Genomic DNA, 133,295 nt, shown 5'->3' on the forward strand with positions numbered 1-133,295 from the left:
GTCAGCCAGAAGCCTTGTCTGCACAGACTTGCATGTCCTGGCATCCAGCTGAGCCAGCTCCACTCTGAGCATCCTGGCCCCTACATCAGGTCTGGTGCTGAGGCCCCATGACAGCAGGAGCTGGACAAGAGTCCCCGGGTGGAGGGCTTGTGTGGCACCCCGTTTCCGGGCCAGGACCAGGAGCCAGAAGCAGCTGGGGACACACAAGCCCTTTGAACTGGGTAATCAGGAGGCAGATTCCTGTGGTGCCAAGTGTCTGCTGGTGGGGGCTGGCCAGGCTCCCTGCTGGCAAAATCACCTCCATCACACCTGAGGGGTGGGACCTGGGCGCTGCAGAACACACTCCACAGCACGGTGTGATTGCAAAGGGACCTCTGCTTCGGGGGGCTGGCAGAGGGACCGAGAAGCTGTCCCACATGCCTGTAATCCTGCCCACTGTGCTCCACCTCACCCAAGGCACCTTCCAGCTGCTTGGGGAGCAGTCCGCCACCACTGTCCCCTGGGGGCCACACAGCCACGCTGTCCTGCCACCTAGGCTGGGGGCTCTGCTGGGCAGGGTCTTGCTTTCCTCCCTGGAGCCCTGAAGGCAGTGGACTCCCCAAGTAAGGAGGGCACAGCATCCAAGGAATGTCCTCCTAATCCAGCCCCCACCCCAGCCAGGGTGCCCACGGTCAGCCCTGACCCCAACCCCAGCCATGGTGCCTGACTGTGGGGGGGGCCTGCCACTGGCCAGGCCCCCTCCCCTCTGCCATTCCAGCAACACTGCCTGGTAGGTAAGACTGTCCCTGCTCCTCCTCAGGCCTGGTCCCACCTCTTGCCCAGCGCTCTGCAGTTATGTGCAGACACCAGTGGAAATGGCTGAGGCCCGCTGAGCATGCACAGGTGTGCTCAGCATCCTCTTCACGGATGCTGATGACCTCAGTAACCTCAATACAATCATCAACATCCTCGTTTCAAGATAATGCCCCTTTCTGCAGAAACAACTCCTATTCCTGTGGCTTAACTGTCCCTGCCCACCTGCTCCTCACTCCCACATCCCCTCCTGTGCCCCCTGGACTGTCCCCGCCCACCTGCTTCTCACCCCCACATCCCCTCCCGACCACACCCCAGTCTGTGTCCCTGCCCTGGAGACCCAGTCCACCCACATCTTGGGCCTTGCTCTGGTGCCCCCTACCCGAGTTTTGCCAGGGCCAGGCCACATCAGCAGAGCAGGAATAGGGGTCCTGGCCCTGACAGGATCCTAGGGTGTCAGCAGTAGGCCGTGGGGTCCTGAGTGTAGGGTCAGCCCAGGTATGGTCATCACTGTGCCTCATGCCTGAGCTGGGTCTGACCCGTGCCCATCCCCTGCCTCCTGTTCAAAGCCCTCTCCCAGGCCCACGCCATCCCTCCAGCCCCGGGCAGCCTCCCTGTGATTTGTACCCCCTGAGCCACCAGTTCCCAGCCCTCTCCAGGAAGGCTCAGCCACAGTCAAAGCCCTAACCCCACCTTCAACTGCAGCTCCAGGCTGACCTGGCACCAAGGTCCCCACCCCAGACCTAGGCCCTGCAGGCAGACGGATGAGACCTCCTTGTGGTTCACCCATGAGTCGAGGGTGGTCTGTCATGCAGCAAACGCTGACCGATACGCAGCTAGCCGTCAGTAGCAGGAGCTGGGGGGCTGGGGCGGACCACGGTGTGCCCTGGTTCTCTGCCCACACCACAACTGCTGTTTCTCCCAGAGCAGCCCTCTGCTGATGGCCTGAGAATCACCCCCCAGCCACAGAGCCTGTGTCCCTGTGAGCCCAGCGTGGGGAGCAGAGCGTGTGCCCTGGGAGGCAGAGGGGCCCCATAGGGGCCGGCCCAGCCTGCTGGAGGGTCTGCCTGGTCTGAGCACAGGGAACAGCCGGCTGGACGCTGAGGGTGCCCAGCTGCAGTCTGGAGGGGTCCTGGTCATGGGCCTTCTCTGGGCCTCAGTTTCCCCAGCTGTAAAAGGCGGGGATCATCAGATCTTCCCTGGGAGCACGGAGTACGTGGCCTGTTCTTCCAGACACGGCCTCCCCCTCCCACAGCTGGTTCCCATTAGAGCAGGGCTGGCTCCCCCAACTTAGGGAGCTCCTCAGGCAAATGAGGAAATCTGATCTGACCATGGCTCATCCCACATTCCAGCCCTGGGAGCCCCAGAGCAACTCCTCCTGCCTCCTCAGCCCCTATGGGACCTCACCCTCAAGCGGCTCCAGAAGGCAGACAGGGGCTCCTGGGAAGAGGACCTGGGAGGAGGCTCGTTCTGTTGGGGGAACCATTTGCAGAGCCCCCCTTGTGCGGCCTAGCTCCCAGGCTGCTGGGGCCCTGACAGGGGCCAGCAGCTGCACGCCTTTGCAGGGCCGAACACCAGCCCTGGTGTGCGGAGGGGGAGAGTTCCAAGAATGGCACCAGGTCCCCACCAGCCCATCCCTGATCCCCGCATGATGGGGGCGGGGGGGGGTGGTTCTGGGGATGGGACAAGGTCCCCACCAGCCCGTCCCTGATCCATGCATGACAAGAGGGTGGTTCTGGGGATGGGACAAGGTCGCCACCATCCTGTCCTGGATCCCGGCATGGCAAGCAGGAGGGGATTTCTGAGGATGTCGCAAGGTCCCCAATCCTCACCCATCAAGGACCCGCCCAGTGAGAAGGAAGGGCAGAAGCTGCCCCAGGACCCCCAGCAGCCCACCCTGCTTGTGAGCATGGGGCCAGCTGTGAGTGCTGGGACTCCACATGTCCACCTGCCCCAGCCTGTCTCCTCCCCCAACCTGGCCGCCTGACCTGTGTCTGTCCAGTCTCTTGACCAGGAGGGTTACTTGGTATCACACAGACAAAGGTTATAGGGACAGAGGACTGAGCAGGCAGGCGGTCCTGGGGGGCTTGTGTGCGCATGTGCATGTTTGTGGGCTGTGTGTGTGCGTGAACTGCGTGTGTGTGCATGTGTGCATGTGTGTGAGATGTGTGTGTGAGCTGCATGTGTGTGTGCATGTGTGTGTGAACTGCATTGCGCACGTGTGAGCTGCATGTACGCATGTGTGTGAGCTGCATGTGTGCATCTGTGTGCTGCATGTGTGCATGTGTGTGAGCTGCATGTGTGTGTGCATGTGTGTGGGAACTGCATTGCGCATGTGTGAGCTGCATGTACGCATGTGTGTGAGCTACATGTGTGCATCTGTGTGCTGCATGTGTGCATGTGTGTGTGAGCTGCATGTGCGCATGTGTGTGTGCTGTGTGTGTGAGCTGCATGCGTGTGCATGTGTGTGAGCTGCATGTGTGTGCACATGTGTGTGCTGTGTGTGCGCATGTGTGTGAGCTGCAGGTATGCATGTGTGTGAGCCGCATGTGTGTACATGTGTGTGAGCTGCATGTGTGTGTGAGCTGCATGTGTGTGTGCATTTGTGTGAGCTGCCTTGCACATGTGTGTGTGAGCTGCACGTGTGTGCATGTGTGTGAGCTGCACGTGCGTGTATTTGTGTGAGCTGCATGTGTGCATGTGTGTGTGAGCTGCATGTGTGTGAGCTGCCTGTGCGCATGTGTGTGTGAGCTGCATGTGTGCATGTGTGAGTGAGCTGCATGTGGGTGCTCTGCGTGGGTGAAGCAGCCATGTGTCTTCACTCTCTAGGACAGGAAATGAAGCCCGTGCACCCAGCTGGACGTGCTGTCTGCCCCAGTGGACCCAGCCTGGCTCCTGACTCTGGATCCTCTTGGTGGGGTCTGCTGGGCAAAGGGCCGGGGAGGGGATGTACACTCAGGGGCTTCTGGCCCTGGCGGGGGCCTGTTGGGGTGGCAATGCCTGGCTGGTGAGGAAGCTGGTGGCCAGAACAGGTGCTGGAGACCCTCCTTTTCTGGGTCCTTTGGCTCTCCCAAGACACCAGAGGCAGGCACTGGTGGGCCTGGGACCAGTGCCAGCCAGACGGGGCTGGAAGAGCCACCCAGTGCCAGCCAAGACCAACAGGGATCCCGGAGGCTGCTTGGGCTTTGGCACCCCCCCGCCCGCCACCCCGGTCCGGCCTCTGGGAGCAGCCAGGACCTGTTGAGCGGGACTGTCCTGCCCAGGTCTAGCCCAGCCCTGGAGTTCTGTGATTCCAGAATACCTGGAACCTGGCAGGCTTACCTCTTGACCCCCACCATCCTGGGATTCTGCCCAAACACTCATCTCTCCCCAGGTGCCCACCCCTCTGTCCATTCCCTCTGTACTCTGGGCTTGTCCCCACCACTGCCAGGACCACAGCCCTCCACCCAGCAGCAGGGTCTGCAGGCCCTGGGAAGCCTCACTGCCTGTAGGACACCCAGCTCCAGGGCGTTGCTGGAGCCGTTGCCCTTTGTCAATCACCCAGAGTGTGGTCCATGCTGGACATGCAGGCAGGTTCTGGGGAACACACATGCACACACATACATGTGCAAATATGCAATCTCACACCAACAGTTGTGCACATGCAGACATATGCACACAAGATGCTCACACACACAGCTGCACACACAGGGCCATCACTTTCTCTCTCTGGACTTTGAGCCACAGCTGCCTCCACACCCATCCCCCTCTTGGTCTGCTGATGGTCGGCCCTGAGTCCAGTCACACAGGCTTCCTCTGTGCAATGTCCAGCCCTCAGGTGAATTCCTGTCCCCATAGAGAGAGCAAGACTGTCCCGCACGCATCACCCCACCCAACAAATGCCAGCCAAGCTTAATTGGCACCTACGCACTCTCGCTCCAGTCTTCGGGGGCTCTGGGGGCCTGGGCCTGGGGTCAAGAAGCAGGAAAGGTAGGGCTCATCCCTGTGAGGGCAACCAGCCCAGGTCACACCACAGAAGCATTTGAGACGGGATCTGAGCCCAGGGGAGTGGGTGTCAAAGCTGGGCCTTCACACTTGCGTGCACACAAGTTCACCATCAAGTGCTGCATCTCTGGAGTTAGGACTGCCTCATGGCCCCAGATACTCCTGATTGGGTGGCCCACGGATGAGGGTGTGGAGCAGGAGCCCAGGTCCAGCCTCTCAGGAAAGGACTGGCTGCAAGGAGCTGGGTGGAGGTCAGGAGGAGGAGGGTCCAGCACTCTGTGTTAGTGGGGACACCACCCAGGACACACACATCCTGCACATGGGGGACTGAGGCCTGAGCAGGGATGGTAAATGAGAAGCAGGGACCCTTGGCGGGGAATAGGAGTGGAGGTGAGGCCAAGCCGCCAGGGGTGGTTGAAATGCATGGGCAGGACCAGCCGGGTGGAGCTGGAGCCCAGGGACACACCCAGGCAGGTGGACCTTTGGGGGGAGGGTACAGTCTCACCAACAAATAATGCAGGGATGACTGCATAGACCCCTTCCTCAATTTAACTCCCTAAACACACCAGAACGAATCAGACACAAAACCATGAAGCTCTTAGAGTAAAACGCAGGGGCAAATCTTTATGACCTGGAATTTGTCATGGATTCTTGGATATGACACCAAAATCACAAGCCATACAAGAAAAATACCCCAGTTGGACTTCATGCTGACCCCAAAGTCAGTCTAGGAGCTGGAGAAGAGACAGACAGGGCCAAGGCAGACAGCCATTGGAGTCACCCTGGGCTGTTGGCTTCCCCTGATGCATGCCAGGCTGCTGCCTGATGGTGGGGCCCAGGACTTGGCAGGACCTGTGTGCAGGTCAGTGTCCTAGGCCACCCCTGGCCTGCCCAGCCCCATCCCCCACCCCAGGTGTGCCCCATCATCAGCCTGGGTGTGCCCCGCCCCCACCCCAGAGGTGCTCCATCCATCAGCCTAGGTGTGACCCACCCCCACCCCAGGTGTGCCCCACCCCAACCCCAGGTGTGCCCTATCCCCACCCTAGGTATGCCCTACCCCCCACCCCAGGTGTGCCCCATCCATCAGCCTGGGTGTGCCCACCCCCACCCCAGAGGTGCCCCATCCATCAGCCTAGGTGTGCCCCACCTCCCACCCCAGGGGTGCCCCATCCCCCACCCAGGTGTGCCCCACCCCCACTCCAGGCCCATGTAAGCTCAATGATGCCATCTCAGTGCCTCTGGCCACCCCTCAAGCCTCAGCACATGAGGCCCCCTCCAGTTCCAGGCCCGTACACAATGCGGTATTCTCTTTTATCTTCCTTGACCCCTCCCCCACACCCCTGTCCCTCACTGTGCCCTCCAGACCCATAGGAGAGTCCTAGGCACAGAGCTGTGACAGGAAGCCACTCCCTGGCTGTGGGTCACGTGAAGCAAGGAGAACTCTGTTTTCGGAATGGGAGGGTTGGGTCTCAGTAGCCACGTGCTCTTCTGGAGAAGGACTCACATGTGCACAGGTTTCAGGGTCAGCAGCCTAAAATGTGGAGCCCTGGGGTGGCTGGGGTTCTGGTCTCAGACTGCTCTGGGCCCAGGAATCTGTGTCTGTACCTCACAGCCCAGGTGAGGCAGGAGCCCTCAGAGTTGGGGGTGTTACTTTGGTCTGGGGGGACCCCCTCCCTCTGCACCCCCACACCCCCTGCTGACCTGCTGGCGCAGATGAGGCTCTTGAATGGAGGGTGCCCAGAGGACCATCCCTTATCTGGAGACACACACGGGAGCCCTCCTGGACCAGGCAGACCCTTTGTGGGGAGCCCTCGGGGCACAGGTGTTTGCTGGGAAAATCTTCTGCAAAAGGAGTTGTCTCTGTTTGCTTTTAAATCAGTACTTTCCACTTACTTTCTGTATTCAGAGGCCATTATATACCTTTGAGGGTCTCAAGCATCCTGGCACGTCCTGGGAAAAGTTGTAGGTCCCCTCACTGTGGGGCAGGGTCTGACCTGTCAAGTTCTGCTGGGAGATGATGTACCTCTGACATCCAAGGAGCTTTGCAAGTGGGCTGGGAAACACATTCAGATGCAGACACAGGCTTGTACACGTGGATCCGAAAGCACTGCATATGTGGGTCCATGCACACAGAGAGATGCATGTAGATGCATGTACAGAGAGGTACATATGCCCATGCACACATAGGTAGACAGGCATGCACATGTAAGTCTACACACACACATCCATGCACACACAGAGACACACACCTGTACACACAGATATCCACACGCTTCTGGGCGGTCTGTTTCCTCCTTCCTGAGCTGTACTGGGCTGGGCTGGGAGAAGAGCACTAGGAACCTGTCCTCAGGAAGCCCACACTCTGGATGCTAAAACGGGATTACCCCCGAGAAGGGCTTAAGGAGACCACCTCCCCAGATGCTTGACCTCCTGAGGCTGCTCCAACTCCCTCCCCAGGTGCTCCACCTGCCTCCCTAGGTGCTCCACCTCCCTCCTCAGGTCCTCCACCTGCCAACCTAGGTGCTCCACCTCCCGTCCCAGGTGCTCCACCTCCCTCCCCTGATGCTCCATCTCCCTCCCCAGGTGCTTCACCTCCCTCCCCAGGTGCTTCACCTCCCTCCCCAGATCCTCCACCTGCCACCTCAGGTGCTCCACCTCCATTCCCAGGTGCTCCACTTCCCTCCCCTGATGCTCCACCTCCTTCCCCAGGTGCTGCACCTGCCTCCCCAGGTGATCCACCTCCTGAGGTTGCTCCACCTCCCTCCCCGGATGCCCAACCTCCCTCCCTGGGTGCCCCACCTCCCTCCCTGGATGCTCCACCTCCCTCCCTGGGTGCTCCACCTCCCTCCCCGGGTGCTCCACCTACCTCTCCGGGTGCCCCACCTCCCTCCCTGGGTGCTCCACCTCCCTCCCCAGGTGCTTTACCTCCCTCCCCAGGTGCTCCACCTCCCCAGGTACCCCACCTCCCCAGGCAGCCAGCGTGGACCTACGTGAACCTGAGGCAGACTGTCCAGCTTCACTCATTAAATACTTTTGCATAAAGTCCTGGAGCATATGGGTTTGCATTCCATTTGTTGGGTGGGGAAGACAGGATGTAGACAAACAGATGATGTGAGTTCCGTAAAGACTCTGGGAGGATCCGGATCGCATGATGACAGGAACCTGTCCCAGGACCATCCTGGTCACCGGGTGGGGTTCTCACCCCAGTCAGTGCCTCTCTTCCTCTTCAGCTTCTCCTGGCTGCCGGTGGCATCTGTGGGTCAGGCACTTGTACTTGCCCTGGTCTGAGGCCCCAGCTGTGGTTGCCCTCCTGCAGTGTGAGTGCAGGGGCCGGCCTGACCAGAACAACACACCCACTCACAAGAGCTTCCCCTCACTGAACAGATGGCCAAGCTGGAAAGCACCCGGAGAGGCCAGGAAATGCCTGCAATCACATGTCCACACAGCTGTGACCGTGTCTGGGCTGCCAACCCTTCTTCCATCCCAGCAAAGGGATGAGATGGAGACACAAGGGGGTGTCCAAACATGAGCCCCCCACCCTTCTCAACATACGCTCTTTGATTTCCCAGCCATATTTGGCCTCCCAAACAACAGCCCCCACTGGCCCAGCGATGGCCCTTGTAAATGCCAAAGTCACAGCATCCACCTGGGGCATGAGAGACACCAGGCACAGGCTGTGTGAGCCATAGAGGCCTCAGGAGGGAAGCCCGTTCTGTCACCCAGAGCACCACTGTGGGACATGGCTTGCCCTGTGCCACTCATAAATGTGGCTCAGAGGGGGGTCCTACTGGTGGCTTCTGTCCTTCACATGGTGATGCTGTGAAAAGATGCCAGATGGGAGCCTGGCACCTGCCCACCTCGGAAATGAGGGGTGACCACACATCCTTCGGTCCAGGCACATAGTGAGCGACTTAGGAGCACTGCTGTTGTTTATATTATTGTCATTGGTTTTCTCTCAGCCTTTCTTCCTGCTGTCTGATGTTGCTCTCCTTTTCTCCGATTTTCTGTCTTGTAGTTAATTTTCAGAGATATCTCACTCATTCTTTACAGGCTGTTTTAAAAACTTGGGACAAGGTGCACTGAGTGCTGTGTGTTCATGCCTGTCGACATGTTTCTGTGCGTATGTGTGCTTCTGCACCGTCTGCAGGCCGCGTCATGTCTGTGTGTTTCCAGGTGTCCGCACCTTTCCGTGGAATCCACAGGCCTCTGTGTGCACGCGCACACACACGAATAAATAACTTCATAAGTACATCTGGGTCGGTGGGAGATGGAGAAGTCCCAGGCAACTCTCTCACATTGTTTTTAATGGGTTGGCCCGTGTCCCAGGAGCCCATGTGACGGAAGGCCATGCTTGCATGGAGTGGCCACCAGAGGACATTGGGACACAACACTTTCTCCGGCCCAGCTCCATGGGCAGGGGTCTGTGTGGCAAAATGCCGAATACACAGACACATAGCACGTTACAAATGCACCTAACATCATAGTAAGACAGAACAGTGGCCTGCAACCCATGGCAGGCATTGGTAGCCCAGGGCATACATGGCTCCTGGCATGTGGATATCTAGATTCACACTTGCCATGTCTGCAAGCCACAGTTTTGCCTGAAAACAACCTCCCTTTCCTGATGTAGGTGAAAAAGCAACTAGAGAAGAAAACTACTTTCCAACATGAATTCCCCCTTCCTCCTTCTCACAAGGAATGTCGACTGTTGTAGTCTTGGGAATGTCACCCCACCCTCAGGGCCCCCGGGCAGAACGTGTCTGCACAGGAACTGCTAAAGTGGCTCTTCAGTTATTCCTTGAAGAAATCACTGCAATTGAATTGTCCACACATCAGTACAATAAAAATGAACAAGTTTCTGGGTTTCAAGTCAGTCTGTGTAATGAGACACTTACTATTGTGTTTAAACTGTAACCTTTACCCAGATGTGGAGAAAGAGGCTGATTCACCAGCAAGTCCCCGCTACAATGCTCCTCATTGGTCACAGCGAATTAAGTATTTTGGCTCTTAAACTCCCCTTGCGATATCAAGACACATTTTAATTAAACTCATCCAGAAGCTCCAGAGGACAGGAAGCTTGTGTTGCAAAGCTCTGCACAGCTGCTCTCATTGTTAATTACAGATGCTACAAGCCAGCTGGGAGAATCCAGCACAGGCAGGCACCCCCGAGCCATCTCTAATCTACCCAGACACTGGGCTCCAACACGTGTGGGTCACAGAACTACCAGGCCGGTGCCAGGACAGCAGCCCGCAGTGCCACCTGCCCTGTCCCCACCTCAAAGAGGGACCCAAACAGCCCCATGTGTAAAAGTCTGTTTCTCCCACCAACTCTTCAGCTTACTCACGTCCGTCCAGAGATGGGACAGGTGCACATTTCCATGCCTGTCTGGAGTCACGCCTCAGCCTCCCAAGGTTCTTTTGCCCCGGTTCCTGGCCTGCTCTGCCTCCAAAACACCATTTAGGTTCCCTGACCTTTATTCCAGTTTTCAGTGTTTGGTACACATGCTTTTATTTTAAGACAGATACACTGTTAATTAGCTGGTTGGCACATTCATTTATTACCTGGGATCCTCATTATTTGCAGATTCTGTATTTGTTAATTTTTCTGCTTTTTTATTCAGATTTCCTTCAATGTCTGGCAACTTGCTTGGCCCCTTTCAGTGAAGACCTGGAAACAGGAGTGGAGTTGGGGAGAAGTGCCCACCCCCTGGGCAGATGGCTCTGTGCACAGGGCCTGCCTCTCCGTGTCACTCCATGTTTTGGCTCTCAGCCTGAAGTCCTGGGTGGCCTCAGCAGGTGACTCTCCTTCTGGCCTCAGCTTCCTTCCCTTCTGTCAGGGGATGGGGATTGAACCAGGGGTCTCTCCTCTTTCTAAAACTTCTGTAGCCCTTCTCTCCTTCAGCTCTGTGCAGACATCAGCCCCCCTGTCCTCAGAGGGAAGCTGGTCCTGAGCCTGCCTGTGGCTGTGACAGAGCACCGTGTTTCCTGCTTTGGGGAAGAACCAGCAGCACTCGGGGAGGATGGGGCTGAGACCGGAGGCCATGCGGGTCCTGCACCCCCCCCAGAGCAGGGCTGAGGAGAGGGCCCCATCGGGAGGACTGCTGTGGCTGCCACATTCTCCATCTTCCTCCCATCCTCAGCAGGATGTCCAGGCCTGGCCACCGGAGTGACATGCTGCCCTCGTGGGTTCACAGAGAAATCCTGGGAGGCAATGCTGGCCATGATGGACTCCTGCCGGCCACAGAGAGTGAGGGGCTGCAGCTCCTGTCCTTCCAGAAGAGATTCTCTGGGGGGTTCCTTGGGGCCGTGGGTACCTAAACAAGTCAGAGGGACATGTCACATGTCTGGCCTGGTGTCCCCAGCCCTCTCCACCTTTCCAGAGCTTACCTGGGTGACGGTCACGTGCGGGCCCTGGGCTGAACCTGGGAGTGGCCTAGTGAGTACAAAGTCCCTGTACTGTGGAGGGAGAACACAGGAAGCTAGTGCGGGTCTTGCTACCAAGGACACGTGCACCCTTGTTTGACAATCCGGGTGAAGGATCCAGCCACTGGGAAGGCACTTTGGCTGATGCATTGGGACCCTGCTTCCACTAGATGTCCTTGGGTCCAAGAGTTGGGCATTGGGTGGGGCACAGATTGCTGGCCTGCCACCGGCACTGGCCACCTGGCCTGTGGCTCACACTGGTGAGTGGTCTGGAGGGTGCAATGCCACCCGCAGATTCAGGCATAATCCTGCTCAGAGGACGGCCAGGGTGCCACCAGGGGCCAGACCAGCTGCTCACCCACAGGAGGAACCAGAGCCAATGAGCATCTACACCACATGCCAGGCCTGGCTCCAGGGAAGCATGGGGGGTGACAAAACTGAAGTCCTGCCAACTTCTATCTCCCGAACTGACACCAGTGTACTCCATGGGTAGGGCACACCACCCAGACACGCCCATACACGTATATACTCTGATGCACACCCCCGAGCCTGCTGGGGCACACCACCCAGACACGCCCACACACATATATACTCTGATGCACACCTCCAAGCCTTCACACACCCATGCACACACTCACATACACCCCCACACCCTAAACCTTCACATACCTGTGTACACACTCATCCACATATATACCCCACACCCTCAACCCCTCCCACACCCGTGCATACCCACACACATGCCCCACACCCCAAACCTTCACACACACATGCACAAACTCACACTCACATACCCCCACACGCCCAAAGTCACACACATCAAAACCTACAGACACCCAAATCTACACATGGAGTCATAAATCCATGCACATGTATACATACACACCCAAGCTCTCATATACAACTGTGCACACACACATACACACCCAAACCCACACACGTACACATGAAAACACATACTCTCACAGACCCAAACCCATGCATACACACCCATACTCTTATTCATGTGCCCAAATTCATGCACACACACATATACAAACACACACACACACACACACACACACACATGCGATGCACACACACCACGTGCCCTGTGAGGTGTCTCCACCCAGGACCAGGAACACTGCCAGCAATGCACTGAGAGAGCCTGGTGAGCTACAGGGCAGTACCCTCTCCCACAGTCCCTGAGTCAGGTTCGCCCTCCCCTTCCCACCCATGCTGCTGTCCCACTGCACCCACACAGTACCAAGCATGTGTCCCCTGACCAAACCCAGCTCTGGAGTCAGGAGGGAAAGAGGCCAGTCCTGGGCAGGGCTCCTGGTATGTCTCCTGTGCAAACACTGGTGACCACGGCCCAAGGAGCAGAGGTTAGGGACAGAGGAGGCCATAGGTCTGGTTAGAAGGTGGGACCCTCTGTGAGGAGACGGAAGCCTGCAGCGGTGAGCTGGTGACCACCTGGGCACAGCCTGTGTGCAGATGTGCTTGTGTGGAGGGCTCCACAGTGTTGGCGCACCTCTGTCACCTCCGTTTCTGTGTCCAGATCACCCCTTGGGACTTGACCCTGTCTTCCTGCTGAGGCTTGCAGCCTGGAAGGTGTAGGGAAGATCTCCCTCCTGAAGACAGTTCAGCACCCACCCATTTCCCACCTTCCACACGTGCAGTGTTCCAGCTGCCAGGAGACTCTCCCACTCTATCCCCTGTCTGTCCTCCTGGATGCCCTCTGTCCACCCAGGTCCAAATCCCTGCTGTCTGCCCACTTCTTGGGCCTCGCCACAATGCCCCTTCTGCTATTGGCTCAGTCCTGCACCTTCCCAGGGCTCTGGAGGGCAGGGTCCAGGTGTGCCACTCACAGAGGTCTGTGCTCCACAAATGAACGAGCGAATCACTTCCTCCAGCACAGAACTTATCCTGACCCTTTCAGCCCCATGCAGACAGCAAACAGGGCTGTGTCAGCATGGGCCTCATTCTGCCTCTCACTTTTATCGGACTCAGAACATAAGGAAAGAATCAAGCTTTGAAGGAGGTATCATTTCCAAAGCTAAGCAAAGATTTTTGTTTTGGAAACTTCTCCTTTGAAAATCACGGAAAGCTGGTGCTGACAGGCACGCTCTCCTCTGAATCCAGAGTGATTTGTTTATTCAGGCCGCACGCTCTCTGGGATGGCATCTGGAGATAGACGTCTGCTTTTGGTGAGAGTGTGTGACTTCGATGGTGCCTGGCATGCAGCAACGTCAGCCTCGCGAGCGCCAGCCGCCTTTCTAAAACAGGAGGCTGGTCGGGGGTGGGCGCCCAGGGTGGAGCCCTTCCACGGAGACTGGGGACTGTGCTTGTCTCCTCACAGTCCTCTTCTCTACAGGAGGGGGACGCAGGCACGCCCACCCCTCCTCCCCCCAGATCCCCCTCAAGCCTTCTGACTTTCTGCCTCCTGCCCCCACCCCAGGAGACACTCCTGGGCTTGGAGGTGCACGCGAACTGGGGCTTCAAGGGTTAGGACAGTAAAGGTGCACCTGGGGGGCTCAGTCAGTTAAGTGTCAGACTCGGGCTCAGGTCGTGATCTCAGAGTTCGTGGGTTTGAACCCCGCGTCTGGCTCTGTGCTGACAGCTCAGAGCCTGGAACCTGCTTCGGATTCTGTGTCTCCCTCTCTCTGCCCCTTCCCCACCCCTGCTCACTCTCTGTTTCCCTCTCTCTCAAAAACAAACAGACAAACAAACAAACAAGCAAACATTAAAAAAAAAAAAAAGATTTAGGGCAGTAAAAAGCAGCTTCTCCAGAGGCACAGCCCTCAGGAACCAGGCCTCATGCAGCCACAGCCCTAAGCAGGGTTTGGCACCAACTGTGTGCTGCCCACTTTAACCTGGGCAGTTCCCTGTAGGGTGGCAGAGGAATCCAGCTGCAGTGGGTTTTCCTGATGTACTCACGCACTAATCGGGACTTCCAGTGTCCCCTGTGGGCCTGCCTGGGCCTCGCCCCGGACGCTGATGTGCCATAGCCACCTGTCCTGCCTCACTGTCTCCCGCCTGCTCTTTAAAAAAAAATTTTAAAAACATTTATTCATTTTTGAGAGACAGAGAGAGACAGAGCATGAGCAGGGGAGGGGCAGAGAGAGAGAGGGAGACACAGAATCTGAAGCAGGTTCCAGGCTCAGAGCTGTCAGCACAGAGCCGACGCAGGGCTTGAACTCACGAACTGCTAGATCATGACCTGAGCTGAAGTCAGATACTCAACCGACTGAGCCACCCAGGCGCCCCTATCTCCCGCCTGTTCTTGCCCACAGAGAACCCAGGCAGTGGGCAAGCCCAGAGGCTGGGGTGCTCAGGACTTGGTCTCCATCAGACACTGCGGCCTGCAGTAGCGGGTGCCTGCCTCTCTCGCCCATGCATCTGCAGGGCTGAGGGACCCTGCGGAGCAGAGTAAGCTCCAGAGAGGCCTGGCCCCTCAGGCCTCTGTCTCTTCCCACCCTCACCCCCCATTGCACTGCTGTGCCCACAAACAGTGATGTCCCCTCTTGGACCCCACTCACTCCTGGGCCCACCATGACTTCCCATCTGTCCAGGCTTCATTGCTATAAACACCATGCACCACAACAGAAACCACCCCATTGAAAACATGCCAGACACGTGGAACACATCGGCAGGTTTCCATGGATGGGACCGGTGTCCACTGGCCCATCGCCGTGAGCCCCCAGCTGCACCTCCCTGGCCTGCTGCAGGTCCTGGTCTGCCTGTCAGCCTGTGGTCAGCCTGCCCGGAGTGACAGGAGGGAGTTCCTGCTGAGCTGATGGAGGCACAGGGACTCCTCACCCGCCAGGCCGCTGCCCCCACAGTGGGCTCCATTGTGCTCTTGCTGTCTCTTCGGCCATGTGGGGGAAAGTAGGGGGCTTCTTCAGGGTTGTAGCTCTAAGGGTCCTGGAACAGGACAAGGAGCAGAGAGGCAGTGGTGACCTGGGCCAGGGGCTCTGCTGGTTGAGACATGGGTTCTGTAGGGTCTGCACATTGTAGATGCAGAGGCGGGAAGTGACTTTCCCCAACAGTGAGAAGGGTCACTGAAGGTGGAGGTGTCCACTCCCTGTGGGTACATGAGGAGTGAGGGCTGGACCACAGCTCTCCTGGAAACAGAAGGGCAGATCCCAAGATTCTCCCAGTATCCCAGCTCTGGTGCACACACAGCTGTTCCCAGTAACTCGGTCCAACAATAATGAGACGATGCTGTGACGAGATTCTGCAGATGGAATCAAGGTCCCAGATCAGGGCACTGTCCAGGTGGGCCTGCCCTCATCACATGAGGTCCTTTATAAGCAGACTTTTCAACTGCTGGTCACAGAAGGGGAGTCTGAGATTCCCAGCATGAAAAGATGCTGGCATGACGATGGAGGGGGTCATGGGGCGAGGAATGCAGGTGACCTCTAGGAGCTCAGAGCGGCCCAGCTGACAACCAGAGAGGAAAGGGTGGCCTCAGTGCCACTGCTGCAAGGAGCTTGATTCTGCTCGAAGGAGCCCAGATGACGCAGCTCGGCCAACAGCCTGCTTGCAGACTTCTGGCCTCCAGACCCAGGAGACAGCACATTCCTCTTGTGTCCACCCACCCAGTTTAAGCACTTTGCTATGGCAGCCACAGGAAACTGACACAGATCCTCTTACCAGGACTTGGGGCACCACTGTCATAACACCTAAAACGTGGAAGTGGCTTGGGAATTGGGCAGCGGCTTGAGATTCTTGAGACACATAAGAGAAAATCCCAGGCTGCCGTGAACAGACTGTTGGTGGAAATGTGCTGTCAGAGTGCCAGTGGGCACTCTGAGATGGGGGGAGGGGCACTTGTCACAGCAGCAGAGTGAACTGTGTCTGGCTGAACTGTGTCCTCCTGTTGGACGCAGGGCAGAACTTGAGAGCCGTGACCCTGGGAGATTCCTGGGCCAGGGGAGAAAGGTGCGTCTGGTTTGTAGTGAGGTGGAGAGAGATGGGGGAAGACAGCAGCTCCTGAAGCTTTGGGACGTCCTCAGCCGGTCCAGGTGGCACCCACTCGGGGGTGGGAACGCATGTCCCTGAGAGACCCTCCATGTGGCTCACAGGTGTCCAGGCCTCTCCGCACAGGCCAGGAGCAGAGGCAGTCCAGCCAGGACCGCGTTCTGATGGTGTGGCCCACCTGGTCTCAGAGAACGTAGTATCAGTAGAAATACTGCGTGCTTAGACCGGAAGGGACCAAGGGAAATGGGCTGTTGCATTTCCAGAGTTGCACAGGAGGAAAACAGGCTGTGGACCCGTGCTGCCCTTCAGGAAAAGGCTGAATGACTCCAAGAGCACAGAGCACAGCCTTGATTCACAGAGGATTGCTCTCATGCCTTGAAACCCACTGGAGCTCACCCTGCTGGATTCTGATATTTCTTGGGACTCTTTTCCAACCCCCACCCCCGACTCACTGCCTTTCTAAGTAGAGTTTCTTTTTTAGAGCAGTTGTAGGTTCATAGCAAAATTGAGTGGAAGGTACAGAGATTTCCCAGACATGCCCTGACCCCACACCAGAGATGTGCCTTTATTCAGAAAGGAACCCATGCTGACACATCATTGTCACCCAAAGTGCACCGTTTCCAGTAGGGTTCAGTCTTGCTGCTGCGCATTCTGTGTGACAAGTGTATCCACCACTGCAGCCGTATCTCACACAGTGTGTGACGTCACCGCCTTGACAGCCCAGCCCTCCTGCACCCTGAGTCATCCCTGGCCCCCCCTAGTCCCCTGGATTGGCTCCTTTCACTTAGTGATACGTGGTTAAGGTTCCCCATGTCCTTTAACGGCTGGGTGGTGCGTTTCTCTTTAGCACTGAGTGCTGTAGGGTTGTCTGGATGGACCACTGTTCACATATCCATTCAGTCCTTTGGATAATAGTCCTTTATCAGGTGTGCCTTTTACATTTTTCTCCCAGGCGGTGGCTTGTTTTCTCACTCTCTTGATAGTGTTTTCCACAGAACAGAAAATTTTAATGGTAATGAACTCCAGCTTATCCATTCTCTTTCATGGACTGTGCCTTCATTGTTGGGTTTTACAGGCCTCACCACACCCAAAGCCTTTTGGGTTTTCCCCCATGTTATCCTCTAGGAGTTTCATGGTTGCATGTTTTATATTTGGGCCCATGATCCATTTTTGAGTTAATTTTTGTGTAGGATATAAGGACTCTGCCTAGATTTTTTTTTTCTTGGCATGTAGATGCCCAGCACCACTTCTTGAAAAGATTATCTCTGTTCCATTGTATTGCCTTTGCTTTTTCGTTCAGAATCTTTTGGCTGCATGTTTCTGGGTCTATGTCTGGGCGCTCTGTTCTGTTCCAGTGACCCACTTGTCTATTCTTCCACCAACAGCACACTGTCTTGATTGCAGTCGCTTTGTAGTGAGTCATGAAGTCAGGTAGTGTCAGTCCTCTGTTCTCATTCAATTCTGAGTTGCCTTTTCTGAGTCTTTCACCTCTGAAAAGACACTTCAGAATCAGTTTGTTGACATCTGGGATTTTAATTGGGATTGCACTGAATCTATAAATCAAGTTTGGAAATACTGACATCTTGACAGTATTGAATTTTACATGCAGACAAAGACAGTTTTCCCTCCTTTCCAATCAGTATACTTTTCTTATCTTATTGCATTAGCTAGGACTTCCAGTGCGACGTTGAAAAGGAATGGCGAGAGGGAACACCTTGCCTCGTTCATGACCTGAGCAGGAAAATTTCTAGTTTCTCACCATTAACTATGATGTTAGCCATAGATCATAGATTTTTTGGTAGCTGTTCTGTATGAAGTTGATGAAGTTTCCCTCTGTACCTAGTTTACTGGAAGTGTTTTTTTTTTTTTAATCATGAATTGGTGTTCGATTTTGTCAAATGCTTTCTCTACATCTATTGATATGATCATGTGGTTTTTCTGTAGAATGTTGATGTGATGAATTCTATTAATTGATTTTTGAATGGTGAACCAGCCTTGCATACCACTTGGTCATGGTGTATAATTATTTTATGCATTATTGGATTTGGTTTGCTAACATTTTGTCAGGGATTTTTGCATCGATGGTCATGAGAGATATTTGTCTGTAGTTTCCTTGTAATGTTTTTGCCAGATTTGTGTTAGGGTAATGCTGCCTCATAGAATGAGTTAGGAAGTATTCTCTCTGCTTCTATCCTCTGCAAAGAGACTGTAGATAATAAGGTAAATTTCTCCTTATATATTTAGTAGAATTCACCAGTGAACCCATTGGGGCCTGGAGCTTTCTGTTTGGGGAAGCTATGAAATCACTGATTCATTTTCTCTAATAGAAATGGGTCTATTCAAATTGTTTATCTTTTTTAATGGGCATTTGGCAGATTTTTCCTTCAAGGAATTGGTCCATTTCATCTAGCTTATTACATTTGTGGCCACAGTTGTTCATAATATTTCTTTAGTATCATTTTAATGTTCATGGGATCTGCTTCTCTACAGGTAAGGTGATTTTCTCCCTTTGGCTTTTTTCAAGATTTTTTCTTTATCTTTGATTTTCTAAAGTTTGATTGTGATATGCCTAGGTTTAGGTTTTTTTGTTGTTATTTTGTTTTTGCATTAATCCTGTTTGGTATACTCTGAACTTCCTGAATCTGTGGTTTGGTGCCTAGCATGAATTTGGAGGGAAATTCTCACTCAGTGTTGCTTCAAATGTTTCTTCTGTCCCTCTTCCTCTTGGTTCTCTGTCTGGTCTTTCCCTTCCATATGTACACTTTGCCTTTTGTTGTCCCACAGTCCTTGGATAATCTGGGTTCTCTGTTTTGCAGCCTTGTTTATCTTCGCTTTCATCTTGGAAATTTTTATTGACACATCCCCAGGCTCACAGATTCTTCGGCTGTGTCCCCTCTATGGATAAGCCTGCCAAAAGCATTCCTCATTTCCACTATAGTGTTTTTGACCTCTAGCATTTCTTTTTTATTCTTTCTTAGCATTTCTATCCCTCAGTATACATTACCTACCTGTTCTTGCGTGCTCTCTACTTTATCCAGTAGAGTCCTTAGCATATTAATCACAGCTGTTTTAAATTCCTGCTCTGATAATTCCAACACAACTGCCTTGTCTGGTTCTGATGCTGCTCTGTGTCCTCAAATTGTTTCTTATCTTTCAGTGTGCCTTGTGTTTTTTTCTTGATGGTGACAGACATGATGTACCAGGTGAAAGAAACCACTGTAAACAGGACTTTAGTGATGTGGTGAGCAGGTCAGGCTCTGGTAGACTCATTTCTCCGGAAGATGGGCCAGTGCTCTGGTGTTTCGTGGTGACTACTTTCCCCTCCCTGTCAGGAGCATGAGGGGACGTCTCCTCCAGTCTTCGCTGTGATAGCCTGCTGGAGTCCTCACTCTCAGACTTGTCCATGCTGAGCCTCCAGCAACCTGTCCCATACAGTGTAGTTTTTCACGCCTGGGCACTGGTTCCCAAGGGGGTTTCTGGTTTAGTAGGTTGTGATTCTCTGGGCTCACCTGTCTCCAGATTTGGGGGCAGTGGTTTGCCCTGTGACCTCATTTCTCTGAGGGACTAAAGGAGAGTTGTGTTTTCAGCTTGTTCAGCTTTTGTCTGGATGTGAGGATGGGGTAGCAACTTCCCAGCTCCATGAGTATGAGATCAGAACAGGAACTCTGGCAACCTTTCTAACTTCTGTGTTTTTCTCTTGGGCTAGGGACAGTCTGCTACTCTTGCCCTATGCCTGTCCCACCAAGTAGTTTGGAGATGATGGAGAGGAATTTTGCCCCAGGGGGGACCATACTGAGTCTCTCCCCCACCAGATTGAGGAGATTCACATAACGAGCCAATGATATTTAGATGACACTGAACAAAGATGATGGGTAAAAAGATGAGACTTTTGAGGATGTTGGGATGGAGTGAATATATTTTGTAGGTGGGCCAAGTGTGAGTTCAGGAGGAACCGAGGGCAGCCTATAATGGTCTGATTTATTGCTCTCAAAAAGATATGTCCCAGTCCTGATTCCAGGAACCTGCAAATGTGACCTTACTTAGAAAAAAATGTCTCTGCAGATGCAGTTAAGGATGTTGAGATCACGTGGGGTTATTTGCTGGGCACTAAATCCACTGACAAGTGTTGATAGACACACAGTGGATGAGGCAGCAATGCCACAATGTTGGGGGGATGGGCACATGCAGCTTCAGGCCACCATGAGGTGCACAGGCCAGAAGCAGTCTCCTCTGGGACCTTTGGGGGGAGCAGTACCCTGACCACACCTTGGCTTCAGATTCAGGCCTCCACACCTATGTGAGCATAAGCTCTATGGTTTCCCCTGACTTATTTGTAGTAGTTCCTTACGGAAGCCCCAGGAAAATCACACACCTCTATTTGCTTTTTGTTCAGTTTGCAGTCAGGCCACATGACAGGAGGAGACCCCACCCCAGGCTGTGAGGTCTGTGCACAGTGAGGGGTGGGTGGGTGGGGACTCTCCTCAGTCTGTGAGGTTTGTGCACAGTGAGGCGTGGGCGTTGGGGAGACCCTGCCCCAGGCTGTGAGGTCTGTGCACAGTGAGGGGTGGGTGAGGGGGAGATCCTGCTCAGGCTGTGAGGTCTGTGCACAGTGAGGGGTGGGTTTTGGGGAGACCCCACCCCAGGCTGTGAGGTCTGTGCACAGTGAGGCGTGGGTGAGGGGGAGATCCTTCCCAGGCTGTATGGTCTGTGCACAGTGAAGGGTGGATGGGTGAGGGGGAGACCCTCCCCAGGCTGTGAGGTCTGTGTGCAGTGAGGGGTGGGTGGGTGAGGGGGAGGCCCTGCCCCAGGCTGTGAGGTCTGTGCACAGTGAGGGGTGGGTTTTGGGAGACCCTCCCCAGGCTGTGAGGTCTGTGCACAGTGAGGGGTGGGTGAGGGGGGGGATCCTGGATCCTGTCCAGGCTGTGAGGTCTGCCCCCCCCCCCCCCCCCGCCCCACTAGGCAGTGTAAGAAGGGAGGCCTGACAGTGTTACCGGCAGCAGGGCTTGGACTGTGGGGCCTCCTGGGGTCAGGGTTTGAATACAGGACGGCAGGGTACCTACTTCCCCAGACCCAGAGCTCAGAGTGAGCTTGGACAAGATGCCATGATCTTCTTCCTCAGGACCTGAACACCCCTGCAAGCCCAGAAAGCCAGTGAGGCTGCAGGTTCAGGCACCTCCTGATTTGGGTTAGTCTCGAGGGATCACTGTTGCTACCCAGGGCATCTTGCTCTTCTTCCCCAGCTAATGCTCCAGCCCCTCTCTGTGACACCCTCTGTCAGGGCCAGGTCCTGTGTGGTCAAGCCAACTGGGAAGAAAGGTGGTCTGTGGGTTTAGCAGGAAGCCACCGACTACAGAAGGAAGCTCATTTTCTGAGATGGGGCATAGATGGTGGGTTTGGATCTGCACGCTGAGCAGCCTGCTGGTCTGGATCCTGCCCTGAGGGCTGAGACCCCTTCCCTTCTCTCCACACTGTCCTCCCAGAGTCTTTGGTCCCTCTGGTCAGCTGGGAGGGATCTCATGCTCCAGAGGCCTCAGCGCTGTTCTGGGGTGCCTCTGTGAGCCCTCGGGGCAAGACCGCACGCGGGGCAGACCTGAGTGTCCGAATCATAGAAGTGCTTCCTCAGCACTTGGGGGTGGCTCCTGGGCTTGTCCTCTGACCCGTCTGCATCATCTTCCCCAGCTGTGATCTTAGCGCCTTGGCCACATTCAGAACCAGAGCCTCAGTTCACTGGACATTGTGGCCTGAGGTCCCACAGCAACAGCCAAGGGACGGCAGGAGGCTGTGCATTGCCTGACTGTCCTTGTTCACCTCAAAAATAAATAGATATTTTATCAGCAAAAATGGGTTTATTCAGGGATAACAGAGAGTTGCAGTTTAGGACATTCTAACGGTTTCTCATTGGCTGGGTTACAGAGGTGGTCTTCTTGTAGGAGATGCAACCCACACCTCTTCCTTTGGGGGGCCTGTAGCTGGTGATTCTTTCCAGTTGTGGATGCTTTGGTTGGGGTCCCCAAGGGGCAGGCTCCCCTTTCTGGCATCCCTGGCTAGTGTCGGAGTCCACGTTAGTGGGGCTTCTCTTTAATTTCACACGCTCACCTTACACAGTGTGGGATTAGGGCCATTGCTGCCCCTACACCTCCCAGAACATCTGCCCCCGAGTCTCCCAACAAGGGTCAGCCCTCCGGGCACCTGCTGCACGGCCAGGCATGGGAAGAAAAGGCCACTGTGGGTGGGCACAGCCTTCTCCATGTCCAGCTGGGTTTCTGCACCCAGCAACCAGCTGATAGACACAAGCCCTTTGCTCATTCCGGGAAAGATGCTCCAAGCAGAAGGGTCAGCTGGGGAAAGTGAGTCACCAGTCCCCCATCCTGAGGGTGAGAGGAAATAGCAGAGGTGGGGACAGGAGATGTTGAGCAGAGTCTGAAGGACCCTGGGGCACCTGGTGGGGGAAAATGTGCCAGAGAGACAGGGTGGTGCCAGTGCCCAAGCTGCCCACTGGGAGAGCAGCTGCCCATGATGGCACACCAGCCACACTGAGGACATGCTTGTCCATGCCTGTGGGAGTCTGGTCCATGGGGCACAGTCTCTGGTCCTGCTCATAGCTCTCCACCTCTGCAGCCCGGGGGTCCTTACCTGGCAGCACAGCCTGGCTGTGCGTGGCTCTCTTGGGCTGGCAGGAGCTCCTGGGGCTGCAAAGCAATACCTTCCCACTGCTCCGGCCTGCTTGTGCTGAGGAAGCCTAGGAGCGAGACTGACCAGCCGTTTTGGGAAGCAGGACCACCCTTGCCTCCCGCCCTGCGGCTTTTCACTTTCAAAATGAATCAGGGAAAATTACCTCCTCAACAGGCCCACTGCTGTTCCAAGTTTCCAGATGGGTGCCAGAAGTTTGAAATATTATGTGGATGTGGAAATCAGTTGCAAATGTGAAAACTGACTACAATTTGTGTGTCTTTCAAGTTTTACTCAAACCTATGGCTAATAATTAAACTGGCAGCAATAAGGAGGGAGGGGGCTCCTCACAGGTGAGGCTGGTGGTCTCATGCCAGGGCTGACGCCCTGCCTCTGAGAAGGCATTTCATCAAAGTCCAAACCAAACCAAAGCCCCCACCCTAACTGACTGCATACAGTCACATTCCTTGTGTGTGCATGTGTCTGTGTGTTTGAAAATGTCTCCAGGATGTTCATCTTTTCCTCGGCTAAAATCTCTGTGTGTGCTCATTTGGGGCCTGCAGAGAAAATCACTTGTGGAATCCACATCAGTTGCTCCTCACTTTACTCCTCCCATTCCAAGCTCCGCCTTCTAAAGGACCAGGACCACGGACTCCCATCCGTGCAGCCTCTGAAGCTGTGGACCGCTGGGCACGGCCTGGGAATGGAGGTGGGGGGGGGGGTCCCCCAGCTGCGGCCACACTGAAGTCCAGGGCTGAGGAGGCCAGCGAGTTACTTCCTGAGGGACCCACACACCTTGGCGGGTGACGCACCTGCAGCCTGCATGCCCAGGGCGTGTTTAAAATTCAGAGAGTTGAAAGAATGAAATCAAAGCAAGAATAACAAATCCTGACACGTGAAATAAATGACACTGTAATGTCACAGTTTTGTCTGAACACATCAAGCCCATTTGCTCACAAGTCCTGGATGCTCTCTTGTAAGTAGCACAGCCTGGACATTGTGATATGTGTCACATGGCTCAAGATGAAGTAGTTACTTCTGGGCCTTTTATACAAAACCCACCTGTGCCTGAAACAGACCAATTAACTCAGGGTTGTTTTGTTTCAGAGTCAATTGTTTTTGATGAGATGTGAAAGCAGTTTCATGTCAGCGTGAAGTTGGTGCCATAGCTGCAAGGGTCTTGCGTTTTGCCCACCTTTATATGGAGTAAAACTGGACTCAGAGCATTTTGTGTTTTAGGAAGTGCAAACACCTCCCAGGGTGACAACAAACCAACATAGTCCAGCCCCAATCGTCAGTTAAAGGGCAAACACTAATATTTTGGTGCAGAAATAAAGCACATGGGTGACCTCAACCCCACAAATGGACTGAACGTCAGTGTCAGGGGTCAAGGCCCACATCAGGAAAGCAGAAAACAGGGTGGACACCACAGGCCCCATTGCTAACAGCCCGCTGCCACTGCTAAGCGTCAGTGGGGTCCTCATGACACCCTCCAGAGCATCTCCTCACCTGATGCAAAGAACTGGGCTCCAACCATCACACCAACACCCGAGCTGCCTGAAGATGGCCAGAGAGATCACCACCTGACTATTCACCTGCTTCCCCTGGTCCAGCTTCCAGAAGCAACTCAGTGTCCAGTCCCAGTTATGTCCTGAGTCCAAAAAGTGGGGCATGGCCAGTCCACCCAGACTAGGGAGCAGTGGGGGCTGGAGTTAGGGCACCAGGGGATGGGAGCAGTGGGGGTGGAGTCAGAGCACCTGGGGAGGGGAGCGATGGGGGTGGAGTTGGGGCTCCTGGGGAGGGGAGAGATGGGGAGTAGAGTCAGGGCACCTGGGGAGGGGAGCTGTGGGGGTGGAGTCAGGGCACCAGGGGAGGGGAGAGGTGGGGAGTAGAGTCAGGGCATCTGGGGTGGGAGCAGTGGGGGTGGAGTTAGAGCACCTGGGGAGGGGAGAGGTTGGGATTAGAGTCAGAGCACCTGGGGAGGGGAGCGGTAGGGGTGGAGTTAGGGCACCTGGGGAGGGGAGTGTGGGGGTGGAGTTAGGACACCAGGGGAGGGGAGAGGTGGGGAGTAGAGTCAGAGCACCTGGGGAGGGGAGCGGTGGGGGTGGAGTTAGGGCACCAGGGGACCGGAGAGGTGGGAAGTAGAATCAGGGCACCTGGGGAGGGGAGCGGTGGGGGTGGAGTTAGGGCACCTGGGGAGGGGAGCTGTGGGGGTGGAGTTAGGGCACCAGGGGAGGGGAGAGGTGGGGAGTAGAGTCAGGGCACCTGGGGTGGGAGCAGTGGGGGTGGAGTTAGAGCACCTGGGATTAGGAGTAACTGGTGTTGCAATTAGTGCCTGGTTTCATAGGGATTTTTGAAAAGGGCTGGCCTTTTAGGTTGCCCTTCATAGTTAGGGTTGGCCTGTGCCTTGGAGTCCAGTGGTTAAACAGGTAGGTGTCTGTCCTTGGTTCCAGCCTGATTTGGCAATGGAGTTTTGCTAGTGGAAGTGTGTAAGATGAAAAAGTTAACTCTGGAGTCAAGGTTAATAAGTAGCATAAAATGATCCTGATGTACCTTTTTTTTTTTTAACAGTCTAATTCTGCAGAGAACTGTTGTCTCCATCAATTTATGTATTCACGGGAGACAATGGCCCAGAGATAATGCCCTAACACTCCAGTGTCTTCAGTGCCACATACCTTGCTGGTGCTTGGGGTCTCAAGCATCCCCAGGTGCTGGAAAAGGAGAGGCTAGTTCTGGAGAACTCACCGGGAGTCCTGGCCCTGCTTTGAGTACTGTCAGTTGCAGAAGTCTGTGCAGCCCAGCCACCAGGAGATGAAGGGCAGTGGCTACCTCCAGCATGAGCGGATGCAGGCAGGACCGCCCTAGCAGGCCAAGGGTGGGACAGGTTTGCTTTCCTTCCGACTTCAGGGCTCTTGATGGCAGAAGTCACCTGGCCTGTGGCTCTTCCTCTGACTGCTGATGTGAGATGCACAGATACCCACGGAGTTTTGAGGAGCCTGGGGTCAGCATGTGTGTGTGTGTGCACATGCAAGTCCATGTGTGTATGCACACGTGTGTGCACTCTGAGTCCCTGGTGTGAGTCTGGAGTTCAGCTGTCACAGAGAACCACATGCTCCACCTCTAGGAACCTCGCTCCTCATGGGCTGTTGCAGGAACTGCAGCTTCTGGAGTTAGGGCAGCCTGCCTACCTGCATGTGCCCAGGGCCCAGGGCACAAACTGCGTCCTCCTGCCTCACTCCAAGCTCCACAGGACACGATCCCGCCACTGCATTTGGGCACAGCAGAAGCTCTCAATAACTGTCCTGTTGACACACGTACACATCTGCTGTGCCCTCCCTGTCCTCCCCAGCACTGAGCCTGAGAAGAAGGAGCTTCTGGGGCTGAGAGCTCCAATCTCACGGTGCCAGAAAAGTGCTGGGGCACTCGCTCACACGCCAGCATCAGACTGGGGGCCCTGAAAGCACAGGCCCACTTGTCATTCTGGAGGTTGGTAGGGACAGGCCAAATAAAGTAGACAGAGATGAGGACTATATCTCACCAAAAGTAACAAGAACCAGAAGATACCCATGAAGGTTATTTTCTAGACGTGCTACTTCCTGTGTCTTCTTGAACAAGCCAGCTTCCAGAAATTTGCGCACTCCTAGGTGACCCCAAATTCACATCCACACTGAACTGGAATGCGACATTAGCAGAAATGGCCACATTATGCAAAAGCTAGCCCTGGATCAGGGCGGGCCCTGAGTCAGTGACAGGTGTCCTTATGAGACAAGGGAGGGGGAATTTCAGTCAGCCATTTGGTGATGGAGGCAGAGACTGGGGAGACACAGCCATGAGCCCAGAACTCCTGAGGCTCTGGCAGTCAGGAGAGGCAGGAGAGATCCTCCTAGAGCCTTCAGAGGAAGCATGGCCCTTTGACACCTTGACCTCAGTCTCCTGGCCTCCAGACCTGGGAGAGAACAAAGCCTGCTGTCCTAGGCCCCCCACTTGTACTTCATTAGCAGCCCCAGAAAATTAGCACTATACCTGCACAGCCAGAGGACAGCCACAGGAGAGCCTATTCCAAAGCAGTCTGCAGGTGGCCCGGCCTGTGAGAGAAGGGCTCACCCACTTCCGCACTCTGCCCCCATCCTTTCCTGAGGGGCCCTCCCACTGGGATCCCAAGCAGAAAGCAGCATCAACATGTATCTTCAAAATACATTCTAAAACTACGGTATCTCTTCTATTTCTGGGCAGAAATGGGGCATCTAAAGAAAAAATCGACACTTTTTAAAATAGGTGCAATATGTATTATTTTCACACTTGGCTAAAAACTGGGCAGGGGAAGAACATTTCAGGTGTTTATAGGATGACCTTCAGATGTACTAGACTTCGGGTAGAAAATCACAGCACAACCAGGAAGGAACTGGCCTGTACCTAGAGAAGGACAGACTGAGGGCACTGGGGCCCACGCACAGTGGCCCAGAGAAGGGGGGGTCTCGGGCCTGAATGTGGTCCTGCAGAAGGGGCTCTGCTCACATAGCACACAGAGTTAGGGGGGCAGAGTCAAAAATCAGCAGACTTCTTTACCAGAGACTTAAATTGCCCTTTTGCACCAAGCAAAGACAGAGAAACAATGAAGACTCCGCTAGCTGTGCTGCTGGCCATGCAAAGCAGCCTTGAGCACTGGGGTCAGCTTCCAGCTGCTGTCCAGGCTCCAAGGGGCTCAAGTATGAAAGGGGAGTGGCCTGCAAGGAGTGGGGAGTGGGTAGGGGGAGCCCTGCAGGGAGGAGGAATGGGGAGGGAGGGCAGGGAGTGGGGTGGGGGGGGGGAACAGGGGGGAGAAGAGGGGGGAGAAGGGGGGGAGTGGGGGGGAGGAGTGAGGGGAGTAAGGGTAGGGAGCAGGGAATCAGGGCCCAGGACAGGTGGGAGCAAGAGGAGCTGGGGCCACCATGGGGGTGCAGGCCTCCTGGAGCTTCTCCTCCCCCCTGGGGGCCATGGTCAGCATCACAGTACACAGGGAGCCAGGCCCCTACAGCCCAGGCAGGCCTGCACCTCCCAGGGCAAGGCCTCCAGGTACCGCCTAGCCCTGGACCCAACTTCCCGGGCTTTCTGGTCAAGGAAGCGTGCAGGTGTTGAGAACAAAGCACTCAGGGAAGTGACTGTCATGCTTTCTTGTCCCTCTAAGTCAGTTTCTTTGCCCTCCGATTGTGCTTGTCGATGGTTAGGGTGGTCCGGTCCACGGCGGCGGTGATGTCATCCAGGGCCTCGTCCTGCCTCTCCAGCTCTGCCTCGGTGTCCAGGGCAAGACCCTTGAGTTTCCTCAGGATCTGCAAGAGAGGCACATGTGGCAGGGGGGGATGCCTTTCTTCAAACTCTCAAAAACAGTGTATCTTCCTGTCACGTTTATAGTGCTTAGGAAATGTTGTGAGTCAGTAGGGGTGATGAACACTTTGCCCTCCAGTCCTGGGTCTGGGTCTCAGCTGGGCCACTCAGCAGCATTGACCCCCAGGGCGGGCAGCAGGCTGGAGTTGACAATGCAGCCTGGGGTCTGTACAGTCACTGTCTTCAGTACCTGTCTGCACCCAAGGACCGAACCCAGACTAGCTGGAAACACAGGATTTACAAAGAAAAGCCAAACCACTTTCTCCTTTGTGTTTGAAACATTTCACATACAAAGCACCCAAGGGAGGTGAGATCGTGGAGCACAATCCTGCGAGCTGAGAGGGGAGGAGGGACGCTGACAGGCTGGATGGTGGCCCCTCACCCCATTTCTGTGGCTCAGTCACACGTCCAAAGTCTCACACGCTGTAAGAGCAGGCGTTTTACTGCAATTCTACTGAGACTACTTGCATTGTGAAAGGTACTTTAACTACGTGCGTGCTGAGCCTGGCTTTAAAACTTTAATATCCTCAAGCTGACAACAAAAAGGAATGATTTTAAGAGAAATCTTAATGACCAACTACCTGCAATAAATGTTAATGCCAGTTTCAGGGAAAGTCGGGTCAGGACAAAGGGCCTGCAGAATGTGAATCGTCGAGGAGCACGGGGTGCCTGTCTGCCCTCTCCCAGCGGGTCCATGGCCCGCAGATGACTTCTAAGTCCTTGGTCATGCAGGGACGAATGTCAGCAGTGACTAGCCCAGGGGACACAGCGGGGACCCCACAGGGCGCCATACCGCGCACTGATATCACCCCCACTGGCACCACCAGGTGACACCACAGCCTAGGACTGGCCACACCTCAGGGACAGCACACCAGTCCCCAGGTGACGTCTTGGGAGGCATCGCAAGAAGCCACCCTGCACTGCTGGCTGCCACACGAGGAAGAGAATGGAGGCAGGGAGGTGGCCGGGAGGATGAGCAGATCAGCTCCTTCCTCAGGAGCGGTGAGGCCGGAATGAGCTCACAAATGGGAGCAAGCTGTCAAAACTATAAAGCGCCATGTGAGGCGCGCCCGCCAAGTCCTGGAGGCTCAGCTGCAGGAGCACCGCGACAGCCTGCTTCGTGGAGGGGCCGGCGGTGAGGAGCACAGAGGTCGCTGTGACAGAGGCAGACTGGGCCCCTCACCTCTCTGCGAGCCCAGCATCACCCCCGGGAGCCCCGTCCAGGCACGGAACAACAAATCCTGACCCGAGGTAGCAGGCTCAGACACCAGCCTTGCGCGCCCTCTGGGAGCCGCTGAGTCACTGGAAAAACTGGACGGAGCTCTGGAAAGTATACTGTGGGGTCAGTCGGCTCTGAGGGACGGGCTGGATGACCTAATACAGGAGGTCTTTTCCATCGCGTTCCTATGACCTCACATGGCTGAGGCCCAAACAGCACAATAAACAGTCACCGCTCAGCACCGTGTGAGGCAGGTCCCTCTCCCACCAACCACCCCTCCCAGCAGGCCTCCACCTTGAGTGCACCAACGCGGCGCTCCAGGAGGTATGCACACACCATGTCCCCGGCGGGCCGGCCTGTACTACCCATGTGCACCCTATTCCACACCCACGAGGGGACCCCCTGTGCTGGGCCATCTATGTCCCTGTCAACCCCACCAAGCATCTTCCAGGACCAGCAGGATCTGCACTGTGAGCAGGCACAGGTGCACCTGTGCTGATGGCATGGGCTTTTAGTAAGGCAGCTACTGGCCAGATCTCACTGGGCAAGCACACAGGACACAGAACTAGAAAAGGAAGTATGTTGTCCTGAACCCAAAACCAGCTGGTGCTGTCAGACAAGCACTGCTAGTAACGCTATGGCGCTTGAGCATCTGGCCTCCTTCCACCCCGTGCCCACACGCTCGCACAGACGTGTGACTCTGGGGGCTGAAGCACACACCCACGACCTCATCCCGGTCAGCCCAGATCTGGGTAAGGACTGTGGGTCCCCTGCCATGCACCCCAACTGGTCTCTAAGAGCCTTTAAACTAGCTGTGTCTCAAACCAGGCCCAGGAGCTTGCCCAAGACCCTAAGCTCAGGGCCAGTCAGTGCAGCCCTGATGTGATGAGCCCACAGGGATCATGGTGTGATGACCCAGGTCATAGCACTCACACAGCCATGCGAGGGGGTTAGGACCCAGGCCTGCTCTCGTAGCCCTGAGCAGCTATGGCAGATGTCCTGCCTATGGAGAGCCACAGCTGGGACTTGAAATTTTCTAACGTGCACATTTTCAACAGTAAAAATGGTAAGTATTATGACTGTCAACAATGCACCCTATTTTACCCCATCAAACCAAGATATTCTCACTTCAGCGTGAGGTCAACGCGAACAATGCTAACGAGACACATGCTTTCATCAATTGCTGAATGGTGTACTCCCAGCACATCTCAAGCTGGATAAGCCACACTTCCAGTGCTCGGCGGCCACATGTGGCCCATGGCCATCATGCCAGGGAGCACAAGACCACCCCACCATGTGACAGCTCTCCCAACAGAGCCGCACCCCTTCGTGGCCCAGCGCATGCCTCTTGCCAGGATCCAGGACCGGCTGACTCGCCCGCAAACGCGGAGCATTCTGTTGAGTGTACAGTCCAAACACGGCACGTTCCTGTTGACTTGCTGGACTCTGAAAATGTCTCTCTGAGACGCCTTCTGTGCAGCCCGTGAGGATACCCTGGCCGGCCCGCCAAAACTGTGCTTGAAATGAACTGATACTGCAGAAATACGAGTGCCCTTTACAGCCACCATGTCTGCCAATAAAATTACTGAGGACACTGTCAGGCTAAGAGTGAGCCTCGCATGCTGGTGTGGTGTTCTTTCCCTTTAAGAAAGGGGCTGGAGACACTAAGCGGCACCATGTGCATTCCACAGAACACAGGGTGGAAAGAATGGGGAGTAGCAAGTCTGGCCAAACCTGAACAGTTGTTACTGCTGTGGCCCAGGATGACAAGCTGTCTCGTCAGCAATGTCTCATGCTGCCAGTCTCTGAAGGATCAGCAGGCCGCTCAGAGGAGCCATCCCTGGGCACTGTCTCAACCCGGCTCCACGGCTCGTCCTCAGGTCCCTGCCCCAGTGACAAGCCATCTTCCTGGACACATGTGAACCTACACAGAAATGACCTGAGTAAAAGCGCACTGAGTTTTGGGAGGAAGCAACTTTTGTAAACTACAGAGAAACACACAGTGCACACAGCACAGGCGAGGCACAGACAGACACGAACAGGCACTGCCGGGAAAGCTCGGTCCCCTCCGGCAGGGCACTGGGCCCACTCGGCAGCTTCAACAACCAGGAGAGATGCCTGGATGGCTCGGGCCAGCAGCGGGTGGCGCCACGTGGTCCCCAGGGCAGGGAAGTTACTGTGCTCTCTCTGTACTGGCCATATGCCAGGATGGCTTGTACCTCCCGACACCACGGACCGCGAGATAGTGGCGCAGATGACACTCTCATTCTGTTTATAATAAATGATGGAAAAACAGCTCATCCAGCAAGGAAGGTCCACTTACAAACACGTGTGTTTCAATGTAAGCCCCTTACCACAAGCTGTCAAGGTGTGAGAATCAGAGGGAGGAGGCAGAGGCCCAGATCCGCTGTGAGCCTCCAGGGCCCTGGTTGTCCAGCCTCCGGCTCCGACCACGTCACTGTGGCAGGGGAGGGACACAGAGCACAGAAGGATGGACCTTAACGTGTGCACATCTGCAATGTGCTAACTCACTGTCTGAAGAAGAAAATGCCTTGTTCTGCCTCATGATAAAACCCCAGGATTCAGAGTACCACTACATCAATATTGAGTACCTAAAGTGAGTTTAGTATTAGTGAGACTGTCTGCCCTGATCTTGTTATTAAGCTGACTCACTGAAAAACTGTGAATTTTCTTGCAGTGAGAAATTAGTAACCATTTAAGAACAGAGCTGGGATAAATCAAGCTGTCTGCAAGTCCAAATAGTTCTTCCAGTTGGGGCCATTAATATGCTATAGAGAAGGTAAAGAGGGAAGCACTGGCCTCCAGCACAGCCAAAGCTCTGGAGGCTGTAAAGAACATTCTAGGCTACGATCTGTCACATTCAACCCTCATAGACCACCCCCATGTCCCACCTCGTCCATTCTGCTGCATTCCTCGAGGCCCTGAGGGCTGTCTGTGGACAGCAGCACAGGGTTCTCTTCTAGGGAGGCCCCTCCTCAAGACTGCCTCCCTGTGCAGTGGGTGGAGAAGTGGACTCACCAGGATCCTATCCCGACAGTGAGACATGGGCAGCTGCGTTCAGGGATCCCTCAGCCCTCAAAGTGGGCCGACCGGCCTGTCCAACTCAGGGTCCAGGCAGGGCAGGCACATGGAACGCCGCCCAGGACTAGGGGGGCCCCGGGCACCAGCTTACCATCAGGTCACCATGGGATCCAAGTAGGACTCACCCCAGAATGCAAGAAAATAGAGGTAAAGGCCTAAGACCTGCATCCCACACGGAGACATGTTCAAGACCTAACTAGGGAAGGGTGTCCGTGTTCCTGGGCTGCAAGATGGCGGTACGTCCCAAAGTGACCTACACATTCACCACAATCCGTGTCAAATTTCCAGAAGCCTTTCTTCCTCCCCAGAAGGAGGAGGAATCTCCAATCCCTCCTCCAATCTGTCTGGAATTGCAATGAGCCCTTCAGGGCCAAAGCAACCCTGGAGAAGGAGACTGAGGCAGGAGGACTCACAGCTCCCCACACCAGCGTGGGAAGGAGTGTGTGGAAAATACTACAGGAGGAGTGACCCTGGTACCTGGGAGTGGCAGTGGGGCCCAGACATACAGACACAGTGAATGCACACACGTGGGCCATCCACACACCGTGTACTTGGCTGCAGAAAGTAAAGTGCAGGTGCTTCAAGACCATCAGCCGGAAAGCTCAGTGCGCAGCGAGGAAAGCCTAGCGTGGATGGACACACAGGTGACTGCACCTGAAGGAGGTTCCCAGAGCAGGTGACCTCAAGGAGCAGCACAGGAGGGCCACGGCCGGGAGCTGACACTGTACGGGACTTGGACACAACCTCACACTTACATGATGAGTGTTCACTACAACAGCACACACAGGGTAAAGTGCTGAGGTGCGCCATCCTGAAATGTCTGCACTTTAAGGTGTGGGGTTCCCTTGGAGCTGAGGCAAGAGGAAAGCATACACTCCTGCCTGGCTCCCCCTGCTCCTGCCCTGCCCACCCCACCCCAGCCCCCGCTCCACCCTGCCCCCCCAGCTCCTACCCTCCCTCGTAATTGCTCCTGCCCTCCCAACCCCACCCCACGCTCCACCCTGCTCCCCGCACCTCCTGTCCTCCCCACCCCACCCCACCCCACTCCACACTCCACCCTGCTCCCCGCCAGCTCCTGCCCCCCTCACTCTTGCTCCTGCCCTCAACCCAGGCTCTATAGCCCCTGCTCCTATTTCCCAATACCTGCTTCTGACCCTACCCACTCCTGCCGTCCCCTGTCCTGCGCTCCGCCCCCTCACCTCTGCTCCTGCCCCTGAGCTCCTTCCTCAAGCTCCTCTCTCCCATGCTACTCCCCTTTCCCCCCACCCCCACAACCATGCTCCTCCCTCCCTGAGCTCCTGTCTCTAGCACTCCTCCCTCCACACAGCCCAGCAGCTGCTCTAGTTGGGGCTGGCACATTCTAGAATCTGTCTGCTGCACTGCCTCCCCATCCACGTCTCCGGGGCAGTGGAAGGGGCACAACGCGTTCCCAACCACCCAGATTGCAAGGGAGCTGTCCCTCCTCAAAGCCCAGCTGCGTCCTGGCGATGCCCTGGGGCCGATCACCACGGCCAGCGATTTCAGGGGGCAGCTAGGAGGGAGGGCATGAAGCCGCAGCAGGCGGGCCAGAGCCAGGACCCTAGTTCCTAGTGCAGGGCCCATCCCAGGACGCCTGTCTTCTCACTGAGATGTCAACGGTCAAGGATGTCAGAGGTTTCCAAGGCTCTTCTTATGGTTTCACACAAGTGACACAGGACATGATGTCAGGGCATTTTTAATAACTTACAAAGTAACAGATACTGAAAAGAGGGGCCTAACTCACCAGTAGTATCTGGAATGGCATCAAAACCATAAATACGAGTGGCATCATAACCCGCCGTACCCCACAAAGCAGCACTGCTTTTCCCATAAGTGATGAAAATGATTTGGAAGGGTTCAGGGGAAGATACAGGACAGTAAGAGAACGGGCAGGGGGAAGGGTAGAAACCTGAAATGAGTTCAGCACCCACTGCTCAAACATCAGCAGTCACTCCAAACAGCTCAGGGCACTGAATCCAGCCTCTTGGCCAGCAAGGACACCAGCAGTTCCCGTCCCCGAGCAGAGCCCAGTCCAGCAAGGTGCCTGCCTGCGCCAATGCCCCTCCATGATGTCACCAGGATCTCACATCCCGAGTCCTCACCCTGCACCCCCAGAAAGGGGACCGAGACCTCACAGCCTGGGTTCTCACCCTGCACCCCCAGAAAGGGGACCATGAGCTCACAGCCCAGGTCCTAACCCCTCACCCCCAGTATGGGGACTGTGACCTCACAGCCCGGGTTCTCATAACCCCACACTCCCAGTACGGGGACCATGACCTCATAGTGCGGGTCTTCACCCCACACCCTCAGAATGGGGACTATGAGCTCACAGCCCAGGTCCTCACCCCGCACCCCCAGTACGGACACCGTGACCTCACAGCCCGGGTCCTCACCCTGTACCTCGAGAACGGGAACCGTGACCTCACAGCCCGGGTCCTCACCCCACACCCCTAGAACAGGGGCTGTGACCTCACAGTCTGGGTCCTCACCCCGCATCCCCAGTATGGGGACTGTGACCTCACAGCCCGGGTCCTCACCCCTCACCCCCAGCATGGGGACCGTGACCTCACAGCCCGGGTTCTCACCCCTCACCCCCAGTATGAGGACCGTGACCTCACAGCCCGGGTCCTCACCCCACACCCCCAGAATGGGGACCGAGACCTTACAGCCTGGGTCCTCACCCCACACCCTCAGAATGGGGACTGTGACCTCACAGCCTGGGTCCTCACCCTGCACCTCTAGAATGGGGACCATGAGCTCACAGCCCGGGTCCTCACCCTGTACCCCCAGAAAGGGGACCGTGTGCTCACAGCCCGGGTCCTCATCACCCCACACTCCCAGTACAGGGACTGTGACCTCACAGCCCGGGTCCTCACCCCCACCCCCAGAATGGGGACCGTGAGCTCACAGCCCAGGTCCTCACCCTGCACCCCCTGTTATAGGAAGGGCAGGAGCATCTGGTGAACCCTCCTTTGCCACGTCTGTGGCTACACGTCAGGCTGCGGTCCCTGTATCACGTTCAGCAGGGAAAGCTAGATCAGGAGCAGACAGGGCAGTGGGGGTTAAGACATGATGGAGAAAACTCCCAGCGAGGGGAGAACTGCATCCAGCAGGCAGTGGACACTGCTGTCCTGACAAAAGGCCACAGTCCCAAGGCAGGAAAGGCCAGAGCATCAGACGCGAGACATGGTTCACGGCGCTCTGCCAAACCCGTCCAGGGAATCCGGTGCCTCTTCCAGTCCCCGTGGACAGTGGCCGCCGCGGTGAGAGCTGGCCCGCTGCGCTGAGCACACTGGCCCCGGGGAAACCACAGCCGGTCGTCTCTGTCAGCATCCGAACTGCTTTCCACGTAACAACTGTAACGGCATCTGCCACAGAAACCACAGCTGAACGGGAGGGGGGTTGGGGGGGTGGGTCTTGCATTTCTGTTTTCCCCAGAAATTTACCTCATTCCTACTTTTGCTTGAGCTTCAACTACAGCTAAGAATTCTTGTCTAAATATGAAACATGTGTTTCACCTCTAGAGGACGAGGTCCTGTGGAGCTGGGCCCTCCCTGCAGGGGGGGGAGGCAGCTGGCTGGTGCAGAGCCCTGCTCTCCTGCGGTGCTCCCCAGCCCCACTACCCAGGGGTCATTGCTTCCCCGCCCTGCAACTGGCGTCCTGACTCACGGCTTGGTCACCTGTGGACAACAGTCAGGACTAACCCCAGGGACGCAGTGTCTCATGGGGAAGGAGGGCACGGGAGCCCATCCTACTCACATCCTGACCTCCACCACCTAGGGAACAGACTGCTGGCTTGAAATTGGAAGGGGCCTTTCAAACCACATGGACGCCACCAGAACCAACAGATGAAATCCCTACACTTCCTATCAAAAAGTCACGCTCCTGCCTCGGCCTCAACACAACACGGTGGGATGCCTTCATAGGAGGGTGGGAGAGGGTCCCCGATCCCCCCAGCCTGAGGCCTGTGTGCTCTCATCCTCTCTCAGGAGAACGGGGACTTGTCTGTTATAGGATAAGGGTTTCTCAAGGCCTGAAGCTGTGTTCTGCAGTCAATACGCAGGTCACAAGGAGTAGTCAGTAACCTGCAGAATTTGTGGTTGCAGCTAGAAAGCAGCGTTCCTATGTGTCATTACTGAAAGTGACTAAGTTAGACCAGGGGAAAGAGTGACAGCTCATGCATATTTAAAATATCCCACAGCAAAGATGAATGCCTTTTTTCCAAGGAGGAAATGGCCCAGCTTAAAGGAGACCGTGCCTCTGCAGATGCATCAATAGGACTTCTTTAAAAACAGGTTTAAAAGACGAACGGTCTTCCTGTGTGCCCTGGAGGAAGAGTGAGGTGCCACTGACGGAATAGCCTCTCCAAAGCAGAGCCTGAGTCTGACAAAGTGTCTAGCTATGAACCAGGGAATCCAAGTTTTCTTTACAAATATACCATGAAGCGAACGGGAAGGGCAGAGAGAAGCTGTACACACGCAGGCGCTTTGCTGAGTGTCTTGCGTGGGGCCGCGTGCGGGTCCTGAGTGGCACAAACACACACACACCTCCCTGAACGCGAGGACTGATGTCTGGTGAACCCAGGTGAGTGTGGCAGGGTGTGGGGGTTTCTACCAGTTCTTACGTTCTACAGACGTGCACTGACACGTCTACGACGTGCACATGCACGATGTCTAGGCATTTGCTTCAAAATTACTTAAAAAGGAAAAAGTTAAATCACTATTGTCCAGCAATAACATAGGAAGACAAATTAAAATATTTCCATCTAATATTGTTTAAAGTTCTACTTCTGGACAAAAAGAGGCAAGAATCCAGTGTCAAGCCCTTGAGAGAAATGTGGGTGAGTGTGCTCAGTTGTACACACCCCCGTGGGGCACCTGCACACACACATACACACACACACGGACATACAGACATGCACACAGCACATGCACACACAGCACACACACAGATACATGCACAGCAGATGTACACATACACAGCACATGAACATACAACACACACACAGACATATACACGTGCACAGCACATGCACACACATGCAGACATACACAGACACATACAGCAAATGTACACACACCACACGCAAAGCACATGCACCCAGACATACACAGATACACAGAGTACATGCACACATACACAGACATACACACACACAGCACATGCACACACAGCACACACACGGACATATACACACGGCACAGCACATGCACACATATGCAGACATACACAGCACATGCACACACACCACACACACAGCACATGCACACAGACATACACACATGCAGAGTACATGCACACATACATGGACACACAGACATACACACACACAGCAAACACATGGACACACACAGCACATGTACACATAGCACACACACAGATGCATGCACAGTACATGCACATACAGAACACACACGGACATACACAGACACACAGCACACGAACACACAGACACACGCAGAGTACATGCACACACATGCAGACATACACATACACATGCACAGCACATGCACACACAGCACACATACAGATATACACATAGGCACGGCACATGCACACACACCACACGCACAGCACATGCACAGAGACATACACAGACACACGCAGAGTACATGCACACACACAGCCCACACACATACAGACACATGCACACATAACCACACACACAGACGCATGCACAGCACATGCACACACAGAACACACGCAGACATACACAGACACCCACACAGCATACACACAGACACATGCACAGCACATGCACACACAGAACACACACAGACATACACATACACATGCGTAGCACACACACATGTAGACATACGCATACACACACAAAGCACGTGCACACACAGACACACATGGACATAGACACATACACAGCACTCTCACACAGAGCACACACATGGACATACAGACACATGCACAGCACGTGCACACACACACACAGCACATGCACACACACATACACAGACATATGCACAGCACATGTACACACAGCCTATACACAGACACATGCACACACACCATACACACAGATGCATGGATAGCACATGCACACACACGTGGACATACATAGATACACACAGCACCCGCACACAGACGTATGCACAGCACATGCACACATACAGCCCACACATGGACATAGACACATGCACACACATGTGGACATACACATACACACACAAAGCACATGCACACACAGACACACATGGACCTACAGACACACAGCACATTCACACAGAGTACACACATGGACAGACACACACACAGCATATGCACACACAGCCCACACACGGACATACACAGACACATGCATACACACCACACACGCAGTACAGGCACACACAGACACACGCAAAGCACATGCACATATACAGACACACGCAGAGCACACACACACAGTGCACACAAACACAGTACACATGTATGCACATATCTGCACATGTACAACAGGCAGGAGCGGCCACAGGCAGACCGTGTGTGTACAGGCCCACTGGCGTGTCTGCACGTCACCAAGTGCAAGGACCCAGAACAAGCACCACTCTTTCTCTGCTCTCTGCATCTACAGAGAGCAAGATGCACGGTGGCCCATGTACACCAGCAGGGAGATGTCTGCAGGTGCCACGGCACCGGGAGCGCACATTACCTGTCTCAGTTCCTGGGCGTCCCCCTCGGAAATGAACGGCTGGGTCGTCTGCAGCTGGAGTGGCTGGCCGTCCTGGCTGCCTGGGCAGGGCTCGTGGTGCACGGCCCGGTCCATCAGCCCAGACGCTGGAAAGGAAAGTCAAACAGCCGTGACATCTTCCTGGAGGTGCGAATGACCCAAGAACATTCAGAACTTTACACGGACTGATGTTGAGGGCTCGAGGGCCGTCAGGGCTCTCTCACACACGCACTGGTCCACAGCCTCTGTGCCTGCTGGGGAGGTGGGTGTGGCAGGGCCCTGTCCCTGAGCTCTGCTACGCTGGGCTGGGTGGGGGCTGCCTGAGCCTCACTCCCACCCCAGGTCCACGCTGCTCCCTTAGCCTTGCTCTGACTGGAGAGTCAAGGTCTGGTTCTGTGGCTAACATCTGAAGAAAGGCCCACGAGTGGTCGTTATCCTTCTCTGGGGGAAAAGACCATACGTTTGGAGTATCAGATGTACCATGTGCTGACCCCTGGTGAAACGCCCAGGAAATCCCCTGCTGGAAACTGCAGCACCGAGTCTTACCCCACACAACGCTGTGGTTCTCCAGAGCACAGGAAATGGCCAGCAGCTTGGGCCAAGCAAAGCTGAGTGTGCAGCCGCGCCGAGCTGGGGGTGAGTCAGAGCGCTACATGTGGCCCGGCACTGCTCAGGGGTGTCTCCCGTCCCCTAACACCTGTGCCCGGTGAACTCCTGAGGAGCGGAAGGGCAGACAGGCCCTCCTGTGGGGTGCAACCAACCGCCATCTGCAGCCCTGGGGCATCAGTCAGGGTCTGTAGTCTGCCCTTCTCCATCATGCAAAGCATCCAGGTACGTGGCATAGCCACGTTTATTTTTGGGAGCTGCAGAGCAGAAAGTGCACAGGACGAGAGTCAGCTGTTTGGATGCCAGCATCTCTGGCTTCTGTGGGACAGGAGGCGCAGAAGGGCCACCCCAGAGGTGGTGAGCAGTCATCATAGCAGCCGGATGAACGCACAGTCAGGAAAGGAAGAAGGATGCTGGTCTGGGGCGAGCTCCACACATACACAGACTCCTCTGCTACTTGAGTTTCTCCACATAACTCTTACACAGTCATCCTCCCTGAGGAGCAAAGGAAGCACGGCCTCGTCCAGGACAAGTGCAGGCTGGGTGAGGACAAGACACAGGTTTCTCAGGGTCCTGCAGAGGAAAGGGGCCCAGGCCACACAGAGAGCACTCAGGAATGCATGGGCAGAGCGGGGGCTGCGTGGAGGCAAGACCCTGGGTCTTGGCTGGCCTCTGCTGGAGGAAGCCCTGTGCAGGTGTGTGCATACCGTGTGTGTGTCCCATGAGTAGTGGGTCCATGGAGAACACCACACCCTCATCCAGGGGGTCCAAATGTCCTCCCAGAAAAAAACATGCACACACATCAGGTTTTCTACTCCATTCTTTAAAAAAAAAAAAAAAAAAAAAAAAAAAAGCCAGGGCACCTGGGTGGCTCAGTCAGTTGAACATCCAACTCTTGATTTCAGTTCAGGTCATGACCTTGTGGTTTGTGAGTTTGAGCCCCATGTCAGGCTCTGCGCTGACAGTGTAGAGCCTACCTGGGATTCTCTCTCTCTCTCTCTCTCTCTCTCTCTCTCTGTCTCTCTCAAAAGAAATAAACATTTTTAATAAAATAAATGCTGACTGCAACCAATGAAATTGCTTTCACAACCTGTGTTCTAAAATCTCCAAAGCCCCATCCTCCTCCAACTTCCTCAGGGCTTTTAATTAGCAAGGAACTTTCCATAGGCCGCAATTCAGTGCTGTTTGGCCTTAACGTGATCAAAGATGTCACCACCTACAATGTTACATAACGAAAAGCACTTTTCTGAAGTGGGCCACAGAAAAGCAGCATCAGAGCCCGGCTGGAAGAATGGAGGCCAAAACAGAAAACCTGGTCTACAGCTGTTATTGGACTAAAAGAAAGCCAGCTGACACACGTGATGTCACAGAGTTATCAGTGAGAACACAGTGAGTGCAGTTCTATGGCAAATTTCTTCCTTGGTGTCCACTCCCCGGTCCCCCGGGGCTCCCGTCCCACATCACACCGACGTGTCCCCCCACTTGGCCACACCAGCAGCAACCACCTTTCCTCATCACCTGTCCCAGCATCACTCCACCTGCACACCGGCAGTCCCGTGCCGCCCCTGCACTCTCCAGCTGGGCCTCTCCAGCCGGCGTGTCCAAGACTGCAGCCCACAGGGCCCAACACTGTGTGCCTCCACCGCTGCTCACACACCTGCAGCTGTATTCTAGAGGGCTTGCTGACCTCTTCTGAATGTGTAACAAAAGGGGTTTTTACTTAACCAGAAAGCCGAAACAGAGAATTTTTCTTCCTGGAATATACTAAGTCAGGGCTATTTTTCATGAAGAGCTATGGGGTCAGCAGATCCACACAGAGCTTAGCACCCCCGTGCTCTATACTGAGACCTGAGTCACTGACTCAGTGACTTCAATGCTCTGAAATATCTCCGAAGAAAAATCAATTTCAGTACAAAATAGTTTCTGTCTCTGAAGTCATTAATTATCTCAGTTAAACAGAATCAGCACAAATCGTTCAAGGTACAAGGGAATGTACGGATGATTTCACTTTCTAGGAACGACGACTGGGCTGGGAGGGGCAGCTGTGGACGCACAACTGGCCTCACTGTGTGCCCAGAGCAAGGCCCAGCAGCTGCACCTGGGAGCAGAGCAGAGCCTCCAGAGGTCATTCTCCTTGTCCCTGGGACCCCAACACCTCAACTATGGCTGAGGGATGGGCCCAGAGAACATCAGAGGATGCTCCCACCCCTGCTTACGCAGGAAGCACAGGACAGAGAGTGGAAACGAGGGAAACAGCAGTCTCCACTAACTACAACCACAACACTGTACTCTGCAAACGTGAAAAACTATAGAGCACACAGCTCGGACCCATGGGTCCTTGGAGGGGGTCAAGTGGGTCAGAGCCACACAGCTTCCAGGGGGTCCACTGGGGTCAGGGAGTACCTGTGTCCTAGTAACCACACAGGGAGGGTATATGTGGTAGCATGGTTCCCGTGGCCTAGAGACCACACGGGTGAGGGTCTGTCTGTGATCACTGTGGTCCCTGCGCCCTGGGATCAGGACTCTACCACCTGGAGCCAGAGTCTTAAATGAGCGATCCTGCACAGGGACATTACTGTCACACAGATGTATGTACTGTTAGACACCCGGGCCCGTCCTGGGTGCTGGAGATGCGGTCATTAAGGTCTGGTCCGGAGCACATGTCCCAGTGTGGAAGCAGGACAGCCAAGGGGGCACTGAGGGCAGGCGTTGGGTAAGATCTCCATTTGGTGAGTGAGCAGGTGACCAGGGCCTCTTAAATAGGCAGTCAGAGAAGGTGACCAGTTGGCAAAGATGAAAGTAAGTACCCAAAACTCTGTAAAACACTATGCATGGGCCTTGCTCTTAAGTCCTCCTGAAACCTGTCAGCCCAAGATCATGAGACAACATAAGACAACGTGCCAACCTCCACACAGACACATCCCATGGGACACCACACGCGGTTGGGGACAGCAGGCGTGAGGGAATGTGGACAAAACGCGGACTTGGGAGAGCGACAGTGTGTGAGCATCGCTTCGTCAGGGGAATCGGTGTCTGAGACACGGGGACTCTGTACCCTCCTCGCAGCTTGTCCCCAAGCTGGAAGCTAGGCAAACACAGCAGTTTTTCCACTGCTTTCCCCCAAGGTGGACGCTGCCCACCTGTGTCGTCCGGGCTCCCGAAGCCCCTGGAGACACCTTGGGCCGGCCGGGCCGCTGGCTGGGCCGCCTACACTGCACAGGATTGCAGAGATCTCGGGGAAGTTCCTCTGGGTCCCGTGACTACACTGCCACCTTCTGGCCACAGGCTCTATCACAACAGCAGCTGGAGATGTCCAGCCATGGTCTCCACCTCAGGTGCTGCAGCCAACAGCAGAGACACACAGCAAGTCAGACACCACTCTGCTCACAACTGGGGCCTGTAGCTCCTTCCCCAGCTCCCTCCTCACCACCTGCAGAAGCTCACAGGTAGGCAGGGTGGCCTCCCCAAGGGAGGACTCTATGTCTTAATCTGCACAGGCTGATGTTAGCCCTAAGGTGAAAACTCATGTGTCATCCTCATATGGCTCCACTCACTCCACGAACACAGGCCCCATCATTCAATCCAACCCGAATCTGGACCTTGCTCGGGAGGTGTGTGCGGACATGGCTGACGGTAGGTGACTGTGGCTTCCCTGAGGAGGAAGACGTCTGGCCCGTGGTCAGCAGCCCTGGCTGGTGCCCTTCCTGATCCAAACCCTGGCCGCAGGGTTCTGGCCCCTGAGCCATGTCCTGTCTCTGAAGACGCCAGCTCTAACAGAAAGCCCACGAACCACGAATGTGGTGGAGCCCCACGAGGACACGGGCTGTGGGTGCCCAGCACCATGTCCTTGGTCTCCCCTCACTGCCCAGGCCCCTTGGGTCAGGGTCTTATGCTGGCTCATACTGCTCACCCTCCTTGGCCCTGTCATGGGCTTCTAAGTCTGGCCTTGAGAGAGGGGCCAAAGAAAAATCTGGGAGCACCAAGAAAATACATTTTTAAAAAATGTTTTATTGTTATTTGAGAGAGAGAGAGAGTGCACACATGCGAGCAAGGGAGGAGCAGAGAGAGAGGGAGACCCAGAATCTGAAATAGGTTCCGGGCTCTGTCAGCAGCAAGCCTGACATGGGACTCGAACCCATGAGCCACAAGATCACCACTTGAGCTGAAGTTGGATGCTCAACCAACCAAGCCACCTAGGTGCACCAAAAAAATACGTTTTTTAAATTAAGTTTTTACGTTAACATTCCCAATGTCTTGGTATTTATGGGACCAGGTCTATTTTTAAGCACATTTCTTCTTGAAACTTCCATTTAGAATAACATCACAATATTCATGTGTTAGGGAAATTGATTATACATTAGCACTGAAATCAATCACTTCAGAGAAAAAAGAAACCAGGACAGTAAAAACATGTCTCTTACTTTAACAGACACCTGGCAATCAAAGTTAATAAGGAAGGACTACTGGCCTGTCAGAAAAATTGCTATATTATAGAAGTAAGATCACATATAACACCAGTATTATAAAATACGATACTTTATGACTCTGGGATTTCTTAAGCTGGACTCAAAAACAAACTGAAGGGGAAACATGGTGGATGTGACCACAGCAACATTAAACATTTCTGTGGTGGAAAATGACCATCTGGGAGAGGTACCGGTAGCCCCTGAAGTCAACAAGGGAACCATATCTACAACAAATAAGGTGCTACTACAGATCAAATGAAGAAACAGCACGGTAGAAAAACAAACGGGATAGGCAGTCCACAGAGACAAACCTGTGAGGCCACAAAACAAATAAAAGGTGTGAGACACGCCTTCTCACAATCATTCACAGAGACAAAAATACAGACTAAAGACATGGGGCGCCTGGGTGGCTTAGTCGGTTAAGCATCCAACTTTAGCTAGGGTCATGATCTCATGATTTGTGAGTTCAAGCCCTGCGTCCGGCTCTGTGCTGACAGCTCAGAGTCTGGAGCCTGCTTCTGATTCTGTGTCTCCCTCTCTCTGCCCCGCCCCTGCTCACGCTCTGTCTCTCAAAAATAAATAAATGTATCCCACTCGATCATGGTGAATAATTCTTTTTATATGCTGTTGAATTCAATTTGCTAGTATCTTGTTGAGAATTTTTGCATCCATATTCATCAGGGATATTGCCCTGTAGTTCTTTTTTTACTGGGTCTCTGGTTTGGAAATCAAAGTAATGCTGGCTTCATAGAATGAGTCTGGAAGTTTGCCTTCCTTTTCTATTTTTTTGAACAGCTTGAGAAGGATAGGTATTATCTCTGCTTTAAAAGTCTGGTAGAATTCCCCAGGGAAACCATCTGGTCCTGGATTCTTATTTGTTGGAAGATTTTTGATAACTGATTCAATTTCTTCGCTGGTTATGGGTCTGTTCAAGTTTTCTATTTCTTCCTGTTTGAGCTTTGGAAGTGTGTGGGTGCTTAGGAATTTGTCTATTTCTTCCAGGTTGTCCAGTATGTTGGCATATAATTTTCATAGTATTCCCCGATAATTGCTTGTATTTCTGAGGGATTGGTTGTAATAATTCCATTTTCATTCATGATTTTATCCAATTTTTTTTAACGTTTATTTATTTTTGAGACAGAGAGAGACACAACATGAAGAGGGGAGGGGAGAGAGAGAGGGAGACACAAAATCTGAAACAGGCTCCAGGCTCTGAGCTGTCAGCACAGGTCCCAACACAGGGCTCGAACTCACGGACTGTGAGATCATGACCTGAGCCAAAGTCAGCCGCTTAACCGACTGAGCCACCCAGGCTCCCCCATGATTTTATCTGTTTGGGTCCTCTCCCTTTTCTTTTTGAGAAGCCTGGCTAGAGGTTTATCAATTTTGTTAATTTTTTCAAAAAAACCAACTCTTGGTTTCATTGATCTGCTCTACAGTTTTTTTTAGATTCTATGTTGTTTATTTCTGCTCTGATCTTTATTATTTCTCTTCTTCTTCTGGGTTTGGGGTGTATTTGCTGCTCTGCTTCTATTTCCTTTAGGTGTGCTGTTAGATTTTGTATTTGGGATTTTTCTTCTTTCTTGAGATAGGCCTGCATTGCAATGTATTTTCCTTTCAAGACTGCCTTCACTGTTTCCCAAAGCGTTTGGATTGTTGTACGTTCATTTTCATTTGTTTCCATATATTTTTAAATTTCTTCTCTAATTGCCTGGTTGACCCATTCATTCTTTAGTAGGGCGTTTTTAACCTCCATGCTTTTGGAGGTTTTCCAGACTTTTTCCTGTGGTTGATTCCAAGTTTCATAGCATTGTGGTCTGAAAGTGTGCATGGTGTGATCTCAATTCTTTTATACTTATGAAGGGCTGTTTTGTGACCCAGTATGTGATCTATCTTGCAGAATGTTCAATGTGCACTTGAGAAGAAAGTATATTCTGTTGCTTTGGGATACAGAGTTCTAAATATATCTGTGAAGTTCATCTGATCCAATGTATCAATCAGGGCCCTTGTTTCTTTATTGATCCTGTGTCTAGATGATTTATCCATTGCTGTAAGTGGGGTATTAAAATCCCCTGCAATTACCACATTCTCAATAAGGTTGATTATGTTTGTGATTAATGGGCTGCAGGGCTGGTTCAACATTTGCAAATCAATCAATGTGATACATCACATTAATAAAAGAAAAGAACCATATGATCCTGTCAATTGATGCAGAAAAAGCATTTGACAAAATTCAGCATCCTTTCTTAATAAAAACCCTCGAGAAAGTCAGGATAGAAGGAACATATTTAAACATCATAAAAGCCATTTATGAAAAGCCCACAGCTAATATCATCCTCAATGGGAAAAACTGAGAGCTTTCCCCCTGAGATCAGGAACACGACAGGGATGTCCACTGTCACCGCTGTTGTTTAACATAGTGTTGGAAGTTCTAGCATCAGCAATCAGACAACAAAATGAAATCAAAGGCATCAAAATTGGCAAAGATGAAGTTAAGCTTTCACTTTTTGCAGATGACATGATATTGTATACGGAAAACCCAACAGACTCCACCAAAAGTCTGCTAGAACTGATAACATGAATTCAGCAAAGTCGCAGGATACAAAAGTAATGTACAGAAATCAGTTGCATTCTTATCCACTAATAATGAAGCAACAGAAAGACAAATAAAGAAACTAATCCCATTCACAATTGCACCAAGAATCACAAAATACCTAGGAATAAGCCCTAACCAAAGATGTTAAAAGATCTGTATGCTGAAAACTATAGAAAGCTTATGAAGGAAATTAAAGAAGATACAAAGAAATGGAAAAACCTTCCATGCTCATGGATCTGAAGAATAAATATTGTTAAAATGGCAACACTACGAAAGCAATCTACACATTCAATGCAATCCCAATCAAAATTGCACCAGCATTCTTCTAGAAGCTAGAACAAGCAATCCTAAAATTTGTATGGGACCACAAAAGATCCCTAATAGCTAAAGTAATACTGAAGAAGAAGACCAAAGCAGGAGGCATCACAATCCCAGACTTCAGCCTCCACTACAAAGCTGTCATCATCAATACAGCATGGTATTGGTACAAAAACAGACACATAACCAATGGAATAGAATACAGACTCCAGAATTGGACCCACAAAAGGATGGCCAAGTAATCTTTGGCAAAGCAGGAAAGAATATCCAATGGAAAAAAGACAGTCTCTTTAAGAAATGGTGCTAGGAGAACTGGACAGCAACGTGCAGAAGGATGAAACTAGACCACTTTCTTACACCATTCACAAAAATAAACTCGAAAGGGATACAGGACCTGAATGTGAGACAGGAAACCATCAAAACCCTAGAGGAGAAAGCAGGAAAAAACCTCTCTGACTTCAGCCGCAGCAATTTCTTACATGACACATCTCCAAAGGCAACGGAATTAAAAGCAAAAATGAACTATTGGGACCACATCCAGATAGATAGCTTCTGCACTGCAAAGGAAACAATCAACAAAATTAAAAGGCAACCTACGGAATGGGAAAAGATAGTTGCAAATCACATATCAGACAAAGGGCTAGTATCCAAAATCTATAAAGATCTCACCAAACTCCACACCTGTAAAACAAATAATCCAGTGAAGAAATGGGCAGAAGACATGAATAGACACTTTTCCAAAAAAGACATCAAGATGACCAACAGACACATGAAAAAATGCTCAATGTCACTTCTCATCAGGGAAATACAAATCAAAACCACACTGAGATACCACCTCACGCCAGTCAGAGTGGCTAAAATGAACAAATCAGGAGACTATAGATGCTGGAGGGGATGTGGAGAAATGGGAACCCTCTTGCACTGTTGGTGGGAATGCAAACTGGTGCAGCCACTCTGGAAAACAGTATGGAGGTTCCTCAAAAAATTAAAAATACTGATGAATAATGGATAAAGAAATTGTGGTTTATATACATAATAGAGTACTACGTGGCAATGAGAAAGAATGAAATATGGCCCTTTGTAGCAACACGGATGGAACTGGAGAGTGTTATGCTAAGTGAAATAAGCCATACAGAGAAAGACAGATACCATATGGTTTCACTCTTATGTGGATCCTGAGAAACTTAACAGAAACCCATGGGGGAGGGGAAGAAAAAAAAGAGGTTAGAGTGGAAGAGAGCCAAAGCATAAGAGACTCTTAAAAACTGAGAACAAACTGAGGGTTGATGGGGAGTGGGAGGGAGGGGAGGGTGGGTGATGAGTATTGAGGAGGGCACCTTCTGGGATGGGCACTGGGTGTTGTATGGAAACCAATTTGACAATAAACTTCATATGTTGAAAAAAAAATTAAAAATAGATCTACCCAATGATCCAGCAATAGCACTGCTAGGAATTTACCCAAGGCATACAGGAGTGCTGAGGCAGAGGGGCACTGGTACCCCAATGTTTATAGCAGCATTTTCAACAGCCAAATTATGGAAAGAGCCTAAATGCCCATCAACTGATGAATGCATAAAGAAATTGTGGTATATACACAATGGAATACTACTTGGCAATGAGAAAGAATGAAATATGGCCTTTTGTAGCAATGTGAATGGAACTGGAGAGTGTTATGCTAAGTGAAATAAGTCATAGAGAAAAAGACTGATACCATATGTTTTCACTCTTATGTGGATCCTGAGAAACTTAACAGAAGACCATGGGGAAGGGGAAAGAAAAAAAAAAGTTAGAGAGGGAGGGAGCCAAACCATAAGAGACTCTTAAAAACTGAGAATAAACTGAGAGTTGATGGGAGTGGGAGGGTGGGGAAAGTGGGTGATGGGCATTGAGGAGGGCACCTGTTGGGATGAGCACTGGGTGTTGTATAGAAACCAATTTGACAATAAATTTCATATTGAAAAAAAAAGAGAAAGAAAATAAATAAATGTAAAAAAAATTTTTAAAAAGAAAAAAAAGACTAAAGACGTGACCAAGATGTTACCTGACACTCATCAGGAAGGCGAGCCTGAGGAGTCAGGTGGTCCCAGGCTGTCCAAAGGCATACGTCCAGCCCCACGCTCTCCATGGAGACACACGGGAGGACTCCATGGGCCCTCACCAAGGCCTACAAACCCACAAAATGTATCTGCACGGTTGTCCAGGATTCTGATTCCCAGACACATTCCTGGAATGGGCCCAGGTCGGGGGTGCAGAGCCGGCATGTTAGTGTCAATTAAGTCTCACAAAGGAAAGAGGTGAAAACACCTACCCTGGAGCCCTCCTCTGTTCTGGATAGAAAGCAGACTCCGGAGAAACCTGCCTGGCTCCCATTTGAGTGTGTGGTACACCTGAGTCTGGGACTTGCCCACTTCGAGGTGGTAGGAACTAAGGAAAGAGGCTCGAAGTTGTTCTCACCTGCTAACAAATGCACAGTTGCTGGTGCCTGGAAACCAGCAGCTGCTCCAAGCAATGCCTCAAATGACGGACGTGCCACAGGCATGCTGCATTTGACCATGATTCTGGAGACTTGTGCAGGGCCTGTACCAGCGGTCACTCACCTGTGTGCCACATGGAGCAGCCCTTCTCTGCTGGGGAGGAGGTTTTGGTGCTGCTGGGTGTCAGGGCATCTCCTAACACCTCCATCTTTTTGCTGAACTGCACCTCCAAAACGGGGATGGCCTCTGGCATCCTGGCAGATATCAAGTGATAGGCTATGTCAGGCTTCCCAATGAACCGCTGGCGGATGCTGATCTCATAGGGCGTGTGAACCTTAATGTCATCCACGTCTTCTCTTTCGAACCTGTGCATGAGCGCAGAACTCGAATCATGGATTTCCAGTCCAGACACTAGGACGGTGAGACTCCCTGGTTTGACATGGGATGCTGTTCTCTGGGAGACAACAGCAGGAATTCTGACCACTACCCCTTCCTTCCCAAGAGCTTTGGGACTAGCTGTTGAAGCGTCTCCCTTAAGCTTTGTTTCTGATGGCATCTTCCAAAGCTTGGAGCTAAAGGGCCACCAGGAAGGGGACTCCAGCTCTGTCAGCAACCTAAAAGACCAAACAAAACACAGAACAGTCAACGGGGTTTCAGTGCGTTTTCTTGAAGAGTGCTTTAGCCTTCATACAGCACTTAGCCATTTTACAGGGCTACATTTTACCCAAGCACTCCATGAAGCAGAAGAGCAGGAATTACTACCCCGTGTTTTAGAAAAGAAAACCGAGGCCAAGAGCATATCTCTTCTGTCTACAGACACAAAGCTATCAGTAATAAGCCCACAATAGAAACACATGTCTTCTGGGGTGCCTGGGTGGCTCAGTCAGCTAAGTGTCTGACTCCTGATTTTGGTTCAGATCATGATCTTGCAGTTTGTGAGTTTGAGCCCCAGTCAAGCTCAGTGCTGACGGTGCAGAGCCTGCTTGGGATTCTCTCTCTCCCTCTCTCTGATTCACCCCTGCTGGCACTCTCTGTCTCTCTCTACAAATAAATAAATAAACTTAAAAACAATTTTTTAAAATAAAAATAAAAAGGAAAAGACACACATGTCTTCTGAAAAATGTTGCTCTTTTTTCAGGTTTGACCTTGGGTGATTCTGACTCCAAATAAATCCTGATCTGAATCTGTAGAGAGCCATCGGATGGAAATTTCTGCAGTAATCTGTCTGTCCAATATGGTAATAGGCACATGTGGTTACTGGGCATCTACAGTGTGGCTCCTAATGCAGGACTGAGTTTTAAACTTAATTACATGTGGCTAGTGCCTACCATATCAGATGGTACAGCTGTAAAATAACCACTAATAACACCACGAGATCTTGTGATGAAAAAAAAAAATAGAAGCAGGAAAGGAAAAGCAAAGGAACAAAGATCAAATGGAAAAAATAGAAAATAATCAAGGTGGTAGACTTAAATATAGCCATATTAGTAATTATATTAAATGTAAATAGACCAAATCCTCTAATTTAAAGGCAGATTGTCAGCCTGGATTCAAAAACGAAAACAAGACACAGCTATATCTTGTTTACAAGAGACTGTGAAATATAAGGGCACAGACATGTCAAAAGCAAAGGTATTGGTAAAAAGATGCATCGTGCCAGTAGTAAACCTTAAGACAAGGATGTTACCAAGGATAAAGACAGACAATGCATAATAATCCATCAACAATCCACCAATCCAACAAAAAGACTGAATACTAAACAAGTATATCTGACAAAATTTCAAAATTCATTAAGCAAAAACAAACTAAAAGAAGAAATAGACAACCACAGTTGTAGGTTTTAACAAATTTCTCTCCATAATATAGCAAGAAGACAAAAACAATTAGTGAGAATATAAACACTATTTAAACAACTCAACTTGATTGATATTTATGGAACCAACATCCATCTGCTGAATACACTCTTTAAAGTGTATTCAGAACATTAAAAAAATGTAACACATCTCAAATTTCAAGTATTGAAATCATACAGAGCATATCCTCTGTCCTCAAACAAATGACATTTGAAATTAATAACAAAAGGCTAATAGAAAATCCTCAAATATCTGGAAATTAAATACGATTCTAAGTAAAGGGAATCAAAAAAAAATCTGAAGTGAGTGAAACAAACCACTATGCAAAAAATGGCAGGGTGCAAGTGGAGCAGTCATGAGGAAAATTTATAGCTTTCAGTGGATGTTGGAAAACTTCTTAGAAGGATTTAAAATCAGCGATTTAAGCTTCTGTCTCAAAAAGTTATAAATTGAACCCAAAGTAAGTAGAATAAAGGAAAAGCAGAAATCAATGAAATCGAAAACAGAAAAAAAGAAAATATTAAAAAAGCCAAAAGTTGGTTCTTTGAAATAATTAAAAAAAAAAAAAAAAAAGAAAACCCTTACAAAAAATGATCCAAAATAAAACAAAGAAAATGCATATCACCAACATCAGGAGTGATGGAGGCATCACCATAGAGCCTTTAGCCCTGGAAAGGCTCCTAGGGGATACCATACACAATTTCACACCAATAAATTGGACTTTTATGAAACAGACAAAACACTCAAAAACCACAACCTTCCAAAACTGAAGCAAGAAGTAGTTCAAGAGTATGAATAGCCATAACGAAGTAGCAGAAAGAGAAACTGAGAAAAAAAGAATCTCACTTACAGATGTACCAAAAATAATAAAATACCTTAGGAATAAATTTAACCAAGGAGGTGGAAGACTTGTACTCTGAAAACTATTAAGACATTGATGAAAGAAATTAAAGATGACACAAAGAAATGGAAATATATACCATGCTCACGGACTGGAAGAATTAATATTGTTAAAACATCCATACTACCCAAAGCAATTTACAAATTTAATACAATATCTATCAAAACACCAAGAGCATTTTTCACAGAATTAGAACAAATAATACTAAAATTTGTATGGAACAACAAAAGACCTCAAATAGCCAAAGTGATCTAGAGAAATAAGACCCAAGCTGGAGTTATAACAATCCCAGATTTCAGGATATACTACAAAGTGACAGTGATCACAACAGTATGGTATTGGCACTAAAACAGACACACAAATCAGAGGAACAGAACAGAGAGCCCAGAAATATACCCACACTTATAGGTCAATTAATCTATGATGAAGGACACAAGAATATGCAATGGGGAAAAGACAGTATCTTCAACAAATGGTGTTGGGAAAATTGGACAGCCTCATGCAAAAGAATAAAATAGGACCCTTTCTTACACTTTACACAAAAATAAGCTCAAAATGGATTAATGGATTAGATGTGAGACATGAATGCATAAAACTCCTAAAAGAAAACACACACAGTAATCACCTAGACATCGGCTTTAGTAACATATTTGTGGATATGTCTCTTTAAGCAACGGAAACAAAAGTGAAAAACAAACTGTTTCATTTTTTATTTTCATAAAATAAAAAGCTTCTGCACACCAAAGGAAATCACTGATAATACAAACAGATAACCTGCTGAATGGAAAAAAGATATTTGCAAATAATACATCTGATAAGCAGTTAATATCTAAAATACATAAAGAACTTACACAACTCATCACCAAAACAAACTAACAAACAACTCAATTAAAAACTGGGCAGAGGATCTGATTAGGCACTTCTCCAAAGAAGACATCCAGATGGCTAACAGACACATAAGCATAAGAAGATGTTCAACATCACTCATCATAAGGGAAATACAAATCAAAACTACAATGAGATACCACCTCACACCTGTCAGAATGGCTAAAATTAACAACTCAGGAAACAACAGATGTTGGTGAGGATGCAGAGAAAGGGGAACCCTTTTGTACTGTTGGCTGGGAGTGCAAACTGGTGCAGCCACTCTAGAAAACAGTATGGAGGTGTGTCAAAAATTAAAAATAGAATTACCATATGACCCAATAATTTCACTACTGGGTATTTACCCAAAGCAAATGAAAACACAAGTGGTAAAGATATATGCACCCCTATGCTTACTGAGGCATTATTTACAATGGCCAAACTATGAAAGTAACCCAAGGGTCTACCCATAGAGGAATGGATAATGAAAACGTGATACACACACACACACACACACACACACACACACACACACACAGAGGAATATCACTCAGCCACAAAAAAGAATGAAATCTTGCCATTTCCAATAACATGGATGGACCTCAAGAGTATTATGCTAAATAAAATAAGACAGAGAAAGACAAACACTACATGATTTCACTTATATGCAGAATCTAAAAAACTCAACAAATAAACAGAAAAAGAAAAGGCAGAAAGGGACCCATAAATACATAGAACTGATGGTTGCCAGAGGGTAGGGGGGTTGGGTGAGGAGCAGAATGGGTGAAGGGGAGTGGGGGATAGAGGCTTCCAGTTAAGGAACGAATAAAGCAGAGGGGTAAATTAAGATACAGCACAAGGAGTATGATCAACGATACTATAATAGTGTTGGATGGTGACAGACAGTAGCTACACTGGTAGTGAGCACAGCATCAAGTATCAACTTATCCGATATGCTATCCACTGAAAATTAATGTAACCTTGTGTACCAACTATACTTCAATTTAAAAGGGGGGGGGGCGTGGACATCCACCCTTACCTGCTGCACTAGGGTCCTTCCCCAAGCATGGGATTAAGGTACAGGAGGCCACATGAAGAGCCAGCGGTAACAACAGAAACCTTACGGGTGCAGGGGGGTGCACCTCTAGGGGGGGTGGTAACAAGACCTCCCTAATTCTCCCAGTTAGGGCACTGTTAAGCCCTTAGTTTATCCCAATATTCACATGGAAACACAAAAGACCCAGAATAGACAAAAACAATCCTGAAAAAGAAACAAGTTGGTGGACTCTTGCTGAGTGCAAACTTACTACACGGTCATGACAATGATGATGGTGTGGTACTGGCGAAAGGTTACAGCGTGGATTAATGAGATGGAACTCAGAGTCCAGAAACAAACCTTTATCCTTATGGTCAACTGGTTTTTGACAAGGATGACAAGACAATTCAGTGGGGAAACATCCATCTTTCAACAAATATTGCTGAGATCACTGAATAGCGTCATACTAAATAAATAAATAAATAAATAAATAAATAAATAAATAAATAAATAAATAAAATAAAAAAGAAAAGAAAAGAAAAAAGAAATTTGATTCATTTCTCACATCATTCACAAAAATGAACCCCAAGTGGTTCAGGGACCTAAAAAGAAGAGCTGAAACTATGACTCTTGGAACAAAGCAAAAGAATAAACCTCTGTGACTCTGGATTAGGCAATGAACTGGATATGACACCAAAGGCAAGTGACAAAAACAAAAAAAACAAAAAAAACACACACACACAAAAAACAGGTACATTGGTCTTCATCAAACTTAAAATCCTTTGACCTTGTGTCCAGCCAGGTCTGGGCCCCATCTGTGTGCAAGGCACAAGCAATCAGGCCTGTGTATCATGGTGCCCTGAGGGTGAGGGGAGGGAGCAGCGGAGAAGGCGAATGAGGACCTGGGAGGGTCTTCTGTCTTCCGAGGTGTGCTCCCCTTGAGTTGGCTGGGCAGTATCTGAAGGAGGAAAACTGCAAAGCTCTGAAATGTTCATGTTTTGAATGTGAAAGACCAGTGTTGGCTTCGGAGGAAGAAAAGGCTATAGATGCTATTATGTTGAAACCAAAATAAAAACAGCTAATGATTTTCTCTGGTCACTTAAACCAGACAAGCCAAAATAGGAAAAAGACTTTTTGCTCATCTGTTGAGTTGGACTAGTTTTTCCCTCCATGAACACTGGAGAGAAAATGGACAAGTTCTGCTTTTGAAAATGTACAAAGTAAATGATTCTCTTGCTCTAAGTTATTTCAAGAAGAAAGAATGAATTGAACAGTTATGAGCTGGGAGCATAATAGTATGTTTTGAGAGTTGTTCTAAAGCACAAAAAGTGGGGCATCTGGCTGGCTCAGTAGGTAGAGCATGCAACTCTTGATCTTGGGGTTGTGAGTTCAAACCCCAGGTTGGGCACAGAGATTACTTACAAATAATTCTAAAGCACAAAAAGTAGAAATACTATTTTCAAACTTGACTCTTTAAGGAAATGACACAATCTGTACATCCTCTATGAACAGTATGAAGACTACTGATGGGACTTAAAATTGATAACATGCAGTCTGGGGAGAAAATGTCTATTGGGAAAGTTTAGGATAAAACTTTCTTTTGCTCAGTCTGTCCTTTTAGTTCTAAAATAAATTGTGCTTGATTCATTGGAGAAAAAAAATTAAAATCCTCTGTGATTCAAAAACCACCTTCAAGAAAGACAATCCACAGAAAGGGAGAAAATATTTTCAAATCATGTATCTGATAAAGGGATTTCTACCCAGAATATATAAAACTCCTACAAAGTCCATAATAACAAGACAACCACATAAAAAATGGTCAAAGAATTTAAAAATAAAATAGACCTATGGGGAAAAAGCATATGAAAAGATGCTTATTATCATTAGGAAAATGATTGTGTAATGAGACGCCACTTCACACCCACTATGATAGTTATAATAATAAAGCAGACAATAACAAGTGTTAGTGATGTTGTGGAGAAACTGGAGCCCCCATAACATTATTGGTGGGGAGGTGAAACATGGCACAGCCACTTTGGAAAACAATTGGTCAAGTTCTCAAAATGTTAAAGAGAGACCCAGCAATTTCCTACCCAAGGGAAATGAAAACAAATGTTCATGCAAACACTTGTACACAAGTGTCTATAGCAGCACTATTCATAATGGACACAAAACAGAAACAACAAAATGTCCATCAAAATTGGTCAATGGACAAACAAGATGTGATAGATCATATAACAGAGTATTGGTCAGAAATACAAACTAATGAGACGCCTGGCCGGCTTAGTCAGTAGACTCTTGATCTCAGGGTTGTAAGTCCAAGCCCATTTAAAGTAGGCATGGAGCCAGAAAGAAGGAAGGAAGGAAGGAAGGAAGGAAGGAAGGAAAGAAAGAAAAGGAAAGAGAAAAGAATAACAGAAATATAAAGTAACAAAGTACTGATCTATCCTACAATGGAGATGAATCTCAAAAACATGACACAGTGCAAGAAGCCAGACATATGTTAACTCTCTAAAAAGACAAGTCTACACAGAAAGACTAGATCAGTGGTGACTTGGGCAGGGCAAGAACAGAGTGACTGCCAAAGGGCTTGAGGTGACTTTTGGGAGGGATAGAAATGTCCTAAAATTTGGATTACAGTCTTGTCTGTACAACTCTGTAAGTTTACTAAAAATCATTGAATTGTTTACATACAGTGAGTAAATTTTATGGTATGTAATTTAAAAGCCTGTTCTAAAAAATCTACATATCAGAGACACATCAGAATAAAACAATCAGAATATCTAGGATAGGGAGGAAAAAATAGTAGGCACAATCCTACCCAACTTAGCAATCATGTACACTAGGAACACAATGGGAAATGTCCTCAAAGTGCTGAGCTACACTTGGCTCAACTGTGAAGAGCCAAACTGTCATTCCAGAGTGCCATTTTCCAACCTCTGAACAGAGGCAATACCAGTTACTCACAGATGCCAATGAAAACACAACCAGACCAATTACCTCAGCAAGTAGCTTCTACCAAACTCCTGAAATCAAAACTGGGTTACCAACTTGTCTTCATTTCATTTAAAGAGAGACACGGAATACCAAAAAGTAGGAAGTGTATAACACAGAATTTTAACATTTTGTTTTCTAGAAGTTCTATGCTTCTTTTGACTGCAGAGAGGCTGGCATAGAGGTTTCAGCCACGATAAGCCCAAGTGGCTTCCCAGCCAGAGGGAATTCAAAGAGACAAGACCCAATTCCTAAGAACATCTTTGTCAGTTCACTAGCTGAACAGGGACGCAATGAAAGAGAAACTTCAATGACCACATATAACAAGAGAGACACACTTTGCAAAAATAGTTGGGAAAAGATTCCAATTCCAGTCATAACCCTCAACAAGCAAAGACCACTAATCCCCAAGGAGTAGAATTAGGTTTCCAGAGTGTATCAGTCAGTTCGGGCTACTGTAACAAATACCACAAACTGCATGGCTTGAACAACAGACATTTATTTCTCAGTTATGGAGGCTAGGAAGTTCAAGATTAGGGTGCCAACAGATTTGGTTTGGGGGAAGAGCTCTCTCCCTGGCTTGGAGACAGCTACCTTCTTGTTGTGTCCTCGTATAGCAGAGAGAAAGGAGAGAGAGGGAGAGGGAGAGGGGGAGAGACAGAGAGAGAGAGGAAGGGGGGGAGAGAGAAGAAGAAGAAGAAGAAGAAGAAGAAGAAGAAGAAGAAGAAGAAGAAGAAGAGGAGGAGGAGGAGGAAAGAGAGAGACAGAGAGAGAGAGATTTAGCCTCTTCCTCTTATCCCATCATGGGGGCTCTACTCTCATGACCTCATCTAAACCTAATCACCTCCCAAAGGCCCTGCCTCCTAACACTATCACACTGGGGTGGGGGCTGGGGGTGGTGGTGACCTCAGGGACTTCAGGTGAATTTCAGGGACACAAACATTTAGTCCATAACAGATTTACCACAACAGAATGTGCACTTCTCAAGAAAAAATGGTAAAACATACAAAGAAAGAAGAAAGTATGGCTGATTCATAAGGCCCATACTCATCTCTGAGGAAGTCCTAATATTTTATCAAAGATGTTACACCAAAATCTTAAATATGTTCAATGAGCTAAAGGAAACTATGGACAAATAACTGAAAGAAATAAGAAAAAAATGTCTGAACAAAACAAGAATATTAGTAAAAAGAAATTATGAGAAAGAAACAAATTCTAGAGCTGAAAAGTGCAATCACTGAAATGAAAAACTTGCCGGAGGGATTCAACAGCAGATTTGACAGGGGAGAACAGAGAATGGGTGAATTTGAAAGTAATACCTTTGAAATTACCCAGTCTGAGGAGCAGAAAGGAAGGAAAATAAAGGAAGAAAAATGATCAGAGCCCAAAGGACACCATCAAACATATCCACAAACGTATTATGGGAATCCCAGATGGACAAGAGAGAGAAAGGGACAGAAAATGAATTTGAGGAAACATTGGTTGAAAACTTCCCAAATCTGATGAAAGACATGAATGTACACATTCAAGAAGCTCAACAAACTCCAAGGGGGATAAACTTAAAAAGAGCCACATCAAGATACATTATAGTCAAACTGTTGAAACCCAAATAGAAAAACAGAATTTGGAAATGAGGAGCCACGTTCAAAGGATTCACAGTAAGAGATGGTCCAACATAATCAGCCAGCCACCAAGTAGCAGGCTGAACACCCTGGAGACTAGAGGCATATTGGAGACTTGGTCTTGGTGGCTGTGGTCAGGCTGGCCTTGGTGAGCTGAAGTCTGTGCTGCTGGACCCAATCATAGCTTCCATCCCTGTCACCATGGCCACTTTGTTCATGGGCTCAGTGGGCAACTTCAGGAGGTGCTCGGGAAACAGACCGACGGGTATCTAGGGCACAGGTCATCCTATCCACTGGATTATTACAATCCTCCTCTGCTGAAGACACCCTTCAGTGAGCATTCAGGTGAGACACATCTTTGCCTTTTTTCCCAACCAGAGAAGTCTATCCAACACTTCTGCCCTGGATCTCCTGGTCATGAAGTTTCCAGTTCTGTTTCTTCCAGTCCTGAACATCAGCCAAACCACTGGCTGCAGCCAATCGGCATGCAACTGAGCATCTGGCCATTCCTCCTTCCAAGAACCCTGTTGAGCAGAGTGCCACACACTGGTCACCAATCTCAGGGGAGGACTCAAACACTTTTGCCCACAGCATCCTGGTATCGGAGTTACCATGGAGCACAACACAGTCCAGCACTGGACAGAGCAATGCCATACTCAGCTTTCCTAGTGCAGAGAAGAGCAGAACAGAACCAGCTCTGGTAGTGGCCGCTGGTCCCCTGGCAGCCGATGCAGGACAACAGGCTTATGCACATCCTTTGAATGCTGTAGTTCAAGGACTGCCCCCTCTCCGTGGACTCTGATATATGAACTCTGACAGCTGGCAGAATGCTTCAGTAGAACAAATGAGTACCAGTTGAGCTTGTAACAGGGAAAGCTATTTCCCTACTAGGTGATAAGCCTGGCATAGGCTGTGTGCTCCAGCCCTCAGATCCATTCTAACAGGGCTGACAGTGGGTCAGAAGACTGCACAAGACTGCCTTCCCAACATGGTGAACCTCCAGGCGCATGGCTTGAAGTTCTGCCACTGGAAGGATCTCCCTTCAACTCTGTCCATTTCTGGGTGATGCCTGCACATGGTATAGAACCATCTGTAAGTGTAAACCAGGCCCTGCTGCTTTCGTTCTCAGTCAACTGATAGCAGGTATGGGTTGTGCCGTAGGTGCAGGCTGGGGGCAGAAGGCAGGGGTATAGGAGCAGGCACCATAGCACGGGAGCTAATTCCTCATACAGCCTAACCCGTGCTGTCAGGGCCTGCTTGCCCCTGATCTCCTGCATCACACCATCGTTGGATGTGGGGGCTGGGGGGAGGGTCACCATGCGTGCCCCATGTCATGGCTTGCTGGGTCAAATAACACCCATTTCATGAAGAACAGCTCAGATTGTGTGATAACATGGTGGTCCACGGTCCAGCATTCAGTCTCTACAAAGGCCCAGTAGCAGGCCAAGAGCTGTTTCAAAAAGAAAGAAGTTATCTGCACAGGATGGCAGGGCTTTGCTCCAAAATCCTAACAGCATGCACTGTGACTCCCTACAGAGGTCTCCCACAGGCTCTGGAGAGCACCCCTGTCTACCACGGACACTTTAAGTGCCACTGGATCTGCTCAGTCATGTGGCCCACATGGCAGCCTGGACTTGCTGCAGAGCTTTCTTGCTTTGGGTTCCACTCAAGACCAACAGTTTTTCATGTCACTTGGTAAAAGGGCCAGAGTAGCACCACAAATGAGGACGTTGCTTCCAAAATGCTCACCACCAGGCAGTGTCTTCTTTTTGGTTGTAGAAAGAGCCAGAAGCAAAAACCTGTCCTTCACAGTAGAAGACACTTTGGTGAGCCCCACACCACTGGATCCCTAGAAATTTCACTGAGGTGGAAAACCCCTGATTCTCTGTGAGATTTACTTTCCCACCCTCTGACATGCCTTCGCAGTGTGTCCTGAGTAGTTGCTAATTTTATACCCTCGATGCAGTCGGCACGGTATCACCCAGGTAACAGACCAGGGTGCTACCCTGTGGAGGGAAACACAGTCCAGGTCCCTGTGACGGGAATGGGCATGGGGCTGGAGAGCTGGTGTTGCCATGAGGCGGGACAGCGTTGCAGTTTGCTGGGGAGCAAACTGCTCTGGTGGCCCCTCCTAACAGCATGGACAGAGAGTGTCTGCCAGAGTAAGCGCTGCGCCCCGGGTCTCACATGATGTGCTAACTTGCTCAAGTGTCTGGTACAGCGAGTGCCATAAGAGAACGACCTGGTCACGGTTGGGACAATCCACTGTTCTTCTCCAACTTTTTCCTGCACAGCCCAGTGAGTGCGCTGAGCGGAGATGGTGCAGGGCTCACTGCCCGTGCACCCTGCAGGTCCTTGATGGGGACACGCACCTCTGCAATCCCTGCAAGAATGATTCACTCTTCTAGGTAGCTCCAGTGGCTTCCCCAGAATAGCTCTCACTACGCAGGTCAGGGAACTGGTGTGGGGTTCTCTAGCTAGTGAGAGCGTGTATTCCGATTATATGCTCCAGGGCTGGGAAAAATAGCCATGGGCTGGGTTCAGAGGCCTACTGTGTGACTGTGTGAGGCGGACCTGATCTGAGACTCCACGGATCCCCTGAGCCCAATAAGCCCCTCCTCTGACTGGTGGGCCACAGGGCCGTTTTGGGTCTGCTAGCATCAGCATCAGATCCAGTGTCCCCTAGTCCCTAAAAGTCTGATGACTTCCTGCCTCCAGTGCTCAGTCGCCCTGGTTAGACACCACAGGGCCCTGGGGGGAAGGCTGGCACAAGAAATGATAGTCTCAACAGATAGTGGCATCCCAGGGTTTCTCCTCAAGGGGGCCGTGTCCCCATCCTTCAAAGGGTTTCGGATCTGGAAACTGGTTCAAGTCTGGAAGATGACTCAGGGGCCATGACTGCTTTCTAATTCAAGTTAGAGGCTCGCTCACTTGACCCAGGGCCCTTCTGTGTACACAGCCCTGGTAAGGACCAAAGGCCCTGCCTGCCCATCTGTTACTTCCCTGGGGGCACGTGACCAACCAGCCAACACCACAGGTCTCTAGGACTCACACCACTCTGACTGCTGCTTCTGCTCTGCTGTCCCTTGTGGTGACCATCCCACGTATCTTCAGTGACTGCAGGCCACCAACTGGCCCTGGAACCCTGGAGTCCATCACCCCCGCCATGGGGAGGGTCCCAGACCAGCACCCCGGAGTCCACCACCCCTGCCACAGGGAGGGTCCTGGCCCGACACTCTGGAGTCTATCACCCCTGCCACGGGGAGGGTCCCAGCTCAGGGGCAGCAGTGCCCACCATCCTTTCTGGCCTACGCAGAAGAGTGGCTACACAGCTCCTCAAGGATATGGGGCCTCCTCAGAAACAGGGTTCTCATGGTCCTGGGCCAAGTGTGTCCCTCTGGGCCAGGCTGGGTGGGGAGCGGGTCTCACATGGTAAGTCCATACGACCGTTCCAAACCTCACCCAGCATAGGTCACCTTCCATAATGCCACCAGTGGACCAGTGGAGCCCTCTCCAACCTGGGGAGCAACAGTACTGAATCCAGTCCCTTGTTTTGTAGGCCCTCTGCTGTAAATGATGTCCTTTCCACCACTGTCCCCCACCCTTGATACCCATTCCCATGCATGTCCTGTGGACTTCCTTCTGTCTGTGGACACTGGAACCTTCACGCAACTCTTCCACAGGGTCACATCCTCCTCAGGGTCACGCTTTGTGCCTCACCTTTTGGGATCTGCTGTGACCCGAGCCTACAATTCATCTAGGAGCAAAGGAGGGTGGTAGGGTGGGTCTCTTCAGGAGATCTGCAAGGCAGTTACCTCAGGGGGGCCGTTACAGACTCTTCCGACAAAGCAGGATGACGGTGGAAGGGACGTGTCTGCCGACAAAGACTCACTCGAATGGAGGGGTTCAATGCCCCCAGTTTCATCAGGACTTTCCCATATGTCCACTTTCCACTTTTCAGGATCCAGTTTCTTCTTCATCAGTATCCTAGGCTTAACAGAAGACAGCACACAAAGCTGGGGTTTCAATTTGTGCTGTGATTAATGTGCTCGCAGACGACACTCGGATCTGGTCTTTAGAAATCCCAGACCTGCTGGTTCAATATTTGCAAGTCAATCAATGTGACACACATCAATACAAGAAAGGATAAGAACCATATGATCCTCTCAATAGATGCAGAAAAAGAATCTGACAGAATACAGCATCCATTCTCGACAAAAACCCTCAACAAAGTAGGGATAGAGGGAACACACCTCAATCTCATAAAGACTATATACAAAAGACCACTGCTAATAAATATCATCCTCAATGGGGAAAACTGAGAGCTTTTCCCCTATGATCAGGAACAAGACAGGAATGTCCACTTTGACCATTAGTACTTAACATAGTGCTGGAAGTCTTAGCCTCAACAATAAGACAACAAAAAGAAAAAAGTGCATCCAAATCTGTAAGGATGAAGTCAAACTTTCACTATTTGCAGATGACATGATATTCTATGTAGAAAACCCAAAAGACTCCACCAAAAAATTTCTAGAACTACTATATTAATTCAGCAAAGTCACAGGATATAAAATCAACATACAGAAATTGGTTGCATTTCTACACACCAATAATGAAGAAGCAGAAAAAGAAAACCAAGAGTCAATCCCATTTACACCTGCACCAAAACAATAAGATAAGTAGTAATAAACCTAACTAAAGAGGTAAAAGATCCGTATGTTGAAAACTATAGAAAACTTGTGAAAGAAATTGAAGAGATACAAAGAAATAGAAAGACATTCCATGCTCATGGATTGGAAGAACAAATATTGTTAAAATGTCCATACTACACAAAGCAATCTACGCGTTCAATTCAATCCCAATCAAAATAACACCAGCATTCTTCACAGAGCTACAACAAACAATCCTAAAATTTGTATGGATCCACAAGAGACCCCGAGTAGCCAAAGCAATCTGAACAAGAAAAACAAAACTGGAGGCATCAAGATTCTGGACTTCAAGCTATATTACAAAGCTGTAATCATCAAGGCAGTGTGGTACTGGCACAAAATAGACACATAGATCAATGGAACAGAATAGAAAACCTAGAAATGAAGTCACAACTATATGATCTTTGACATCTTTGTCATCTTCGACAAAGCAGGGAAGAATATTCAATGGAAAAAGGCAGTCTCTTCAGCAAATGGTGCCAGGAAAATTGTACAGCAACACTCAGAAGAATGAAACTGGACCATGTACTTACACCATACACAAAAATAAATTCAACATATAGATGAAAGACCCAAATGTGAGACAGAATATCATCAAAATCCTAGAGGAGAACATAGGCAGCAACCTCTTTGACCTTGGCCATGGCAACTTCGGCCATGGCAACTTCTTAATAGACATGTCTCCAGAGGCAAGGGAAACAAAAGCAAAAATGAACTATTGGGACCTCATCAAGATAAAACGCTTCTGGACGTGAAGGAAACAATCAGCAAAACTAAAAGGCAACTGATGGAATGGGAGAAGGTGTTTGCAAATGAAATATTAGATAAAGGGTTAGTATCCAAAATATAAAAAGAACTTATCAAACACAACATCCAAAAAACAAATAATCCAGTTAAGAAATGGGCAGAAGACATGACCAGACACTTTCCAAAGAAGACATCCAGATGGCCAACAGATACATGAAAAAAGGCCCAACATCACTCACTCATCATCAAGGAAATATAAATCAAAACCAGGATGAGATACCACCTCATACCTGTCAGAATGGCCAAAACCAACAACTCAGGAAACAACAGATGTTGATGAGGATGTGGAGAAAGGAGAACCCTCTTGCACTGTTGGTAGGAATGCAAACTGGTGCAGCCACTCTGGAAAACAGTGTGGAGGTTCCTCAAAAAACTAAAAATAGAACAACCCTGTGACGCAACAATTGCACTAGTAGATATTTATCCAAAGGAAACAAAAGTGCTGATTCGAAGGGGTACATGCACCCCAATGTTTATAGCAGCATTATCAACAACAGCCAAACTGTGGTGGAAATAGCACAAATATCCATCAGCTGATGAATGGATAAAAAAGTTCTATATACATGTATTCATATGTGTATACGTAGTGGAATATTACTCAGCCACCAAAAAGAATGAAATCTTGGGGCGCCTGGGTGGCTCAGTTGATTGAGTGTCTAACTTCGGCTCAGGTCACGATCTCACAGTCCGTGGGTTCAAACCCTGCATCAGGCTCTGTGCTGACCTCTTGCTCAGAGCCTGGAGCCTGCTTCAGATTCTGTGTCTCCTTCTCTCTCTGCCCCTCCCCTGCTCACGCTTTGTCTCACTCTGTTTCTCAAAAGTAAATAAATGTAAAAAAAAAAAAATTAAAAAAAAAGAGTGAAATCTTGCCATTTGCAATGACATGGGTAGAGCTAGAATGTACTATGCTAAGCGAAATGAGTCCATCAGAGAAAGACAAATACCATATGATTTCACTCATATGTGAATTAATAAATAAAACATGAACATATGGGAAGGAGGGAAGAGAAGAGAGGGAAACAGACCACAGAGACTCCTAACAGTAGAGAACAAACTGAGGGTTGCTGGAGGGGAGGTGGGGCAGATGGGCATTAAGGAGGGCATTTGTTGGGATGAGCACTGAGTACTGCATGTGAGCGATGAATCACTGAATTCTACTCCTGAAACCGTTATTACACTTCAGTTACCTAACTAGGATTTATATAATAATAAGGTAAGAATCCCCGGCCCTGCAACCACAGGCACTCAGGGCATCTTTCAGGGCAGAGACATGGCATTCAGGCCACTCTGTGGCACCCTGAGCTCATTTTTTCCTTTCTGCACTTTGTCCAGTGGAGCTGGGAGCAGCCAGCAAATCTCAGTTTGACAAAAATGCTATTAGCATCAAATATGTGGTCACTCGGATCCTTGCCTCTTAAAGTATTTGACTAGGAGTGTCCTGCAGAGATATTTTGTGTATCTCTAATGCTACATGCCATGCATTAGTGTGTGGAAATGAGAGTTACTAGATTTAAATCTAATCAGATTATTAATCCCCCAAACTGTAGAACACATTCAGAAATCACCCTTCAGTCTTAGTACCAGATTCCCTATCTGTCAGGTTCTCCAGAGAGACAGAACCTGTAGGACGGACACACACACACACACACACACACACACACACACACAAATATAGAGAGAAGCAGAGAAGGAGACAGAGAAGAAGGGTGGGCAGAGGCGGGCACAGGCCAGGACAAAGAGGCACCACCATCCCTGAGGACCCCGGGAGGCACCACAGCTATTTCCACCTGGGACCGTGGTGGGACAGAGACCAAGCACCGTGACAGGGCACCTCCAGCAGAATCAAGGACTCCACAGTGTACCCGGCCTGGCCCACCCGCGGGAAAGACCTCTGAGGGGACAATGAATCACAAAGCACAAAAATAAGAACGCAAGCAGTCAGGCCCACAGGGGTGCTCACACCAATGTCTGAAGGTGCCAACTCTTGATTGTGTGTTGGGGGCCAGCAGTCCGCCAGCCCCGGCAATGGGCTGCTGGAGAGACAGTGGGACACAGGGAGATGTGAAGGATGGGCGCAGAGGCAGTCCTTCTGGGGACTCAGGATGCCTGGTGCCCCATGGAAGCAGCACAGTGGTTGGGAGTGGAAGGGTCTGTTTCTGTGACAGTCCTTCTCTGGTTCATCCACTGAGTCTTCAGGAAGAGGAACACAACATGTAAAACAGAGCAATAGCTCAGATATTTTGAGTTAGCCCATCGTTACCCTCATTTCCTAGCAGGAATCAAAAGCAAATAACAGGAGCTCATGGGTTGACACAGAAGAGAAGAAAGCACACTTTAGATAGCTCTTCCCAATTTCCTGTTGAAATATCCACCCACAGAAAAAGGCAGAAACTGGCAACAAAATGGCAAATCAAAGGAGAAGACCACACAGATGGGGAAGTAAGCACTTGCACTATGTCTGTTTTACCCTATGACTGTAAATGGGACAATGTCCAAAGATGGCAGGAAAACCTGAACTTTGCACAGACAGCACCTGCTCCAGGATGGAGCAAGCAGCTGTGAGCAGAAAACTCAGGCATCCTCATGAGGGCTGGAGCAAACGGACTATGTACCGGCCCCCTGCCACAGCTCCTTGCATCCCTTTCTCCGCACTGGCCCCTGCATCTCTTCCTCCTTCCTCCGCACCAGATACTTACAGAATTGTAAGTAATTGTAGGTTGGTGCACTAAAAAAGGATGCTCAAGGATATGTCTGTTTGAAAAATTGTCAGAGGATGATCAGATTCTGACAATTACAAGGTGTGTGTGGTTTTATCCCCACACCAAGCCATTCACTCAGCTCTGGTCCCGTCCACATGGACTCCACTCTGGCCCTGTCCACATGGAGTCAGCATCAGACCTCACAGGCTCAGCCCCACAAGACCACCGCCACTTCAGGCACCAACCCCAAGTCCAGACATCACCTGTGCTCTGACCCACAGGTGACAGATCACAAGTTCCCATGGCCCCTCCTCAGGTCTGATGAATGTGCTGGAGGGGCTCAGAGAACTCAGGGAAATGTTTCACTTGCTAGGTTAGTGGTTTATTACAAAAGGATATGACTCAGGAATAGCCTGATGGAAGAGATGCCCAGGGTGAGGCACTGGGGAAGGGGCGGGAAGCTTCCATGCCTCTCTAGGCACGTCACTTTACCCACGTCTCCATGTGCTCCCCAGCCTGGAAGCCCCCCCCAACCCCAAGACCGTCCCTCTGAGTTTTCACTGGGGCTTCATTGTATAGACATGATCGATTAATCCATTGCCCATTGGTAATTGATTCCGTCTCCCCTCCCCAGAGGTCAGGGGCAGGACTGAAGCCTCCAACTCTCTGGTCCCACGGTGGGGTCTGCAGGCCACCAGCTGCCATCCCTAGGGGCTTTCCAAAGTCACCGCAACAACATGAACTCGGACTTGTTATGAACACCGTGACACCTTCATTGCCGTCTTCAGTTGGGAAACCCAAGGGCTTTAGGAGCTCTGAGCCAGGAACAGTTACAAGGGCCGAGTCCATATTTATTATAAATCACACTATCAGAGATGACAAATCGAATACACATATTTTCCCCAAGGACAACGAGAAGACACAGCAGCAACAACATTTTGGAACCTAGAAACCAGACAGACTTTGTGAATCCAGGAAAGTAAGGGAAAAGGCAGTGGTGGCAAAGCTGGGACACGAACCAGTCTGTGGTGAAGAACCTACACGTGGAGACAGAGGATACCAGGGACCTCGACAACAGGCGTGTTTGTGAAGCTGGGCTTTACCTCACCCCACAAGCAGAAGGTCCAAGCCGTGTGTCAGGAGGGAGCTGGCGACAGGGAGCCTGGCCAGCTCGCATGTGGTTCAGCTGAAGGGCGGGAGGTGAGCTGGGAGCAGGGGAGGGGAGCAAACTCCTCTCCTGAGCTGGGACACACACCCAAGTCCTTTCCGCACATGGCTCTCCAGAAAACCCCAAGACACAGAGGTCAGCGTGCCCATGAAGCAACAGGCTGCTATTCAGAAGGAACGTTTGGAGATTAATAAATAACTAGGAGAAATTAAAAACATCACAGAGATGGAAGGGTAGGAGGAAGACACACTTCAAGAAACAGAAAGTAAAACAAAAAGATAAGACACAGAATGAGATCAGAGGCCAGACAACCAGACAACAGGAATCTGAAAGGAACACACTTTAGAACTGAGGGGGAACCAGACCTCATGGACCAACCAGAGAGCTCCCTGGGGACTCCCCACAAAAGCACCGATGGATGTGCGTCAAGGACTGTGGCCAAGAGCGCCAGGCGGTTGCTTTGCCCTTCCCAGGGGCCCAGTGTGCCCTCCCCCCGCCCTGCTCGTGTGCTCTCTGTACTTTGTCCTCCACTACTGATAAACGGTATTCTGCTGTACACATCTACTTGCAACTTGTTTGTTTGTTTTTTTTCCAGTTTACTTATTTTGAGAAATAGAGACAGAGCATGAGCTGGGGATGGGCAGAGAGAGAGGGAGGGATCCTAAGCAGGCTCCGTGCTGTCAGCACAGAGCCCGACATGGGGCTAGAACTCACAAACCACGAGATCATGACCTGAGCCAAAACCAAGAGCTGGTCGCTTAACACACTGAGCCCCCTAGGTGCCCCCACAAGCACTCCTCTGAAGGTAAGATTTGGGGCTCTGTTCCCTGCAGCTCGAGCACACGCCTCCCACACCATGCAGGCAGTCAGGAGTGTCCCAGGACAGCAACAGGTGGTGCCTGCAGAGTGGGGTCACTCAAGTCAAGGGTCCCCACCAGCAGCAGCCACGCAGGCCTGGACTCAGGGCCCAGCACTAGGCCATCTGGTCATGAGTTCCCCGACAGCCATCAGGGACACAAGGAGAGGCTGTTCCCAGCAGACGCTAAAATCTCCTTCGTCCTGCACTCATCTTAGAGTCAGCACAGTGTAGAGCATCGTCTCTGAGACCTTCTGGAGCCAGTGTGTTCACAGCAGCACCTGGCAGCACTCAGCTCTGTGCTCACGGACGTGTGAGGGGCACCCAGAGGCCCCAGGACACAGTATGACCTGCAGGCGACTGCAGAAGCAGGCGGGCGGCAGGACTGTGCGGGAAAGAGAGGAGCAAAACCCCAAACAAGGCTACCCTCTCACTAAGCATGTCTGCTTTACAAAAACTATTTTTCATTCACAGAGCTGTTTATGTTACCAGGTCGTGGGTTTATTACTGCACTTTTTGAACAAACAAGTGATTTTTTGAATCTTAGTTCATAAAAAACAGATTAATATTGGCACATATGACCCACGTGGGGTCCTTGATGTGAAACAGAGGGGGGTCCTGCGATGGAAGGCTTGGGAGCAGCTGGAGCGCCTCAGTGCGGCCCCAGGCTTGCTGCTGCTACGTGGCTGTGCACAACAGATGTGCCGGTGGACCGCATGTGACCTCCACGAGTCACCCGGCCGCATGGCCTGTTCCCTCACAGGCGCCTGAATGAGGTGGTCTTCCTGAGACACTGGAAACACAGAGCCCCCCCTCCACAAATGTGCCACTGTAGCCCACCTGGCGGGGTGACCCATATGTACGACACAGGGAATGGCGGGGAAGACACACAGGGCAGGGCTACGTGGCTCTGTCTACCTGTCAGCCACGTCCAGGTCAGATTCCATCTTGTCCAGGCCCCTGGTGATGCTGTCCAGCTGCTCGCCCTGATGGTGGAGGACTCTGGCCGTGTCCTCCAGGCGCTTCTGGGAACAGGCCATGAGGCCAGTCAGCTCCTTCCCCTTGGTCGCAGGAAGCGGTGCTTCCGGCTGGGAGAGCAGCAGCTCTCTCCAGAAATGCTCGATGACACTGAATGCGGCATTGCGACTGGGCTGCAGGGAGCTGAACCAGTGCTTGCGGTTGTCCTTCTCCAGGACAGTGATGGAGCTGAAGACGAAGTGAGAAGCCTCCTTCTTGATCGCAGTGATGCCAGACAGCGGGAAACTCACCAGCATCTCCTGGGCCTCATCAGCCACAAACTTCAGGGAGCAGGAGGTTAAGGAAAGCTTTCCAGGGACCCATCGCTTGTCCAGCTCTAAGTAGTAGGAGCACGGCCAGGTGTGCACGCAGACCTCTCTGCTCATCTGGCTCCCGGTGGGTCTGCTCCACGGCCTCGGCCACTCTGCCTGTGCAGGAGAGGGATAAATCAGTGGGTGGGGCAGGCTACAGCACATCATCACACCTGAACCAGAGACACCACCGGCAGGGGTGGAGAGGGGGCGGCCAGGCTCTGAGCACAGCCGTCTCCCTCTACCTGGAGTGAGCAAGATGCAGGCCCGCCCCACCAGAAGCAGGGTCCATGGCTGGACCTGACTGAAGGGCAGAAACCCCTGGAAACGGCGACCCCAGGATCCCTCATGCATACACTGTTTTGGCTGTGATGACCCCCACCTCCCCCCCACATTCCTGACAAGTTCCTGTACTAACATTCTCCACTGGAAATGTGCAGAAACTGACTTAATACCATAAAAGAAAAAATCCCACAGAAAAACTTTTCCCTTCTTGTAAGGCCCGCTAACTTCACAAAGCTCCACGTAATCGACAGGCTATGCATACAAACGTACACGTACAGTTTTATACAGTTACAAGCAGCAGGGGCGCACTGTTCACACCTACAGTTTGCATTTGCTAACGAAGGGCGGAAAGTCACAAACAGCAGATGTGAACAACCCCTGAAGGACACGCAGTCCGCCCCTCACTGAACAGATAAGGCACCGAAGCCGGGACAGGAAGAGGACCTTATGCAAGCTCAGGCCACAAGCACGTGATGCTGACTTGGCCAGAGTTGGGCTTGGGAATGCCTCGTCCAGCTCACTTCTGGGCAATGGTCCCCCATACCATGGGCTTCTACTGCTACCCTCTGTCTTCACCCCTCGCAGTCACAACATGGCCTTCCCTGTGAAATAGGGAGAACAAATAACTAATGTCATCTCTTAACAACACACAGGGAGTCCCTGCATCCCGGCCACGGGCCACAGGCCCTGAGGAAACAACACTGGCTTCGGCCTGGGCCTGTGGAGCTCAGTCCACTGGACCCCTGTGAACATCTTCACTGAGTTGTATCTTAAAGACCCGGACTAGAGCAGAACGGCTGGACAAGACAACAAAGCCACGTGTACTGCATGGAGCTGCCCACTTACAGAGAAACACAGTGAGCGGAGAGTTGGCAATGCTCCACCAAATACAAACTGAGCTAACGTAGACTAAACTCCACAGCTCACAGGTGAAGGTGTGGTGACATATGGGAAGGAAGTCTTATCGGAGGATGGCACAGCAGGACAGCCACCGGTTCCTGTGACGGCCAGCTCTTGGGGCAAGGACAGCATTGTGCTCCTAACCCAACTTAGGGAACACTCTGGGGCTGAATGTGTCTGTCCAGCTCACCCTGCTGCTCACAGTTCTGTGGGTAGCAGCCTTCATTGAACACCGTCAGACACAGATGGCAGATGTGGTCCTGGCCTAGTTAACCAGTGTGTCGGATAGGGGACTCAGGAAAGTCCATCGAAGCTGAGATGGTACAGAAACCAGGGGCAGGCACTTCCAGGATGTAATTCTCTGCATCTCATGCCAGCTTTTGTCCCAGGCGCTTCTTCTCATAGTGGTGCAGGGTTGTCCCTCCTGATTGAGACACCATCTGCTGCCTCCTGGCCAGGATTACAGGACACTGTCCCCTTGGAGGCCTGCTCACAGCCCCCTGGGAGGCCCATCTCCTTGGCCACATGGTGAGTGCCAGACCAGGGGAGCCTCAGCACTACAGGTGCACCTGACAAACACCAACCTCATAGTGCGAGGGACCCAGGTATCCACGGTCCCAACCTTCTGCACAGACAACTGAGTCATGCTCCTGAGGGGCATGACCTGTGAGCATTCCCAGCAGCCCTGCAGCCATGCTGGGATGGTGCGCAAGGTCACCATCTGCAGCAGACACAGCCGGACAGTGGGAACTGGAAAACAAGCATCTCTTCACCAGACTTCTGTCCCCACCAAGAGGGCACTCCCCTGACACTGACCCAAACACAAAACAGACTACAGAGCGCTGGTGGTGGCCTGGAGCTCTGGCAGGACAGGAAAGTCAGGTGCACACACCTGTGATGTCCTCTGCAGGTGACCTGCTAGTGCCTTTCCTCCACGAGGCCCCTGCTGTCATCCGGAACATGGATGGCAGGCAAGCCTCTACTCTCAGAACCAGGGACGACTAAGATGATTTTTGGATTTTGAGACCAAGACTAAGGTTGGAGGCCAGGCACCTCAGCCCTGCCATGGAGCCTGTCACTGTACTGGTCAGCACCTGGGGCCAGCCTGACCCTAGTCCTCCAGCAGCCAGGAGCCCCCCCAAATCGGCCCCTAGTCCCCACAGTGTGCAAACCACAGGAAGTCCCTGTCCATACATAGACACCGTGTGAGCCCCGCTGGAAATCCCTGACCACGGCTGCCGGCCCAGGAGACACCCCACGAGCACCGCATGAGCCCCACTGTAAATCCCCGACCACAGCTGCTGGCCCAGGAGTCACTCCACGAGCACCGCCTGAGCCCACGCACGCCTTCTGTAAACAGTGACTGAGGCCGGTACTGCATCGTCAGGAGCTCGCTCTACCAACTTCATGGCTCCTGCTGGGCCTGTTCATCTGCCAGTAAAATAACTGAAGACCCCAGGACAACTCCACCTCTCAGATATGCTAGAATTCACTCAGGGAAGAGCAAGGGAAGAGGAAAGAACAGTCCAGAGGAGGAGAAACCTCACTGCCTACTGGGAGCAGCACTCAGGGTGGATGATTCTGAGGATGATTCCAAGGACGCAGCAAAAGGAGAAACCCGCAGCTGGCACCCCTCCTTCCTCATGTTCCCATGGTTCTTCCCCGGCAGACAGAGTGGACAGGGAAGATGTGGAGGACCCAAGTGAGAACAGCACTCCCACACTGGCCCTCACTAGTCTGTGCGAAGCAGTGCCCTTGAGAGGCCAGGCCTCCCTCTCCTGCCCTTGATCCCAACCCTATGCAGCAACACCAGCCTCCTTGCCTTCTGACCAAAGGCCAGACAGTAAATACCCTGGACTCCGTGGGCACTGGTCACTGTCACAAGCACCCCGCTCTGCCGATGGAAGCAGCCAAGACACCACAGCAACAGAGGGGCATGGCTGTCCTCGTGGACAAAATAGGTGGCTGCCAAGCTTGGCCAGTGGGCCATAGTGGGCCCACCCTGACCACAGCACTGACCATAGCACTGCCCATAGCTCCAATCAGAGCACTGCCCACAGCTCCGACCAGAGCACTGCCCACAGTTCTGAGGAGCTTGTGAATGATCCTACATACTGACAGGCTCAGTCTACCCACCACAGAAGGCAAACATCACAAGGAGGGTGCTTTGGGCACAATGCTGGCACACCTCGGCCCTTGGTAAATGCCTGCTGAGCGAACTACAAATCACCTCATGTGGCAACATTGACCGCATCCACCATGGATGACTTTCTTCCTTCCAGGTCCTGACCTGGGTCTCTGATCTGTGCTAAGCTCCTGGAGTCCTTATTGAGTCTGGAACCCACGGGGACCTGTGTTGACCTGGGAAAGCAGCAGAACTGGGGATGCTCGTGGGGAGAGATGAGTGGGCACATGGGTGCAGCGTGCGACGCTCGGCACTTTATGAGACGCGCTATTGTGCATGGATAACTCCCAGGGCTTACATCAGACCTGTGCCCTGGACTGACACTCAGTATCAAGTAAACACCCTATTTTTAGTTAGTTTCCAAAGTAACAGGACCAGCGACATTTTACACAAGTTCCAAGGACTCTTGGGCACAAGCAGGTCTGGAGTCAGAACAGTGGGAGCAGTGTCTCTGGGCGCCGGCAGCCGCCTTTTCCATTACCTTTACCTCCTGCTCCTTAGAGGCTCGTGCTTTCAACCCAGAGGTTCACATGTGCTGTTTGGGGGTGTCCTGCTGCAACAACGTGGTCTATTCACAGGGCATGTACCATCCCTCTAACGCTGCAGGCAGAGAATGAGGATTTGTCCTCATTCCCACGACATTTCCCACCAAGTGCTAACTTTTAAACTCCCCCTGCAGCCCTCCTCTCTGGCTGTGCACAGTACATCACTGGGCTGCATTCAGGCTGGGACCAGTGCCCTGCCCCAGGCCCAGGAATGTGCTCTTCCCACAGTTCCCCAGTGATGCCAGGCCTGCCATCTGGGGGCCTTTGAGGGGCACAGCCCATGTTCTGGCCCTAGCCCTGCTCTCACGCCTGCTGCCACAGCCCCATTGGTGCAGCGGTGGCAACACTGACCACACCAGAGGGCTACCACATGGACTACAGGTAATAGCACAAAACTCCTACCCTGACTTAGAGGCTCAGTTGTGCAATCAGACCTGGGGAGCGTGTGGACCTGCTAGGCCAAAGCCTCCTCTTTCTTAGGAACTTAGTTGCAACCTCAGAGCTTCAGCCGCAAACTTAAAGCCGTATTTCCTAAATCTTCAAACAATCACAAACACTCTGTTTCCCACACTATCCCCAACTGCCTCCCAAGGTCTGCAGCCACAAGTGAAATCCAGTAATTAAGGACCATGGAGCCAACAGATGGCAAGATTTTGACAGTACACAGTCAAATTTTTGCAAAAGGGTAATGACAGCATAAGCTTACACATGTAACTTTTCATACGTATGAAACAGACTGTGGGTGTGTGTGTGTGCGCGCGCGCGCGCGTGTGCATACAAGGAGAGGAAGAAAGAATTAAAGAACAAATGCATACCTGCAAGGATAGCTCTATATCAAAAAGTTTTTTAAGTCTTATCTGGATAGGATCATAAGTGATTATTTTTTCTTATTTTGAGAGAGAGAATGCACACAAGCAGGGCAGGGGGGCAGAGAGAGAGGGAGAGAATTCCAAGCAGGCTCCACACTGTCAGCACAGAGCCCAACACCAGGCTCAAGCCTACAAACCCTGAGATCATGACGTGAGCTGAAAGCAATACTCAGATGCTCAACCAACTGAGCTGCCCAGGCACCCCATGGGTGATTCTTTTCCCCCACATGAATGGCCCCAGGTGTCCTTGCTGATGGCCACATGCTGACCTCAGGGCACAATGAAGCCGAGTGGGAAGCCGGCACCACACACACAGAAGCACACGGCTCTTCACACTGCTCTACTCGCCACAAACACTGTCTACCACCTGCCCCACCTCCTCGGTGTTCTCAGCTCCCACCGTGGATCCCACTTCTACCCGGAACTCAGACTCACCCCAGCTCATTCTCCTCCTGCTCCCCCTCCTCTTCCTTTCCCCACTTCTGGTCCTCCCTGTTCTCCTTCTGGGTAAGCTTCATGCCACTTGGAAAGAATCCCCCTCAAGCCCTCCTCCAAAGCTCAGAGTCCCAACATCCCCAGAAGCTCCGTATCCCACCTGTAAAGGTAAGCAGGGTGGCATCTTCCTCATTTAATAAAAGAGAGACACCTGTCCCTCCTCCTTACACAGAGAGTCTCCTTCCTGCAGGAATGAGACAAACCCAGCGTCCAGATTTTACAAGGCAGTCACCAGCTGCCAACTCAGAGCTGTAAACACACACCTGCAGAACAGAATCAGAAACTTCTCACCAGGTTCAGAAGACCAAGGAGGTGCATCTGTTTTTCCCTCAAGGAGACGAGAGCTCTAATTGTCCTTTCTTCTGCTTTTACCGTGTGTGACACGCGTTCTGCCCAACTCTATACTCTCTTGCAGACTCTCTATGTACATGTAATCTGCCAACTTCACATAGTAACAAACCTACAATCTTTCTTTCCATGTTGATGTGGGTAGGTTTGTGTTCACAGAACATTTCTTTCTCCAATATGCTAAGGCCCTGACTTGTCACCCCTTCCCACGTCCCCACTCAGAGGATCCTCCATCTCAGACCTACTGGTGTGTGCAGCCTCAAATCCTCACTCTTGATCCCCCACACTTCCATTTCAGGCACCTTATTCCCCCATCATGCCCTCCGGCCCTCACCATCCCAATGGGTCCCAGGATTCCCTCCTGGCCCCCAGCATCCTGTCCAGGCCCCCATCACCCCCTGGGCCCCCAGCATCCCATCCAGGATTCCATCACCCCCTGGACCCCCAGCATCCCGTCCAGGCCTCCATCACCCCCTGGGCCCCCATCACCCCCTGGGCTCCTAGCATCCCATCCAGGCCTCCATCACCCCCTGGGCCCCCAGCATCCCATCTAGGCCTCCATCATCCCCTGGGCCTGATCAACCCCTAGGCTCCCAGTATCCCATCCAGGCCTCCATCACCACCTGGGCCCGATCAACCCCTGGGCTCCCAGTATCCCATCCAGGCCTCCATTACCCCTTGGACCTCCAGCATCCCGTCTAGGTCCTCACTCTTTGGGCCCCCAGCATCCCATCCAGGTCCCCATCACCCCCTGGGCCCCCAGCATCCCATCCAGGCCTCCATCACCCCTTGGGCCTCCAGCATCCCGTCCAGGTCCCCATCACCCCCTGGGCCCCAGCATCCTGTCCAGGCCCCCATCACCCCCTGGGCCCCCAGCATCCCATCCAGGCCTCCATCACCCCTTGGGCCTCCAGCATCCCGTCCAGGTCCTCACCGTCTGGGCCCCCAGCATCTCACCCAGGTCCCCATCACCCCCTGGGCCTCACATCCCCTCCAGGCCATTAGCCTCCTGGGCCCCAGCATTCTATCCAGGTCCCCATCACCCCCTGAGCCCCAGCATCCCCTCCAGGCCCCCAGCATCCCACCCAGGTCCCCAGCATCACACCCAGGTCCCCATCACCCCCTGGGCCCTACATCTCCTCCAGGCCATTACCTCCTGGGCCCCCAGCAACCTATCCAGGTCCCCATCACCCCCTGAGCCCCCAGCATCTCCTCCAGGCCATCATCCCCTGGTCCCCACATCCCCTCCAGGCCCCCATCACCCCCTGGGCCCCCAGCAACCTATCCAGGTCCCCATCACCCCCTGGGCCCCCAGCATCCCCTCCAGGCCATCACCCCCTGGGCCCCACATCCCCTCCAAGCCATTATCTCCTGGGCCCCCAACAACCTATCCAGGTTCCCATCACCCCCTGAGCCCCAGCATCCCCTACAGGTCCCCATCACCCCCTGAGCCCCCAGCATCCCCTCCAGGCCATTACCCCCTGGGCCCCCAGCATCCCCTACAGGTCCCCATCACTCCCTAGGCCCTGCATCTCCTCCAGGTCATTACACCCTGGGCCCCCAGAATCCTGTCCAGGTCCCCATCACCCCCTCCGGGTTCCCAGCATCCCCTTCAGGTCCCTATTATCCCCCCGGGGCCCCCAACGTCCCCTCCTGGTCTCCATCACTCCCTGGGCTGCTGTATCCCTTCTAGGTACCCAGCATCCCCTCCCGGTCCCCCAGCATCCCTTCCAGGTACCCAGCATCCCATCCAGGGCCCATCAACCCCCTGGGCTCCCAGCATCCCCTCCAGGTCCTCACCCTCTGGGCCCCCAGCATCCCTTCCAGGTCCCCCAGAATCCCTTCCAGGTCCCCCAACATCCCCTCCAGGTTCCCAGCATCCCCTCCAGGTCCCTATCACCCTCGGAACCCCAGCATCCTCTCCAGGTGCCCAGCGTCCCCTCCTGGTCCCCATCACTCCCTGGGCCCCCAGCGTTCCCCAGGGCCCCACCTCTGACCCCCATGCCCCTTCGTCAGCCCAGTGCACTCCCCACCATCTCCCCTGGTCAGTGGAGCGCTGGGAAGAGGAGGGGTTCTCACCGCGACAGCAGTGGAAGGCGGGACTGTGCCGCGGGAGGTGTGGGCGGGCTCCGGCAGAGGCCCAGCCGCACAGTGCGGGCGCCGCTTACCTGTGTCACCCGGGAGGCGCTCAGACCGCCAGACTCGGGTCTGGCGCGGCTTGACAATCTCAGACGCGGGAGGGACCAGATGCTTCAGAGGTGCTAAGGGACGCCCCCGCGCCTGCGCAGAATGAGGCCCGCAGGCTGCTACGCGCATGCGTCCAGTGCCCGGCGCTCCCTGTTTCGTACTCGGGCAGGAACTCTACCCGCATGCTTTTAATTCCGCTCCGCGGCGCCGGGCCGACCGTGGGCTCTGAGAGCCTGTGCGTCGCGGTTTTCGCTCCGGCCGGCACGGAGGCCGTGAGCAGCTGGTGCCCCTAACGTCTGCTCCGGAAGTAGTTTCAGCAAGTACTTCCGATCACTCCCAGTCTTCGGGCCGGACAACGGGAGGCGAGATTCCGGGCGTACGCCCCTCACCGGGCAGCTGTGGCCTTGCGCCGCCCGCCCCGCGCGGACGCCCAACCTGTGCCGGAATGGACAGAGAGACGCGCGTCTACGCCGAAAATCATTTCCGAGGCCTGCAGGGGCGGCCCCCAGGCGGCGCCTGCCCGCCCCCAGGCTGCGTGGACTTCATCGAGAATCCGGACTCGTTTTCCTACGCCGACTTCTTCAAGGGCTACCTGCTTCCCAACATGCCGTGCGTCTTCTCCAGCTCCTTCACCGCCGGCTGGGGCAGCCGCAGGCACTGGGTGACGTCCAGCGGGAAGCCCAACTTCGAGCACCTGCTTCGGAAGTACGGTGAGGATCGGGGGCCGGCAGCCGGCGGTGGGAGCGCGTACCGAGGGTGGTCGTCTTCGGAGAGCCTCGGAGGAGTCAGTGCCGGATCCTGTTGTTTCAGGAGACGTCGTCGTGCCTGTTGCCAACTGCGGGGTCCAGGAGTACAATTCGAACCCCAAAGAACACATGCCGCTCAGAGACTACATCAGCTACTGGCAAGAGTACATCCAGGGGGGCTATTTCTCTCCTCGGGGCTGCCTCTATCTCAAAGACTGGCACCTGTGCAGGTAAAGGGGCACTGCGCGCGCAGGGGCGCTGTTTTACCTGTACCTAAACGTGCCCTGGTTGCACACGGGGGGCAGCTCATCTTCTCCTCAGTTAGGGGTTTTGTTTCAGCGGGGGAAGAGGGGTAGGGAGAGAAAGGATCCCAAGCAGGTTGCACGCTCAGCGCAGACCACAACACCGGGGCTGGATCTCGCGGTTCTGGAATCACCCACCACCTGAGCACAAATCAAGACTCCCGACGCTCAGTGGATTGAGCCAGCCAGGCGCCCCGCCCCCAGCCAGGGTGTTTCGGCACGCACAGACCTGGCTCTCTTCCGCGGTTGGAGGCGTCGTCTTCAATCACAGGGTGGGTGACTGTGAGGAATGTGGGCTCCCGCGGCCACCTCTTCTGCTTCACGTTTGCCCAGAACCCTCTTTGAGGACTCCACCCTCTCTAGCTGGCAGGTAGTACTCAGCCTTCGCCTTTCCTCTCAGGTGCCACTAGGACTGGCCTTCCCTTTCCAGCCCTGCTTTTCCAAGTTAGGCCAGTGCCTGTCCACCTTGGACTGGGAGTATCCAGTCTCCAGCAAGTCTCCATCACTGACCAGCAACTCTCTGTCTGTAAGGAGGCCTGTTGTGGTCTCCCCACCTAGCACTCGTTTCTTTCCCTGGGAGCTCTGACATGCATGGGCAGCCTCGTCCCATCTGCTGTGTTCCCACTCTCTGAGGTCGTCCTGGGTTTTTTTTTGGTCCCTTTCCCCTGCTCAGGGGTGTGTTTTTCGCAAGCATCGACTATTGTACTCAGACCCCAGCGAGCAGCACAGGGCACAGAGTGGGTGTTAAGTTAGTGTCGGATGGATGAGTGAATGACTGAATTCTCGTTTTGCTGGTGTGGAAAGTAAGGTTCAGAAAGGTAAACTGAGACTAGATTCGCTCCCTTGAGGTTCCTGAGACTAATCCAAAAGTGCACTTGGCAGCAGCATGCCCTGGGTGCTTTCTGCCCCAGTGCTGCTTGTTCCTCACAGACCAGAAACAGGTCCTGGCCCTCAGGGACTCCTGTTCCAGCAGCACGTATGGACTTGTAGACCCAGATGCTCCCGCACTGTGGATTCAGGCTTCCAGTAAACAATAAGTGAGTTTTCTGGTGTGCGTTCTAGGTATTGCACGAGAACTTGTTCGAGAAACTTGTTCAGTGATTATATGATGGCTGATTTTGGCTGAGTGTCACATATGGAAACCCTGGAAACCATAGAAGAAAGAACCAAGCAACACTTGGGTCAGGCAGGCAGAGGTGGCCATCAGAGACATGACATTGGAGCAGGGTTTTGAAGGATAAGCAGGAGTCTGATGGCACATAAAGGCATGGCCGCAGAGGGAGTGGCCGGTGTTCTGGGTAACTACAGGTGGTTTGGGGCTCCTGGGGTTCCCCCCCTCGTGGCCTGTGACCATGAGAGATGTGTGAGTGGCTCCAGAAGCTTGTTCCAGCATGTTGGGGGGGCTACCCACTCCCTTGGGCTGCTTTGGTGTGCTCTTGTGCCTGGGGCCCCATCAGCTTGGTTGTGGGATCAGGTTTTTGGACCAGAGGGATTTGGAGTGTTGAGAGGTAGGAGAGAAGGATCTCAGCATATATGGGCCTGTGGTCTCGCATCCACTCAGACTGGAGGTCACTGGTGGGGTGAAAGCACAGAGGTCCCCAGACTCTGGAAAGACAGGGTGATGCAGATGAGGCATCTGGAGCCGTAGCCCAGCCAGAGGGTGAAATCCTAGAAGTGGTGCTGGAAAGTTCTGGAGCAGTCAGGTCCCTGCCTGTGTGGTCGATGCGCCCCCAAAGCCGTTTTACCTGCTGTGACTGTGGTTGGGCCATGGGGGCTGTGGTCATCTGGTGGCTGGACTGGCGCTGGGTGGTCAGTTGGCACTGGCTCTGGAAGGCAGCTCGGGGTTACTCATCATTCCAGAATGCTTAGGATCTGGCATCTTGTTAGCCACTCCTGCCACAGCCCCCTGCCACCCCCTCCAGGGACTCATCAGCGGAGGACGTCTTCACCTTGCCTGTGTACTTCTCATCCGACTGGCTGAACGAGTACTGGGACTCTCTGGATGTGGACGACTACCGCTTCGTCTACATGGGGCCCACTGGCACCTGGTACAGTCTGTCCGCTTCCTCCCTCCTGCTGGCACCTCGTCCCCTCTGCTTCCCTGCATGCGGTCCTGAAGCCCATCCACTCCATGAGAGCCCCTGTTTCTGGCCAGTTTAACCCACTTCTCCCCGCCGGGGCTCTGCCTGTGGCCGTCCCACTGGAAAGAACCAGATGGCACCCAGCCAAGAGGCACTAAGGGGATGTTTTGCACAGGTCACCGTTTCACGCCGACATCTTCCGCTCCTTCAGCTGGTCTGTCAACATTTGTGGGAGGAAAAAGTGGTTCTTCTTTCCTCCAGGGCAGGAAGAAGCCCTGCGGGATTGCCATGGTGGCCTGCCCTACGATGTGACCTCCCCTGCACTCCTTGACCGCCGTCTGTACCCCACTCGTGAGCACTGCAGCCCCCCGCTGGAGGTCACGCAGGAGGCGGGCGAGATGGTGTTTGTGCCCAGTGGCTGGCACCACCAAGTCCACAACCTGGTAGGGTGGGCACACCGCATCCCACATGCCTGCAGCATGGCCCAGACGGGCCAGGGAGACACGTCCTGGGGTCCTCCTGGTGTGGTTCCTGCCCCAGAGAGTCCGTCTCCCCCTGTGACTGCCCCTTGGCCAGCCCACCAGTCCTCACCCCTGGCATGTTCTCAGATGCCTCTCCACAGAGAGGGTTTAGGCCCACCTCTGCTGACCCCACCCTGTCTAGGAGAGCCTGCGTGCAGGCCAGGTTCCACCAGCCTGCTCTCCCTGCTGGCACCTCTGGGACACAAGAGCAGCCCTTTCAGGGCTGGGGAGGGCTGGAAGGACCTCCAGGCCGGGGGAGGGGCGGTACCTTCCCTGGGCTCATGGGGACACCTCTGCCTCACCCCTCCCAGGAGGACACCATCTCCATCAACCACAACTGGGTCAATGGCTGTAACCTGGCCAACATGTGGCACTTCCTGCAGCAAGAGCTCTGTGCCGTGCAGCAGGAGGTCAGTGAGTGGAGGGACACCATGCCTGACTGGCACCATCATTGCCAGGTAGGCCAGCCTGGACAGGACGGGGGTATGGGAAGTACTGGGAGGGGCTCCGCAGGGCTGCAGTGGGGACTGGGGAGGGGGCTCCACAGGGCTACAGTGGGGACTGGGGAGGGGCTCTGCAGAGCCATGGCTACAGTGTGGGGAGGGTGTGGGGCAGCCCCCAGGGCAGCCTACATTCTCAGAGGGGGCTAGAGCTGTGGTCTTGGGGGCGTGGTAGCCTCTAGGTCTGCCTGTGTGAAGGTCCCTCGGCCAGGGGCAGGTCACTGGGGTTTCCAGCTTGCAGGACTCAGACCCATCCCATCGCTGGCTGACCCCCAGTCATTTCTGTCCCATCCTCGAGAACTGGGCCAAGTCTCTGGATCCTTTGTGGTCTGGGCCCTGCCCACAGTCAGAAGATACTTGCCTGGAGCCGCCAGCAAGCTGTGGCTCACTGGCTGCTCCTCTCTGGCCAGGTCATCATGAGGGCTTGCTCTGGGATCAATTTTGAAGAATTTTACCGCTTCCTCAAGATCATCGCTGAGAGGAGGCTTCTCCTGCTGGCGAAGGGGATGGGCCCTGATGAAGTGGAGGGTGAGGGTGGCGAGGGCACCGTGCTGGGCCCCCAGCAGGCTGCTTTCGACATCGGCCGGATTGCCGAGGTGCTGGCGTCTGTGGTCGCCCACCCAGACTTCCAGAAAGTGGACACTAGCATGTTCTCGCCGCAGCCTGAGGAGCTTCTGAGGCAGCTAGAGGAGGTCGTGGTCACCACCACGACTCTTTAATGCATGCTGCGTGGATCAGGTACCCCATGACGTGACAGGATTGTGGGGCACCAGCATGGAGGGTAGGTGGTCTCCTCTGGTGCGCCTTCCGGAAATAAAGCTCCACGCTTCTGTGTAGCCTGGGACACATCACCTCCCACTGAGCCTTGTGGCCTCCAGTGTCCCAGGCATGGCTCCTGCTCTTAAGGGCGTGATAGCGTCCTGGCTGTCCGCTGGCCTCCCTGGGGCCCTGATGCCTGTGCAGAGGGTCCAGGCTCCTGGTCCTGAGGTTCGGCCAGGGCTGAGTATTCTGGATCCAGTGAGGTGCTGGGTGGGAGGTGTTGATAAGTGAGATCTGCAGCAATAAGGCTGGAGTGTGCTGGGGACTCAGGTGGGGGCAGAAGGTGGCTGGGATTCTCGGTGCCCCCGGCCTTTTAGCAAAGACCAGCCTGCAAGCCCACAGGCCTCCCGTCCACGGCAGCGTGAGGCAGCCGGTGTATCTGGCAGGGTACCCTCTGCAGCAGGACCACTGTGTGAATGTGCATCTTCCCCTGGAGCAAGCCCCTTCTTGTTGGCGGGGACTGGGGCCCAGGGCAGCCCCCAGGCCAGGGCTTCTGTCTCTCTCCCACACTAGAGCCACTGTTTACACAGAACCTGCCTTCCCTCTGCGGGCCTGTGCCCTGTCCTTGGCCTCACGCATGCCCCCAGGAATCACTGTGGTGCAGCACTCGGGCACCACTCAGGGTCTGTGGGTCTGCTGGGTTTTACTTCTCTCCTGCTTGAGACAGCCCTGCCTTTTCCCATCAGGGATAGACCTGGAGCCCAGCGAGGGCTACATGTTTTCATCTACTCAGACTCTACCTCTTTTGTAACTTCCATCAGATGCCACCTCCTGAGTGAACCTCTCTCCTTCCCAATCAGAAGTGTCCCTTCAGTATTTCCCTGGCACTTTGCTAACTCCACATTGCATGTATCTATATTTATTACTGATCTCCTCTAGGTGATTATAAGCTCCTAAGAATCAGGAGCTTGTGTTAACCATCTTGAACCCCCACAGTAACTTTGTAGAATCTTGTACCTACCAGATGCTGAAAGGTGTGTAAAGAATTGAATGGAGCTGAGGACCAGCAAAACTAGATGTTTCTACCGGCCATTTTGGCAGCTCTCTGAGGGTACTTACCAGTGCCCCTTAGTATAAGCACACTCTCTCTGCACATAAAACAATAGACCATGAACCTAAAGATGTTTTTTTCTACCTTTCTTGTATTATGAGTCCCACTTTTATTCTGGAGCAACTCTACATGTATGTGTGTACCATCAAAAATATCTATGCCCCACCAGCCAGGAGGTGTATAGGCAGAGATGGCACTGGTAAAGTTAATGTGAAATCAGTGGAAATTTTCTGTATTAGCATTTTGCAGGCTTGGGACTCTCCTACTTAGGTAACTATGGATAAGTACTTCCCATGGTCTCCAGGGCCCCTGTGACCCTCTTCCACCCTTCACTCATGTTTGTCATCCTAAGCCACCAAACAAGCAGTATGTGGTTCAGAGCACGTCTGCCCCGTCGAGCCTCCAAACCTTGCACGGCACCTCTGCCAGGCAAAAAAAGTTCATCGTTGCACCCTGTGGTCTATTTGAACTGCATGCTCACCTGTGCCATTCAGTTTTCACACCTGTGTGCCACTTAACAGGGTGGTAGGGTTCTCCAGAGAAATGGAACCCACAGGATCTACCTAGAGCGAGAGATGGTGAGTGAGATGTGTTGACACTGTACCCTTTGGTCCAAATCCTGGAAGCTCAGGAGGGTGTGTGTGGCAGCCTGGAAGCAGAATTGCTTCTTTGGGAAACCTCAGTCCTTGCTCCTAAGGCCTTGAGCTGATTGGGTGAGGCCCACCCACACTGTAGAGCATCATCTGCTTTGTTGAGGTGTGCAGAATTAAAAGTTAATCATATCTGAGAGATGCCTTAACAGTGATATCCAGCCTGGCGTTGGACCAAATGGGTGGGCGCTGTGGCCTGGCCAAGAGGATGTGGACCTGACCACCAATCACTCCCCAGTGTTCCCTTGCCTCTGACCACCCACCCTGACATTGAGCACCTTGCCCAGCTGCTGTGGGCAGTCGTACGGCCACCCTCTGTGTACTCCTTTGCACCGGGCCCCCCTGTACTCTGCCGTTGGACAGTCATGTTTGCACGCTTCCCTAAGTGTTTTCCAGCCACGTTTTGGCACACTGACTAAACCAGTGTGCATTCACTGGGTTATTGAACAGTTGCCCCTTGCACCCTTGTTCCATACCATCAGCTTCCACCACGGGAATGCCCACTCTGCCATTTCTTTGCTCTTTGCACAGCCATTATTTGCCATTTCGGTCACCTTTTTACACACTTGTGCACAATCCACAGTCTACGCTTGTGTGTTTTCTTCTCCAGCTTTCACCCCAGCACATCCTTCTGCAGTGCTTACCACTTGCTCCTCCTGTGCTGTCAAACATTTGATCCTAGCACACCCACTTGGTGCTATCAGACCCTGTCTTGTTGCACACTTCCCATTCGGGACCCCTGGACTGTCCCAGGCCAGGTCATCACTTACCGTCATTCTCTTTACAGCTCCCTCCATAGCCACGGTGTGCCATCAGATACTTGCTCTGCAAACCCATGACCACTGCATGTGTGATCATTCATCTGGCATCCCTTGCGTGGTAATTCTGGATCTTCCAAACCAAGAAGTGCCACATGTGACAATTCTGGACCATCCAAACCAAGAGATGCCACATGTGAGCAGCTTCTTGCTCCATGTTGTTCTTTTTTTAAAGTTTATTTATTTTGAGAGTGTGAAAGAGAGGGAGAGAGAATCCCAAGCAGCCTCCACACTGTCAGCATAGAGCCCAACATGGGGTTCAGTCTAATGAACCTTGAGATTATGACCTGAGCCAAAAACAATCAGATGCTTAACCAACTGAGCCACCCGGATGGCTTATGTTGGACGATCTGCACACTCCTTGGGCCTGGCAGACGTGAGCCCTGCTGTGTGTGTAGGTGACACTTGCAGCCACTGGGGAGGAGGGGCAATAACTCAGAATTGCCCCCTAATTCACCTAGCTCTTGCTTCTGTAGGCTGTCTGTTGGGATGCTACTGGAAGTCTGTGACGGGACACACAGGAAGTTATGTAGGGCCTTGGAGGCTTTCTGGCATGTCTGGTGTAGCCCTTCAGCCTCTGGTCTTGGGGAAGGATATGGGAGGGTACTCCAGTAAGCTCAGGGCAGTGTGTGTTTCCCACGGATTGGAGGCATTCTGGTATTGGTAAGGGAGCGACTGTGGTGCCCATGGATGGTCATTTCTGGTGACACCCCTCACCTGTCAGGCTACATCTTTCAGCCTCCTCATGGGAAATGTTGGCACTCCTGTCACATAACCAAGGCACAGGCCTTGACCAGAGTGACCATAGTGTCCCCGTCTAGGGCATTTCTGGAGTAAGCTATTGTGCAAGGCATTGTGGGGATGCTTATGGGATGAGGCCCAGCTGTAGCTCTAAATTCTGCATCACAAACCTTTCCCCTGGACAAGAAGCCAGCAGGAAAAGGAATTCTGAGGTCAGAGACCACCTCCCAGGAGGTGTTAAGTGTCGGTAAAGAGTGGACCATGGGAGGTTCTTGGGGAGGCTTGCAGAGGCTAAGTCCTGCCTGCTCTCAGTACATTTACTAATAACCTTTCTCTGGCCTCATCCTTTCCATATTGTGTTCTCCCTTGCTTCTGGCTTTTGTTTTGTTTTTACGATTTTTCCCACTATGGGCTGATGGAGTTCCAGAGTATGACCTTGAAAACTGTTAATTTCTCAATCCTTGTCAGAAGAAATCTCAGCAAGAGAAGCAGAAGTTTCCCTCTTCCTCCAAATTGTAATAATACAGCTACTGTCCTGGGAGAGGCAACAGTCCTGGCAAGGGCTGTATAAAGATTCCCAAATTTGAGTGGTTGTTCCCATACCTGAGAACGTACCTCTGACCGCTAAATGCCAGGAATTCTGAGGGGCTGCCTCTGCTCCTGTCCAGGGTCACAATACTGATGTGACCATGTCCTCCGAGGGAAGAGTGTCTGGGCCTGTCTCGCAGTGGCTGGAGAGTTGTGGCTGGCCCTTCTCACATCCCACACCTAAAATAAACTGATACCCCTGCAAGACTTCTTATTGAATGAGGAGTGAGTCTGTTCCATTTAAACGCAGGAAATGAAAGGACGAAATCACAACTCCCAGCTGTCGTAGGAAAAGGGTTTTAATATGGTATTCACCTGTAGCTTCTACATTTATGTTCAATATTGTCCAAATCAGTAAGCCCTTTTTTGTTGTTTTTTTACCTGTTGTGCAAAAATTCAGTTACACTCTCACCTCCTCTGAAATGGTCCCCTCCCACTGACCCCATCTCCTGTGGTCTCAGAGCCCTTCAGTGGCACTCATCTGCCTTTCCTCACCTGGTGAAGAGCAAAGTATGTGAAGGGGCCTTTCCTCCTGGGGGAGGATGGGGTGGAGATGGGGCTTGGCAGGACTCTCACTCTCCGTTGGCCTTGATGGTGGAATCTGAGAGTCCATCTATCCGACAAAGGCTGGAGCACTGGCAAGCAGAGCCAGGCCTCTTGGCAGGGTCCTGGGGAGATGTAGACAAGAAGAGATAACTGCTGTCATCAGACCCAGTAGGTGCTTCACTCACCACGAGTGAGTGCTTCATGGTGCCTGTGGGCACAGGTGGCAGTGACCTATACTGTGCTCATTGGCAGTGCTCCTTAGGGTCAGCTGGTCCTCAGGTTCCTGGAAAGCAGAAGGTACTGAAGGCAGCAGGTGGTCCACAGAAGGCCAGGTCGACCTATCAACTGTCAGGCATCATGCCCAGCCATGGGAGAGATTCAGTGATGAGACCAGAGTGTGGTGGTGGCCTGGGCTGACATGTTGGGACGGAAGTGGTGCTGGCTGCCCGGGTCAGCCACAACCTAGAGAAGGTGGTCAGTTAGAAGATGCCCTTCATGAACTAGAAACAAAGAAAACTAAACTGAAAGAATAAATGTTAGAGGAGAGATTAATGTAATTAAGAACAGAGCAGTAGAGAAAATCAGCAAAACTTTTTTTCTGGGGAAAAAATGCAAAAATTGTCAAGCCTTACCTAGGTTGACTAAGAGAAATCTAGACGGGGATTAGAAACAGAGTTTGAAAAACACTGCCAACCCTACAGAAATAAAAGGGTTTATTAAAAGAGACTGTGAACAATTGAATAGCAACAAATGGGATAATCTTGATGAAATGTAAAAATTCCTAGAAGCACAGGAACTACAAAACATTCTACTGGTGAATCCTACCAAACATTTAAAGAAGAATTAATACCAGTTCTTCCCATCTGACAAATCCAAGAGGAGGGAACATTTCTGATTTCTACAAGGCTAAATTACCCTAATACCAAACAAAGCTAAAGACCCCACAGGAAAACTATAGATCAATATCCTCTATGATACAGGTGCAAAAATGCCCCAATAAATCATAGAAAACAGAATCCAGCAGTAAATTAAAAGATTATACATTATGGCCAACGGATTTACCCCAGGGATTGAAAGGTTGTTCCATATATGAAAATCTATTATATTAGAATGGAGGGGAAAAAATTTACACAATCATCTCCACTGCTGCAGAAGGAGTATTTGACAAAATCCAACATGCTTTCACAATAGGAGAACTCAGTAAAGGAGAAATAATGGGAAATGTCCTCAACGTGATAAGGGCATGTATGAAAAATCATGCACAGCTTACTGACAGCTTTCTCCCTAAGGTCGGGAACAGAGACACCCACTCCCACCACCCCTACTCAACATTTCACCGAAGGTCTGGATGGAGCAATTAGGCAAAAAAACCTAAAACATCCAAATTGGAAAATAGGAGGTAAGACTGTCCATTAACAGATGACAAGATCTTGTATGTAGAAAATCCTAAAGAACACACACACACACACACACACACACACACACACACACACCTGTTAGAGCTAATAAATTCAGTCAGGCTGCAAGATACAAGGTAAATGGAATAGAATTGAGACCCAAGAATTAAACCCATACATGTGTGGTCAGTGGATTTTTCAACAAAGGCACCAAGACCATCAATGAAGGAAAACAAACTTCAAACAGTAGTGTTGGGGAAAGTGAATATCCATATGCAAAAGAGTAAAGCTGGAGCCTTACCTCACACCATATATAAAGATTAACTCAGAATAGATCCAACACCTAAATTTAAGAGCTAAAATTCTAAAACTGTTAGACAAAAAAACACGGGCCAACCTTCATGTCATTTGATTTACACTGGTTTCTTGAATATGACACCAAAAGCACAGGCAATAAAATATAAAACAAATTGGACAGCATCAAAACTTAAAACTTGTGTGTGTCAGTGGTGCCTGGGTGGCTCAGTCGGTTAAGCGTCCAACTTCAGCCCAGGTCACGATCTCATGGTTTGTGAGTTTGAGCCCCACATCAAGCTCTGTGGTGACTGCTCAGAGTCTGGAGCCTGCTTCAGATTCTATGTCTCCCTCTCTCTTTGCCCCTCCCTACCTCACGCTCGCACTCTCTCTGTCAAAAATAAAAAAAAACTTTGTGTGTCAAAGGACACAAGAGGTAAGGAAACAACCCACATGATGGTAGAAAATACTTGCAAATAATAAATATGATAAGAGTCTTTTATTGATGAAACACAGACATTGCAGTGATACCATTTCACACCTGCAAAGGTGACTATAATTTAAAAAACAAGGAACAACAAGTGTTGGTGAGGTTGGAGGCCTCATACATCCCTGGAGTCGGGGTGGGAGATGTACAATGGTGCAGCCTTTGTGCAAAACACTGGCAGTTTCTGAAGAAGTTGGACACAGACTTGCCATTTGACTCAGCAATTCTTCCCACACAGTTGAAGACAGACACTCAAACACATGTCTGTACACGAACATTCATAGTAACGTTATTTGCAATAGCCAAAAAGTGGAAACAACCCAAATGTTCATCAGCAACAGATAAGTAAATTTGTGGATATGGATATGGGATGAATAAAGGCCATTTCTTTACATGTACACTGAAATATTTGGCCACAATACGGATCATATACTGGGACATGACACAGCATGGATGGGACTTCAAAAACACTATGCTTGGTGACAGAAGCCACACACAAAACCACAGATTGGTTCCACTTAAATGTGCAAAATAGGTAAAACTATAGAAACAGAAAAAATATGATTGGTTTCCTGGGTCCAGGGGTAATGAAGAGGGACCACTTCATGAGGGGGGATAGGGTTCCTGTTTGAGGTGATGAAATGTTCTGAAACTAGACAGTGGTGGTGGTTTCAGAGCATTGCAAATGTACTTAATGCTGGTGAATTGTACAATTTAAAATAAAATTTTTATTTTATATAAATGTTATAACAAAACACTTAATTGTAAAGTATAAAAAGAAAAAGCGACAAAAGAAAAAATAGGAAGGAAGAGAGCAAGCCAGGCTCTGGTTATGGAGTTGGCACTGGAGGTGAGCTGACTCTTGCTCTGGAGCCGGTGCAGGTGTGGATCTGCTCTCAGAGATGGAGCTAGAGCCTGTACTTCAGCTGGCCTGGAAGTGGGTGTTTGAGCTGCCTCTAGCTCTGGAGCTGGTGGTAGTGATGGTACTTGAGCTCTTTCTAACTCTGATGGAGCTAGAGCTGTTGCTGTACTGGTTCTAGCTGTGGAGCTGGTGCTATAGCTGCTCTACCTCTAAACCTGGCACCGGCTCTGATGCCATAGCTCATGCCAGAGCTGGCTCTCGCCCTTATGCTGGTGCAGAATCTGGCACTGGTGTGGGCTCTGGCTCTGGAACTAGTTCTAGACTTGGTGGTAGAGCTAGCTCTTGCTCAGAACTTGGTGCTGTTTCTAACTCTGAGATTAGTTTTGGATCCAGAGCTCATGCTAGAGCTATTGCTGGAACTGGCATAGGAGTGGGTGACATAGTCTCTATCTCTGGGGTTGGTGCCAGACCTGATGATGGAGCTGACTGTAGCTCAGAGGATGGTGAATACCCTCACTCTGGAACTAGCACTGGAGCCAGTGCCAGAGCTGGCTCAAACTTGGGAGCTGATGTAAGAGCTCGTGCTGTAGTTGACCCCATCTCTCTATCTGGTGCCAGAGATGGTGCTAGAGTTGGTTCTGAACCTGGCTTTGAATCTTTTCTTTTTCTTTCTCCCTTCCTTCCTTCCCTCCCTCCTTCCTTCCTTCCCGTCCTTTCCCTCCTTCCCTCCCCTCCCATCCCTTCCTCCTCCTCCTCCTCCTCCTCCTCCTCCTCCTCCTCCCTCCCTCCCTCCCTCCCTTCCTTCTTTCCTTCCTTCCTTCATTCCTTCCTTCCTTCCAGAGCTGGCAACAGAGCTGACTTTACCACTGGAGCTGGTGCTAGAAATGGCTCTCACTGTAATAATTTTGCAGATGCTGGGGCTAGCTCTGGAGCTGTGGTGGAGTTGGAAATGGACCTTGTGCCATAACTCGTGCTCAAGCTATCTCTGGAGTTGACTTCAACTCTGGAGATGGTAGACTGATGCTCACAGAGCAGTTGCTAAAGCTGGCAACACAGCTGTCATTAGCTCTGGATCTGGCTGACATGAACTGCAGGCAGAGGAATGTTCAACCAACATGATTACCTTTCCATGTGACTTTCCAAAAACAGAAAACACCCTATTGCCTTTAAGAGAAACCCAAGCCAACCCAAGAGCCATGTCCCAGAAAGGGTTCCCAGACTAGAGTTCACCAAAGGAGTGGGCTGAGGCCACTCTCTGCTCCTGTGTTTGTGGCCCAGCCCCCTCTTTCATCATCACAGCAGCCACCCTAATTCTTCTGACCCTCTGGCTCTGCCTCAGTTGGCTTCCACTGGGTGAGGAACATCTGGGCAGAGCAGCAGGTCCAGACCAGGCACGTTAAGTTGTGCTGGTCCACTAGCATTTTGGGGAGAAAGGTATGGAAACTGACAGACATCCTCTGGGGACTGGTCCATCCAGGCACCCAGGATTGGAGAGAAGGTGCTGGGGGAAGGCAGGCAGACAGCAGAGTCAGAGGACACCCAGGAAGACACTCCCATAACAGTACCCATACGCTTCAAACCCCAAAGGCCCACACTTGGAGGTGTAGCCCCTCCATCAAGGAGGGGACAGTCCCCCTGAAGCAGGGAACTGAAACAGATGTCTACTGTCCCTCTTCTGCCTAGAAATTCACCTTTAGGGAGCAGCCAAGGTAGGGCCTAGAGGGTTGCTATCTACCAGTTGGATGAGGGCTAACCCCCAGTATCTGCCAGGGAGTGGAGCTTCCCTCGGCCAAGGCCATCAGCTAAGCTGGAAGGGTCTTCCCTCTCCGGAAGCCTACTCCTTTCCCCTTGTTCCATTTAGGGATTAGGGTCCCCGAGGACCTCCTCGGACACTGCCAGCTTCTGGCAGTGGCAACAGGAAGGCTGACCTGTGAGAGGAGAATCTCAAACGCTCCTCACTGGAAAGTTAGGCAAGAGCATGGACCAGGCCCCAACATCTGCCATCCCAGCTCCCAGGGCCCGATTGTGGTGAGAACAGTCGTGAGGGTGGGGCCTGGGTGAGCCCTCAGTAGGTACAGCTGGCCATCTTGGACCTGCACTCCTAATGTCAGGTCATATGACCCCTCATCTCTCTCTCCCCAGACAAACAGGGCCTCATCCTGACAACCTCCTGCTTTCTCTGCTCCACCCTAATTTTCTCCTTGTCACCAACAATGGGACACCATGGAGGCAAGAAGTGATGTGGCCAGGGGGTTAGGGTAACTGAAGTCACAGTGGTAGCTTGGGCTCTCCTGTGTTATTCTTGGGTCCCTCTTGCCAAATGGCCACAGGCACTGGGGTGAGGGCTGAGCCAATGTCTATAGCAACAGAAAAGGCTGTCATTTGGGTTTTCTGAGCCCAGAGCCTCAGGAAGTCAGTACACATCAGGAGGACACTTTGCTCGGGGCAGTATCTCTGTCCAAGTGAGCTGGTAAGGGCTGTCTCTAGAATGTGGGTGCCCAAGGTATCTTGGGGACCTATCACCAAGGAACTGAGGTCTCTTCCTAGGGTCCCCTTCCCTGGGCCCCTCCTCAGATAGGATCACCCCCCAAAAGGCCCCTCTGGGCTTCTGACTGCTCACCCTGCTGCCCCAACCCATGTCCATACACAGTTACACCAACACGGCCCCCAAGATGGCCTGGGTGCAGCCAGGACCCCAGCTCTGAGGACACAGAGGACACAGACCTGACTGTTCTGTAACCCTGGATGAATCACTGCCTGTCAGGCATTTCCACTGCACAGTGGGAATTATCCAGCATTTACTTCCCAGGGATGTGATCAGGTACATGTGAGATGGCCCTTCCAGGCAGAGAAGTGGTGTCTGTCCCATGTAGCTCAGACACTGAGATGTAGCCTGGGGCCTGGGTGCCAGTGCCCTGACCTCCCCCTCCTGCCCTCATGCCCCAGTCTGCACCATGAGGGGCCTGAAATAGCAGAAAGGCAGATAGCTTTCCATTCTGGCATCACAAGTTCAATGGCCTGTTGCCATGTTTAGGATCAGACCAGAGTGCCTTGTCTTGGCCATGTGGTGGCATCCTGGCAACCCCCACTTCCTGGAGCCCACATCCTTCTGTAATGTGCCCCCCGCCCCTGCCCTGAGCAGGGAGGCCTGGTCACTCCTGTCTAACTGTGAAGGATGCAAAGTGCGAGGCTGTCACCTGCCGGATGCCACTGCGAGAAGCCCAAGGCTCTGTCTTGTTCATTGTCTCCTGTATTCCCTCCTGTGTTTTTCTCTATCTGCATCTGCCTCTCTCTGTGCCTCTCTCCCTCTCTGTGTCTCTGTCCCTCTATCTAAATGACTTCCCCTGACCCCTGGCTATGGGAGAACAAGCTGCCTTTTTATGTGCTGCCTTGTGGAGAACCCCACGTGGCAACGAACTGAAGGAGGGCCCTGGCACCCTCTGTCAAGGACTCAGGAGTGAGGGGCTTGGTAGAGGGGCATCCCCAGTTGAGCCTCAGTGGAGAGCACAGCCCAGCCTCCTGGGAGACCCTGAGGCCAAGGCTCCTGCTAAGCCTGTGAGGTACTGCAGGCTGTGAGCCAGGAAGCTTTGGGCAGGGTGACCGAAGGCCATAGATGATGGATAGATTGATAGGTAGCTGATGCCCTCTGCCAGGCTCTGCCTGCCTCCCATGACTGCCTTGCTCCTTCTCCTCCACTCTCTTCCCTCCCCTTCTCCTTCCTCCTTCCTCTCTGCTCTCTCCTCCCCCTCCCCTTCTTCTCCTTCCTCCCTCCTCCTCCCCCTACCACCTCCCCTCTCTCCACCTTCCTCCCACCTCTCTTCTCCCTCTGTCTTCCTCCTTCCTCCTCCTCTACATTCCTCCCCTCCCCTTCTCCTCCCTCCCTCCTCTCCTCTCTCTCCTCCTCCCTTCCCTCCTCCCCCTCCCCCTTCTTCTTCCTCCCTCTTCTCTTCTCCTTCCCCCCTCCTCCACCTCCTCCTCCTCCTTTCTGGTCCTCCTCCCCATCCTCCCCTCCCCTTCTTCTCTCTCCTCATCTCATCTCTTTCACTCCCTCTTCTTTCCTCCTCTCCCCTCCGCCCTGTACTGGCTTTTCTCCTTGCACATGCGTTTGCTTTTGCCTCTCTACCCTCCAGACCGTGAGCTCCTGGAGGGCAGGGGCCACCCAGAACTGTGGCATCGGGGCCGAGTGCTTGGAGTCAGTAGGTGAAGGAGGAGGTGAGGGGATGCGGAGTCCCTCGCACCCGCGAGCAGCTAGCATTTGGGACCCGGAATTATCGTCTGGCCCGCTCTGGCGGTGGGAGCGGCCTTCCCCCTGGTGGACGGCGCTGGAACTGCATCCCAGGCGGGACACCTGGCGCCAAACCCGCCTGTGCCTGTGAGCAGGTGGGGGCTCCCCAGTGTCCAGTGGGCGGAGGAGCCGGCGGCAGGCTCCCCTGTTCCCTCACAAGGTCGCCTCAATAGGCGGCCACATCCCCACTGCCAAACTAAGACCCGAGGCTCTAGTGAGGATGGTCACCTCTCTAAATCATGCTGGAGTCAGAATCCAGTGCTTGGCACGTGCCGAACCACACCAGCTCCTGGCCCCCGAGTCCCCACGCGACCCTACTAAAAGGACCACCAGGGTTCCCAAACACAGTGGGCCATCCCTAGAGGACCAAGTCCAACCCACGCTTCTCTGATCATGTGGAACCCTTTGGGTCACACACTTCACACACCCGACTTGTAAGGGAAGAAACTGAGGCCTTCTCTCCTGTAGTCCTCTCACCAGGGAAGGCTGCTCATCCTAGTTCCAGGTGTCTGCCATGGTGGACACAGGACCCCAAGCCCTGTACTCTCCAGAGTGTTTCACCGGTGGCCCCAACCCAGGCGGGCCCCACAAACCATCAGCCCAGCACCTGTACCCTCCTCTTTCTCTGGGCCTGGGCATGCTGCTAGGGGACTGGATGCATGGCAGTCCTGGCCCATGGCAGAGCTGTCTTCAACCTCTTCAAGTCTTCTTTCCCCTTGCCACCTCCAGTGCCTGCTTCTACTCTGGGTCCCCATCCATGCTCCCTACCTGGACGTCCCTGTGGGAGGTGGGACTTGGAGGGTGTGCAGAGGAACAGACCCTACATGGGTAGTGGTAGACAGAGTCTCTCATGTCCCTGGAAGATCTTATTCCCAAAACATGCCCCATGGGAGGGGCTGAGTGAGGGGAGCAGGTCGAGTGTCTGAGACAGGGGTCCAGTGCCAACAACACCGGCCATCAGGGAGTTAGCTTCTGGGTCGGCGTAAGGCTGGGGTTTCTGATTGGGTTTGAGGTCAGGTTTGAATTTGGGTTTATTGTTTAGAGTTCAGATTCCGAATGGAATTGCAAGATCACATCTTAAATGTACGTTCTGCTTTTTTGAAGAACTGCCAGACCCTTTTCCACAGTGGCTGAGACATTTTACATTCTCATTCATAACGTGCTAGGATGCCAATTTCTCCATGTCTGCACCAACTCGTGTTCATGTCCACTGTTTCTGTAATAGCCGTTCTAATGGATGTGAAGTGCACCTCTCTGTGGTCTTGATTTGCATTTCCCTGACGGGCTTCATGGGAGTCCACTCCAACCAGGCCCCTCAGTGCCTTCCATCACCCTATTCTCTTAATCTCCCCTGTCCCTTTACCCTCTGTAATGTTTCCTTTCCCCTCACGTCATAGAAACTGGAGCGCACAGCATGTAGTCTACTTGGGTCAGTTTTTTTTGTGTGTGTCGTCATATCCATTAAGATCCATCCATTTCTTTGCGTGGCTTGAGACCATTCTTTCATATTGTTGAACAGTATTCCATTCATGGATGCTTACATGTCCCTCACGCGGCTATTGATACACCTTTTGAAGGATACCCTGATTTTTACAAATATTTGGCCATCACGAAGAGATGATGTGGATAATTGCACACAGGGTTTTGCGTGACATGAATTTCAAAGCGGTTGTCCAAATACCCAAGAATGCAATCATTTACCTTTGGGAAAAGCTGCCCAACTGTCTTCCAAAGTGGCTGTGCCATTGTGCATCTTACCTACAGTGAATGAAACTTCCTGTTGCTATTTTTTCCCTTTAAGATCCTAGCTATTGTGGTAGGCATACAGTGCTATGTTGCTGTTTTCATTTGCTTTTCCTTACTGACAAATTGTTGACCATTATTTTGTATGCTTGTCATTGGTATATCTCATCTGGTTCACTGTGTTTGCACATATTTACCAGTTTTATTTGGATTGTTTGTCTCGATTTCTTTTGGGGTTTCTTTGTATGTATTTTTTTCTTTGTACATTTTCCATAGAAGTTCTCTTTCAGATGTGTTTTCCAAATATTTTCTCCCAATCTGGCTTATCTTTTTGTTCTCTTAACAAAACATTCACAGAGAGGCATTTTAAATTTTAATAAGGTAAACGCCAGCAAAATTTTTTAATGGACTGGCTTTTGGTGTTTTATTTAAAAAATGAATCAACCATCCCAAGGTCATGTAGATTTTGCCTGTGTAATCTTTATAGTTTTGCATTTGAAAATTTATGTCTATTTTGTTTACTTATGTTTATTTTGAGTGAATGCTTACATGTGCATTCATATTTCCCCCATCTTCCAATTGTTCTATCACCGTTTGTGGGACAGACTTTCCTCAGCATTGATTTACCTTTGTCCCTTTGACAAATCAATGGCTACATTCACATGGCTCTATGTTGTGCTTTGCTGTTTTCTTTATTCCTTCACCAATATCACACTCTCCTCACTGCTGTAGCTTTATGACAAGAACCCACATGTGTGGGTTCTTCAACTGTGTTCCTCAGTCTTACATCATCTAGTCTCAGTGTGGACCGTTTGTCAGTATCTGTGATGGTAATTTGATGAGGGCCATGGAATCTGTAGATCAAGGTAGAAGGAATCACCATGGCAACAATTTTGAGTGTATTGCTCCTGAACAAGTAATATTTCTGCATTTATTTATATTTCAATTTATCTCCCAACCCATGTCTCAGTTTTCTCTGAATGCATATTATATATATACTTGGTTAGATTTATATTATGAACTTTAATTTTTTGCCCTGGTACTGTAGCTTGTTTTCATTTCAAATTTCAATTTGTTTTATGCATCATTGCTGATTGTCTTAGTCTATCTGGGCCTCTATAACAGAACACCACAAACAGGGGCTTACAAACAGTAGACATTTGGGGGTGCCCGAGTGGCTCAGTCAGTTAAGCATCTGACTTTGGACTGTGGTGCAGGTCATGATCTCAGGGTTCATGGGATTGAGCCCCTGAGTCAGACTCTGTGCTGACAGCATGGAGCCTGCTTGGGATTCTCTCTCTCTCCCTCTACCTGCCCTCTCTCTCTCTCTCTCTCTATCTCAAAATAAACAAAAAAAACTTAAAAAGAACAGTAGACATTTATTTATCATACTTTTGGATGCTGAAAGTCTGAGACCAGGGTGGCAGGATGATAGGGCGAGGGCTCACTCTCTGGTGACAAACTTCTTGTTGTGTCCTCACATGGAGAGAAGGGGCTAGGGGCTCTTTTATAAGAGGAACAATGTGGGGGTTAGGACTACCAACCCCCCCCATGCAGTGAAACATTCATGTATAACTTTAGATTCCACAAACTTCTCTACTAACAGCCTACTGTTGAGCAGAAGCATTACTGATAATGTAAACAGTTTACTAACATATATTTTTATATGTGTTTCATATACAGTAGCCTTACAATAAAGTAACCTAGCAAAGATAAGACTTTATTAAGAATATCATAAGGAAGAGAAAATACATTTACAGTGCTTTTCTGGATTTATTTTTAAAAATTCACATATGAGTGGACCCATGCATTTTAAGGACCCTTGTTCAAGGGTCCACTGTAATCCCAGTCACCAGAATGCCACCCCAATGATCTAATCACCTAGAGGTCCCTCATTCTAGCACCATCACATTGGGAGTTTGGATTGAATATGTGAACTTTGGGGAAGCTCAAACATTCATACCATAGCACTGATATGTCAATTATTTCATTTTAGACATCTGCATTAATAAAGAAATAATATCACTGCTGATTCATGTTAACTTTCTTTGCAACATTTTATTTTTTATTTTTTTAAGCTTATGTATTTATTTTTGAGAGAGTGAGAGCAAAGGTGGCAGGGGGCAGAGAGAGAGAGAGGGAGAGAAAGAGAATCCCAAGCAGGCTCTGCACTGTCAGCACAGAGCCCAATACAGGGCTCCATCCCACGCACTGCCAAAACCAGAGCCAAAGTCAGACGCTTAACCCACTGAGCCACCCAGGCGCCCCTCTCTGCAACATTTTAATCCTTTCTAACTTCAAGCCACATAGCTTACCATACTGCCATTCCACTGTATTTTCTTCTGGTTGACATAGAGATGAGTCTCCTCTCAATTCCAACATGGAAATATTTATGCATTCAGTGAATCACACTTGACTCTGGATGAATATTCTCTTAGGAATGTTCTAACATCAGGACATTTATAGTCCATCTAGGGCTCTGATTCATTATTGGTGATATTTGCCTATAAATAACAATTGGACACAAATGAAAAGTGACACCATCACAATCCAAAAGGAGAATGCACACATTATTTGGAAATTGACCAAATGTGGAAACACGTACACACGTGTGCAGTACGTTGAGGCAGCATGTCGACCGAGCACATTAATAACTTGTGCCATAGTGGCAGAAAGCACCCCAGCCTGTCTGTCGACCACACGGTGTGCTCTGCAGGACAACACAGACCTAGGGCTGTTGCAATATTACTGACCAAGACAGATCACATGGAGCAGTCATCCCCATAGCGAGTAGGTGGGGCTATGGATGAGGGCATAGGGTTCAGGTTCAGCTCCGGTTAGATTCCAGTTCAGGTTTAAGGGCTCAGGTTTGGTTTGGGGTTCAAGATTCAGGTCTGGAGGTAGGTTTGGGTTTAAGGGTCGGGTTCAGGTTGTGTCTGGTATAGAGTTAGAGCTCAGGTTAGGGTCAGTGTTTGGGTTCAAGGTTAGGGTTTGGGTTTGAGTTTGGTAATGGGTTAAGGTTTAGGGTTAGTGTTAGGGTTCAGGTTAGGGTTCGGGTTCACGTATGGGTTTGTGTTAAAGTTGGGGGTTCTGGTGCGGGTTAAGGATCAGGTTAGGGTTCAGGTTTGGATTCTGGTTAGGGATCAGATTCGGGTTGGGCACAGGTTCAGGATCAGTTTTGGGGTTGGGTTGGAGTATGGGTTCACGTTCAGGTTAGCTTTAGTGTTTGGACTGAGGTTCAAATTGGGCCAGGTTCAGGTTAGTGTTTGGATTAAGGTTTGGAATTTAAGGTTCAGATCTGGGTTAAGGAGTGGCTTTAAAATTACGGTTCAGGTTCACCTTGAGGATTGGGTTTGAATTTGGGATTGGATTTGAGTTTGGTTTTGGGTTAGTGTTAGGTTTTGAGTTAGGATTACAATATGGGTTCTGGTTCAGGATCAGGAATGGTTTCGGGTTAGCGTTCGGGCTCAGGTTCGGGCTCTGGTTTGGGTTAGGGCCAGTGTGAAAGTATGTGCCCATTATCCTGTAGTTCAGTAACCTCTCTAGAGAGAGAAGTTTAGGGCTAAGGTTATGGTTAGGGTCATGGTTAGGTTTATGGCTCTGAGGCTAGGGGTTTGGTACCAGGCTTAGGGTTTGGTTTAGAATGAAGTTTGCACTCAGAATATTACTCTCTAGCTCCTTCCATGTAGTTGCAAAGTGCATGATTTCAATGAAATCATTTAATGAAAGTAAGTCAGATCATGGAGGCTGAGTTTCAGCAGCCATTGGAGAAGGGAGATTCACTCAGAGAGCTGTGCAGTAAGCAATTCCATAAATGTTCCAAAGGCAGAAGCACATGAGGTGGGGACAGCAGTTAGGAATCGCTGGGCAAGGTCTGTCCCCTGTTCCCCAATTTCCTCCCCTCATCGGCTGTGGGATTTTTTCGTTGAAACAAAGCTGCTGTTCCTGGCTGGCCAGCTATGTGTTGTGGAAACCCCAGTCTGCTGCTGGGGTGCCACCATCAGAGGTCAAGCTGGCACCAGGGCTGTGAATCCTTCCTTCCCCTACCATCCAGGCACCAAGTACACACACCTGCTGAAGTAGGACCAACCTTGAGCATCTTATCAGGTATCTGAGGTATCACCACTAGGTTGCCTGTCACCATAGCAACTGGAAAGTTCTAGGGGAACACGAAGGGGAGAGTTTCTCTTGGGATCTTTCTTGATTCAGATCCTACATTGCTGGTGGTTTATCTCAGGGGAAAACCCATGAGTGGAACTTCTGCCTTGTGGTCCCACAATGTCCTTCCTGGAGGAAAAGTCTGCCTGTGTGACAAGATGATTCTTCTATCCATGTGTGGGCGACTATGGGGCCCCAGGTGGGCGCTGCCCTGGGGTGGTGTCCCTGCTTCGCTTCCATCCTCCCTTCTCCTGGTGTCCGTGAAACAAGCAGAGAAATGGAAAAGCCAGTGTAACCTGGAAGAGGCCTCATCCCTTGACATGCTCGGAACCATCACACCTGATGCTACTGTAAGTATGGTCAGAGGAAATGCCCATGGACACTAAAAGGCTGTTGTGTCATGAATCATTACTAACAATCACAGTGTCTGCAGTTTCAGGGACTATATCAGTTGCTCCCAAGACACACCAACATGTCCCAAGACACACCAACCCCACTGCCCATAAAGGTTCACAGTGGCTGGGAAGTCACTGTTTCCACTTGACAGATGGTGACAGCACCTCTCTGACCTGCCTGCTCTAAGCAGCCTGGGCAGCAGGGACCCGTTTGCAGCTTGGCCTTCCTGCTCCACACAGCACCTGCTCTCCAGCATCTTCCCTGTGTCTTGTGTCTCTCATCTCTTTCCCTCTGCCTTTCTGTTCCCTGTCCCTAACTTCCTGCCAAGTATTCCTACAAGCCAGCCGTTCAGCCCTAGGGAAAGTGGATGTCCAGGAGAGGCTCACCATAATCAATGAATTTCAGGACATTCTTGCTATTACTTCCAAGGCCAAAAGACTTCCCAGCTCCCTGGGCGCATCCTGGCTCTTTGCTGGCAATGAAGGCACTGTTTAAACCTTCATTATTTTAAAATAACAAGTATTGGTGAGGATGCGGAGAAAAAGGAAACCTCCTGGTGGGAATGCAAACTGGTGCTACCACTGTGGAGAACAGAATGGAGGTTCCTCAAAAAGTTAAAAATAGAACCACCTGATGATTCAGGAATTCCACTCTTGGGGATTTACACAAAGGAAAGGAAATCACTGTCTGGAAGAGATCTCTGCACATCTATATTCGTGGCAGCATTGTTCACAATGGCCAGTCATGGAAACAGGCCAAGTGTCCATCCAATGAGTGATGCATATACAAAGGAATATTGCTCAGCTGTAAAAAAGAATGGGCAGATCTGGAGGATGTTATGCTGAGTGAAATAAACCAGACACACAAGAAAACGCTACGCGGCCTCACTTACATGTGGAATCTGAAGAACAGGCAGAAGCTGAGCACAGAATGGCGTGGGGTGGGGGCATGTTGATCCCAGGGCACATGGTGGCAGTGATGCAGGAGGAAGTTGGAGACCTGGTGCCCGGCACAGTGACCAGCTGACAGCCCTGTACTGAGTGTGCATGACCTCAGGTGCTGTGATCACACACAGAGGGTAACTGAGTGGGGAGAAGGCAGGTCCAGAACTTGGCTCCAGCCATCATGTCACTGGTATGCGTGCCTCACATCACTGTGCTGAACACCCTAAATAGATGCCGTTCTTACTAAAATGTTTAAAGTAAAATAAAACAACCAGCATGTGTGGAGATTTTGGGGATACAGGTGCAAAGTCCAAACATCAGGCCCACGAGAATCTGTCTCCAGTGCTCACTTTGATACCTAAAATGTCCCAAACCAATGGTGACATTGCCTACCCTCCAGGGACTCCAGGTAGATGGATACAGGTGGGTCAACAGAAAGGGCAGGGCCCTCACCTGCTAGGACTGAAGCCACCTGTGAGCCTCTGTCTGTTGAGCTGGGGTGACAGGAGGGAGCGGGCACCCCCATCCCATCCATCCTGGACATCCGCCTGCAGTGGACCAGATATGGACCAGGTGTACCTCAGATTATGCCTCAGCAGGTGGTCTCTACACTGTGAGACTGTGCTGGTCTCTACACTGGCCTCCTCAGATGGGAGGTGGCCCCGGGGAACCTGCCTGGACCCCTGTGTGTGGGAAAGCTTGGAATTAGAGACCCCTTATGAGGAGAGCCTGGGGACTTCCTGACATGTGTGGAGGCCCTGGCACCCCACTCAGGCCTGCCGGGGCCCAGAAGAAATCAGTGGGGACCTACTTGCCACGCACACAGTCATGCAAAACAATACATGCCTGTTGCTTCCATAAGGGCATTTCTGTGGTTTGCATGCCATGGTGGGTGACCCCGGCAAAGTCCACTGGGTGGTTCGAGCTCAGCTGCCCTTGGCAGCATACATCCCTCTGGCTCTCTCACTAGCCCTGCCCTCCCCAGAGAAGCTTCTAGATGCTGGGAGGGCAGGCTGATGGTGGAGGGCCTGGTGATGGGTCTGCTCTCTTTGCTCTACCAGGGCCCCTGGACCTCCAACAGTCTGAAATGATTCTCTGTAGCAGCCTCAGCAGCCCCCTGAGATACAACACAATGTCCCTAGTCAGCAGGGGCAGCCACCCTACTCCACAGCGATCCAGCCTAGGGCCCCTTGGCATGGTGGCCAAGATGTGGGCTGCAAGAGGCTGGAAAATGGCCTCTGAATGACCTGCTGCACACAGGTCAGGCCCTGTCTGTGTATCTCTCTCTCAGTCTGTCTCTGTCTCTTTCTCTGCATGTGGTCTCCCTGCTAGGTGCCCTCAGAATCCAGCTTGTTGCATGGACACTACCCACACAGATGTCCCAAGGGAAGCAGGCACAGCTGTATGGCCTGCTTGATGGGAGCCTCAGGAGTACTATGGGCCACAGAGCCCACCTGGGGAGCTATGGGGGACCCAGGAAGAGGCTGACTGTCCCAAAGCCCCATACCCACTCCAGGAGACAGCTGCCTGGCCAGTTCCTCCCCCCCACCCCGCCTACAGGTGGCCTCCACAATCTTCAGGGCACAGGCAGTTTCCTACCTCTCTTTCATCTGAAGGTGACACCCTCCAGCAACACTGCACTTGCCCTGTCTGCTGACCAACACTGTTTACAGGACAAAGGATGAAAAACACAGCAATTCAGTCTGGTTGTAAAAAAATGAATATGTTTGGGTAAAGTAACATCTACTCGGGCTGAAATTTGGTAAAGCTATTTCTGAACAAGAAGTTTGGGCTGCAAATATGAGAAAACCCATCTCAGAGGGGCTATTACAGTAATGGCATTTGGTGGGGTTACCAAAGAAATAGTCAGAGCTGGGGCCAGAGCTGAATGATGTCCCCTGAGCCAGGCATGTCCTGATCTTCTGTTTCCATTCCCAACATGAAGACTTTTAACCCTCATGCTGGCTGCCTCTTAGTTACAAAATAGCTACCAGAGCTCCAGGCTTGACACCTACATCCCACACTTGAAGGAAGGGCGGGGCAGGGGGGGGGAAGCTGATGGAGTCTCCAGCAGATTGAAAATTTTTTTTAATGTTTATTTATCAGAGAGAGAGGGAGAGAGATAGAGAGAGCAGGGGATGGGCAGAGAGAGAGGCAGACACAGAATGTGAAGTAGGCTCCAGGCTCTGAGCTGTCAACACAGAGCCTGATGTGGGGCTGGAACCCACGAGCCATGAAATCATGACCTGAGCTGAACTCAGATGCTTAACTCACTGAGTCACCCAGGCACCTCACTGATTTTTTTTTTCTTTTTGCCTTGCAAGGTGCCAGTCACCCCCTGGAATAATCGGTGGCAAAGGAAAGGGACATTATTGCTGTGACTAGTTTAGACCAAAGGGATGTAGGAACCTCCTTTTCTCTGAGTCAAGGGCTCTCTGCCTGCTACATAAACGCAGAATTGGGTTCTTCTGGTGGGTAAAGAAGTGAGGAGCCAGTGAGTAGGAAGAGGGCAGTGTCTCCCATGAGAGTGTGGCTAGGTGGGGAAGGTGAACAACGTGAGCAACGAAGCCAACAGTAGCCCATCATTTGTTTCCTGAATCCCACACTTTTTCTTTGAAACAAAAGTGATCCAAGGAGTTCGTGCCCAGTCTCTCCCCACCAGAATCCTGCTGAGGCATTGATGGCCTCGCAGACCCTCTCCAGAGGGTAAGATGAGGCCAGGTGGATGCAGGCAGGGCCAGCTGCAAGGACAGCTTCTCTGGGAGCTCCCCAAAATGGGGATCAGCCCGCACTTGGGACTTCCAGCTAATCTGGATCAGAACCCTGTGTGCAGATGTGTCTGAGACTCAGCTGCACCTGTCAGCGGGCTGATATGTTTCTCCACCAGAATTGTGGAATCTTCTGTCACCATATACATTTGGGAAATGCCAGGAGCATCTCGGGGTTCAGCCCCAGCACGATAGACCTGGAGCAGCCAACAGCACACGCACTGTCCAGGACCCAGCAGCAGGAGCCGAGTGCGGATGTGAGTGTAAGTGGTTTTAAAATCATACCGTACAGTCCTGTAAATATACTTTCTCTTAGGATTTCCTCAACGGCATTTTCTTTTCTCTGGCTTACGTTATTGTAAGAATTCAGCATATGATACTTACAACATGCATAATGCATACTAATCAACTGTTGATGTGATTGGTGAGGCTTCTGCTCAACAGTAGCTATTAGTGGTTAGGTTTTGGGGAAGTCAGAAGTTACTTATCGATTTTTGACTGCATGGGGGGTCGGTGCCCTAACCCTTGCATTGTTTAAGAACCTATCAACATTGGTACATAACAGATCATTTTTGGAAGGAATAAAATTAAATGAGAAACAATATTTAGCAGAAAAGCCTCCAAACCCACCGAACCAGTGAGTCCGCAGGACATCTAAACCTCACTGTGATGTGGGGGGACACGCACCAGCAATTTGCTCCTGTCCATGTGGTTTCGTGTATGCACAGTCCTACTCCTGTTTATTCATTTACTAGTGGATGGGCACTGGGTGGTTTCCATGTTTGTGATGGTTGTAAATAAATGCCTTCAACAGTGGACAGTATGCGTTTAGAAAAAATGGATGTTTATTATTTTCTGAAAAAAGTAAACTATGCTTGTACAACACATAGAAATTAGAATGAAGGATAGAGAAGCAGTATTTCTTCAGAGTCCCACCACTCAGTTTTAACCCTCAGGGTATTTTGCTGTGTTTCTTCCCAAACTGTGTCATGTGTGTGTATGTAGGTATTTATATACATAAAATTGTGAAAATTGGGAAAGCAATGCAAATGTAATTTTGGTTCTTGTCTTTTATAATGAACATGAGTGTCTTAGTGTGGGTTTTCCAGGGAAGCTATAACATTATTACAAGGGATTGGCTTACAAAGTTATGGAGGCTGGGAGCCCCCTGACCTGCGGCTGGCCTGCTGAGAACCTGGGAGCTGGTGATATGTGTGGTATGCATGTATGTATGTGTGTGCGTGGTGTGTGTGTGTTTGTGTGTGTGTGGTATGATTCTGTATGTGTGTGTACCTGCATGTGTGTGGTGTGCATGTGTGTATGTGGTATGTATGTGTGTGTGTATACCTGTGTGTGTACTATAAGGAATTGGCTCACATAGTTATGGAGGCTGGGAACCCCCTGACCTACACCCAGACCTGTTGCAGACCTGGGACCTGGTGGTTGGGGTCAGAGCCCGAGCCGGGAGGTCTGAGAGCACAAGCACAGCAGGTGCACATTCTGGTCTGGGGGCAGAGAAGACCAGGTTCTGCTCAGCAGCCAGGCAGAGAGGGGGTTACTCCCCTTTCTGCTGTATTCAGGCCTCAGTGCACTGGACAAGGCCCACCCTCACTGACAAGGGCAGGTTCTGGTGTGAACCTCACCCAGAAGCACCTTACAGTCTCACCCAGAACGCTGTTTGGCACACAGAGAGATTGACTTCAGGACAAATCATTTACACAGATAGCGATGTGAAAGGTATTCCATTGCTAATCTTCCTTCTCAAAGACAGGGATTTTGTTTGTAAACTTCAGACCCAGAACATTGACTGTTCTGCCAACATGAGATAATTATCTGTCCTCCCTGAAGCGGAATGCTGTTTCTCTGGAACCCCACCTAGCCATGTGCCTGTGCTGGACGCCATGTGCACAGTGAAGCTAGAGACCCCCAGAGGAGACCGCCAGGAGCCTCTCATGGATGCACAGGACCAGAGGCAGGGCAGTGTGGCACTGTGTCCAGAAGGGGCTGGTGGGGCTTGTCCAGAGAAACCTCCCGGCCTCCATCCCCTCTGCTGTGGTGCAGGGGGCAGGGCTCTTGCAGAGCATGGGACGACGGCATGCAGCATGAGAGAGGGAAGCTAGTTCTGAGAGCCTCAGTCTTCTCCCTGTGCCTTCACAGTGGGAGAATGAACATTCACTCAGCGTTGTGCCCACTGGGAAGAAACATCACCACGGAGAACCCCTTCCACTTCTGCACAGGGCACACACTGTCTGTTGTTCCTCTGTTTCTCAAGGGTGTCCAGGCCTCTGGAGAATCCCTCAGGACTGCACTGTGGGATCACCTTGCTAAGCTCAGAGTCCTCAGGCAGTGGCACCTGCCCTTCCACGCATGCTGTGCTGCCCTTGATACTTGAGTCCTGCATGCTGTCCACATCCAGGAAGTCTGAGAATTATGCTAAGACCAGGTTGGGGAGGGGAGCAGCACCACCATGCCATTTGGCTTGGGCCCTGGAGACACCCCCCTCCCCTGCCTCATCATTGGCATGTTCTGTGGGATGTTGGTGTAGGGGGAATTCTGGCTCAGGGTGACACATCCCAGGACAGTAGAGAGCAAGGTCTGGCTTAGGCTGGGGCCTCACCATGATTCCAGGCAATGCAAAACCTTGCCCAAGGGGCTGCATGAACCCCTCAATCTTCTCCCCATGGGGACAGGAGGCATTTATTTGTGCACCCCCTCTGCTCTCAGTGAGTGGTGAGCCCAAGATCAAGATGCCCACAGATCAGGTGTTTGTGAGAGCATGTTTCCTGGTTCACAGACAGCACCTGTTTGCCATGTCTTCACTTGGTGGAGGGGTGAGCGAGCTTTGTGGGGTCTTTTGTAAAGGCCCCACTCCCATCCATGGAGGATCCATCCTCCTGAACTAACCACCTCCCACAGGCCCTACCTCCTAACACCATCATCTTGGGTGCTGGGGTTCTAACACGAGCTTGGGGGACACATGACCATTCAGACCATAGAGGTATTACATCTCCAACCTCATTGCCAGCTGTCTCCTGAAGGGGTCTCCACCTTCCATAGACACTGCCTTTGGAAGTCCCAGATGACCCTGTCCTCTGTTCCCTGCAGTCATGTCTTTAAAGCCACAACCTTCCTCGTAGCCTCTCTGTTGGCGGTCAAGCTGCTGCACTGGTATATATTTCAGGTACAGTGTAGGCCAGGTGATCATCTGAACACTGAGGGCTGTGCAGGTATGCTGCGATAAGGCATGCTTATCCCCATGCCTGTCTGATGGAGCCACTGTGTGTCATTTGCTCTGGGCCCTTCCAGGTGTGGGACTCCTGCTTTGACTTGAGCTCTGGACCCCACAATCAGGAAAGGCTAATGTGACAGAGTGAGACTGGGCATGTTAATGTTTGCACCCCTGGATTCAGGTAATGTGCTCCTCTGTCTCATCCCCTCTGCTTCTCACTGTGCCATTCAAATTTATTCAAAGAACTTTGTGATTCTGTTGGAGAAGTGAATAAAGTACACCAAAGATGGCCGACAGGGCTAAAACAGACTCAGGTCTCTAGCTGAGACCCCTCCTCCGGGTTCTTCTTCCTTTGTTTGCTGTGCATGCAAAAACCTCCACAGATATGGAAGCTGAAGGCTATAAATTACCCTTCCCTCTTGCATAAAGTGCTCAGATATTTGGAGAAACAGTCTCCTCTAAGCCCATCAGTGTTAAATAAATCTCCAATCCACCAAGATCTCCAAGTGCGCTTGGTTTTTCCGCCAGCGTTCCAGCCTGGTTCCGTAACATATCCAGCATACTGATGTGGTCGATGAGCCTGTGTGGTCCATGACCTCTGGAGTAGGTTGCCCAGGAATGCACCTGGAGGGGATGAAGTGGTGTCTTCACCACCTCCTTCAGCTGCAGCTCCTCTCAGTGCTCCAGAGGTGGAAGGAGAATTCCTGCCTGACTTCGAGGGACTGTGCAATTATGGAGGCAACTGGCCCCAGCAAATAAACCCTGTGTTCTCCTTCTGTGAGTCAGACACAAGGTCTGGACTGGCCCAGAAACAACTGTTCCTCAGGGTCATCAACCTCAGGAGATTAAATATCACCTGGATTGTAGGGCTGTAGCCTCTGTAAGATCAAACATTTTGGGTAACAAGAGTTAGACACAGTCAATTGCTCACATATGTGCATGTGACCATGCGACATGTGCGTGGACAACCCAGACATCCAGGAGGCCCTAAGTAGTCACATGAGGTCCACGTGATGGCATGACTTTGCATGCAGGTGCAGCCCTCAGGCACCACCTCCTGACTGCTTGCTCTCTTCTCTGCTGTGTTCTAAAAAGTGAAGCTGCAGGATGCCTGGAACATAGACCATGAAAGATAGGAGGTGGTTGCTCTTGCAGGAGAGGCATGCTAGCAGCAGTGACATGAGCAAGAGATGTGGAAACTGTGAGCAGCAGATCCAAGAAATGAAAAAGCCAGTAGATGGGGCAGGCATGTCAGGGCTGCTTCCTTGGGAACATCATTGCTTTATGGTTCAATGAGCCATGGCCTGGTCTTGCAGACGTGTGCCAAAGCCCCAGTGGGACCTGGGATCACCCAGGCATGTCTACCATGTGGTCGTCAGCCATAACTCAAGCTTGTATCCTTTTCACCTTCTGAGGATCAAGGGTATCAGTGGTCCTTACAAAGTACATCCTATGTCTTCACAAGTTTGCAAACATTACAGTTTGCAAAAGGATGACACTGGGGACCTGGATTCCTGATGCAGTACTTTCTGACTTCAAGGTGTCTATTCATTGGCAACCTGGTGAATTTTTTAAATAGGATCCATGTTTGTTAATTCAATTGCATCAAAGTTAAGAAGATCAAATAAGGTCCTTTCATAATACATTAATTGACATCAAATCCATGAGCTACTTCTGAAAATCTCAGTTGACCAAGAAGGTTTTTCCAGAAAACGAGCCCTGACTCATGGAGCAGCAACTCAAAGATTTGTCTTGTAAATGAGACCCTCCTGTAAGCTCCCCTCCCATGGCTTGTGTCAGGTCTCCTGCTGTTGCCAAGTGGGGATCAGGCCCAGGGTTGGCCTCCTGTCCATGATATTGTACTCAGCCTCAGCACAAGTGGATGGACAGCTGACATGGAGGTTGGAGCCAGGAACTAACAGAATCTGATCCCAGATGTAATTTATGATGGGATCCAGTATGCAAAGCAGAGCCACCAGGTACACGGGGCTGGCGTAGAGAGATGTCCATAGTTTTGGAACAACCCCTGGACATCCTGATCCCACCTCCTCCTGCCACCAGCAGATACTGAGAAATTCCATTACCAGGTCAGTGAGGGACATCAGCCCAGGGACGTGGAGGGCAGCAAGTTGTCCCCAGCTCTGACTGTTCCCCACTGTGCACCTATCCATGGCAGCATCAAAACATCTTTGGCCTCAACCACTGTTTCAGGAAAATGCTTGAAAAAGTCAATCTCAGCATTTATTTCCAAGGTTCCAAGCCACATCTGAGGAAGTAAGGATCAGCAACAATGCAAAGAGAGCCTCTCAGCCCAGCCCTGCTCACCAGCCCTGAGGTCCAGGGGTCCAAGGGTCCAGAGGGAAGGACTCATAGGGTTGAGTAAGACAGTCTCCTCATCATTGACTCCATAAGTATGTCACTTTCTTGGCTTATCCTTGTGCAGCCTGCAGATATCCAACAGAATATGTGGGATGTTTAGAAACTTGGGGGCTATAGTGGGTGGTGGGGGCATTCTAGGCCCATGTTTTTGAGGAAAGATGCCACATGGTTAAGACCCCAGGCCTGGGTGCTCTGGGGATGGGCTGGCTGTAGATGTGTTCAGAGGTCATGGCAATGCTCAGGGCTGTGTGGTCAGTGGTGGGCTTGGGGTCAGTGGGCCCCCTGCAATGCCCTTCCTGCACAGAGTGGGGCTTTTCTGTCTCTGTAACCCCAGTGACTGGCTGGGGTGCCAAGGTAGGCACTTAGAAGATGTTAAAAATAGAATATTAGAACTAGTCCAGCCCACTACGCCACTCCCGCCTACCCATGCCGCTCTGGTATCTCCCTTGATGCCTGCTTGGCACAACGTATCTGGAGGACCAGTGCCTGGGCAAAAGCCGTGCCCATCAGTGGTGAATAAGAATTACTTGAATTCCTGATGTGTTAAGTAACTTGTCTGATCCCAGTGTGAAGGCTGAAGAGACAGTTGCTGGGGTTGGGGGGTCAGAGTGAGTAGGGGAAGAGATTGGATTCAATGGCTGGAATCCCCCAAGACTCTGTTACTTGGAGGGGCCCAGAGATGGTGTTCGTGGGTAAGGCATGCACCTTCCCTCCCAGTGCATTTTATCCCTCTCTGCCCCACCTCTCAGAAGTCTTCATGGGAGGGCCCCCTTGTAGGTATCCTCTGATGTGTCTGATGACCAAAATATCACCTGGATCACATACTTGGGCAAAGGGTTCCCAATCAGGATTCTGACCCTAAACCATGAGATGCATGTGCAAACTTGGAACACCCCTCTTCAGGACATCACCCTCAGTTGGGACTGAGAGAAGGAGCCCCCCAGCATGGAAGTGGGTGCTTGGTCCTCGTGCCCTCAGAACAGGGCCTTTCTCATGTGTGAGGGAGGCATTTGGTGTGCTGTTGTCCATCACTTCCCCACTGTATGGTCCTTGCCTCTCCCCACAGGATCCCTTGCAGGAAAATCTTCTTAGGGTTCATCCCTTTCAATTTCCCTCTTCCTTCCCTCATTGAGGAAAGTTCTGAAGCACATTGTCTTGTTCCTTTGTAAAACCATTGTTTCAGAGTTGGAAACATCACCAGGAGACAGCTGAGCCCAGAGTTGTCTTTGCTGATATTTAATAAGTGGAGCTTAGGAGGAAATCAAAACCACTGCAGGTCCCACCAATGTCCCCACTGGGAATTAATACCATCAGGACACCAGGCCTCATTAACTTCAGGGCATCCCTGCCCTCCGTACTGGTGTTCCTCCTTCCTCTTAGCTGTTGTGGGTTTTTAGTTAGTTGTTGTGTGGTGTGTAAGATAGGGGTCTGGTGTTATGCTTGGGGCTGTCCAGTTTTCCCAGCACCATTAATTGAAGAGACTGTCTTTTCACCATTGTGTATTATTGGCTCCTTTGTTGCGAATTAATTGTCCATATATGTGTGGATTTGCTTCTGGGCTCTCCATTCTGTTCCATTGGTCTTTCTATCTCTTGGCCCATATCATACTGTTGGTTACTGTAGCTTTGTAATATAGTTTCAAATCAGGGAATGTGATGCCTCCCAGTTTGTTCTTCTTATACAGGCACTTTGGCTATTCATGGTCCTCTGTGGTTTCATACACGTTTTAGGATTTTTCTAGTTCTGTGCAAAATGGTACTAGAATGTTGATCAGGAGGGATTACATTGCATCTGTACATCACTTTGGGTAAAATGACAATTCCATAATATTCATTTTTATAATCCAGGAACACATAATATCTTTCCATTTCTTCATCAATGTCTTATTTCCATGATACAAGTTTTTCATGTCTGTGGTAAAATTTTTTTCTAATTGTTTTCATACCTTCTTTTGATGGTTCATTATGAGCTTGTCAAATGTAATGATTTTTGTATCTTGAATTTGTATCCTACAATTTCACTGAGTTTGTTTATTTGTTTTAACTTTTTTTTGTATTTGTGTGGAGTGAGTGGTGAAAGATGGGAACTCAAAATGGCATGTTTCTACCATATCCTAGGTCATCCACAACATCCACAGCAGAGTGGCCACTAATATAATTCTACCACAGTGTCCTTTAGTAATATGTTGCATCTTGTGAACTGTGTCCAGGTAGGGTTTGGCCTCCATCATAAGGTTTGATATGTTCTGCACTTTTCTGGTATGTTACTAATATAGTTGTTCTGAGAAGTCATGTAGTTTCCATAAATTTCCAACATATAGAAAGCTTGCAATAGCAGTAGAAATACTCTTTATCTCTGCACTCAGCTTCACCAGCTGTCATTTTACACAGTTGCCACTTCTTATGACATACTTCTTTGTTTTTTACTCAAAACAGGACACCTTCCCCAGGAATTGTTATAGAACTCCCAAACAGGGAAATAATTATGGTTTCCTCATGATAATCTAATCCAGAGGCCACTTCAACTGTAATCACCTGCCTGAACTCTGTGACAATGACTCCTCCTGTTGTGACCCACTTTTCTGTTCTTGAGACTTTCACTCACTTCACAACCATGATTGATTTAAAGATCACAGAGGGCTCCAATCTGGGCAGCCTTTTCTGTGTGGCTTCTGTAATTTAGTATTTTCAATCTTTGTTCATGTTGTGATATGTTTTAGTACTTTAGTCATGATTTTAATTGTGGTTCAATTTACAAAATATAATAGTGACCATTTAAAAGATTTTTTAAAAGTTTTTAAAAAATGTTTATATATTTTTGAGAGGGAGAAGGAGAGAGAGAGAGAGAGAGAGAGAGAGAGAAAGAATCTGAAGCAGGCTCCAGCTTTGAGCTGTCGGCACAGAGCCCAACGCAGGGCTCGAATCTACAAACTGTGAGATCATGACCCAAGCTGAAGTTGGACCCTTAACTGACTGAGCTACTCAGGCAACCCTAAAAGATTTTAAGTGTACAGTTGTATGCCACTAAATATATTACCATTGTGCACAAATCACCACCTTCCACCTTGAGAATGTTTAAATTTTGACCAAGTGAAAGCCTGTGTATATTAAACATTAACTCCCCATTCCCCTTTCTCCTCTGCCTGTCAACCATATGTTACTTTTTGTAGGTGAATTTGATTATTATGGATACCCCAAACAAGTAGAATCTTATAATATTCTTTTCTGTGATTAGATTATTACCCTTAAGATTTTGAGGAACTCCCACTCAGTTTTCCTCAGTAGCTGCTCAAATTTATTTCATTTGTTGATATATTGGAAGAACATTTCTGTTTATGGATCTACCCCATGTTGTATATTCTTTTACCCTTTGTGGCATGTTTGCATATTTTGTACCATTTTCCAATTGTGAATAGTATTGCTATGAATATTTATGTTGGCTTTAGTTATGATTACGGTTCTGGTTCATGATGTGTGGATCATGGTGTATGGTTTATAGATTATGGTTTTAGGATTCTATTATTTAATGGTGTATGGTTTTGGGTTGATGGCATATGGCTTTTTGGTCACACGCCCTTATGATTTAGGTGTTTTGTGTGAGGAGGTGGGAAGAAGAGTGTTATTGGGTTTGAGATGAAATATTTCTTGTGGGTGAGTGGATGAGGGGGTAAGCTGGTGGATGTTTATGGGGGGAGGGTTTAGGAGGTTTAGTGGGTGGTGTGGGGGGGAGCTAGTGGGTTCAGAATTTGGAAGCGATGGTTTAAGGGTGAGTGAGTGAAGGTCTGAGAGGGTAATTGTTTAAGTGGTAAGGGGGTGACAGTATTGGCTGTGGGTTTAGAAGGTTTGGGGAATGAATGCTTATTAGTTGAGAGATTAGAGAGATCAGGTGGTAATGGTTTAGGGCACGAGGGTTTAGGAAATGAGGATAGGAGTAGGGTGGGCCTTGAGTCATTGGAGATAATGGTTAATGTGTTTAGGCTGGAAAAGTGGAAGATGCAAGGAGAACCTGGTTGTCCAGAGGACTCATTAGGGACAGCACTAGACTGATTAACTGGAAATTGTGGGTTCCAACCTAGAGGTAGAAGACCCTGAGAGAGCTAGGGTTTAGGATCAGGGTACATTCTAAATTCAGATATGTGGTTTGCAAATATCTTCTCCAGTTTGTGGCTTGTCTTTGGTTTTGTGAACAAGGTTTATCAAGGGTAGAAGTTTTATTTTATAAAGTCCATGTTATTAATTTTTCTCTTTTCTGGATTGGTCTTTGTGTCTGTGTTTTATTTTTTTAAATGTTTATTTATTTTGAGAGATAGGCACTGTCTACACAGAGCCCATGTAGGGCCGATCTCACCAATCATGAGATTCTTGGAGAAGTAAATAAAGTATGCCAAAGATGGCTGACAGGGCTAAAACAGACTCTGGTCTCTATCTCAGAGACCTTTCCTCTGGTTTATTCTTCCTTTGTTTGCTGTGCCTATGAAACCCCCCACAGATATGGAGGATGTAGGCTATAAATTACCCTCCCCACTTGCATTTCAGGCTCAGACCTTTGGAGAAACAGTCTCCTCTGAGCCCACCTGTGTTAAATAAATCTCCAATCCACCAAGATCTCTGAGTGCTGCCTGGTTTTTCTGCCAGCATTCCAGCCTAGTTCTGTAACATACTTGGTTCCATGACCGGGAAACCCAACCGCGCTGGTCTAGTGTTGCCACCAGTTTGGGAGAACAGCGAGGTGGTGACGTGGTGACGGAGGAGCGAGGGATCACAAGGGAGAAGGCACGCCCTGCCTGAATTTTGGGAGTCACCTTCTCAGTTGCCTCAGGCCGGCCCGCTCCTTTGTTCCCACTGGACTCAAAGAAATCTGGTAGGTGAAGACCTGGACCCAGTGTTGGAACCAGTAAGGCCAGGGCCCCAAAGAAGTCAGGCCCACCCAAAAGGGTGGAAGGGGGACCTGATCAATCCCCAGAGGCCTTAACAGTTCTCACAGGTAGAGAATTTTGCAGGAGGGAATGTAATAGACTCTGGTGTGTGTGTGTGGGTGTGTGTGAATGTGAATGTGAAGCTCAGCCAGGCTTGCCAGTCGAGTTCGTGTTTGTGGATCAACGGACGGGCACCCTTAAGGCCCCCAAAAGTCTACGGAGTCTGAATGGGCTTTCCTGTGTTGTGGTGAGCGTATAAGGTCTAGGGCAGCATTGGATCAGATTCCAATCACAGGTCACAAAGCTGAGTCCGCTATGGCCAAACCTCACCTAAAGTTTCCCTCAGGAACACGAGCAGACGAATATCTCATTGGTCCTCTCATCTGAAGGGATGCCCTCCCTTTGTCTCTTTGCAACACCGAACATGAGAAAGAAATTAATAATGGGATCAAAACAGAGTAAGCCTACGATTTTAGAGGTCATGCTCAAAAATTTTAAAAAGGGATTTTCAGGCGATTATGGGGTGAAAATGACACCCAGGAACTTAAGGACCTTTTGTGAACTAGAATGGCCCATATTCAATGTATGATGGCCCCCAGAAGGGACATTAGATGCTCAAATAGTGCAGTGGGTCTAGCTAATAGTCACTGGGAACCCAGGCCACCCTGACCAATTTCCATACATTGACTCTTGGATTGAAATTGCCTGAAATCCCCCGCCTTGGGTGCAATTCATCATTAGCAAACAGAGACAGGCAAAGGTTTTAGCCACTTTATCTGGAGGCTCACCCAGGGAGCCAAAGAAGCGACTCACTGCTCCTCTAATATTTAAAGGAGACATGGAGGAAGATATTGTCTTTCTACCTCCTTATGACTTGCCAAGCTCCCTCCCCGCTCTCCTGAGCTTGGAACTCCTCCCCCATCTGTCTCTCTGCCACCACTGCTGCCACCCCCGCCCATCTTCCCGTCCCTCTCAGACTGAAAAACCCTCCCCCACAAGGGCCAGCAGACAGGCTGTGCCCCAGACCCAGACCTAACGCTCTCCAAATGCCTGTAAGGGAGATGAGAGAGCCTGAAAGACAGAATGAGGATGGAACAGTCCAGCCCAGCCGTTCCATGATGCATTATCAACCTTTCTCTACAACCGACCTCCTCAATTGGAGACACAACACTTCATCATACTCTGAAAAGCCAGAAGCAATGGTCAACTTGATGGAGTCCCTCTTCCAGACACACCAACCGACTTGGGTAGATTGTCAACAGTTACTCCCTACTCTGTTTAATACAGAAGAAAGAAGAAGAATGAGAGAAACACGACAGTACCTAGAAGATCACACACCCCCGGGGGTTAATGACCCTGCTGTCTGTGCTCAAGCTGCCACACCTGAAGAATGCCCAACATGGGATTTCAAAACAGAAGAAGGACAGGCCCACATCCAATGATAGCAGGAATCCCTCTTCTGGGGAGTCCTAGCTGGAGCCAGAAAGCCCGTGAACATGACTAAAATATCATCAGTCATGCAGCACCCTGGGGAGTCTCTCAGAGACTACTATGAAAGATTATCTGAAGCATACTGTGTATATACCCCGTTTGACCCCGAGGCACCAGAAAGTCAACAGATGGTAAATACCTCTTTTGTGGCACAGGCTGCCCCAGATATCAGAAGAAAACTCCAGAAGTTGGAGGGCTTTGCTGGGGTGAATATCACTCAGCTGATAGAGGTCGCCAACAAAGTTATCATGAACTGAGAATTTGCAGCCGAAAGAGAAGCGGAAAGAAGACTAAAAAAGAAAGCCATCCTTCTCAAAGCGGTACTAAAAGAAACAGATGCTGCGAAAATGAAAAGACCCTAACCACCAAATGGGGGGAAGCCCAGAGCCCCCTTAGCAAGGGACCAATGTGCATACTGCAAAGAGAAAGGACACTGGAAGAATGAATGTCCGAATTGGAAGGGGCCCTCAAAACCAAGCCAGGAGGGTTCAGGAGGAACCTTGAGGCGAGAACCTCGTTGGTCTGGCTGGGGTAGAATCGGACTGAGGGGGACCGGGCTCTTTCTTTCTTGGCCTCCACAAGCCAATGGTCAAAATGAAGGTGGGGGGGGGGGCGAACAATAACTTTCATAGTTGACACTGGGGCTGAATACTCCATTGTTACTACCCCAGTGGCGCCCTTCAGCCAAAAGACTGAAACCATACTTGGGGCTACTGGGACACAGGTGATGCAGCAGCCCTTCTGTCAAGCTCGACAACGTTCTCAAAAGAGAACAAGGTCCAGCATGAGTTCCTCTACTTACCTGACTGCCCGATTCCTCTCCTGGGCTGGGATCTGATCTCTAAACTTGGGGCCCAGACAACTTTTGATCCCACTGGACACACTAGCCTCCAACTATACCCAAGGCAGAAATAAACCTTGGTCTTGGCGATTACCCTGCCAAGGGAAGAAGAATGGAGACTATTCTGTGCCCAAGCCCTACCCTGTAGCCCCTCAGAATTCAGGCTTACATTCCCCTCTGTATGGGCTGAAGATAACCCACTTGGACTAGCTTGGAGTTGGGGCCCCACCATTGTTGACCTGATCCCTGGAGCCCAACCTCAGAGACAAATGCAGTACCCCCTTCCACTCGAGGCTACAATGGGTATACAAGAGCACCTGACCAAGCTGAGAAGCAGGTATTCTAATTGAGTGCCAATTGGCTTGGAATACCCTGCTCTTGCCAGTCAAGAAGCCAGGAGGAGAATACCTACCAGTACAGGATTTGAAGGACATTAACAAAGTGACTGTTTCCTTACACCCAGTGGTTCTGAACCTGTATACTCTCCTCAGGCAAATTCCGGGGTCAGCCAGATGGTTTACATGCCTTGACCTAAAGGACGCTTTCTTCTGCCTCCACCTGGCTCCTCAAAGTCAACCATTGTGTGCCTTTGAATGGACTGAGCCCGTTACAGGGTGCCAGATGAAGCTGACCTGGACACGACTTCCCCAAGGTTTCAAGAACTTGCCCACTTTTTTTGGGGAAGCACTAGCTGCAGACCTCGCCGACTTTCCGAGGGAAACCACAGGGTGTGTCCTCCTCCAATATGTAAATGACCTCTTCCTTGCCAGCGACACCCAAGAAGACTGTATGAAAGGTACCAAGGTCCTCCTGCAGCTCCTGTCCTATTCAGGGTACCGGGCCTCTTGGAAGAAGGCACAGGTTTGTCAGCAGCAGGTCCGATATTTAGGCTTCCTCCTCACAAAAGGAAAAAGAGAACTAGGACCGGAAAAGAAGAAAGTTATCACCACACTGCCACAACCCCAAACAAAATGAGGCTTTCATGAATTTTTAGGGGTCACAAGGTTCTGTCGCATTTGGATTCCTGGATTCTCAACCATAGTGAGACCACTCTATGACCTGTTGGGAGGGAAAGACCAGAAGCCCCTTACATGGACTGAGGAGGCAAGGGCCACTTTCACAGAAATAAAGTCAGCTCTGGGATGAGCCCCAGTCCTGGGTTTGCCTGACATAGAAAGGCCCTTTAACCTCTTTGTACATGAAAAGGACAAAATAGCCCTTGGAGTGCTCACTCAGAGCATGAGGTCTTGGCAATGGACAGTGGCCTACCTGTCAAAAAAACTTGATCCTGTGGCTGCAGGATGGCCACCATGCCTCAGAGCACTGGCAGCCACAGTCCTGCTCATCAAGGAGGCAAACTCATACTGGTACAAACATTTTATGTTAAGGTCTCACAAGCGGTCATGTCCCTCATAAGCACCCCAGGATATCATTTCCTCTCCAATTCTCAGCTGACACAATACCAAGGCCTTCTCTACGAAAACACAAGGGTCACTCTTGAAACAGTAAGAACAATAAACCCGGCCACCTTCTTTTCCAAGGAGGAGGGAGAACCTGATCATGACAGTTCCAAAGTAGTGGATGACGTCTACACCAGCCGCCCGGGCTTCCAAGACCAGCCTATAACAATCCCAGAGATCACCCCGTTCAGCAGTGGGAGCAACTATTTACAAGAGGGCAGCCAAAGAGCAGGATATGCGGTAACCACCAAAATTCTGGAAGCCAAGGCCTTGCCGGAAGGATGGTTGGCACTACGGGCTGAACTGCACGCCTTAAACAGAGCCCGCATCCTTAGCAAAGGTAAACAAGTCAACATCTACACGGATTCCTGGTATGCCTTCGCTACTGTGCATGTACACGGGGCCATCTATAAAGAAAGAGGCCTCCTTACTGCTGCAGGGAAAACTATCAAAAACAAGGAAGAAATACTAAAGCTTCTTGAGGCCGTATGGCTGCCAGACAAAGTATCTATCCTACACTTTAAGGGACATCAGAAAAAAGACAACTCCATAACTCAAGGAAATCACCTGGCTGACAAAACAGCCAGAGCGGCCACCTGTGGTGACCCAGGTGAAGCTCCTACCTATGACTCTTGCACCCCAGAGGGAAGCCTCCCTGCCCCAATGAAGAAAGAAGTTGGGCCTCAACAGAAGGGGACACAGTAAGCAAAGAGGAATGGGGGGTCATGCCTAATAGGCACATCTTTGTCCCAACATCTATGGGAAAACACCTAGTGAAGGAATATCACCAACTCACTCACCTAGGAAAAACTGCACTGGAGGCCCTCCTCAAAAAGGACTACTATATCAGCCAGCTGCTGGCATTATGCCAAGCTGTCAGTGAGCAATGTGTAACGTGTGCCAAAAACAATGCTTGGTCTGCCCCATGGCCCCTGCCTGGCACGCAAAGGACGGGGGGGCCACCCCTTTTGAAGACTTAGAGGTGGACTTTACTGACATACAACCAAATAAAGGGTTCAGGTACCTTTTTGTAATAATCTGCACACATTGGGGATGGGGTGAAGCATTCCCAACCAGAACGGAATGAAGTTGCGAGGTGGCTAAAGCCCTTCTATGGGAGATTGTGCCTTGTTTTAGTGTACCCATAACCATACACAGTGATAATGGAACTGCATTTGTGGCAGATGTTATACAAACCCTGACAACGTCCCTCAACACTACCTGGAAACTGCACACTGCTTACCGACCCCAGAGCTCAGGGAAAGTAGAGCAGATGAATCGCACCCTCAAGGAAACCCTGGCTAAGTTCCACCAAAAGACTAATCTCCCATGGCCAGATTTACTACTGCTGGCCCTCCTTCATGCCCAATGCATGCCTGGGGCACTGGGTTTCTCCCCTTTTTAGTTATTATATGGGCAACCCCCTTCCCCCATGTTTAGGAAAACTCCCAGGAGACCTACACTAGATTGGAGACAAGGGAATAAGAGAACAGCTCCAGACCTTGGGGGCAGTCCTAAACAAGTTACAAAGATACACCACAGAGAGGGCCCCAATTTCCTTAGGGACCCCCATTCACCCCTTTCAGCCAGGAGACTCTGTGTGGGTCAAAGATAGGAAGAGAGAACCTTAGACCACGGTGGACTGGGCCACATACTGTTATTCTAACAACTCCTACAGCCCTTAAAGTTTCAGGTATCGCCGCATGGGTCCATCAACCAGAGTTAAGAAGGCCCACTCAGAAGAACCCACAACGTGGTGAAGTGATCCAGATCCAGTCAACCCACTTAAACTGACCCTCAAAAGGGAACCTGGCCCTTGAGAACTCCAGCTCTGCTCCAACCACACCCTGGAAGCTCATATCTGAGTCACATGGCTTTTCTGGTAATACAAGGATTTAGATGTTAGGCCTCCATGGTGGAGGCAGGCAAGGGAGAAAGGGGTTTAGACCAGCTGAACGTCGGAGTTTTCTACACAGGCCTACCTGCCCAGATCTCCCAGAGACAATGGTCAGAGATTTATAAAACTGATGGACATGTTACTGGGTAGAATGAGTGGGAGGGATGGAAACAGGGTTCTTTCTTGAGCCTGATTGCACATAAAATATGAATAGATTTCCTTGTTCCCTTTGCCCTCATGCACACTTTGCAGATTATTCTTGAGTCAAGCACCTTCTCAGGAGCCCATGAAATTTGTTCCTCATCCCTGGCGGAGCACCACCACCTCCTAGAGGAGCCTCACTTTTAATCCTTACAACATCATACAAGGTCTTTTCTCCTCTCCTTCTCACCCATCCTTACCTGAGTCTGTGGCCTTGCCACCTTCATATCCAGTCACTTGTCAGGTCCTGTGAGTCCTACCACTGAAGTCTCTCAACCCCTCCCCTCTCTACATAACCCTCAGGGAGGCTTGTGTAGACTCTTCTCTCAACCTGTTTGTAGATTCTACATGAATAGTGCACAGGACTCATTTGAATATTCATATATATGCCTTAGCAAGACTCAATGTAATTCCATAGTCTTTAATGTCTCTTTCCCATGTATTCCTCGTGTAAAACTGAGATGACATTCCGAATGCCTTGTGTTCTCCTACAATGTTTCTAGTGTCTTTTAAGACCCTTGTCCTATGTCTCCTGCTTCCAAATTCTCCCTGGTCCACAAAAGTCCAGAAATAGTGTTATAAATCCCAAAGCTGTTCAAGTCCCCATTTCTCTTCCCTAACATCTTTAATTAACAAATTCTCCACAATTAGGTCCCAACCTAACTCACACCACCCTTACCCCAGGACTATGTTTCCTACTGTCTGTGATGCTGTGTCCCCCAACATGGATCCTTCCTTCAGTCCTCACACACATCCTACCCTCCATCTGCCATTGTTCATGCTAGTCCTGCTGCCTGGGATGTCCTTTCTCACTCTTGACAGTGATAGACTCCTATGTATCCTTCATTGCCCATAAATCTTCCCTCAACTCCCTTGGGCAGAGTTTATTGATGTAAATTCTCTGCAATAGTACATATCTCATAGCACCTGTTCTTAGGATTAAGGGAGTTAACACTGCAAAATACTCAGGTACATGCCTGGCATGACACTGAGCAAACACACCATTAATGACAATGTTATCATTTTTGTTATCACCTTTGTCTGCTGACTGTTGCTGTGATTATAAACATGCATCTGCCTCCTTCATAAGATGACAGCTCCTTGGGGCAGGGGCCATATTTTATTCCTTTACTGTCTTTCTCTCACTCTGTCCCTCCCACTTACCTCTTCAAGCCTATCATGGTGCCTAGGGACTAACAGGTTTCCTATAAATATCTGTTAGCCACATCCCAGTTTCCTTTATGTTATTGGTCTTGTTCCTCCCAAAGCCTAGAGCAGGAAGCCAGTATGTGTAGTTAGTAGTCTGTGATTATTTTGTTATTAATCATCATTGCAACTAAGGCTTTACAATTATTAGCACCTTCTAGCCGCTCTTGTACCATTGTGTTGGCATAAATTTTAAATATTGTTCCTTTTCTATACCAACTACATTTTAAGTTTTTATTTAAGTTTCATTTATTTAACATACAGGGTAAATTATACTCAAGGGTACAACATAGTGATTCAATACTTACATATAGCCAATCTCTTTCCCCACCTCCCTTGGGGTAAGTATTAGTTTGTTCTCTATAGTTAACGAGACTGTTTTTTAGTTTGTCTCTCCTTTATTTTCTCCCTGTGATCCTTTGTTTTGTTTCTTAAATAACACATATGAGTGAAATCATATGGTATTTTACTTTCTCTGACTGATTTACTTCTCTCAGCATATGCTCTCTAGCTTCATCCACATCATTGCAGATAACAAGTTTTATTCTTTTTGATGCCTGAGTTATATTCCATTGTGCATAAAACAGCATCTTCTTTATCCATTCATCAGTTAAAGGATATTTGGGCTCGTTCCACAATTGGCCTATTGTTGATAATGGTGCTTTAAACATCTGGTAAATTTTTCCCATCAAATCAGTATTGTTGTATCCTTTGGATAAATGTCTAGTATAGCAATCACTGGATTAAAGCGTAACTCCTTTTTTGACTTTTGAGGAAGCTTCATACTTTGTTCTTGAGTGCTTGTGCCCATTTGCATTCCTCCCAACACTGTAAGCGGGTTGCACTTTTTCCACATCCTTGTCAATATCTGTTGTTTCCAGTGTTGTTAATTTTAGCTATTGTGATTGTTGTAAGGTACCATCTTATTGTTGTTTTGATTTGTATTTCCCTGATGATGAGTGAGTTCAGCATGTTTTCATGTGTCTTTTAGCCATTTGGATGACTTCTTTAGAAGAATGTCTATTCATGTCTTCTGCCCATTAAAAATTTTTTTAAATGTTTATTCATTTTTGAAAGACAGAGAGAGACAGAGCACAAGCAGGGGTGGGGTGGAGAGAGACGGGGACACAGAATCCGAAGCAGGCTCCAGGTTCTGAGCTGTCAGCACAGAGGCAGCCGTGGGGCTTGAACTCATGAACTACGGGACCATAACCTGAGCCGAAGTTGGACGCTCAATCAACTGAGCCACCCAGGCGCCCCTTTTCTGCCCAGTTTTTAACTGGATTATTTGTTTTCTGGGGTGTTGAGTTTAATAAGTTCTTTATATGTTTAGGATAATAACCATTTACTAAATATGTTATTTGCAAATATTTCTCCTGTTTCATAGGTTGCCTTTTAATTTCTTTGTTTCCTTCACTGTGCATAAGTTTTTCTTTTGATGAAGTCCCAGTAGTTTATTTTTGCTTTTATTTCCCATACCTCAGGCGTCATGTCTAGTAAAAGTTGCTATGGCTGATGTCAAAAAGATTACTTCCTGTGTTCTCTTCTCTAATTAAAAAAATTTTAAATGTTTATTTTTGAGAGAGTGAGAGAGAAGTTGAGTGGGGGAGGTGCATTTTAACTTTGTAACATTTAGACATTTTAACACTATTTGGTCTTGCAGTCCATGAGCATGGTATGTTTTTCCATTTGTTTTTGTCATCTTAAATCTCTCTCATATGTATTGTATAATTTTCTGAATACAGATATTTTATCAATGTGGTTAGTTTTATTCCTAGGTATCTTATGGTTTTGCATATTTAACAATGGGATTGATTCCTTGATTTCTCTTTCTGGTGCTTCATTATTGATGTACAGACATACAATAGATCTGTACATTGATTTTGTATCACACAAATTTACTGAATTTATATACCAGTTGTAGCAATTTTGGGGGAGGAGTCTTTCATGTTTTCTACATTATGGATCATATCAGCTGAAAATAGTGAAAGTTTCACTTCTTCCTTGTTGATTTGGAAGCCTTTTATTTTTTTGTGTTGTCTGCTGTGGCTAAGACTTCCAGTACTATGTTAAATAACAGTGATGAGAATGAGAGGACATCCCTCTCTGGTACCTGACCATAGAGGAAATTTCTAAGTTCTTCCCCTTTGAAAATATTATTAGGTATGGGTTTTATATACATGGGCTGTGTATGTCAAGGTATGTTTCCTGTATCCCTACTTTGTGGAGGCTTTTTAAATCATGAAGAGATGATGTACTTTGTCAAATCCTTTTTCTGCATCTATTGAAATGATCATATGGGTTTTATACTTTCTTTTACTATTTTGGTGTATCTTGTATTGATTTGTGAATATTTGAACCACCTTTGAAGCCCAGGAATAAATCCCACTTGATCGTGGTGAATTATTCATTTAATGTAAGGTTGGATTCTGATTGCTGGTAAGTCTTCTTTGGAAAAGTGTCTATTTATGTATTCTGCCCATTTCCTCACTGTATTACTTATTTTTTAGGTGTTGAGTTTGGTAATTTTTTTATAGATTTTGGATACTAACCCTTTATCTGATATGTCATTTGCAAATAGCTTCTCCCATTCAGTTGGTTGCCTTTTAGTTTTGATGATTGTTTCCTTTGGAGTGCCGAAGCTTTTATCTTGATTAGGTCCCAATAGTTCATTTTTGTTTTTGTTTCTCTTGCCTCCTAAGACATGTCAAGTAAGAAGTTCCGAAGACAAATAGAGTTGTTGCCTGTGTTCTCATTTTGGATTTTTATGGTTTTCTGTCTCATGTTTAGGTCTTTCATCCATTTTGAGTTTATTTTTGATTATGGTGTAAGAAAGAGGTCCAGTTTCATTCTTCTGCATCTTGCTATCCAGGTCTCCCAGAACCATTTTCTAAAGGGACTTCTTTTTTTCCATTGGATATTGGGTCCAATTCTGGGTTCTCTATTCTATTCCTTTGGTCTAGGTGTCTGTTTTTGTGCCAATAAGATACTGTCTTGATGATTACAGCTTTGGTAATAGAGGCTAAAGTACAGATTGTGATGCTTCCCGCTTTGGTTTTCTTTTTCAACATTACTTTGGCTATACGGGATCTTTTGTGGTTCCATATAAATTTTGGGATTGTTTGTCCTAGCTTTGAGAATTACAGTGCAGTTTTGATTGGGATTGCATTGAATGTGTAGATTGCTTTGTGTAGTATTGACATTTTAACAATATTTATTCTTCCAATTCATGAGCATGGAATGTTTTTCCATTTCTTCATGTCTTCTTCAATTTCTTTCACGAGTTTTCTATATTTTTCAACATACAGACATTTTACATCTCTGTTCAGGTTTACTCAGGAATTTTATGGTTCTTGAAGTGTATGTATAATTTCAACACACTTAATTCTGAGCAATACCATTTGGAAGAAAATATCACTACATATGTGGTAGTCAGGAAAAACTAGAGGAGTTTATCTTATATATCCATTCTTTATGTTTTGAGAAAATCCCAAAATCCTGTTGGTAGTGAGTTTTCTATCATAAACAAGATACCAGGAAATTATATCAATATTCTTCCACAAGTATGACAGATCTTTTATAATCTTGTCTCAAGGCATCAGAGTAAAAAAAAATGGGAGTCACACCAAATATGTAAACATTGAATTTGGAAGAATTCTTGGAAATTAAAATTTTGAAGAATATGTTCCCTCTTCTTTATATATGTTGACTAGGATCAGTTGAGCTTTATCCTAACATTTTTCTCCCTAAAGGATGGAATGTAGAATTTTAATGTGAGTTTTTAAGGCAAAAACGTACTACTGTTCCAAAATATAAAGGCTCACTGATGATAGGAATTTTGAGGGATTGATGACCTCACATATCATAAATGGAAAAAACCTTTCTTCTCATTGTATATTTATTCTCTCTTGATTTAATTTCTCTCACATTCTTAATTAAATAAATCTGGACATTAAACGTCACTGCCACTGTGTTGAGAACTAGTTAACAATGCAGGAATCAATGTATGTAAAGGGGAAACCACTTAAATTGTTAATTTGGTTCAAACTGGTACAGCCACTCTGGAAAACAGTATGGAAGTTCTTCAAAAAGTTAAAAATAGAACTAACCTACAAACTGGCACTACTAGGTATTTACCCAAAGGATACAAAATACCTATTGGAAGGGGAACATGAATGCTGATATTCATAGCATCATTGTCAACAATAGCCAAGTTATGGAAAGACCCCATGTGTCCATTGACTGATGAACAGATAAAAGAGATGTGGTATATACATGCAATGGAATATTGCTCAGTCATAAAAAGAATGAAATCTACCACTTGCAACAACGTGCATGGAGCTAGAGAATATTATGCTAAATGAAGCAAGTCAGAAAAAGACAAACACGATATGATTTCCCTCAGATGTGGTATTTAAGAGACAGAGCAACTGAACATAGAGGGAAGAATGAGAGGCAAGTGGAAAAAAAAAACAGACTCTTAACTGTAGAGACAAACTGATTGTTAGTAAAAGGGAGGTGGGTGAGGGGTTGAGTTAAATAGGTGATAGGGATTAAGGAGCGCACTTGTGATGAATACTGGGTGTTGTATGTGAGTGCTGATTCAATAAATTCTACACCTAAAACAAATATTACACTGCATGTTAACTAATGGGAATTTACATAAAAAATGATCTTAAAAAAAGTCACTCTTCCTAATGAATTCATACAGTAGAATTTGTAAAATTTAAATTTCAACATCTAAATTGAAATATACTTGTCACATATGTAAATAAACATTTTTGTATAAAAGTTACAAATGGAAGCTATCAGAGAATGAAGAGATAGGAGATTAAGAGTATAGTTTTGATAATAAGGGATACTATCACTTTCAAATTTGAAAATTACTATTATCTCAAAGCTAAACAAATTTACTCTAATGAACATTTTTTATTCCATATAAAAACAAATTATTAAAATTAATTGATTTAACATAGTATTTGAAATCATGATGGATATTGCAAACTCCCATTAATGAAGGTAGTCATTAACTTTAGAAAAGATATGATGAATATTAAAAATTGATAATTACAGACAGTATACTTTTTTAAAAAATTTATTTTAATTCAAGTTAGTTAACATACAGTGTAGTATTATTTTTTTCAGGAGTGGAAACCAGTGATTCATCACATACATAAAATACCCAGTACTCATCCCAAAAAGCTGCCCTCCTTAATGACCATCACCAATTTAGTCTGTCCTCCCCACCCACCTCCCCTTCAGCAACCCTGCTTCTTCTCTGTATTTAAGAATCTCTTATGATTTGCCTCTCTCTCTCTCTCTCTGTTTTTATCTTACTTTTCCATACCTCCCCCATGTTCATCTATTTTGGTTCTTAAATTCCACATATGAGTACGATAATATATTTCTCTTTCTCTTACTTATTTCACTTAGCATAATACACTATAATTCCATCCACATCATTTCAAATGGCAAGATTTAATTTTTATCACTAATATTCCATTATACACACACACACACACGCACACACTCATACACACACACACACACACACACACCACATCCTCTTTAATCATTTGTCAGTCGATGGACTTTTGGCTCTTTCCATAATTTGGCTATTGTTGACAACACTGCTATAAACATGGGTTGCATGTACCTTTTCAAATTGACACTTTTTATCCTTTGGATAAATGCCTAGCTAGTAGTACAATTGCTGGGTCATAAGATAACCTTATTTTAATTTTTTGAGGAACCTCCATACTGTTTTCCAGAGTGGTTGCACCAGTTTGCCTTCTTACCAACAGTGCAAAAGGATTCCCCTTTCACCACATCCTTGCCAACATGTGTTGTTTCCTGAATTGTTCATTTTAGCCATTCTGACAGGTGTGAGGAGGTATCTCATTGTGGTTCTGACTTATGTTACCCTGATGGTGAGTTGTGTTGAACATAATTTCATGTGTCTATTAGCCATCTGGATGTCTTCATTGAAAAAAGTGTCTATTCATGTCTTCTTCCCATTTCTTTACTGAATTATTTGTTTTTTGTGTGTTGAGAGATGTGCATATATCTTTTTGAATTATTGATGTAATATTCTTTGGGTAAGTATCCAGTATTGGAATTACTTGATCATGTGGTAATTGTATTTTTAATTTTATAAAATTCTACATAGTGTATAATTATGTTTATATATAATCATTTTGTATATAATTGGATAAAATTCATATTGTTTAATTATTGAGTCTATGAATAGAGAAATACACATTTTCCAATATGTGCAAAAATGGCTGAATGTGAGTAATCTTATATTGCATTCAGTATGTGGCTCCAGACAATAGCTTGAGTGTACAGAAACAAAAAAGAAAAATTATGGAGAAAAGCTAGGAAAATGGCAAAGTAGGAGAACCCTAAGTTTGTCTCATTCCATTGATACAACTAGATACTCACATCAGTGTAAATAACCCAGAAAAGGACCCAAAGACTGGCAGAACAAACTTAACAACTAAAGATAGAGAGGAGGTGATATCAAAGAGGGTAGGAAAGGCAATTATGTAGTAGGGAGCAGACACTTGCCTCATTTCCTGCCCTACAGTGAACCTCCCCCAGAAAAAATAAGCAAATGTCACCAACTCATATCCCTACTCACATGATTTGCAAGGCCTTGGTACTTCTGGGGCTGTGACTGTGCTGGCATAGAGGTGGCTGCTATGCAAGTTGAGGTGCATCTTGGCAAAATTGCATATACCCCATACCCACTTCCCAGAAACACTTAGGTCTTTCAGGTGCCAGAAGCAGTGGTTTCAGACCTCATTTAACAAGCAGACCAGCACGTCAATTGTTAAAATGTACTTCACCTAAGGCTGGGAATAAAACACCCACCACAGGCAAGGAGAGCCACTGCAGACAACTGGACTTAAGGAAAAAAGTAACCCACAACAGGGCACAGAGTACACACACAAGAGACAATCCTTAAGTGCCAGGTCACAATGCACAGGGGGCACTGTACTGCAGGGACTACAGGAACTTTTCTCAATGAGAACATTACCTTCCAGAGCAAGAGATGTAGCTGACTTTCTTAACAGACAGAAACAGACACAGAGAGTTAAACAAAATGAGACAGAGGAATATGTCCTAAATAAAAGAACAGGACTAATCAGCAGGAGACCTAACTGCAACAAATGTAAGTAATGTTCCTGATAGAGAAATTAAAATAATGATCATAAAGATACTGACAGGACTTGAGAAAAGAGTGTATGACCTCAGTGAGACACTAAAGGAAGAGACAAAAGAGAACCAATTGGAGATAAAGAACATGATAAATAAAAATGAAATTGGTATAATAAGTAGCATACTAGAGGAAGCAGAGAAATGAATTTATGATCTAGAAAACAGAATAATGGAAGCAGATGAGAGAAGAAAATTTCACAAAATTAGAATAGACTTTAATTCAACAAATCCATCAAGACTAATAACATTCACCTTATAGAAATCCCAGAAAGAGAAAAGAAATAAAGTGGGGGCAGAAAATATATTTGAAGAAACAATAATGGAAATCATTCATAATTTGGGGAAAGAAACAGATATCCATATCTATGAGACACAGAGATACCCCCAACATATTTAACCCAAGGAAGTCCACACCAACACACAGAGTAATCAAAATAGAAAACAGTAGTGATAAAGAAAAAAAGTAGCAGCAAGAGGAAAGACTAAAGTAATATCCAAGGGAAATCCATGGGCTATCAAAAGATTTTTCAGCAGAAACTTTGCAGGGAAGGAAGGACTGGCATGACATATTCAAAATGCTGAAACAGAAAACTCTGTCACTTAGAATGTTCTACTTGTCAAGGATATCATTCAGCATAGGAGAGATAAAGAGTTTCTCAGATAAACAAAAACTAAAGGACTTCATGACCATTAACCAGTCCTGCAAGACTTGTTGAAGGGGACTTGGGGTGAAAAGAAAAGACCATGAATAAGAATTTGAAAAATAGGAAACAAAAAATCAGTAAAAATAAGTATTTCTGTAAAAAGAAGCCTGGCATTCACAAAATAAAGGATGTAAAATATGACGCCATATATGTAAATCATGGTAAGGAGAGGAGTATGAACTGGCTCAAACGTAAGCAGCCATCAACTTGATAGACAGTGCTATAATATATGTTATAAACAAAGAAAATGTTAACCACAAATGAAAACCTGTAGCAGATACGCTAAGAAAAAGAAAAGGTATACAAATATATTACTGAAAAAAAATAAAAAGAAAACCATGAAAGAGACAGAAACAAACAAACAAAAAGACCAAAATCCAAGAGTTAGAGAAAAACTATAAAACAACCACACAACAAGTAACAAAATAGCAATGACTACATATCTATGAATAATTACTTTGAATGTAAGTGGACAAAATAGTCCAATCAAAAGACATAGGTGATAGAGTGAATAAAACATAAGTAAAAACCTATATGGTCTCCATAAGTAACTCACTTCAGACCTAGACACCTTCAGACTGAAAGTGATGGGATGGAGAAACATTTATCAAGCAAATGGATCTCTAAAGGAAAGCCAGGGTAGCAATATTAATATAAGAAAAAATACACTTTATTTTTAATAGAAATTTCTCCTTTTGATGTTTATTTATTTTCGAGAGACAGGGAGAAACAGAGCATGAGTGGGGGAGGGGCAGAGAGGGAGCGAGACACAGAATCTAAAGCAGACTCCAGGCTCTGAGCTGTCAGCACAGAGACCAACACGGGCTCAAACTCACCTGAGCCAAAGTTGGATGCTCAACCAACTGAGCCACCCAGATGCCCCAGAAAAAATACACTTTAAATCAAGGACTGTAACAAGAGACAAAGGAGGGCGCTATATAATAATAAAGGGGACAATTCACCAAGAAGATGTGACAACTGTAAATATTTATGTTCTTCACATGGGAGCAAATAATACATAAAACAGTCAATAAGAAACATAAAGTAACTAATCCATAGTAATAAAATTATAGTAAGGCACTTTAATACCCCACTTATTTGGAGGAACAGATAATCTGAATAGAAAACCAACAAAGAGACAGTGGCTTTGAAGGACACATTGGACCAGATGGGTTTAACAGATATATACAGAACATTCCATCCTAAAACAGCAGAATACACATTCTTTTCAAGTGCACATGGAACACTCTCCAGAATAGATCGCATAATAGGTCACAAAACAAGTCTCAACAAATTCACAAAGATCAACGTCATATGATACATATTTCCTTTCCACAACACTGTAAAACTAGAAATCAACCACGATAATAATTCTGGAAAGACCACATATACATGGAAGTTAAATAACATTCTATGAAATAATGGATGGGTCAGCCAAGAAATCAAAGAAATAAAAAATTGTATGTAAAGTGAAAATAAAAACAAATGGTCCAAACCCTTTGGGATGCAGCAACAGCAGTTCTAAGAGGGAAGTTTATGGCAATATAGGCTAATTCAAGAAGCAAGAAAATCCTCAAGTAAATAACCTAACCTTACACGTAAAGGAGCTAGAAAAAGAAAAAACAAAACCCCAAACCAGCAGAAGAAAGGAAATAATAAAGATTAGAACAGAAATCAATGATATGGAAACTAAATGATATGGAAACTAAAGATCAATGAAACAAAAAGATTGTTTCTAGGAAGATTAATGAAATTTATAAACTCTAGCCAGAGTCATAAAAAGAGAAATAGAGATAGATACGATTCAAATTAACAAAATCACAAAGGATAGAGGAGAAATAACAACGATAGATACTGATGTGAGTATCTATCTAACAATGATAGAGGAGAAATAATAACATGTATGTATTGAAATGATAATTTTTTCTTCTATACTCTGAATATGGTGCATTACATTGATTATTTGATATTTTTTTTCAATATATGAAATTTACTGTCAAATTGGTTTCCATACAACACCCAGTGCTCATCCCAAAAGGTGCCCTCCTCAATACCCATCACCCACCCCCACCTCCCTCCCACCCCCCATCAACCCTCAGTTTGTTCTCAGTTTTTAAGAGTCTCTTATGCTTTGGCTCTCTCCCACTCTAACCTCTTTTTTTTGTCCTTCCCCTCCTCCATGGGTTTCTGTTAAGTTTCTCAGGATCCACGTAAGAGTGGAACCATATGGTATCTTTTTCTGTATGGCTTATTTCACTTAGCATCACACTCTCCAGTTCCATCCACATTGCTACAAAGGGCCATATTTCGTTCTTTCTCATTGCCATGTAGTACTCCATGTGTATATAAACCACAATTTCTTTATCCATTCATCAGTTGATGGACATTTAGGCTCTTTCCATAATTTGGCTATTGTTGAGAGTGCTGCTATAAACATTGGGGTACAAGTGCCCTTATGCATCAATACTCCTGTATCCCTTGGGTAAATTCCTAGCAGTGCTATTGCTGGGTCATAGGGTAGGTCTATTTTTAATTTTCTGAGGAACCTCCACACTGTTGTCCAGAGTGGCTGCACCAATTTGCATTCCCACCAACAATGCAAGAGGGTTCCCGTTTCTCCACATCCTCTCCAGCATCTATAGTCTCCTGATTTGTTCATTTTGGCCACTCTGACTGGCGTGAGGTGATATCTGAGTGTGGTTTTGATTTGTATTTCCCTGATAAGGAGCGACGTTGAACATCT

General features: G+C 49.6%; 2 protein-coding genes across 6 annotated transcripts; one reads left to right on the forward strand and one right to left on the reverse strand.

Annotated features, from left to right (window-relative positions):
• Positions 1-23,722: 23,722 nt before the first annotated feature.
• SNAP47 (synaptosome associated protein 47) lies at positions 23,723-78,436 on the reverse strand. Of its 2 annotated transcripts, XR_006297918.1 has the most exons (6): positions 78,290-78,436; positions 70,085-70,611; positions 49,781-50,271; positions 39,180-39,304; positions 34,879-35,901; positions 27,969-28,139 (listed from the first exon to the last, which is right to left on the reverse strand). XR_006297918.1 is itself a non-coding variant. In XM_043584743.1 (5 exons), exons 2-5 carry the CDS (start codon positions 70,567-70,569, stop codon positions 27,993-27,995), a joined length of 1,248 nt encoding a protein of 415 aa, XP_043440678.1. In that variant the 5' UTR covers positions 70,570-70,611; positions 78,290-78,422; the 3' UTR covers positions 23,723-27,992. The 2 variants fall into 2 exon arrangements, 1 of the variants encoding a protein (XP_043440678.1); XM_043584743.1 differs by lacking the exon at positions 34,879-35,901 and having other exon boundaries at positions 23,723-28,139; positions 78,290-78,422.
• Positions 78,437-78,636: 200 nt separating this feature from the next.
• JMJD4 (jumonji domain containing 4) lies at positions 78,637-87,342 on the forward strand. 4 transcript variants are annotated; one of them, XR_006297917.1, is made up of 7 exons: positions 78,638-79,018; positions 79,119-79,284; positions 81,279-81,404; positions 81,613-81,880; positions 82,270-82,416; positions 82,869-84,906; positions 87,239-87,342. XR_006297917.1 is itself a non-coding variant. In XM_043584717.1 (7 exons), the coding sequence occupies exons 1-7, from the start codon at positions 78,754-78,756 to the stop codon at positions 87,317-87,319; spliced, it is 1,338 nt and encodes a 445-aa protein (XP_043440652.1). In that variant the 5' UTR covers positions 78,638-78,753; the 3' UTR covers positions 87,320-87,342. The 4 variants fall into 4 exon arrangements, 3 of the variants coding, with proteins under 3 accessions (XP_043440643.1, XP_043440652.1, XP_043440660.1); XM_043584717.1 differs by having other exon boundaries at positions 82,869-83,153; XM_043584725.1 differs by having other exon boundaries at positions 82,869-87,342.
• The last annotated feature ends 45,953 nt before the right edge of the window (positions 87,343-133,295 follow it).

This window comes from Prionailurus bengalensis, chromosome A1 (assembly GCF_016509475.1).
Source record: "Prionailurus bengalensis isolate Pbe53 chromosome A1, Fcat_Pben_1.1_paternal_pri, whole genome shotgun sequence".
NCBI lineage: Eukaryota > Metazoa > Chordata > Mammalia > Carnivora > Felidae > Prionailurus > Prionailurus bengalensis.

What these genes read in the sequence shown, in the direction of transcription:
- SNAP47 (XM_043584743.1), bottom strand. Translation starts at nt 70,569, where the DNA reads ATGAGCAGAGAGGTCTGCGTGCACACCTGGCCGTGCTCCTACTACTTA. An exon ending in GACCTGGACGTGGCTGACAG is followed by an intron (nt 50,272 to 70,084) that starts GTAGACAGAGCC and finishes TTGGTCTTTTAG; the next exon opens with GTTGCTGACAGAGCTGGAGT. An exon ending in CTGCTCCATGTGGCACACAG is followed by an intron (nt 39,305 to 49,780) that starts GTGAGTGACCGC and finishes TTTCCTTTCCAG; the next exon opens with CGTCTGGGCTGATGGACCGG.
- JMJD4 (XM_043584708.1), top strand. Translation starts at nt 78,754, where the DNA reads ATGGACAGAGAGACGCGCGTCTACGCCGAAAATCATTTCCGAGGCCTG. An exon ending in GCACCTGCTTCGGAAGTACG is followed by an intron (nt 79,019 to 79,118) that starts GTGAGGATCGGG and finishes CTGTTGTTTCAG; the next exon opens with GAGACGTCGTCGTGCCTGTT. An exon ending in AAAGACTGGCACCTGTGCAG is followed by an intron (nt 79,285 to 81,278) that starts GTAAAGGGGCAC and finishes CACCCCCTCCAG; the next exon opens with GGACTCATCAGCGGAGGACG.